Below are 144179 nucleotides of genomic sequence, written 5' to 3' on the forward strand. Positions count from 1 at the left end.
GACACTGACACTGACACTGCTCCTGACACTGCTACTGACACTGACACTGCTCCTGACACTGCTCGCGACATTGCTCCAGACACTGACACTGCTATTGACACAGCTCGTGACGGTGACACTGCTCCTGCCACTGTTCCTGTCACGGCTGCTCACACTGACACTGCTCCTGACACTGGCACTGGTCCTGACACTGCTCCTGACACTGACACTGCTCCTGACACTGCTCCTAACACTGCTCCTGACACTGACACTGCTCCTGGCACAACTCCTGTGACTGCTCCTGACACTGACACTGCTCCTGACACTGCACCTGACACTGCTCCTGACACTGCTACTGACACTGACACTGGTCCTGACACTGCTCCTGAAACCGACACTGGTGCTCACTCTGCTCCTGACACTGACACTGCTCCTCACGCTGGTCCTGACAATGATACTGCCCCTGAGACTGCACCTGACACTGAGCTGCTCCTGACACTGCTCCTGACACAGACACTGCTGCTGATACTGACAATGCTCCTGATACTTCTCCTGACACGGACACTGCGACGGACAATGCTCCTGACACTGACAATGCTCCTGTCACTGACACTGGTCCTGACACTGCTTCTGACACTGGCACTGGTCCTGACACTGCTCCTGACACTGACGCTGCTCCTGACACTGACACTGACACTGCTCCTGACACTGCTACTGACACTGACACTGCTCCTGACACTGCTCGCGACATTGCTCCAGACACTGACACTGCTATTGACACAGCTCGTGACGGTGACACTGCTCCTGCCACTGTTCCTGTCACGGCTGCTCACACTGACACTGCTCCTGACACTGGCACTGGTCCTGACACTGCTCCTGACACTGACACTGATCCTGACACTGCTCCTGACACTGCTCCTGACACTGACACTGACACGGATCCTGACACTGACACTGCTCCTCACACTGCTCCTGACACTGGCACTGCTCGTGGCACTGCTCCTGCCACTGACACTGCTCCTGATACTGACACTGACACTGCTCCTGACACTGCTCCTGACAAAGAGACTGCTGCTGATACTGACAATGCTCCTCACACTGCTCCTGACCGTGACACGGCTCCTCACACTGCACCTGACACTGAGCTGCTCCTGACACTGCTCCTGACACAGATACTGCTGCTGATACTGACAATGCTCCTGGCACTCCACCTGACACTGACACTGCTCCTGACACAGCTCGTGACAGTGAAACTGCACCTGCGACTGTTCCTGACACTGCTGCTCACACTGACACTGCTCCTGACACTGGCACTGGTCCTGACACTGCTCCTGACACTGCTCCTGACACTGCTCGCGACATTGCTCCAGACACTGACACTGCTCCTGACACAGCTCGTGACACTGCTGCTGACACTGACACTGCTTGTGACACTGCTCCTGAAACTGACACTGCTCCTCACACAGCTTCTGACACTGGCACTGCTCTTGGCACTGCTCCTGACATTGACACTGCTCCTGACACTGACACTGCTCCTGACACTGATACTGCCGCTGCTCCTGACGCTGCTCCAGACACAGCAACTGACACTGGCACGTCTCCTCACACTGCTCCTGACACTGACACTGCTCCTGACACTGCTACTGACACTGACACTGCTCCTGACACTGCTCCTGACACTGACACTGCTCCTGTCACTGACAACGGTCCTGACGCTGCTTCTGACACTGGCGCTGGTCCTGACACTGCTCCTGACACTTACACTGCTCCTGATACTGACACTGACACTGCACCTGACACTGCTACTGACACTGACACAGCTCCTGTCACTGCGCGTGACTTTGCTCCAGACACTGACACTGCTCCTGACACAGCTCGTGACAGTGAAACTTCACCTGCCACTGTTCCTGACACTGCTGCTCACACTGACACTGCTCCTAACACTGGCACTGGTCCTGACACTGCCCCTGACACTGCTCCGGGCACTGCTCCTGACGCTGACACTGCTCCTGACACTGCTCCTGGCACTGACACTGCTCCTGGCACAGCTCCTGCCACTGATACTGCTCCTGACACTGCTCCTGACACTGCTCCTGACACTGACACTGCTCCTGGCACAGCTGATGTGACTGCTCCTAACTCTGACACTGCTCCTGACACTGACACTGCTCCTGACACTGCACCTGACACTGCTCCTGACACTGTCACTGCTACTACCACTGCTCGTGACACTGACGCTGCTGCTGATCCTGACAATGCTCCTGACAGTGCTCCTGACACTGACGCTGACACTGCTCCTGTCACTGACACTGCTCCTCACACTGTCCTTCACACTGACACTGCTCCTGACACTGCTACTGACACAGACACTGCTGCTGATACTGATAATGCTCCTGAAACTGCTCCTGTCCCTGACACGGCTGCTCACACTGCTCCTGACACTGACACTGCTCCTGACACTGGTCCTGACACAGACACTGCTGCTGATGCTGACAATGCTCCTGATTCTTCTCCTGACACGGACACTGCTCCGGACAATGCTCCTGACACTGACACTGCTCCTGACACTGCACCTGACACTGCTCCTGACACTGTGACTGCAACTACCACTGCTCCTGACACTGTCACTGCTACTACCACTGCTCCTGACACTGGCGCTGCTGCTGATCCTGACAATGCTCCTGACATTGCTCCTGACACGGACACTGCTCCGGACAATGCTCCTGACACTGACACTGCCCCTGTCACTGACGCTGCTCCTGACACTGACACTGACACTGCTCCTGACACTGCTACTGACACTGACACTGCTCCTGACACTGCTCGCGACATTGCTCCAGACGCTGACACTGCTCCTGACACAGCTCGTGACACTTCTCCTGACACTGCTCCTGACACTGACACTGCTCCTGATACTGCTCCTGGCAATGCTCCTGACACTGACACTGCTCCTGATACTGACACTGACACTGCTCCTGACACCGACACTGCTCCCAACAATGCTCCTGACACTGACACTGCTCCTGACACTGACACTGGATCTGACACAACTCCTGATACTGGCACTGCTCCTGAACCTGACACTGCTCCTGACACTGCTCCAGACACTGACACTGACGCTGCTCCTGAAACTACTTCTGACACAGCTCCTGACGATGACACTGCTCCTGACACTGCTTCTGACACTGACACTGCTCCTGACACAGCTCCTGACACAGCTCCTGACACTGACACTGGCACTGCTCCTGACACTGACACTGCTCCTGACACTGATGCTGCTGCTGATCCTGACAAAGCTCCTGACACTGCTACTGACACTGCTCGAGACGTTGCTCCAGACACTGACACTGCTATTGACACAGCTCGTGACGGTGACACTGCTCCTGCCACTGTTCCTGACACGGCTGCTCACACTGACACTGCTCCTGACACTGGCACTGGTCCTGACACTGCTCCTGACACTGACACTGCTCCTAACACTGCTCCTGACACTGCTCCTGACACTGAGCTGCTCCTGACACTGCTCCTGACACAGACACTGCTGCTGATACTGACAATGCTCCTGATACTTCTCCTGACACGGACACTGCGCCGGACAATGCTCCTGACACTGACAATGCTCCTGTCACTGACACTGCTCCTGACACGGCTTCTGACACTGGCACTGGTCCTGACACTGCTCCTGACACTGACGCTGCTCCTGACACTGACACTGACACTGCTCCTGACACTGCTACTGACACTGACACTGCTCCTGACACTGCTCGCGACATTGCTCCAGACACTGACACTGCTCCTGACACAGCTCGTGACACTTCTCCTGACACTGCTCCTGACACTGACACTGCTCCATGACACTGCTCCTGACACAGCTCCTGACACTGACCCTGCTCCTCACACATCTCCTGACACTGCTGCTGACACTGACACTGCTCCTCACACAGCTCCTGACACTGGCACTGCTCCTGGCACTGCTCCTGACACTGACACTGCTCCTGACACTGATACTGCTGCTGATCCTGACAAAGCTCCTGTCACTGCTACTGACACTGCTCGTGACGTTGCTCCAGACACTGACACTGCTCCTGACACAGCTCGTGACGGTGACACTGCTCCTGCCACTGTTCCTGACACGGCTGCTCACACTGACACTGCTCCTGACACTGGCACTGGTCCTGACACTGCACCTGACACTGCTCCTGGCACTGCCACTGGTCCTGATACTGACACGGACACTGCTCCTGACACCGACACTGCTCCTGTCACTGCTCCTGACGCTGTCACTGTTCCTGACACTGCTCCTGACACTGACACTGCTCCTGGCGCAGCTCCTGCCACTGACACTGCTCCTGACACTGCTCCTGACACTGCTCCTGGCACTGCTCCTGACACTGACACTGCTCCTGATACTGACACGGACACTGCTCCTGACACCGACACTGCTCCTGTCACTGCTCCTGACGCTGTCACTGTTCCTGACACTGCTCCTGACACTGACACTGCTCCTGGCGCAGCTCCTGCCACTGACACTGCTCCTGACACTGCTCCTGACACTGCTCCTGACACTGACACTGCTCCTGGCACAACTCCTGTGACTGCTCCTGACACTGACACTGCTCCTGACACTGCACCTGACACTGCTCCTGACACTGCTACTGACACTGACACTGGTCCTGACACTGCTCCTGAAACCGACACTGGTCCTCACTCTGCTCCTGACACTGACACTGCTCCTCACGCTGGTCCTGACAATGATACTGCCCCTGAGACTGCACCTGACACTGAGCTGCTCCTGACACTGCTCCTGACACAGACACTGCTGCTGATACTGACAATGCTCCTGATACTTCTCCTGACACGGACACTGCGCCGGACAATGCTCCTGACACTGACAATGCTTCTGTCACTGACACTGGTCCTGACACTGCTTCTGACACTGGCACTGGTCCTGACACTGCTCCTGACACTGACGCTGCTCCTGACACTGACACTGACACTGCTCCTGACACTGCTACTGACACTGACACTGCTCCTGACACTGCTCGCGACATTGCTCCAGACACTGACACTGCTATTGACACAGCTCGTGACGGTGACACTGCTCCTGCCACTGTTCCTGTCACGGCTGCTCACACTGACACTGCTCCTGACACTGGCACTGGTCCTGACACTGCTCCTGACACTGACACTGCTCCTGACACTGCTCCTAACACTGCTCCTGACACTGACACTGCTCCTGGCACAACTCCTGTGACTGCTCCTGACACTGACACTGCTCCTGACACTGCACCTGACACTGCTCCTGACACTGCTACTGACACTGACACTGGTCCTGACACTGCTCCTGAAACCGACACTGGTGCTCACTCTGCTCCTGACACTGACACTGCTCCTCACGCTGGTCCTGACAATGATACTGCCCCTGAGACTGCACCTGACACTGAGCTGCTCCTGACACTGCTCCTGACACAGACACTGCTGCTGATACTGACAATGCTCCTGATACTTCTCCTGACACGGACACTGCGACGGACAATGCTCCTGACACTGACAATGCTCCTGTCACTGACACTGGTCCTGACACTGCTTCTGACACTGGCACTGGTCCTGACACTGCTCCTGACACTGACGCTGCTCCTGACACTGACACTGACACTGCTCCTGACACTGCTACTGACACTGACACTGCTCCTGACACTGCTCGCGACATTGCTCCAGACACTGACACTGCTATTGACACAGCTCGTGACGGTGACACTGCTCCTGCCACTGTTCCTGTCACGGCTGCTCACACTGACACTGCTCCTGACACTGGCACTGGTCCTGACACTGCTCCTGACACTGACACTGATCCTGACACTGCTCCTGACACTGCTCCTGACACTGACACTGACACGGATCCTGACACTGACACTGCTCCTCACACTGCTCCTGACACTGGCACTGCTCGTGGCACTGCTCCTGCCACTGACACTGCTCCTGATACTGACACTGACACTGCTCCTGACACTGCTCCTGACAAAGAGACTGCTGCTGATACTGACAATGCTCCTCACACTGCTCCTGACCGTGACACGGCTCCTCACACTGCACCTGACACTGAGCTGCTCCTGACACTGCTCCTGACACAGATACTGCTGCTGATACTGACAATGCTCCTGGCACTCCACCTGACACTGACACTGCTCCTGACACAGCTCGTGACAGTGAAACTGCACCTGCGACTGTTCCTGACACTGCTGCTCACACTGACACTGCTCCTGACACTGGCACTGGTCCTGACACTGCTCCTGACACTGCTCCTGACACTGCTCGCGACATTGCTCCAGACACTGACACTGCTCCTGACACAGCTCGTGACACTGCTGCTGACACTGACACTGCTTGTGACACTGCTCCTGAAACTGACACTGCTCCTCACACAGCTTCTGACACTGGCACTGCTCTTGGCACTGCTCCTGACATTGACACTGCTCCTGACACTGACACTGCTCCTGACACTGATACTGCCGCTGCTCCTGACGCTGCTCCAGACACAGCAACTGACACTGGCACGTCTCCTCACACTGCTCCTGACACTGACACTGCTCCTGACACTGCTACTGACACTGACACTGCTCCTGACACTGCTCCTGACACTGACACTGCTCCTGTCACTGACAACGGTCCTGACGCTGCTTCTGACACTGGCGCTGGTCCTGACACTGCTCCTGACACTTACACTGCTCCTGATACTGACACTGACACTGCACCTGACACTGCTACTGACACTGACACAGCTCCTGTCACTGCGCGTGACTTTGCTCCAGACACTGACACTGCTCCTGACACAGCTCGTGACAGTGAAACTTCACCTGCCACTGTTCCTGACACTGCTGCTCACACTGACACTGCTCCTAACACTGGCACTGGTCCTGACACTGCCCCTGACACTGCTCCGGGCACTGCTCCTGACGCTGACACTGCTCCTGACACTGCTCCTGGCACTGACACTGCTCCTGGCACAGCTCCTGCCACTGATACTGCTCCTGACACTGCTCCTGACACTGCTCCTGACACTGACACTGCTCCTGGCACAGCTGATGTGACTGCTCCTAACTCTGACACTGCTCCTGACACTGACACTGCTCCTGACACTGCACCTGACACTGCTCCTGACACTGTCACTGCTACTACCACTGCTCGTGACACTGACGCTGCTGCTGATCCTGACAATGCTCCTGACAGTGCTCCTGACACTGACGCTGACACTGCTCCTGTCACTGACACTGCTCCTCACACTGTCCTTCACACTGACACTGCTCCTGACACTGCTACTGACACAGACACTGCTGCTGATACTGATAATGCTCCTGAAACTGCTCCTGTCCCTGACACGGCTGCTCACACTGCTCCTGACACTGACACTGCTCCTGACACTGGTCCTGACACAGACACTGCTGCTGATGCTGACAATGCTCCTGATTCTTCTCCTGACACGGACACTGCTCCGGACAATGCTCCTGACACTGACACTGCTCCTGACACTGCACCTGACACTGCTCCTGACACTGTGACTGCAACTACCACTGCTCCTGACACTGTCACTGCTACTACCACTGCTCCTGACACTGGCGCTGCTGCTGATCCTGACAATGCTCCTGACATTGCTCCTGACACGGACACTGCTCCGGACAATGCTCCTGACACTGACACTGCCCCTGTCACTGACGCTGCTCCTGACACTGACACTGACACTGCTCCTGACACTGCTACTGACACTGACACTGCTCCTGACACTGCTCGCGACATTGCTCCAGACGCTGACACTGCTCCTGACACAGCTCGTGACACTTCTCCTGACACTGCTCCTGACACTGACACTGCTCCTGATACTGCTCCTGGCAATGCTCCTGACACTGACACTGCTCCTGATACTGACACTGACACTGCTCCTGACACCGACACTGCTCCCAACAATGCTCCTGACACTGACACTGCTCCTGACACTGACACTGGATCTGACACAACTCCTGATACTGGCACTGCTCCTGAACCTGACACTGCTCCTGACACTGCTCCAGACACTGACACTGACGCTGCTCCTGAAACTACTTCTGACACAGCTCCTGACGATGACACTGCTCCTGACACTGCTTCTGACACTGACACTGCTCCTGACACAGCTCCTGACACAGCTCCTGACACTGACACTGGCACTGCTCCTGACACTGACACTGCTCCTGACACTGATGCTGCTGCTGATCCTGACAAAGCTCCTGACACTGCTACTGACACTGCTCGAGACGTTGCTCCAGACACTGACACTGCTATTGACACAGCTCGTGACGGTGACACTGCTCCTGCCACTGTTCCTGACACGGCTGCTCACACTGACACTGCTCCTGACACTGGCACTGGTCCTGACACTGCTCCTGACACTGACACTGCTCCTAACACTGCTCCTGACACTGCTCCTGACACTGAGCTGCTCCTGACACTGCTCCTGACACAGACACTGCTGCTGATACTGACAATGCTCCTGATACTTCTCCTGACACGGACACTGCGCCGGACAATGCTCCTGACACTGACAATGCTCCTGTCACTGACACTGCTCCTGACACGGCTTCTGACACTGGCACTGGTCCTGACACTGCTCCTGACACTGACGCTGCTCCTGACACTGACACTGACACTGCTCCTGACACTGCTACTGACACTGACACTGCTCCTGACACTGCTCGCGACATTGCTCCAGACACTGACACTGCTCCTGACACAGCTCGTGACACTTCTCCTGACACTGCTCCTGACACTGACACTGCTCCATGACACTGCTCCTGACACAGCTCCTGACACTGACCCTGCTCCTCACACATCTCCTGACACTGCTGCTGACACTGACACTGCTGCTGATACTGAGCATGCGCCTGATGCTGCTCCTGACACTGACACTGATCCTGACACTGCTGCTGATACTGACACTGCTCCTGGCACTGCTCCTGACACTGACACTGCTCCTGACACTGCTCCTGACACTGCTCCTGACACCGACACTGCTCCTGCCACTGCTCCTGTCACTGCTGCTGACACTGCTCCTGACACTGACACTGCTCCTGACACTTCTCCTGACACTGCTCCTGACACTGACACTGCTCCTGACACTGCTCCTGACGCTGACACTGCTGCTGATACTGACAATGCTCCTGACACTGCAACTGACACTGGCACGGCTCCTCACACTGCTCCTGACACTGACACTGCTCCTGATACTGCTCCTGGCACTGCTCCTGACACTGACACTGCTCCTGATACTGACACTGACACAGCTCCTGACACTGTTACTGACACTGACACTGCTGCTGATCCTGAGCATGCGCCTGATGCTGCTCCTGACACTGACACTGCTCCTGACACTGCTCCTGACACTGCTGCTGACACTGACACTGCTTGTGACACTGCTCCCGAAACTGACACTGCTCCTCACACAGCTCGTGACACTGACACTGCTCCTGACACTGCTGCTGTCACTCACACTGCTGCTCATCCTGAGAATGCGCCTGACACTGCTCCTGACAGAGACACTGATCCTGACACTGCTCCTGATACTGACACTGCTGCTGATCCTGACAATGCTCCTGACGCTGCTCCTGACACTGACGCTGACTCTGCTCATGACAGTGACACTGACACTGACACTGCTCCCGACACTGCTCCTGACACTGACACTGCTCCCGACACTGCTCCTGACACTGCTCCTGACACTGCTCCTGACACTGACACTGCTCCTGACACTGCTCCTGACACTGACACTGCTGCTGATCCTGACACTGCTCCTGACACTGGCACTGCTCCTGGCACTGCTCCTGACACTGACGCTGCTCCTCATACTGACCCTGACACTGCTCCTGGCACTGCTCCTGACACTGCTCCTGAAACTGCTCCTGACACAGGCACTGCTCCTCGTACTGACACTGACACTGCTCCTGACACAGGCACCGCTCCTGGTACTGAGACTGACACTACTCATGACAGTGACACTGACACAGTCACTGCTCCCGGCGCAGACACTGACACTGATCCTGACACTGACACTGCTCCTGTAACTGACACATGGCCTGAGACTGCTTCTGACACTGGCACTGGTCCTGACACTGCTCCTGACACTGCTCCTGAGACTGACACTGCTCCTGCCACTGCTCCTGACACTGCTCCTGACACTGACACTGCTCCTGACACTGCTCCTGACACTGCTCCTGACACTGACACTGCTCCTGACACTGCACCTGACACTGCTCCTGACCCTGACACTGCTCCTGATACTGACACTGACACTGCTCCTGACACTGCTCCTGACAAAGAGACTGCTGCTGATACTGACAATGCTCCTCAAACTGCTCCTGACCGTGACACGACTCCTCACACTACACCTGACACTGAGCTGCTCCTGACACTGCTCCTGACACAGACACTGCTGCTGATACTGACAATGCTCCTGATTCTTCTCCTGACACGGACACTGCTCCTGACAATGCTGCTGACACTGACACTGCTCCTGACACTGCACCTGACACTGCTCCTGACACTGTGACTGCTACTACCACTGCTCCTGACACTGTCACTGCTACTACCACTGCTCCTGACACTGACGCTGCTGCTGATCCTGACAATGCTCCTGACAGTGCTCCTGACACGGACACTGCTCCGGACAATGCTCCTGACACTGACACTGCACCTGTCACTGACACTGGTCCTGACACTGCTTCTGACACTGGCACTGGTCCTGCAACTGCTCCTGACACTGACGCTGCTCGTGACACAGACACTCACACTGATCCTGACACTGCTACAGACACTGACACTGCTCCTGACACTGCTCGCAACATTGCTCCAGACACTGACACTGCTCCTGTCACAGCTCGTGACACTGACACTGCTCCTGGCTCTGTCCCTGACACTGCTGCTCACACTGACACTGCTCCTGACACTGGCACTGCTCCTGGCACTGCTCCTGACACTGACACTGCTCCTGATACTGACACTGACACTGCTCCTGACACAGCTCGTGACAGTGAAACTGCACCTGCCACTGTTCCTGACACTGCTGCTCACACTGACACTGCACCTGACACTGGCACTGGTCCTGACACTGCTCCTGACACTGCTCCTGACACTGCTCCTGAGACTGACACTGCTCCTGCCACTGCTCCTGACACTGCTCCTGACACTGTCACTGCTCCTGATACTGACACTGACACTGCTCCTGACACTGCTCCTGACAAAGAGACTGCTGCTGATACTGACAATGCTCCTCAAACTGCTCCTGACCGTGACACGACTCCTCACACTGCACCTGACACTGAGCTGCTCCTGACACTGCTCCTGACACAGACACTGCTGCTGATACTGACAATGCTCCTGATTCTTCTCCTGACACGGACACTGCTCCGGACAATGCTCCTGACACTGACACTGCTCCTGACACTGCACCTGACACTGCTCCTGACAATGTGACTGCTACTACCACTGCTCCTGGCACTGTCACCGCTACTACCACTGCTCCTGACACTGGCGCTGCTGCTGATCCTGACAATGCTCCTGACAGTGCTCCTGAGACGGACACTGCTCCGGACAATGCTCCTGACACTGACACTGCCCCTGTCACTGACACTGGTCCTGACACTGCTTCTGCCACTGGCACTGGTCCTGACACTGCTCCTGACACTGACGCTGCTCCTGACACTGACACTGACACTGATCCTGACACTGCTACAGACACTGACACAGCTCCTGACACTGCTCGCAACATTGCTCCTGACACTGGCACTGCTCCTGGCACTGCTCCTGACACTGACACTGTTCCTGATACTGACACTGACACTGCTCCTGACACCGACACTGCTCCTGTCACTGCTCCTGACGCTGTCACTGCTCCTGACACTGCTCCTGACACTGACAGTGCTCCTGGCGCAGCTCCTGCCACTGACACTGCTCCTGACACTGCTCCTGACACTGCTCCTGACACTGACACTGCTCCTGGCACAACTCCTGTGACTGCTCCTGACACTGACACTGCTCCTGACACTGCACCTGACACTGCTCCTGACACTGCTACTGACACTGACACTGGTCCTGACACTGCTCCTGAAACCGACACTGGTCCTCACTCTGCTCCTGACACTGACACTGCTCCTCACGCTGGTCCTGACAATGATACTGCCCCTGAGACTGCACCTGACACTGAGCTGCTCCTGACACTGCTCCTGACACAGACACTGCTGCTGATACTGACAATGCTCCTGATACTTCTCCTGACACGGACACTGCGCCGGACAATGCTCCTGACACTGACAATGCTCCTGTCACTGACACTGGTCGTGACACTGCTTCTGACACTGGCACTGGTCCTGACACTGCTCCAGACACTGACGCTGCTCGTGACACTGACACTGACACTGCTCCTGCCACTGCTACTGACACTGACACTGCTCCTGACACTGCTCGCGACATTGCTCCAGACACTGACACTGCTCCTGACACAGCTCGTGACACTTCTCCTGACACTGCTCCTGACACTGACACTGCTCCATGACACTGCTCCTGACACAGCTCCTGACACTGACCCTGTTCCTGACACTGCTCCTGACACTGCTCCAGACACTGACACTGCTCCTGACACAGCTACTGTCACTGACACTGCTCCTGACACTGCTCCTGACACAACTCCTGACACTGGCACTGCTCCTGAACCTGACACTGCTCCTGACACTGCTCCAGACACTGACACTGACGCTGCTCCTGAAACTACTTCTGACACAGCTCCTGACGATGACACTGCTCCTGACACTGCTTCTGACACTGACACTGCTCCTGACACAGCTCCTGACACAGCTCCTGACACTGACACTGGCACTGCTCCTGACACTGACACTGCTCCTGACACTGATGCTGCTGCTGATCCTGACAAAGCTCCTGACACTGCTACTGACACTGCTCGAGACGTTGCTCCAGACACTGACACTGCTATTGACACAGCTCGTGACGGTGACACTGCTCCTGCCACTGTCCCTGACACGGCTGCTCACACTGACACTGCTCCTGACACTGGCACTGGTCCTGACACTGCTACTGACACTGACACTGCTCCTAACACTGCTCCTGACACTGCTCGTGACACAGACACTGCTCCTGACAATGCTCCTGACACTGACACTGCTCCTCACACAGCTCCTGACACTGACACTGCTCCTGACACTGAGCTGCTCCTGACACTGCTCCTGACACAGACACTGCTGCTGATACTGACAATGCTCCTGATACTTCTCCTGACACGGACACTGCGCCGGACAATGCTCCTGACACTGACAATGCTCCTGTCACTGACACTGGTCCTGACACGGCTTCTGACACTGGCACTGGTCCTGACACTGCACCTGACACTGACGCTGCTCCTGACACTGACACTGACACTGATCCTGACACTCCTACTGACACTGACACTGCTCCTGACACTGCTCGCGACATTGCTCCAGACGCTGACACTGCTCCTGACACAGCTCGTGACACTTCTCCTGACACTGCTCCTGACACTGACACTGCTCCATGACACTGCTCCTGACACAGCTCCTGACACTGACCCTGCTCCTCACACATCTCCTGACACTGCTGCTGACACTGACACTGCTGCTGATTCTGAGCATGCGCCTGATGCTGCTCCTGACACTGACACTGATCCTGACACTGCTGCTGATACTGACACTGCTCCTGGCACTGCTCCTGACACTGACACTGCTCCTGACACTGCTCCTGACACTGCTCCTGACACCGACACTGCTCCTGCCACTGCTCCTGTCACTGCTGCTGACACTGCTCCTGACACTGACACTGCTCCTGACACTTCTCCTGACACTGCTCCTGACACTGACACTGCTCCTGACACTGCTCCTGACGCTGACACTGCTCCCGACACTGCTCCTGACACAGACACTGCTCCGAACAATGCTTCTGACACTGACACTGCTCCTATCACTGGCACTGGACCTGACACTGCTTCTGACACTGGCACTGGTCCTGACACTGCTCCTGACACTGACACTGCTCCTGATACTGACACTGACACTGCTCCTGACACTGCTCCTGACAAAGAGACTGCTGCTGATACTGACAATGCTCCTCAAACTGCTCCTGACCGTGACACGACTCCTCACACTGCACCTGACACTGAGCTGCTCCTGACACTGCTCCTGACACAGACACTGCTGCTGATACTGACAATGCTCCTGATTCTTCTCCTGACACGGACACTGCTCCGGACAATGCTCCTGACACTGACACTGCTCCTGACACTGCACCTGACACTGCTCCTGACAATGTGACTGCTACTACCACTGCTCCTGGCACTGTCACCGCTACTACCACTGCTCCTGACACTGGCGCTGCTGCTGATCCTGACAATGCTCCTGACAGTGCTCCTGAGACGGACACTGCTCCGGACAATGCTCCTGACACTGACACTGCCCCTGTCACTGACACTGGTCCTGACACTGCTTCTGACACTGGCACTGGTCCTGACACTGCTCCTGACACTGACGCTGCTCCTGACACTGACACTGACACTGATCCTGACACTGCTACAGACACTGACACAGCTCCTGACACTGCTCGCAACATTGCTCCTGACACTGGCACTGCTCCTGGCACTGCTCCTGACACTGACACTGTTCCTGATACTGACACTGACACTGCTCCTGACACCGACACTGCTCCTGTCACTGCTCCTGACGCTGTCACTGCTCCTGACACTGCTCCTGACACTGACAGTGCTCCTGGCGCAGCTCCTGCCACTGACACTGCTCCTGACACTGCTCCTGACACTGCTCCTGACACTGACACTGCTCCTGGCACAACTCCTGTGACTGCTCCTGACACTGACACTGCTCCTGACACTGCACCTGACACTGCTCCTGACACTGCTACTGACACTGACACTGGTCCTGACACTGCTCCTGAAACCGACACTGGTCCTCACTCTGCTCCTGACACTGACACTGCTCCTCACGCTGGTCCTGACAATGATACTGCCCCTGAGACTGCACCTGACACTGAGCTGCTCCTGACACTGCTCCTGACACAGACACTGCTGCTGATACTGACAATGCTCCTGATACTTCTCCTGACACGGACACTGCGCCGGACAATGCTCCTGACACTGACAATGCTCCTGTCACTGACACTGGTCGTGACACTGCTTCTGACACTGGCACTGGTCCTGACACTGCTCCAGACACTGACGCTGCTCGTGACACTGACACTGACACTGCTCCTGCCACTGCTACTGACACTGACACTGCTCCTGACACTGCTCGCGACATTGCTCCAGACACTGACACTGCTCCTGACACAGCTCGTGACACTTCTCCTGACACTGCTCCTGACACTGACACTGCTCCATGACACTGCTCCTGACACAGCTCCTGACACTGACCCTGTTCCTGACACTGCTCCTGACACTGCTCCAGACACTGACACTGCTCCTGACACAGCTACTGTCACTGACACTGCTCCTGACACTGCTCCTGACACAACTCCTGACACTGGCACTGCTCCTGAACCTGACACTGCTCCTGACACTGCTCCAGACACTGACACTGACGCTGCTCCTGAAACTACTTCTGACACAGCTCCTGACGATGACACTGCTCCTGACACTGCTTCTGACACTGACACTGCTCCTGACACAGCTCCTGACACAGCTCCTGACACTGACACTGGCACTGCTCCTGACACTGACACTGCTCCTGACACTGATGCTGCTGCTGATCCTGACAAAGCTCCTGACACTGCTACTGACACTGCTCGAGACGTTGCTCCAGACACTGACACTGCTATTGACACAGCTCGTGACGGTGACACTGCTCCTGCCACTGTCCCTGACACGGCTGCTCACACTGACACTGCTCCTGACACTGGCACTGGTCCTGACACTGCTACTGACACTGACACTGCTCCTAACACTGCTCCTGACACTGCTCGTGACACAGACACTGCTCCTGACAATGCTCCTGACACTGACACTGCTCCTCACACAGCTCCTGACACTGACACTGCTCCTGACACTGAGCTGCTCCTGACACTGCTCCTGACACAGACACTGCTGCTGATACTGACAATGCTCCTGATACTTCTCCTGACACGGACACTGCGCCGGACAATGCTCCTGACACTGACAATGCTCCTGTCACTGACACTGGTCCTGACACGGCTTCTGACACTGGCACTGGTCCTGACACTGCACCTGACACTGACGCTGCTCCTGACACTGACACTGACACTGATCCTGACACTCCTACTGACACTGACACTGCTCCTGACACTGCTCGCGACATTGCTCCAGACGCTGACACTGCTCCTGACACAGCTCGTGACACTTCTCCTGACACTGCTCCTGACACTGACACTGCTCCATGACACTGCTCCTGACACAGCTCCTGACACTGACCCTGCTCCTCACACATCTCCTGACACTGCTGCTGACACTGACACTGCTGCTGATTCTGAGCATGCGCCTGATGCTGCTCCTGACACTGACACTGATCCTGACACTGCTGCTGATACTGACACTGCTCCTGGCACTGCTCCTGACACTGACACTGCTCCTGACACTGCTCCTGACACTGCTCCTGACACCGACACTGCTCCTGCCACTGCTCCTGTCACTGCTGCTGACACTGCTCCTGACACTGACACTGCTCCTGACACTTCTCCTGACACTGCTCCTGACACTGACACTGCTCCTGACACTGCTCCTGACGCTGACACTGCTCCCGACACTGCTCCTGACACAGACACTGCTCCGAACAATGCTTCTGACACTGACACTGCTCCTATCACTGGCACTGGACCTGACACTGCTTCTGACACTGGCACTGGTCCTGACACTGCTCCTGACACTGACACTGCTCCTGATACTGACACTGACACTGCTCCTGACACTGCTCCTGACAAAGAGACTGCTGCTGATACTGACAATGCTCCTCAAACTGCTCCTGACCGTGACACGACTCCTCACACTGCACCTGACACTGAGCTGCTCCTGACACTGCTCCTGACACAGACACTGCTGCTGATACTGACAATGCTCCTGATTCTTCTCCTGACACGGACACTGCTCCGGACAATGCTCCTGACACTGACACTGCTCCTGACACTGCACCTGACACTGCTCCTGACAATGTGACTGCTACTACCACTGCTCCTGGCACTGTCACCGCTACTACCACTGCTCCTGACACTGGCGCTGCTGCTGATCCTGACAATGCTCCTGACAGTGCTCCTGAGACGGACACTGCTCCGGACAATGCTCCTGACACTGACACTGCCCCTGTCACTGACACTGGTCCTGACACTGCTTCTGACACTGGCACTGGTCCTGACACTGCTCCTGACACTGACGCTGCTCCTGACACTGACACTGACACTGATCCTGACACTGCTACAGACACTGACACAGCTCCTGACACTGCTCGCAACATTGCTCCTGACACTGGCACTGCTCCTGGCACTGCTCGTGAAACCGACACTGGTCCTCACTCTGCTCCTGACACTGACACTGCTCCTCACGCTGGTCCTGACAATGATACTGCCCCTGAGACTGCACCTGACACTGAGCTGCTCCTGACACTGCTCCTGACACAGACACTGCTGCTGATACTGACAATGCTCCTGATACTTCTCCTGACACGGACACTGCGCCGGACAATGCTCCTGACACTGACAATGCTCCTGTCACTGACACTGGTCGTGACACTGCTTCTGACACTGGCACTGGTCCTGACACTGCTCCAGACACTGACGCTGCTCGTGACACTGACACTGACACTGCTCCTGCCACTGCTACTGACACTGACACTGCTCCTGACACTGCTCGCGACATTGCTCCAGACACTGACACTGCTCCTGACACAGCTCGTGACACTTCTCCTGACACTGCTCCTGACACTGACACTGCTCCATGACACTGCTCCTGACACAGCTCCTGACACTGACCCTGTTCCTGACACTGCTCCTGACACTGCTCCAGACACTGACACTGCTCCTGACACAGCTACTGTCACTGACACTGCTCCTGACACTGCTCCTGACACAACTCCTGACACTGGCACTGCTCCTGAACCTGACACTGCTCCTGACACTGCTCCAGACACTGACACTGACGCTGCTCCTGAAACTACTTCTGACACAGCTCCTGACGATGACACTGCTCCTGACACTGCTTCTGACACTGACACTGCTCCTGACACAGCTCCTGACACAGCTCCTGACACTGACACTGGCACTGCTCCTGACACTGACACTGCTCCTGACACTGATGCTGCTGCTGATCCTGACAAAGCTCCTGACACTGCTACTGACACTGCTCGAGACGTTGCTCCAGACACTGACACTGCTATTGACACAGCTCGTGACGGTGACACTGCTCCTGCCACTGTCCCTGACACGGCTGCTCACACTGACACTGCTCCTGACACTGGCACTGGTCCTGACACTGCTACTGACACTGACACTGCTCCTAACACTGCTCCTGACACTGCTCGTGACACAGACACTGCTCCTGACAATGCTCCTGACACTGACACTGCTCCTCACACAGCTCCTGACACTGACACTGCTCCTGACACTGAGCTGCTCCTGACACTGCTCCTGACACAGACACTGCTGCTGATACTGACAATGCTCCTGATACTTCTCCTGACACGGACACTGCGCCGGACAATGCTCCTGTCACTGACACTGGTCCTGACACGGCTTCTGACACTGGCACTGGTCCTGACACTGCTCCTGACACTGACGCTGCTCCTGACACTGACACTGACACTGCTCCTGACACTCCTACTGACACTGACACTGCTCCTGACACTGCTCGCGACATTGCTCCAGACGCTGACACTGCTCCTGACACAGCTCGTGACACTTCTCCTGACACTGCTCCTGACACTGACACTGCTCCATGACACTGCTCCTGACACAGCTCCTGACACTGACCCTGCTCCTCACACATCTCCTGACACTGCTGCTGACACTGACACTGCTGCTGATTCTGAGCATGCGCCTGATGCTGCTCCTGACACTGACACTGATCCTGACACTGCTGCTGATACTGACACTGCTCCTGGCACTGCTCCTGACACTGACACTGCTCCTGACACTGCTCCTGACACTGCTCCTGACACCGACACTGCTCCTGCCACTGCTCCTGTCACTGCTGCTGACACTGCTCCTGACACTGACACTGCTCCTGACACTTCTCCTGACACTGCTCCTGACACTGACACTGCTCCTGACACTGCTCCTGACGCTGACACTGCTGCTGATACTGACAATGCTCCTGACACTGCAACTGACACTGGCACGGCTCCTCACACTGCTCCTGACACTGACACTGCTCCTGATACTGCTCCTGGCACTGCTCCTGACACTGACACTGCTCCTGATACTGACACTGACACTGCTCCTGACACCGACACTGCTCCCAACAATGCTCCTGACACTGACACTGCTCCTGATACTGACACTGGATCTGACACTGCTTCTGACACTAGCACTGGTCCTGATACTGCTCCTGTCACTGAAACTGCTCCTGACACTTCTCCTGACACTGCTCCTGACACTGACACTGCTCCTGACACTGCTCCTGACGCTGACACTGCTGCTGATACTGACAATGCTCCTGACACTGCAACTGACACTGGTACGGCTCCTCACACTGCTCCTGACACTGACACTGCTCCTGATACTGCTCCTGGCACTGCTCCTGACACTGACACTGCTCCTGATACTGACACTGACACTGCTCCTGACACCGACACTGCTCCCAACAATGCTCCTGACACTGACACTGCTCCTGACACTGACACTGGATCTGACACTGCTTCTGACACTAGCACTGGTCCTGATACTGCTCCTGTCACTGACGCTGCTCCTGATACTGACACTGACACAGCTCCTGACACTGCTACTGACACTGACACTGCTGCTGATCCTGAGCATGCGCCTGATGCTGCTCCTGACACTGACACTGCTCCTGACACTGCTCCTGACACTGCTGCTGACACTGACACTGCTTGTGACACTGCTCCCGAAACTGACACTGCTCCTCACACAGCTCGTGACACTGACACTGCTCCTGACACTGCTGCTGTCACTCACACTGCTGCTCATCCTGAGAATGCGCCTGACACTGCTCCTGACACAGACACTGATCCTGACACTGCTCCTGATACTGCCACTGCTGCTGATCCTGACAATGCTCCTGGCGCTGCTCCTGACACTGACGCTGACTCTGCTCATGACAGTGACACTGACACTGACACTGCTCCCGACACTGCTCCTGACACTGCTCCTGACACTGCTCCTGACACTGACACTGCTCCTGACACTGCTCCTGACACTGACACTGCTGCTGATCCTGACACTGCTCCTGACACTGGCACTGCTCCTGGCACTGCTCCTGACACTGACGCTGCTCCTCATACTGACCCTGACACTGCTCCTGGCACTGCTCCTGACACTGCTCCTGAAACTGCTCCTGACACAGGCACTGCTCCTCGTACTGACACTGACACTGCTCCTGACACAGGCACCGCTCCTGGTACTGATACTGCTGCTGATCCTGACAAAGCTCCTGACACTGCTACTGACACTGCTCGTGACGTTGCTCCAGACACTGACACTGCTATTGACACAGCTCGCGACGGTGACACTGCTCCTGCCACTGTTCCTGTCACGGCTGCTCACACTGACACTGCTCCTGACACTGACACTGACACCGCTCCTGACACCGACACTGCTCCTGTCACTGCTCCTGACGCTGTCACTGCTCCTGACACTGCACCTGACACTGACAGTGCTCCTGGCGCAGCTCCTGCCACTGACACTGCTCCTGGCACTGCTCCTGACACTGCTCCTGACACTGACACTGCTCCTGGCACAACTCCTGTGACTGCTCCTGACACTGACACTGCTCCTGACACTGCACCTGACACTGCTCCTGACACTGCTACTGACACTGACACTGGTCCTGACACTGCTCCTGAAACCGACACTGGTCCTCACTCTGCTCCTGACACTGACACTGCTCCTCACGCTGGTCCTGACAATGATACTGCCCCTGAGACTGCACCTGACACTGAGCTGCTCCTGACACTGCTCCTGACACAGACACTGCTGCTGATACTGACAATGCTCCTGATACTTCTCCTGACACGGACACTGCGCCGGACAATGCTCCTGACACTGACAATGCTCCTGTCACTGACACTGGTCCTGACACTGCTTCTGACACTGGCACTGGTCCTGACACTGCTCCTGACACTGACGCTGCTCGTGACACTGACACTGACACTGCTCCTGCCACTGCTACTGACACTGACACTGCTCCTGACACTGCTCGCGACATTGCTCCAGACACTGACACTGCTCCTGACACAGCTCGTGACACTTCTCCTGACACTGCTCCTGACACTGACACTGCTCCATGACACTGCTCCTGACACAGCTCCTGACACTGACCCTGTTCCTGACACTGCTCCTGACACTGCTCCTGACACAACTCCTGACACTGGCACTGCTCCTGAACCTGACACTGCTCCTGACACTGCTCCAGACACTGACACTGACGCTGCTCCTGAAACTACTTCTGACACAGCTCCTGACGATGACACTGCTCCTGACACTGCTTCTGACACTGACACTGCTCCTGACACAGCTCCTGACACTGACACTGGCACTGCTCCTGACACTGACACTGCTCCTGACACTGATGCTGCTGCTGAACCTGACAAAGCTCCTGACACTGCTACTGACACTGCTCGAGACGTTGCTCCAGACACTGACACTGCTATTGACACAGCTCGTGACGGTGACACTGCTCCTGCCACTGTCCCTGACACGGCTGCTCACACTGACACTGCTCCTGACACTGGCACTGGTCCTGACACTGCTCCTGACACTGACACTGCTCCTAACACTGCTCCTGACACTGCTCGTGACACAGACACTGCTCCTGACAATGCTCCTGACACTGACACTGCTCCTCACACAGCTCCTGACACTGACACTGCTCCTGACACTGAGCTGCTCCTGACACTGATCCTGACACAGACACTGCTGCTGATACTGACAATGCTCCTGATACTTCTCCTGACACTGCTCCTGACACTGACACTGCTCCATGACACTGCTCCTGACACAGCTCCTGACACTGACCCTGCTCCTCACACATCTCCTGACACTGCTGCTGTCACTGACACTGCTGCTGATTCTGAGCATGCGCCTGATGCTGCTCCTGACACTGACACTGATCCTGACACTGCTGCTGATACTGACACTGCTCCTGGCACTTCTCCTGACACTGACACTGCTCCTGACACTGCTCCTGACACTGCTCCTGACACCGACACTGCTCCTGCCACTGCTCCTGTCACTGCTGCTGACACTGCTCCTGACACTGACACTGCTCCTGACACTTCTCCTGGCACTGCTCCTGACGCTGACACTGCTCCTGACACTGCTCCTGACGCTGACACTGCTGCTGATACTGACAATGCTCCTGACACTGCAACTGACACTGGCACGGCTCCTCACACTGCTCCTGACACTGACACTGCTCCTGATACTGCTCCTGGCACTGCTCCTGACACTGACACTGCTCCTGATACTGACACTGACACTGCTCCTGACACCGACACTGCTCCCAACAATGCTCCTGACACTGACACTGCTCCTGATACTGACACTGGATCTGACACTGCTTCTGACACTAGCACTGGTCCTGATACTGCTCCTGTCACTGACACTGCTCCTGACACTTCTCCTGACACTGCTCCTGACACTGACACTGCTCCTGACACTGCTCCTGACGCTGACACTGCTGCTGATACTGACAATGCTCCTGACACTGCAACTGACACTGGCACGGCTCCTCACACTGCTCCTGACACTGACACTGCTCCTGATACTGCTCCTGGCACTGCTCCTGACACTGACACTGCTCCTGATACTGACACTGACACTGCTCCTGACACCGACACTGCTCCCAACAATGCTCCTGACACTGACACTGCTCCTGACACTGACACTGGATCTGACACTGCTTCTGACACTAGCACTGGTCCTGATACTGCTCCTGTCACTGACGCTGCTCCTGATACTGACACTGACACAGCTCCTGACACTGCTACTGACACTGACACTGCTGCTGATCCTGAGCATGCGCCTGATGCTGCTCCTGACACTGACACTGCTCCTGACACTGCTCCTGACACTGCTGCTGACACTGACACTGCTTGTGACACTGCTCCCGAAACTGACACTGCTCCTCACACAGCTCGTGACACTGACACTGCTCCTGACACTGCTGCTGTCACTCACACTGCTGCTCATCCTTGAGAATGCGCCTGACACTGCTCCTGACACAGACACTGATCCTGACACTGCTCCTGATACTGCCACTGCTGCTGATCCTGACAATGCTCCTGACGCTGCTCCTGACACTGACGCTGACTCTGCTCATGACAGTGACACTGACACTGACACTGCTCCCGACACTGCTCCTGACACTGCTCCTGACACTGCTCCTGACACTGACACTGGTCCTGACACTGCTCCTGACACTGACACTGCTGCTGATCCTGACACTGCTCCTGACACTGGCACTGCTCCTGGCACTGCTCCTGACACTGACGCTGCTCCTCATACTGACCCTGACACTGCTCCTGGCACTGCTCCTGACACTGCTCCTGACACTGCTCCTGACACTGACACTGCTCCTGACACTGCTCCTGACACTGACACTGTTCCTGAAAGGCTCCTGACACTGACACTGCTGCTGATCCTGACAATGCTCCTGACACTGCTCCTGACACTGACGCTGACACTGCTCATGACTGTGACACTGACACTGACACTGCTCCCGTCACAGACACTGACACTGATCCTGACGCTGATACTGCTCCTGTGTCTGACACTTGTCCTGACACTGCTCCTGACACTGCTTCTGACACTGACACTGCTCCTGACACAGCTCCTGACACAGCTCCTGACACTGACACTGGCACTGCTCCTGACACTGACACTGCTCCTGACAGTGATACTGCTGCTGATCCCGACAAAGCTCCTGACACTGCTACTGACACTGCTCGTGACGTTGCTCCAGACACTGACACTGCTATTGACACAGCTCGTGACGGTGACACTGCTCCTGCCACTGTTCCTGTCACGGTTGCTCACACTGACACTGCTCCTGACACTGGCACAGGTCCTGACACTGCTCCTGACACTGACACTGCTCCTGACACTGCTCCTGACACTGCTCCTGACACTGACACTGACACGGATCCTGACACTGACACTGCTCCTCACACTGCTCCTGACACTGGCACTGCTCGTGGCACTGCTCCTGCCACTGACACTGCTCCTGATACTGACACTGACACTGCTCCTGACACTCCTCCTGACACAGATACTGCTGCTGATACTGACAATGCTCCTGATACTTCTCCTGACACGGACACTGCTCCGGAAAATGCTCCTGACACTGACACTGCTCCTGGCACTCCACCTGACACTGACACTGCTCCTGACACAGCTCGTGACAGTGAAACTGCACCTGCCACTGTTCCTGACACTGCTGCTCACACTGACACTGCTCCTGACACTGGCACTGGTCCTGACACTGCTCCTGACACTGCTCCTGACACTGCTCGCGACATTGCTCCAGACACTGACACTGCTCCTGACACAGCTCGTGACACTGCTGCTGACACTGACACTGCTTGTGACACTGCTCCTGAAACTGACACTGCTCCTCACACAGCTTCTGACACTGGCACTGCTCTTGGCACTGCTCCTGACACTGACACTGCTCCTGACACTGACACTGCTCCTGACACTGATACTGCCGCTGCTCCTGACGCTGCTCCAGACACAGCAACTGACACTGGCACGTCTCCTCACACTGCTCCTGACACTGACACTGCTCCTGACACTGCTACTGACACTGACACTGCTCCTGACACTGCTCCTGACACGGACACTGCTCCTGTCACTGACAACGGTCCTGACGCTGCTTCTGACACTGGCGCTGGTCCTGACACTGCTCCTGACACTTACACTGCTCCTGATACTGACACTGACACTGCTCCTGACACTGCTACTGACACTGACACAGCTCCTGTCACTGCGCGTGACTTTGCTCCAGACACTGACACTGCTCCTGACACAGCTCGTGACAGTGAAACTTCACCTGCCACTGTTCCTGACACTGCTGCTCACACTGACACTGCACCTAACACTGGCACTGGTCCTGACACTGCCCCTGACACTGCTCCGGACACTGCTCCTGACGCTGACACTGCTCCTGACACTGCTCCTGGCACTGACACTGCTCCTGGCACAGCTCCTGCCACTGATACTGCTCCTGACACTGCTCCTGACACTGACACTGCTCCTGGCACAGCTCCTGTGACTGCTCCTAACACTGACACTGCTCCTGACACTGACACTGCTCCTGACACTGCACCTGACACTGCTCCTGACACTGTCACTGCTACTACCACTGCTCGTGACACTGACGCTGCTGCTGATCCTGACAATGCTCCTGACAGTGCTCCTGACACTGACGCTGACACTGCTCCTGTCACTGACACTGCTCCTCACACTGTCCTTCACACTGACACTGCTCCTGACACTGCTACTGACACAGACACTGCTGCTGATACTGATAATGCTCCTGAAACTGCTCCTGTCCCTGACACGGCTGCTCACACTGCTCCTGACACTGACACTGCTCCTGACACTGGTCCTGACACAGACACCGCTGCTGATGCTGACAATGCTCCCGACACTGCTCCTGACACAGACACTGCTCCGAACAATGCTTCTGACACCGACACTGCTCCTATCACTGGCACTGGACCTGACACTGCTTCTGACACTGGCACTGGTCCTGACACTGCTCCTGACACTGACACTGCTCCTGATACTGACACTGACACTGCTCCTGACACTGCTCCTGACAAAGAGACTGCTGCTGATACTGACAATGCTCCTCAAACTGCTCCTGACCGTGACACGACTCCTCACACTGCACCTGACACTGAGCTGCTCCTGACACTGCTCCTGACACAGACACTGCTGCTGATACTGACAATGCTCCTGATTCTTCTCCTGACACGGACACTGCTCCGGACAATGCTCCTGACACTGACACTGCTCCTGACACTGCACCTGACACTGCTCCTGACACTGTGACTGCTACTACCACTGCTCCTGACACTGTCACTGCTACTACCACTGCTCCTGACACTGGCGCTGCTGCTGATCCTGACAATGCTCCTGACAGTGCTCCTGACACGGACACTGCTCCGGACAATGCTCCTGACACTGACACTGCCCCTGTCACTGACACTGGTCCTGACACTGCTTCTGACACTGGCACTGGTCCTGACACTGCTCCTGACACTGACGCTGCTCCTGACACTGACACTGACACTGATCCTGACACTGCTACAGACACTGACACTGCTCCTGACACTGCTCGCAACATTGCTCCTGACACTGGCACTGCTCCTGGCACTGCTCCTGACACTGACACTGCTCCTGATACTGACACTGACACTGCTCCTGACACCGACACTGCTCCTGTCACTGCTCCTGACGCTGTCACTGCTCCTGACACTGCTCCTGACACTGACACTGCTCCTGGCGCAGCTCCTGCCACTGACACTGCTCCTGACACTGCTCCTGACACTGACACTGCTCCTGGCACAGCTCCTGTGACTGCTCCTAACACTGACACTGCTCCTGACACTGACACTGCTCCTGACACTGCACCTGACACTGCTCCTGACACTGTCACTGCTACTACCACTGCTCGTGACACTGACGCTGCTGCTGATCCTGACAATGCTCCTGACAGTGCTCCTGACACTGACGCTGACACTGCTCCTGTCACTGACACTGCTCCTCACACTGTCCTTCACACTGACACTGCTCCTGACACTGCTACTGACACAGACACTGCTGCTGATACTGATAATGCTCCTGAAACTGCTCCTGTCCCTGACACGGCTGCTCACACTGCTCCTGACACTGACACTGCTCCTGACACTGGTCCTGACACAGACACTGCTGCTGATGCTGACAATGCTCCCGACACTGCACCTGACACAGACACTGCTCCGAACAATGCTTCTGACACCGACACTGCTCCTATCACTGGCACTGGACCTGACACTGCTTCTGACACTGGCACTGGTCCTGACACTGCTCCTGACACTGACACTGCTCCTGATACTGACACTGACACTGCTCCTGACACTGCTCCTGACAAAGAGACTGCTGCTGATACTGACAATGCTCCTCAAACTGCTCCTGACCGTGACACGACTCCTCACACTGCACCTGACACTGAGCTGCTCCTGACACTGCTCCTGACACAGACACTGCTGCTGATACTGACAATGCTCCTGATTCTTCTCCTGACACGGACACTGCTCCGGACAATGCTCCTGACACTGACACTGCTCCTGACACTGCACCTGACACTGCTCCTGACACTGTGACTGCTACTACCACTGCTCCTGACACTGTCACTGCTACTACCACTGCTCCTGACACTGGCGCTGCTGCTGATCCTGACAATGCTCCTGACAGTGCTCCTGACACGGACACTGCTCCGGACAATGCTCCTGACACTGACACTGCCCCTGTCACTGACACTGGTCCTGACACTGCTTCTGACACTGGCACTGGTCCTGACACTGCTCCTGACACTGACGCTGCTCCTGACACTGACACTGACACTGATCCTGACACTGCTACAGACACTGACACTGCTCCTGACACTGCTCGCAACATTGCTCCTGACACTGGCACTGCTCCTGGCACTGCTCCTGACACTGACACTGCTCCTGATACTGACACTGACACTGCTCCTGACACCGACACTGCTCCTGTCACTGCTCCTGACGCTGTCACTGCTCCTGACACTGCTCCTGACACTGACACTGCTCCTGGCGCAGCTCCTGCCACTGACACTGCTCCTGACACTGCTCCTGACACTGCTCCTGACACTGACGCTGCTCCTCATACTGACCCTGACACTGCTCCTGGCACTGCTCCTGACACTGCTCCTGACACTGCTCCTGACACAGACACTGCTGCTGATACTGACAATGCTCCTGATTCTTCTCCTGACACGGACACTGCTCCTGACAATGCTGCTGACACTGACACTGCTCCTGACACTGCACCCGACACTGCTCCTGACACTGTGACTGCTACTACCACTGCTCCTGACACTGTCACTGCTATTACCACTGCTCCTGACACTGACGCTGCTGCTGATCCTGACAATGCTCCTGACAGTGCTCCTGACACGGACACTGCTCCGGACAATGCTCCTGACACTGACACTGCCCCTGTCACTGACACTGGTCCTGACACTGCTTCTGACACTGGCACTGTTCCTGCAACTGCTCCTGACACTGACGCTGCCCCTGACACAGACACTCACACTGATCCTGACACTGCTACAGACACTGACACTGCTCCTGACACTGCTCGCAACATTGCTCCAGACACTGACACTGCTCCTGTCACAGCTCGTGACACTGACACTGCTCCTGGCACTGTCCCTGACACTGCTGCTCACACTGACACTGCTCCTGACACTGATACTGCTGCTGATCCTGACAAAGCTCCTGACACTGCTACTGACACTGCTCGTGACGTTGCTCCAGACACTGACACTGCTATTGACACAGCTCGTGACGGTGACACTGCTCCTGCCACTGTTCCTGACACGGCTGCTCACACTGACACTGCTCCTGACACTGGCACTGGTCCTGACACTGCTCCTGACACTGACACTGCTCCTGACACTGCTCCTGACACTGCTCGTGACACAGACACTGCTCCTGACAATGCTCCTGACACTGACACTGCTCCTCACACAGCTCCTGACACTGACACTGCTCCTGACACTGCTCCTGACACAGACACTTCTGCTGATACTGACAATGCTCCTGTCACTGCTTCTGACACTGCTCCTGATACTGACACTCTCACTGCGACTGACACTGCTCCTGACACTGACACTACACCTCAAACTGCTCCTGACAATCCTCCTGACACTGACACTGCTCCTGGCACAGCTCCTGTCACGGACGCTGCTCCTGATGCCGACACTGACACTGCTCCTGGCACTGCTCCTGACGCTGCTCCTGACACTGCTCCTGACACAGGCACTGCACCTGGTACTGACACTGACACTGCTCCTGACACAGGCACTGTTTCTGGTACTGACACTGACACTGCTACTGACACTGCCGCTGATCCTGACGCTGCTCCAGACACTGCAACTGACACTGCCACGTCTCCTCACACTGCTCCTGACACTGACACTGCTCCTGACACTGCTACTGACACTGACACTGCTCCTGACACTGCTCCTGACACTGACACTGCTCCTGTCACTGACAATGGTCCTGACGCTGCTTCTGACACTGGCGCTGATCCTGACACTGCTCCTGACACTTACACTGCTCCTGATACTGACACTCACACTGCTCCTGACACTGCTACTGACACTGACACAGCTCCTGTCACTGCGCGTGACTTTGCTCCAGACACTGACACTGCTCCTGACAAAGCTCGTGACAGTGAAACTTCACCTGCCACTGTTCCTGACACCGCTGCTCACACTGACACAATTCCTAACACTGGCACTGGTCCTGACACTGCCCCTGACACTGCTCCGGACACTGCTCCTGACGCTGACACTGCTCCTGACACTGCTCCTGACACTGACACTGCTCCTGGCAGAGCTCCTGCCACTGATACTGCTCCTGACACTGCTCCTGACACTGCTCCTGACACTGACACTGCTCCTGGCACAGCTCCTGTGACTGCTCCTAACACTGACACTGCTCCTGACACTGACACTGCTCCTGACACTGCACCTGACACTGCTCCTGACACTGTCACTGCTACTACCACTGCTCGTGACACTGACGCTGCTGCTGATCCTGACAATCCTCCTGACAGTGCTCCTGACACTGACGCTGACACTGCTCCTGTCACTGACACTGCTCCTCACACTGTCCTTCACACTGACACTGCTCCTGACACTGCTACTGACACAGACACTGCTGCTGATACTGATAATGCTCCTGAAACTGCTCCTGTCCCTGACACGGCTGCTCACACTGCTCCTGACACTGACACTGGTCCTGACACTGGTCCTGACACAGACACTGCTGCTGATGCTGACAATGCTCCCGACACTGCTCCTGACACAGACACTGCACCGAACAATGCTTCTGACACTGACACTGCTCCTATCACTGGCTCTGGACCTGACACTGCTTCTGACACTGGCACTGGTCCTGACACTGCTCCTGACACTGACGCTGCTCCTGACACTGACACTGACACTGATCCTGACACTGCTACAGACACTGACACTGCTCCTGTCACTGCTCGCAACATTGGTCCAGACACTGACACTGCTCCTGACACAGCTCGTGACACTGACACTGCTCCTGCCACTGTCCCTGACACTGCTGCTCACACTGACACTGCTCCTGACACTGGCACTGGTCCTGACAATGCTCCAGACACTGACACTGCTCCTGACACTGCTCCTGACACTGCTGCTGACACTGACACTGTTTGGGACACTGCTCCTGAAACTGACACTGCTCCTCACACATCTCCTGACACTGCTGCTGACACTGACACTGCTGCTGACACTGCTCCTGACACTGACACTGCTGCTGATCCTGACACTGCTCCTGACACTGGCACTGCTCCTGGCACTGCTCCTGACACTGACGCTGCTCCTCATACTGACTCTGACACTGTTCCTGGCATTGCACCTGACACTGCTCCTGAAACTGCTCCTGACACAGGCACTGCTCCTCGTACTGACACTGACACTGCTCCTGACACAGGCACCGCTCCTGGTACTGACACTGACACTGCTCATGACAGTGACACTGACACAGTCACTGCTCCCGGCGCAGACACAGACACTGATCCTGACACTGACACTGCTCCTGTAACTGACACATGGCCTGAGACTGCTTCTGACACTGGCACTGGTCCTGACACTGCTCCTGACACTGCTCCAGACACATACACTGCTACTGAACCTAACACTGCTCCTGACACTGCTCCAGACACTGACACTGCTCATGACACTGCTCCAGACACAGACACTGCTGCTGATCCTGACAATGCTCCTGACACTGCACCTGAGACTGACACTGCTCCTGACGCTGCTCCAGACACTGCAACTGACACTGGCACTGCCCCAGTCACTGATCCTGACACTGACCCTGCCCCTGACACAGCTTCTGACACTGTCACTGCTCCTGACACTGCTCCTGACACTGACTCTGCTCCTGGCACTGTTCCTGACACTGACGCTGCTCCTGATACTGACACTGACACTGCTCCTGGCACTGCTCCTCACAATGCTCTTGACACTGCTCCAGACACTGACACTGATACTGCACCTGACACAACTCCTGAAATAGCTCCTGTAACTGACACAGCTCCTGACACTGCTCCTGTCACTGACACTGCTGCTGATCCTGAGAATTCTCCTGACACTGCTCCTGACACTGACACTGACACGGATCCTGACACTGACACTGCTCCTCACACTGCTCCTGACACTGGCACTGCTCGTGGCACTGCTCCTGCCACTGACACTGCTCCTGATACTGACACTGACACTGCTCCTGACACTGCTCCTGACAAAGAGACTGCTGCTGATACTGACAATGCTCCTCACACTGCTCCTGACCGTGACACGGCTCCTCACACTGCACCTGACACTGAGCTGCTCCTGACACTGCTCCTGACACAGACACTGCTGCTGACACAGCTCGTGACAGTGAAACTGCACCCGCCACAGTTCCTGACACTGCTGCTCACACTGACACTGCTCCTGACACTGGCACTGGTCCTGACACTGCTCCTGACACTGCTCCTGACACTGCTCGCGACATTGCTCCAGACACTGACACTGCTCCTGACACAGCTCGTGACACTGCTGCTGACACTGACACTACTTGTGACACTGCTCCTGAAACTGACACTGCTCCTCACACAGCTCCTGACACTGGCACTGCTCTTGGCACTGCTCCTGACACTGTCACTGCTCCTGACACTGATACTGCTGCTGATCCTGACAAAGCTCCTGTCACAGCTACTGACACTGCTCGTGACGTTGCTCCAGACACTGACACTGCTCCTGACACAGCTCGTGACGGTGACACTGCTCCTGCCACTGTTCCTGACACGGCTGCTCACACTGACACTGCTCCTGACACTGGCACTGGTCCTGACACTGCACCTGACACTGCTCCTGGCACTGCCACTGGTCCTGACACTGCTCCTGAAACTGACACTGGTCCTCACTCTGCTCCTGACACTGACACTGCTCCTCACGGTGGTCCTGACAATGATACTGCCCCTGAGACTGCACCTGACACTGAGCTGCTCCTGACACTGCTCCTGACACAGACACTGCTGCTGATACTGACAATGCTCCTGATACTTCTCCTGACACGGACACTGCGCCGGACAATGCTCCTGACACTGACAATGCTCCTGTCACTGACACTGGTCCTGACACTGCTTCTGACACTGGCACTGGTCCTGACACTGCTCCTGACACTGACGCTGCTCCTGACACTGACACTGACACTGCTCCTGACACTGACACTGCTCCTGACACTGCTCCTGACACTGACACTGCTGCTGATCCTGACACTGCTCCTGACACTGGCACTGCACCTGGCACTGCTCCTGACACTGACGCTGCTCCTCATACTGTCCCTGACACTGCTCCTGGCACTGCTCCTGACACTGCTCCTGAAACTGCTCCTGACACAGGCACTGCTCCTCGTACTGACACTGACACTGCTCCTGACACAGGCACCGCTCCTGGTACTGACACTGACACTGCTCATGACAGTGACACTGACACAGTCACTGCTCCCGGCGCAGAAACAGACACTGATCCTGACACTGACACTGCTCCTGTAACTGACACATGGCCTGAGACTGCTTCTGACACTGGCACTGGTCCTGACACTGCTCCTGACACTGCTCCAGACACATACACTGCTACTGAACCTAACACTGCTCCTGACACTGCTCCAGACACTGACACTGCTCATGACACTGCTCCAGACACAGACACTGCTGCTGATCCTGACAATGCTCCTGACACTGCACCTGAGACTGACACTGCTCCTGACGCTGCTCCAGACACTGCAACTGACACTCGCACTGCCCCAGTCACTGATCCTGACACTGACCCTGCTCCTGACACAGCTTCTGACACTGACACTGCTCCTGACACTGCTCCTGACACTGACACTGCTCCTGGCACTGTTCCTGACACTGACGCTGCTCCTGATACTGACACTGACACTGCTCCTGGCACTGCTCCTCACAATGCTCTTGACACTGCTCCAGACACTGACACTGATACTGCACCTGACACAACTCCTGAAGTAGTTCCTGTAACTGACACAGCTCCTGACACTGCTCCTGTCACTGACACTGTTGCTGATCCTGAGAATTCTCCTGACACTGCTCCTGACACTGACACTGACACGGATCCTGACACTGACACTGCTCCTCACACTGCTCCTGACACTGGCACTGCTCGTGGCACTGCTCCTGCCACTGACACTGCTCCTGATACTGACACTGACACTGCTCCTGACACTGCTCCTGACAAAGAGACTGCTGCTGATACTGACAATGCTCCTCACACTGCTCCTGACCGTGACACGGCTCCTGACACTGCTCCTGACACTGAGCTGCTCCTGACACTGCTCCTGACACAGACACTGCTGCTGACACAGCTCGTGACTGTGAAACTGCACCTGCCACTGTTCCTGACACTGCTGCTCACACTGACACTGCTCCTGACACTGGCACTGGTCCTGACACTGCTCCTGACACTGCTCCTGACACTGCTCGCGACATTGCTCCAGACACTGACACTGCTCCTGACACAGCTCGTGACACTGCTGCTGACACTGACACTACTTGTGACACTGCTCCTGAAACTGACACTGGTCCTCACTCTGCTCCTGACACTGACACTGATCCTCACACTGCTCCTGACACTGACACTGCTCCTCACGCTGCTCCTGACACTCACACTGCTCCTGACACAGACACTCTCACTGCTACTGACACTGCTCCTGACACTGACACTGCTCCTGACACTGCTCCTGACACTGACACTGCTGCTGACACTGCTCCTGACACTGGCACTGCTCCTGGCACTGCTCCTGACAGTGACACTGTTCCTGACACTGATACTGCTGCTGATCCTGACAAAGCTCCTGACACTGCTACTGACACTGCTCGTGACGTTGCTCCAGACACTGACACTGCTCCTGACACAGCTCGTGACGGTGAGACTGCTCCTGCCACTGTTCCTGACACGGCTGCTCAGACTGACACTGCTCCTGACACTGGCACTGGCCCTGACACTGCTCCTGCCACTGACACTGCTGCTGACACTGCTCCTGACACTGCTCGTGGCACAGACACTGCTCCCGACAATGCTCCTGACACTGACACTGCTCCTCACACAGCTCCTGACACTGACACTGCTCCTGACACAGACACTGCTGCTGATAATGACATGGCTCCTGACACTGCTCCTGACACAGACACTGCTCCGAACAATGCTTCTGACACTGACACTGCTCCTGTCACTGGCACTGGTCCTGACACTGCTTCTCACACTGGCGCTGGTCCTGACACTGCTCCTGACACTGACGCTGCTCCTGACACTGACACTGACACTGCTCCTGACACTGCTACTGACACTGACACTGCTCCTGACACTGCTCGCGACATTGCTCCAGACACTGACACTGCTCCTGAGACAGCTCGTGACACTGACACTGCTCCTGCCACTGTTCCAGAACACTGCTGCTCACACTGACACTGCTCCTGACACTGGCATTGGTCCTGACAATGCTCCTGACACTGACACTGCTCCTGACACTGCTCCTGAAACTGACACTGCTCCTGACACTGCTCCTGACACTGACACTGCTCCTGCCACTGCTACTGACACAGACACTGCTGCTGATACTGATAATGCTCCTGAAACTGCTCCTGTTCCTAACACGGCTGCTCACACTGCTCCTGACACTGACACTGCTCCTGATACTGACACTGACACTGCTCCTGCCACTGCTACTGACACAGACACTGCTGCTGATACTGATAATGCTCCTGAAACTGCTCCTGTTCCTAACACGGCTGCTCACACTGCTCCTGACACTGACACTGCTCCTGACACTGGTCCTGACACAGGCACTGCTGCTGATGCTGACAATGCTCCCGACACTGCTCCTGACACAGACACTGCTCCGAACAATGCTTCTGACACTGACACTGCTCCTATCACTGGCACTGGACCTGACACTGCTTCTGACACTGGCACTGGTCCTGACACTGCTCCTGACCCTGACACTGCTCCTGATACTGACACTGACACTGCTCCTGACACTGCTCCTGACACTGCTCCTGACAAAGAGACTGCTGCTGATACTGACAATGCTCCTCAAACTGCTCCTGACCGTGACACGACTCGTCACACTGTACCTGACACTGAGCTGCTCCTGACACTGCTCCTGACACAGACACTGCTGCTGATACTGACAATGCTCCTGATTCTTCTCCTGACACGGACACTGCTCCTGACAATGCTGCTGACACTGACAATGCTCCTGACACTGCACCTGACACTGCTCCTGACACTGTGACTGCTACTACCACTGCTCCTGACACTGTCACTGCTACTACCACTGCTCCTGACACTGACGCTGCTGCTGATCCTGACAATGCTCCTGACAGTGCTCCTGACACGGACACTGCTCCGGACAATGCTCCTGACACTGACACTGCCCCTGTCACTGACACTGGTCCTGACACTGCTTCTGACACTGGCACTGGTCCTGCAACTGCTCCTGACACTGACGCTGCTCCTGACACAGACACTCACACTGATCCTGACACTGCTACAGACACTGACACTGCTCCTGACACTGCTCGCAACATTGCTCCAGACACTGACACTGCTCCTGTCACAGCTCGTGACACTGACACTGCTCCTGGCACTGTCCCTGACACTGCTGCTCACACTGACACTGCTCCTGACACTGACACTGCTCCTCACGCTGGTCCTGACAATGATACTGCCCCTGAGACTGCACCTGACACCGAGCTGCTCCTGACACTGCTCCTGACACAGACACTGCTGCTGATACTGACAATGCTCCTGATACTTCTCCTGACACGGACACTGCGCCGGACAATGCTCCTGACACTGACAATGCTCCTGTCACTGACACTGGTCCTGACACTGCTTCTGACACTGGCACTGGTCCTGACACTGCTCCTGACGCTGACGCTGCTCCTGACACTGACGCTGACACTGCTCCTGACACTGCTACTGACACTGACACTGCTCCTGACACTGCTCGCGACATTGCTCCAGTCACTGACACTGCTCCTGACACAGCTCGTGACACTTCTCCTGACACTGCTCCTGACACTGACACTGCTCCATGACACTGCTCCTGACACAGCTCCTGACACTGACCCTGCTCCTGACACTGCTCCTGACACTGCACCAGACACTGACACTGCTCCTGACACAGCTACTGTCACTGACACTGCTCCTGACACTGCTCCTGACACTGACACTGCTCCTGTCACTGACAACGGTCCTGACGCTGCTTCTGACACTGGCGCTGGTCCTGACACTGCTCCTGACACTTACACTGCTCCTGATACTGACACTGACACTGCTCCTGACACTGCTCGCAACATTGCTCCAGACACTGACACTGCTCCTGTCACAGCTCGTGACACTGGCACTGCTCCTGGCACTGTCCCTGACACTGCTGCTCACACTGACACTGCTCCTGACACTGGCACTGCTCCTGGCACTGCTCCTGACACTGACACTGCTCCTGATACTGACACTGACACTGCTCCTGACACTGACACTGCTCCTGACACTGCACCTGACACTGCTCCTGACACTGCTACTGACACTGACACTGGTCCTGACACTGCTCCTGAAACCGACACTTGTCCTCACTCTGCTCCTGACACTGACACTGCTCCTCACGCTGGTCCTGACAATGATACTGCCCTTGAGACTGCACCTGACACTGAGCTGCTCCTGACACTGCTCCTGACACAGACACTGCTGCTGATACTGACAATGCTCCTGATACTTCTCCTGACACGGACACTGCGCCGGACAATGCTCCTGACACTGACAATGCTCCTGTCACTGACACTGGTCCTGACACTGCTTCTGACACTGGCACTGGTCCTGACACTGCTCCTGACACTGACGCTGCTCCTGACACTGACGCTGACACTGCTCCTGACACTGCTACTGACACTGACACTGCTCCTGACACTGCTCGCGACATTGCTCCAGTCACTGACACTGCTCCTGACACAGCTCGTGACACTTCTCCTGACACTGCTCCTGACACTGACACTGCTCCATGACACTGCTCCTGTCACAGCTCCTGACACTGACCCTGCTCCTGACACTGCTCCTGACACTGCTCCAGACACTGACACTGCTCCTGACACAGCTACTGTCACTGACACTGCTCCTGACACTGCTCCTGACACAACTCCTGACACTGACACTGGCACTGATCCTGACACTGACACTGCTCCTGACACTGATACTGCTGCTGATCCTGACAAAGCTCCTGACACTGCTACTGACACTGCTCGTGACGTTGCTCCAGACACTGACACTGCTATTGACACAGCTCGTGACGGTGACACTGCTCCTGCCACTGTTCCTGACACGGCTGCTCACACTGACACTGCTCCTGACACTGGCACTGGTCCTGACACTGCTCCTGACACTGACACTGCTCCTGACACTGCTCCTGACACTGCTCCTGACACTGACACTGCTCCTGACAATGCTCCTGACACTGACACTGCTCCTCACACAGCTCCTGACACTGACACTGCTCCTGACACTGCTCCTGACGCAGACACTTCTGCTGATACTGACAATGCTCCTGTCACTGCTTCTGACACTGCTCCTGATACTGACACTCTCACCGCGACTGACACTGCTCCTGACACTGACACTACACCTCAAACTGCTCCTGACAATCCTCCTGACACTGACACTGCTCCTGGCACAGCTCCTGTCACGGAAGCTGCTCCTGATGCCGACACTGACACTGCTCCTGGCACTGCTCCTGACGCAGCTCCTGACACTGCTCCTGACACAGGCACTGCACCTGGTACTGACACTGACACTGCTCCTGACACAGGCACTGTCTCTGGTACTGACACTGACACTGCTACTGACACTGCCGCTGATCCTGACGCTGCTCCAGACACTGCAACTGACACTGGCACGTCTCCTCACACTGCTCCTGACACGGACACTGCTCCTGACACTGCTACTGACACTGACACTGCTCCTGACACTGCTCCTGACACTGACACTGCTCCTGTCACTGACAATGGTCCTGACGCTGCTTCTGACACTGGCGCTGGTCCTGACACTGCTCCTGACACTTACACTGCTCCTGATACTGACACTCACACTGCTCCTGACACTGCTACTGACACTGACACAGCTCCTGTCACTGCGCGTGACTTTGCTCCAGACACTGACACTGCTCCTGACACAGCTCGTGACAGTGAAACTTCACCTGCCACTGTTCCTGACACCGCTGCTCACACTGACACAATTCCTGACACTGACACTGCTTCTGTCACTGACAATGGTCCTGACGCTGCTTCTGACACTGGCGCTGGTCCTGACACTGCTCCTGACACTTACACTGCTCCTGATACTGACACTCACACTGCTCCGGACACTGCTCCTGACGCTGACACTGCTCCTGACACTGCTCCTGACACTGACACTGCTCCTGGCACAGCTCCTGCCACTGATACTGCTCCTGACACTGCTCCTGACACGGCTCCTGACACTGACACTGCTCCTGGCACAGCTCCTGTGACTGCTCCTAACACTGACACTGCTCCTGACACTGACACTGCTCCTGACACTGCACCTGACACTGCTCCTGACACTGTCACTGCTACTACCACTGCTCGTGACACTGACGCTGCTGCTGATCCTGACAATGCTCCTGACAGTGCTCCTGACACTGACGCTGACACTGCTCCTGTCACTGACACTGCTCCTCACACTGTCCTTCACACTGACACTGCTCCTGACACTGCTACTGACACAGACACTGCTGCTGATACTGATAATGCTCCTGAAACTGCTCCTGTCCCTGACACGGCTGCTCACACTGCTCCTGACACTGACACTGCTCCTGACACTGGTCCTGACACAGACACTGCTGCTGATGCTGACAATGCTCCCGACACTGCTCCTGACACAGACTCTGCTCCGAACAATGCTTCTGACACTGACACTGCTCCTATCACTGGCTCTGGACCTGACACTGCTTCTGACACTGGCACTGGTCCTGACACTGCTCCTGACACAGACACTGCTCCTGATACTGACACTGACACTGCTCCTGACACTGCTCCTGACAAAGAGACTGCTGCTGATACTGACAATGCTCCTCAAACTGCTCCTGACCGTGACACGACTCCTCACACTGCACCTGACACTGAGCTGCCCCTGACACTGCTCCTGACACAGACACTGCTGCTGATACTGACAATGCTCCTGATTCTTCTCCTGACACGGACACTGCTCCGGACAATGCTCCTGACACTGACACTGCTCCTGACACTGCACCTGACACTGCTCCTGACACTGTGACTGCTACTACCACTGCTCCTGACACTGTCACTGCTACTACCACTGCTCCTGACACTGACGCTGCTGCTGATCCTGACAATGCTCCTGACAGTGCTCCTGACGCGGACACTGTTCCGGACAATGCTCCTGACACTGACACTGCCCCTGTCACTGACACTGGTCCTGACACTGATTCTGACACTGGTACTGGTCCTGACACTGCTCCTGACACTGACGGTGCTCCTGACACTGACACTGACACTGATCCTGACACTGCTACAGACACTGACACTGCTCCTGACACTGCTCGCAACATTGGTCCAGACACTGACACTGCTCCTGGCACAGCTCGTGACACTGACACTGCTCCTGCCACTGTCCCTGACACTGCTGCTCACACTGACACTGCTCCTGACACTGGCACTGGTCCTGACAATGCTCCAGACACTGACACTGCTCCTGACACTGCTCCTGACACTGCTGCTGACACTGACACTGTTTGGGACACTGCTCCTGAAACTGACACTGCTCCTCACACATCTCCTGACACTGCTGCTGACACTGACACTGCTGCTGACACTGACACTGCTGCTGATCCTGAGCATGCGCCTGATGCTGCTCCTGACACTGACACTGCTCCTGACACTGCTCCTGACACAGACACTTCTGCTGATACTGACAATGCTCCTGTCACTGCTTCTGACACTGCTCCTGATACTGACACTCTCACTGCGACTGACACTGCTCCTGACACTGACACTACACCTCAAACTGCTCCTGACAATCCTCCTGACACTGACACTGCTCCTGGCACAGCTCCTGTCACGGACGCTGCTCCTGATGCCGACACTGACACTGCTCCTGGCACTGCTCCTGACGCTGCTCCTGACACTGCTCCTGACACAGGCACTGCACCTGGTACTGACACTGACACTGCTCCTGACACAGGCACTGTTTCTGGTACTGACACTGACACTGCTACTGACACTGCCGCTGATCCTGACGCTGCTCCAGACACTGCAACTGACACTGGCACGTCTCCTCACACTGCTCCTGACACTGACACTGCTCCTGACACTGCTACTGACACTGACACTGCTCCTGACACTGCTCCTGACACTGACACTGCTCCTGCCACTGTTCCTGACACGGCTGCTCACACTGACACTGCTCCTGACACTGGCACTGGTCCTGACACTGCTCCTGACACTGACACTGCTCCTGACACTGCTCCTGACACTGCTCCTGACACTGACACTGCTCCTGACAATGCTCCTGACACTGACACTGCTCCTCACACAGCTCCTGACACTGACACTGCTCCTGACACTGCTCCTGACGCAGACACTTCTGCTGATACTGACAATGCTCCTGTCACTGCTTCTGACACTGCTCCTGATACTGACACTCTCACCGCGACTGACACTGCTCCTGACACTGACACTACACCTCAAACTGCTCCTGACAATCCTCCTGACACTGACACTGCTCCTGGCACAGCTCCTGTCACGGAAGCTGCTCCTGATGCCGACACTGACACTGCTCCTGGCACTGCTCCTGACGCAGCTCCTGACACTGCTCCTGACACAGGCACTGCACCTGGTACTGACACTGACACTGCTCCTGACACAGGCACTGTCTCTGGTACTGACACTGACACTGCTACTGACACTGCCGCTGATCCTGACGCTGCTCCAGACACTGCAACTGACACTGGCACGTCTCCTCACACTGCTCCTGACACGGACACTGCTCCTGACACTGCTACTGACACTGACACTGCTCCTGACACTGCTCCTGACACTGACACTGCTCCTGTCACTGACAATGGTCCTGACGCTGCTTCTGACACTGGCGCTGGTCCTGACACTGCTCCTGACACTTACACTGCTCCTGATACTGACACTCACACTGCTCCTGACACTGCTACTGACACTGACACAGCTCCTGTCACTGCGCGTGACTTTGCTCCAGACACTGACACTGCTCCTGACACAGCTCGTGACAGTGAAACTTCACCTGCCACTGTTCCTGACACCGCTGCTCACACTGACACAATTCCTGACACTGACACTGCTTCTGTCACTGACAATGGTCCTGACGCTGCTTCTGACACTGGCGCTGGTCCTGACACTGCTCCTGACACTTACACTGCTCCTGATACTGACACTCACACTGCTCCGGACACTGCTCCTGACGCTGACACTGCTCCTGACACTGCTCCTGACACTGACACTGCTCCTGGCACAGCTCCTGCCACTGATACTGCTCCTGACACTGCTCCTGACACGGCTCCTGACACTGACACTGCTCCTGGCACAGCTCCTGTGACTGCTCCTAACACTGACACTGCTCCTGACACTGACACTGCTCCTGACACTGCACCTGACACTGCTCCTGACACTGTCACTGCTACTACCACTGCTCGTGACACTGACGCTGCTGCTGATCCTGACAATGCTCCTGACAGTGCTCCTGACACTGACGCTGACACTGCTCCTGTCACTGACACTGCTCCTCACACTGTCCTTCACACTGACACTGCTCCTGACACTGCTACTGACACAGACACTGCTGCTGATACTGATAATGCTCCTGAAACTGCTCCTGTCCCTGACACGGCTGCTCACACTGCTCCTGACACTGACACTGCTCCTGACACTGGTCCTGACACAGACACTGCTGCTGATGCTGACAATGCTCCCGACACTGCTCCTGACACAGACTCTGCTCCGAACAATGCTTCTGACACTGACACTGCTCCTATCACTGGCTCTGGACCTGACACTGCTTCTGACACTGGCACTGGTCCTGACACTGCTCCTGACACAGACACTGCTCCTGATACTGACACTGACACTGCTCCTGACACTGCTCCTGACAAAGAGACTGCTGCTGATACTGACAATGCTCCTCAAACTGCTCCTGACCGTGACACGACTCCTCACACTGCACCTGACACTGAGCTGCCCCTGACACTGCTCCTGACACAGACACTGCTGCTGATACTGACAATGCTCCTGATTCTTCTCCTGACACGGACACTGCTCCGGACAATGCTCCTGACACTGACACTGCTCCTGACACTGCACCTGACACTGCTCCTGACACTGTGACTGCTACTACCACTGCTCCTGACACTGTCACTGCTACTACCACTGCTCCTGACACTGACGCTGCTGCTGATCCTGACAATGCTCCTGACAGTGCTCCTGACGCGGACACTGTTCCAGACAATGCTCCTGACACTGACACTGCCCCTGTCACTGACACTGGTCCTGACACTGATTCTGACACTGGTACTGGTCCTGACACTGCTCCTGACACTGACGGTGCTCCTGACACTGACACTGACACTGATCCTGACACTGCTACAGACACTGACACTGCTCCTGACACTGCTCGCAACATTGGTCCAGACACTGACACTGCTCCTGGCACAGCTCGTGACACTGACACTGCTCCTGCCACTGTCCCTGACACTGCTGCTCACACTGACACTGCTCCTGACACTGGCACTGGTCCTGACAATGCTCCAGACACTGACACTGCTCCTGACACTGCTCCTGACACTGCTGCTGACACTGACACTGTTTGGGACACTGCTCCTGAAACTGACACTGCTCCTCACACATCTCCTGACACTGCTGCTGACACTGACACTGCTGCTGATCCTGAGCATGCGCCTGATGCTGCTCCTGACACTGACACTGCTCCTGACACTGCTCCTGACACAGACACTTCTGCTGATACTGACAATGCTCCTGTCACTGCTTCTGACACTGCTCCTGATACTGACACTCTCACTGCGACTGACACTGCTCCTGACACTGACACTACACCTCAAACTGCTCCTGACAATCCTCCTGACACTGACACTGCTCCTGGCACAGCTCCTGTCACGGACGCTGCTCCTGATGCCGACACTGACACTGCTCCTGGCACTGCTCCTGACGCTGCTCCTGACACTGCTCCTGACACAGGCACTGCACCTGGTACTGACACTGACACTGCTCCTGACACAGGCACTGTTTCTGGTACTGACACTGACACTGCTACTGACACTGCCGCTGATCCTGACGCTGCTCCAGACACTGCAACTGACACTGGCACGTCTCCTCACACTGCTCCTGACACTGACACTGCTCCTGACACTGCTACTGACACTGACACTGCTCCTGACACTGCTCCTGACACTGACACTGCTCCTGTCACTGACAATGGTCCTGACGCTGCTTCTGACACTGGCGCTGGTCCTGACACTGCTCCTGACACTTACACTGCTCCTGATACTGACACTCACACTGCTCCTGACACTGCTACTGACACTGACACAGCTCCTGTCACTGCGCGTGACTTTGCTCCAGACTCTGACACTGCTCCTGACAAAGCTCGTGACAGTGAAACTTCACCTGCCACTGTTCCTGACACCGCTGCTCACACTGACACAATTCCTAACACTGGCACTGGTCCTGACACTGCCCCTGACACTGCTCCGGACACTGCTCCTGACGCTGACACTGCTCCTGACACTGCTCCTGACACTGACACTGCTCCTGGCACAGCTCCTGCCACTGATACTGCTCCTGACACTGCTCCTGACACTGCTCCTGACACTGACACTGCTCCTGGCACAGCTCCTGTGACTGCTCCTAACACTGACACTGCTCCTGACACTGACACTGCTCCTGACACTGCACCTGACACTGCTCCTGACACTGTCACTGCTACTACCACTGCTCGTGACACTGACGCTGCTGCTGATCCTGACAATCCTCCTGACAGTGCTCCTGACACTGACGCTGACACTGCTCCTGTCACTGACACTGCTCCTCACACTGTCCTTCACACTGACACTGCTCCTGACACTGCTACTGACACAGACACTGCTGCTGATACTGATAATGCTCCTGAAACTGCTCCTGTCCCTGACACGGCTGCTCACACTGCTCCTGACACTGACACTGGTCCTGACACTGGTCCTGACACAGACACTGCTGCTGATGCTGACAATGCTCCCGACACTGCTCCTGACACAGACACTGCTCCGAACAATGCTTCTGACACTGACACTGCTCCTATCACTGGCTCTGGACCTGACACTGCTTCTGACTCTGGCACTGGTCCTGACACTGCTCCTGACACTGACGCTGCTCCTGACACTGACACTGACACTGATCCTGACACTGCTACAGACACTGACACTGCTCCTGACACTGCTCGCAACATTGGTCCAGACACTGACACTGCTCCTGACACAGCTCGTGACACTGACACTGCTCCTGCCACTGTCCCTGACACTGCTGCTCACACTGACACTGCTCCTGACACGGATCCTGACACTGACACTGCTCCTCACACTGCTCCTGACACTGGCACTGCTCGTGGCACTGCTCCTGCCACTGACACTGCTCCTGATACTGACACTGACACTGCTCCTGACACTGCTCCTGACAAAGAGACTGCTGCTGATACTGACAATGCTCCTCACACTGCTCCTGACCGTGACACGGCTCCTCACACTGCACCTGACACTGAGCTGCTCCTGACACTGCTCCTGACACAGACACTGCTGCTGACACAGCTCGTGACAGTGAAACTGCACCCGCCACAGTTCCTGACACTGCTGCTCACACTGACACTGCTCCTGACACTGGCACTGGTCCTGACACTGCTCCTGACACTGCTCCTGACACTGCTCGCGACATTGCTCCAGACACTGACACTGCTCCTGACACAGCTCGTGACACTGCTGCTGACACTGACACTACTTGTGACACTGCTCCTGAAACTGACACTGCTCCTCACACAGCTCCTGACACTGGCACTGCTCTTGGCACTGCTCCTGACACTGTCACTGCTCCTGACACTGATACTGCTGCTGATCCTGACAAAGCTCCTGTCACTGCTACTGACACTGCTCGTGACGTTGCTCCAGACACTGACACTGCTCCTGACACAGCTCGTGACGGTGACACTGCTCCTGCCACTGTTCCTGACACGGCTGCTCACACTGACACTGCTCCTGACACTGGCACTGGTCCTGACACTGCACCTGACACTGCTCCTGGCACTGCCACTGGTCCTGACACTGCTCCTGAAACTGACACTGGTCCTCACTCTGCTCCTGACACTGACACTGCTCCTCACGGTGGTCCTGACAATGATACTGCCCCTGAGACTGCACCTGACACTGAGCTGCTCCTGACACTGCTCCTGACACAGACACTGCTGCTGATACTGACAATGCTCCTGATACTTCTCCTGACACGGACACTGCGCCGGACAATGCTCCTGACACTGACAATGCTCCTGTCACTGACACTGGTCCTGACACTGCTTCTGACACTGGCACTGGTCCTGACACTGCTCCTGACACTGACACTGATACTGCACCTGACACAACTCCTGAAGTAGTTCCTGTAACTGACACAGCTCCTGACACTGCTCCTGTCACTGACACTGCTGCTGATCCTGAGAATTCTCCTGACACTGCTCCTGACACTGACACTGACACGGATCCTGACACTGACACTGCTCCTCACACTGCTCCTGACACTGGCACTGCTCGTGGCACTGCTCATGCCACTGACACTGCTCCTGATACTGACACTGACACTGCTCCTGACACTGCTCCTGACAAAGAGACTGCTGCTGATACTGACAATGCTCCTCACACTGCTCCTGACCGTGACACGGCTCCTGACACTGCTCCTGACACTGAGCTGCTCCTGACACTGCTCCTGACACAGACACTGCTGCTGACACAGCTCGTGACTGTGAAACTGCACCTGCCACTGTTCCTGACACTGCTGCTCACACTGACACTGCTCCTGACACTGGCACTGGTCCTGACACTGCTCCTGACACTGCTCCTGACACTGCTCGCGACATTGCTCCAGACACTGACACTGCTCCTGACACAGCTCGTGACACTGCTGCTGACACTGACACTACTTGTGACACTGCTCCTGAAACTGACACTGCTCCTCACACAGCTCCTGACACTGGCACTGCTCTTGGCACTGCTCCTGACACTGACACTGCTCCTGACACTGATACTGCTGCTGATCCTGACAAAGCTCCTGACACTGCTACTGACACTGCTCGTGACGTTGCTCCAGACACTGACACTGCCCCTGACACAGCTCGTGACGGTGACACTGCTCCTGCCACTGTTCCTGACACGGCTGCTCACACTGACACTGCTCCTGACACTGGCACTGGTCCTGACACTGCACCTGACACTGCTCCTGGCACTGCCACTGGTCCTGACACTGCTCCTGAAACTGACACTGGTCCTCACTCTGCTCCTGACACTGACACTGATCCTCACACTGCTCCTGACACTGACACTGCTCCTCACGCTGCTCCTGACACTCACACTGCTCCTGACACAGACACTTCTGCTGATACTGGCAATGCTCCTGTCACTGCTTCTGTCACTGCTCCTGATACTGACACTCTCACTGCTACTGACACTGCTCCTGACACTGACACTGCTCCTGACACTGCTCCTGACACTGGCACTGCTCCTGGCACTGCTCCTGACAGTGACACTGTTCCTGACACTGATACTGCTGCTGATCCTGACAAAGCTCCTGACACTGCTACTGACACTGCTCGTGACGTTGCTCCAGACACTGACACTGCTCCTGACACAGCTCGTGACGGTGAGACTGCTCCTGCCACTGTTCCTGACACGGCTGCTCAGACTGACACTGCTCCTGACACTGGCACTGGCCCTGACACTGCTCCTGCCACTGACACTGCTGCTGACACTGCTCCTGACACTGCTCGTGGCACAGACACTGCTCCCGACAATGCTCCTGACACTGACACTGCTCCTCACACAGCTCCTGACACTGACACTGCTCCTGACACAGACACTGCTGCTGATAATGACATGGCTCCTGACACTGCTCCTGACACAGACACTGCTCCGAACAATGCTTCTGACACTGACACTGCTCCTGTCACTGGCACTGGTCCTGACACTGCTTCTCACACTGGCGCTGGTCCTGTCACTGCTCCTGACACTGACGCTGCTCCTGACACTGACACTGACACTGCTCCTGACACTGCTACTGACACTGACACTGCTCCTGACACTGCTCGCGACATTGCTCCAGACACTGACACTGCTCCTGAGACAGCTCGTGACACTGACACTGCTCCTGCCACTGTTCCAGAACACTGCTGCTCACACTGACACTGCTCCTGACACTGGCATTGGTCCTGACAATGCTCCTGACACTGACACTGCTCCTGACACTGCTCCTGAAACTGACACTGCTCCTGACACTGCTCCTGACACTGACACTGCTCCTGCCACTGCTACTGACACAGACACTGCTGCTGATACTGATAATGCTCCTGAAACTGCTCCTGTTCCTAACACGGCTGCTCACACTGCTCCTGACACTGACACTGCTCCTGATACTGACACTGACACTGCTCCTGCCACTGCTACTGACACAGACACTGCTGCTGATACTGATAATGCTCCTGAAACTGCTCCTGTTCCTAACACGGCTGCTCACACTGCTCCTGACACTGACACTGCTCCTGACACTGGTCCTGACACAGGCACTGCTGCTGATGCTGACAATGCTCCCGACACTGCTCCTGACACAGACACTGCTCCGAACAATGCTTCTGACACTGACACTGCTCCTATCACTGGCACTGGAGCTGACACTGCTTCTGACACTGGCACTGGTCCTGACACTGCTCCTGACCCTGACACTGCTCCTGATACTGACACTGACACTGCTCCTGACACTTCTCCTGACAAAGAGACTGCTGCTGATACTGACAATGCTCCTCAAACTGCTCCTGACCGTGACACGACTCCTCACACTGCACCTGACACTGAGCTGCTCCTGACACTGCTCCTGACACAGACACTGCTGCTGATACTGACAATGCTCCTGATTCTTCTCCTGACACGGACACTGCTCCTGACAATGCTGCTGACACTGACAATGCTCCTGACACTGCACCTGACACTGCTCCTGACACTGTGACTGCTACTACCACTGCTCCTGACACTGTCACTGCTACTACCACTGCTCCTGACACTGACGCTGCTGCTGATCCTGACAATGCTCCTGACAGTGCTCCTGACACGGACACTGCTCCGGACAATGCTCCTGACACTGACACTGCCCCTGTCACTGACACTGGTCCTGACACTGCTTCTGACACTGGCACTGGTCCTGCAACTGCTCCTGACACTGACGCTGCTCCTGACACAGACACTCACACTGATCCTGACACTGCTACAGACACTGACACTGCTCCTGACACTGCTCGCAACATTGCTCCAGACACTGACACTGCTCCTGTCACAGCTCGTGACACTGACACTGCTCCTGGCACTGTCCCTGACACTGCTGCTCACACTGACACTGCTCCTGACACTGACACTGCTCCTCACGCTGGTCCTGACAATGATACTGCCCCTGAGACTGCACCTGACACCGAGCTGCTCCTGACACTGCTCCTGACACAGACACTGCTGCTGATACTGACAATGCTCCTGATACTTCTCCTGACACGGACACTGCGCCGGACAATGCTCCTGACACTGACAATGCTCCTGTCACTGACACTGGTCCTGACACTGCTTCTGACACTGGCACTGGTCCTGACACTGCTCCTGACGCTGACGCTGCTCCTGACACTGACGCTGACACTGCACCTGACACTGCTACTGACACTGACACTGCTCCTGACACTGCTCGCGACATTGCTCCAGTCACTGACACTGCTCCTGACACAGCTCGTGACACTTCTCCTGACACTGCTCCTGACACTGACACTGCTCCATGACACTGCTCCTGACACAGCTCCTGACACTGACCCTGCTCCTGACACTGCTCCTGACACTGCACCAGACACTGACACTGCTCCTGACACAGCTACTGTCACTGACACTGCTCCTGACACTGCTCCTGACACTGACACTGCTCCTGTCACTGACAACGGTCCTGACGCTGCTTCTGACACTGGCGCTGGTCCTGACACTGCTCCTGACACTTACACTACTCCTGATACTGACACTGACACTGCTCCTGACACTGCTCGCAACATTGCTCCAGACACTGACACTGCTCCTGTCACAGCTCGTGACACTGACACTGCTCCTGGCACTGTCCCTGACACTGCTGCTCACACTGACACTGCTCCTGACACTGGCACTGCTCCTGGCACTGCTCCTGACACTGACACTGCTCCTGATACTGACACTGACACTGCTCCTGACACTGACACTGCTCCTGACACTGCACCTGACACTGCTCCTGACACTGCTACTGACACTGACACTGGTCCTGACACTGCTCCTGAAACCGACACTTGTCCTCACTCTGCTCCTGACACTGACACTGCTCCTCACGCTGGTCCTGACAATGATACTGCCCTTGAGACTGCACCTGACACTGAGCTGCTCCTGACACTGCTCCTGACACAGACACTGCTGCTGATACTGACAATGCTCCTGATACTTCTCCTGACACGGACACTGCGCCGGACAATGCTCCTGACACTGACAATGCTCCTGTCACTGACACTGGTCCTGACACTGCTTCTGACACTGGCACTGGTCCTGACACTGCTCCTGACACTGACGCTGCTCCTGACACTGACGCTGACACTGCTCCTGACACTGCTACTGACACTGACACTGCTCCTGACACTGCTCGCGACATTGCTCCAGTCACTGACACTGCTCCTGACACAGCTCGTGACACTTCTCCTGACACTGCTCCTGACACTGACACTGCTCCATGACACTGCTCCTGACACAGCTCCTGACACTGACCCTGCTCCTGACACTGCTCCTGACACTGCTCCAGACACTGACACTGCTCCTGACACAGCTACTGTCACTGACACTGCTCCTGACACTGCTCCTGACACAACTCCTGACACTGGCACTGCTCCTGAACCTGACACTGCTCCTGACACTGCTCCAGACACTGACACTGACGCTGCTCCTGAAACTACTTCTGACACAGCTCCTGACGATGATACTGCTCCTGACACGGCTTCTGACACTGACACTGCTCCTGACACAGCTCCTGACACAGCTCCTGACACTGACACTGGCACTGCTCCTGACACTGACACTGCTCCTGACACTGATACTGCTGCTGATCCTGACAAAGCTCCTGACACTGCTACTGACACTGCTCGTGACGTTGCTCCAGACACTGACACTGCTATTGACACAGCTCGTGACGGTGACACTGCTCCTGCCACTGTTCCTGACACGGCTGCTCACACTGACACTGCTCCTGACACTGGCACTGGTCCTGACACTGCTCCTGACACTGACACTGCTCCTGACACTGCTCCTGACACTGCTCCTGACACTGACACTGCTCCTGACAATGCTCCTGACACTGACACTGCTCCTCACACAGCTCCTGACACTGACACTGCTCCTGACACTGCTCCTGACGCAGACACTTCTGCTGATACTGACAATGCTCCTGTCACTGCTTCTGACACTGCTCCTGATACTGACACTCTCACCGCGACTGACACTGCTCCTGACACTGACACTACACCTCAAACTGCTCCTGACAATCCTCCTGACACTGACACTGCTCCTGGCACAGCTCCTGTCACGGACGCTGCTCCTGATGCCGACACTGACACTGCTCCTGGCACTGCTCCTGACGCTGCTCCTGACACTGCTCCTGACACAGGCACTGCACCTGGTACTGACACTGACACTGCTCCTGACACAGGCACTGTCTCTGGTACTGACACTGACACTGCTACTGACACTGCCGCTGATCCTGACGCTGCTCCAGACACTGCAACTGACACTGGCACGTCTCCTCACACTGCTCCTGACACGGACACTGCTCCTGACACTGCTACTGACACTGGCACTGCTCCTGACACTGCTCCTGACACTGACACTGCTCCTGTCACTGACAATGGTCCTGACGCTGCTTCTGACACTGGCGCTGGTCCTGACACTGCTCCTGACACTTACACTGCTCCTGATACTGACACTCACACTGCTCCTGACACTGCTACTGACACTGACACAGCTCCTGTCACTGCGCGTGACTTTGCTCCAGACACTGACACTGCTCCTGACACAGCTCGTGACAGTGAAACTTCACCTGCCACTGTTCCTGACACCGCTGCTCACACTGACACAATTCCTGACACTGTCACTGCTCCTGTCACTGACAATGGTCCTGACGCTGCTTCTGACACTGGCGCTGGTCCTGACACTGCTCCTGACACTTACACTGCTCCTGATACTGACACTCACACTGCTCCGGACACTGCTCCTGACGCTGACACTGCTCCTGACACTGCTCCTGACAAAGAGACTGCTGCTGATACTGACAATGCTCCTCAAACTGCTCCTGACCGTGACACGACTCCTCACACTGCACCTGACACTGAGCTGCCCCTGACACTGCTCCTGACACAGACACTGCTGCTGATACTGACAATGCTCCTGATTCTTCTCCTGACACGGACACTGCTCCGGACAATGCTCCTGACACTGACACTGCTCCTGACACTGCACCTGACACTGCTCCTGACACTGTGACTGCTACTACCACTGCTCCTGACACTGTCACTGCTACTACCACTGCTCCTGACACTGACGCTGCTGCTGATCCTGACAATGCTCCTGACAGTGCTCCTGACACGGACACTGTTCCGGACAATGCTCCTGACACTGACACTGCCCCTGTCACTGACACTGGTCCTGACACAGATTCTGACACTGGTACTGGTCCTGACACTGCTCCTGACACTGACGCTGCTCCTGACACTGACACTGACACTGATCCTGACACTGCTACAGACACTGACACTGCTCCTGACACTGGCACTGGTCCTGACAATGCTCCAGACACTGACACTGCTCCTGACACTGCTCCTGACACTGCTGCTGACACTGACACTGTTTGGGACACTGCTCCTGAAACTGACACTGCTCCTCACACATCTCCTGACACTGCTGCTGACACTGACACTGCTGCTGACACTGACACTGCTGCTGATCCTGAGCATGCGCCTGATGCTGCTCCTGACACTGACACTGATCCTGACACTGCTGCTGATACTGACACTGCTCCTGGCACTGCTCCTGACACTGACACTGCTCCTGACACTGCTCCTGACACTGCTCCTGACACCGACACTGCTCCTGCCACTGCTCCTTTCACTGCTGCTGACACTGCTCCTGACACTGACACTGCTCCTGACACTTCTCCTGACACTGCTCCTGACACTGACACTGCTCCTGACACTGCTCCTGACGCTGACACTGCTGCTGATACTGACAATGCTCCTGACACTGCAACTGACACTGGCACGGCTCCTCACACTGCTCCTGACTCTGACACTGCTCCTGATACTGCTCCTGGCACTGCTCCTGACACTGACACTGCTCCTGATACTGACACTGACACTGCTCCTGACACCGACACTGCTCCCAACAATGCTCCTGACACTGACACTGCTCCTGACACTGACACTGGATCTGACACTGCTTCTGACACTAGCACTGGTCCTGATACTGCTCCTGTCACTGACGCTGCACCTGATACTGACACTGACACAGCTCCTGACACTGCTACTGACACTGACACTGCTGCTGATCCTGAGCATGCGCCTGATGCTGCTCCTGACACTGACACTGCTCCTGACACTGCTCCTGACACTGCTGCTGACACTGACACTGCTTGTGACACTGCTCCCGAAACTGACACTGCTCCTCACACAGCTCGTGACACTGACACTGCGCCTGACACTGCTGCTGTCACTCACACTGCTGCTCATCCTGAGAATGCGCCTGACACTGCTCCTGACACTGCTCCTGATACTGACACTGCTGCTGATCCTGACAATGCTCCTGACGCTGCTCCTGACACTGACGCTGACTCTGCTCATGACAGTGACACTGACACTGACACTGCTCCCGACACTGCTCCTGACACTGCTCCTGACACTGCTCCTGACACTGACACTGCTCCTGACACTGCTCCTGACACTGACACTGCTGCTGATCCTGACACTGCTCCTGACACTGGCACTGCTCCTGGCACTGCTCCTGACACTGACGCTGCTCCTCATACTGACTCTGACACTGCTCCTGGCATTGCTCCTGACACTGCTCCTGAAACTGCTCCTGACACAGGCACTGCTCCTCGTACTGACACAGTCACTGCTCCCGGCGCAGACACAGACACTGATCCTGACACTGACACTGCTCCTGTAACTGACACATGGCCTGAGACTGCTTCTGACACTGGCACTGCTCCTGACACTGCTCCTGACACTGCTCCTGACACTGGCACTGCTCCTGGCACTGCTCCTGACACTGACACTGCTCCTGACACTGTTCCTGACACTGACACCGCTGCTGATCCTGACGCTGATACTGCTCCTGTGTCTGACACTTGTCCTGACACTGCTCCTGACACTGCTCGCGACATTGCTCCAGACACTGACACTGCTCCTGACACTGCTCGTCACACTGCTGATGACACTGACACTGCTTGTGGAAGTGCTCCTGAAACTGACACTGCTCCTCACACAGCTCCTGACACTGGCACTGCTCTTGGCACTGCTCCTGACACTGACACTGCTCCTGACACTGATACTGCTGCCGATCCTGACAAAGCTCCTGACACTGCTACTGACACTGCTCGTGACGTTGCTCCAGACACTGACACTGCTCCTGACACAGCTCGTGACGGTGACACTGCTCCTGCTACTGTTCCTGACACAGCTGCTCACACTCACACTGCTCCTGACACTGGCACTGGTCCTGACACTGCTCCTGACACTGACACTGCTCCTGACACTGCTCCTGACACTGCTCGTGACAGAGACACTGCTCCTGACAATGCTCCTGACACTGACACAGCTCCTCACACAGCTCCTGACACTGACACTGTTCCTGACTGTGCTCCTGACACAGACACTGCTGCTCACACTGACACTGCTCCTGACACTGCTACTGGTCCTGAAAAAGCTCCTGTCACTGACACTGCTCCTGACACTGCTCCTGAAACTGACACTGCTCCTCGAACAGCTCATGACACTGCTGCTGACACTGACACTGCTGCTGATCCTGACACTGCTCCTGACACTGCTCCTGACACTGACACTGCTCCTGGCACTGCTCCTGACACTGCTCCTGACACTGCTCCTGACACTGACACTGCTCCTGACACTGCTCCTGGCACTGCTCCTGACACTGGCACTGCTCCTGGCACTGCTCCTGACACTGACACTGCTCCTGCCACTGTTCCTGACACTGACACTGCTGCTGATCCTGACGCTGATACTGCTCCTGTGTCTGACACTTGTCCTGACACTGCTCCTGACACTGCTCGCGACATTGCTCCAGACACTGACACTGCTCCTGACACTGCTCGTCACACTGCTGATGACACTGACACGGCTTGTGGAACTGCTCCTGAAACTGGCACTGCTCCTCACACAGCTCCTGACACTGGCACTGCTCTTGGCACTGCTCCTGACACTGACACTGCTCCTGACACTGATACTGCTGCTGATCCTGACAAAGCTCCTGACACTGCTACTGACACTGCTCGTGACGTTGCTCCAGACACTGACACTGCTTCTGACACAGCTCGTGACGGTGACACTGCTCCTGCTACTGTTCCTGACACGGCTGCTCACACTGACACTGCTCCTGACACTGGCACTGGTCCTGACACTGCTCCTGACACTGCTCCTGATACTGACACTCTCACTGCTACTGACGCTGCTCCTGACACTGACACTGCTCCTGACACTGCTCCTGACACAGACACTGCTACTGATGCTGACAATGCTCCTGACGCTGATCCTGGCACAGACATGGCTCCGAACGATGCTCCTGACACTGACACTGCTCCTGTCACTGACACTGGTCCTGACACTGCTCCAGACACTCCTCCTGACACTGACACTGCTCCTGACACAGCTCCTGGCTCTGACACTGCTCCTGACACTGACACTACACCTGACTGTGCTCCTGACACTGCTCCTGACACTGCTCCTGACACTGCTCCGGAGACTGACACTGTCACTGCTCCTGAAACTACTTCTGACACAGCTCCTGACGATGACGCTGCTCCTGATACTGCTTCTGACACTGACACTGCTGCTGATACTGATAATGCTCCTGAAACAGCTCCTGACACTGACACTGCTCCTGACACAGCTCGTGACACTTCTCCTGACACTGCTCCCTACACTGACACTGCTCCATGACACTGCTCCTGACACAGCTCCTGAAACTGACCCTGCTCCTGACACTGCTCCTGACACTGCTCCAGACACTGACACTGCTCCTGACACAGCAACTGTCACTGACACTGCTCCTGACACTGCTCCTGACACAACTCCTGACACTGACACTGCTCCTGAACCTGACACTGCTCCTGACACTGCTCCAGACACTGACACTGACACTGCTCCTGAAACTACTTCTGACACAGCTCCTGACGATGACACTGCTCCTGACACTGCTTCTGACACTGACACTGCTCCTGACACAGCTCCTGACACAGCTCCTGACACTGACACTGACACTGCTCCTGACACTGCCACTGACACTGCTCATGACAGTGACTCTGACACTGACACTGCTCCCGGCACAGAGACTGAGACTGATCCTGACACTGACACTGCTCCTGTAACTGACACTTGTCCTGAGACTGCTTCTGACACTGGCACTGGTCCGGACACTGCTCCTTACATTGGCGCTGGTCCTGACTCTGCTCCTGACACTGACACTGCTCCTGACACTGCTCCTGACACAGACACTGCTGCTGATACTGACAATGCTCCTGACACTGCTTCTGACACTGCTCCTGAAACTGACACTGCTCCTCACACATCTCCTGACACTGCTGCTGACACTGACACTGCTGCTGACACTGCTCCTGACACTGACACTGCTGCTGATCCTGACACTGCTCCTGACACTGGCACTGCTCCTGGCACTGCTCCTGACACTGACGCTGCTCCTCATACTGACTCTGACACTGCTCCTGGCATTGCACCTGACACTGCTCCTGAAACTGCTCCTGACACAGGCACTGCTCCTCGTACTGACACTGACACTGCTCCTGACACAGGCACCGCTCCTGGTACTGACACTGACACTGCTCATGACAGTGACACTGACACAGTCACTGCTCCCGGCGCAGACACAGACACTGATCCTGACACTGACACTGCTCCTGTAACTGACACATGGCCTGAGACTGCTTCTGACACTGGCACTGGTCCTGACACTGCTCCTGACACTGCTCCAGACACATACACTGCTACTGAACCTAACACTGCTCCTGACACTGCTCCAGACACTGACACTGCTCATGACACTGCTCCAGACACAGACACTGCTGCTGATCCTGACAATGCTCCTGACACTGCACCTGAGACTGACACTGCTCCTGACGCTGCTCCAGACACTGCTACTGACACTGACACTGGTCCTGACACTGCTCCTGAAACCGACACTTGTCCTCACTCTGCTCCTGACACTGACACTGCTCCTCACGCTGGTCCTGACAATGATACTGCCCTTGAGACTGCACCTGACACTGAGCTGCTCCTGACACTGCTCCTGACACTGACACTGCTCCTGACACTGCTCGCGACATTGCTCCAGTCACTGACACTGCTCCTGACACAGCTCGTGACACTTCTCCTGACACTGCTCCTGACACTGACACTGCTCCATGACACTGCTCCTGACACAGCTCCTGACACTGACCCTGCTCCTGACACTGCTCCTGACACTGCACCAGACACTGACACTGCTCCTGACACAGCTACTGTCACTGACACTGCTCCTGACACTGCTCCTGACACTGACACTGCTCCTGTCACTGACAACGGTCCTGACGCTGCTTCTGACACTGGCGCTGGTCCTGACACTGCTCCTGACACTTACACTACTCCTGATACTGACACTGACACTGCTCCTGACACTGCTCGCAACATTGCTCCAGACACTGACACTGCTCCTGTCACAGCTCGTGACACTGACACTGCTCCTGGCACTGTCCCTGACACTGCTGCTCACACTGACACTGCTCCTGACACTGGCACTGCTCCTGGCACTGCTCCTGACACTGACACTGCTCCTGATACTGACACTGACACTGCTCCTGACACTGACACTGCTCCTGACACTGCACCTGACACTGCTCCTGACACTGCTACTGACACTGACACTGGTCCTGACACTGCTCCTGAAACCGACACTTGTCCTCACTCTGCTCCTGACACTGACACTGCTCCTCACGCTGGTCCTGACAATGATACTGCCCTTGAGACTGCACCTGACACTGAGCTGCTCCTGACACTGCTCCTGACACAGACACTGCTGCTGATACTGACAACGCTCCTGATACTTCTCCTGACACGGACACTGCGCCGGACAATGCTCCTGACACTGACAATGCTCCTGTCACTGACACTGGTCCTGACACTGCTTCTGACACTGGCACTGGTCCTGACACTGCTCCTGACACTGACGCTGCTCCTGACACTGACGCTGACACTGCTCCTGACACTGCTACTGACACTGACACTGCTCCTGACACTGCTCGCGACATTGCTCCAGTCACTGACACTGCTCCTGACACAGCTCGTGACACTTCTCCTGACACTGCTCCTGACACTGACACTGCTCCATGACACTGCTCCTGACACAGCTCCTGACACTGACCCTGCTCCTGACACTGCTCCTGACACTGCTCCAGACACTGACACTGCTCCTGACACAGCTACTGTCACTGACACTGCTCCTGACACTGCTCCTGACACAACTCCTGACACTGGCACTGCTCCTGAACCTGACACTGCTCCTGACACTGCTCCAGACACTGACACTGACGCTGCTCCTGAAACTACTTCTGACACAGCTCCTGACGATGATACTGCTCCTGACACGGCTTCTGACACTGACACTGCTCCTGACACAGCTCCTGACACAGCTCCTGACACTGACACTGGCACTGCTCCTGACACTGACACTGCTCCTGACACTGATACTGCTGCTGATCCTGACAAAGCTCCTGACACTGCTACTGACACTGCTCGTGACGTTGCTCCAGACACTGACACTGCTATTGACACAGCTCGTGACGGTGACACTGCTCCTGCCACTGTTCCTGACACGGCTGCTCACACTGACACTGCTCCTGACACTGGCACTGGTCCTGACACTGCTCCTGACACTGACACTGCTCCTGACACTGCTCCTGACACTGCTCCTGACACTGACACTGCTCCTGACAATGCTCCTGACACTGACACTGCTCCTCACACAGCTCCTGACACTGACACTGCTCCTGACACTGCTCCTGACGCAGACACTTCTGCTGATACTGACAATGCTCCTGTCACTGCTTCTGACACTGCTCCTGATACTGACACTCTCACCGCGACTGACACTGCTCCTGACACTGACACTACACCTCAAACTGCTCCTGACAATCCTCCTGACACTGACACTGCTCCTGGCACAGCTCCTGTCACGGACGCTGCTCCTGATGCCGACACTGACACTGCTCCTGGCACTGCTCCTGACGCTGCTCCTGACACTGCTCCTGACACAGGCACTGCACCTGGTACTGACACTGACACTGCTCCTGACACAGGCACTGTCTCTGGTACTGACACTGACACTGCTACTGACACTGCCGCTGATCCTGACGCTGCTCCAGACACTGCAACTGACACTGGCACGTCTCCTCACACTGCTCCTGACACGGACACTGCTCCTGACACTGCTACTGACACTGGCACTGCTCCTGACACTGCTCCTGACACTGACACTGCTCCTGTCACTGACAATGGTCCTGACGCTGCTTCTGACACTGGCGCTGGTCCTGACACTGCTCCTGACACTTACACTGCTCCTGATACTGACACTCACACTGCTCCTGACACTGCTACTGACACTGACACAGCTCCTGTCACTGCGCGTGACTTTGCTCCAGACACTGACACTGCTCCTGACACAGCTCGTGACAGTGAAACTTCACCTGCCACTGTTCCTGACACCGCTGCTCACACTGACACAATTCCTGACACTGTCACTGCTCCTGTCACTGACAATGGTCCTGACGCTGCTTCTGACACTGGCGCTGGTCCTGACACTGCTCCTGACACTTACACTGCTCCTGATACTGACACTCACACTGCTCCGGACACTGCTCCTGACGCTGACACTGCTCCTGACACTGCTCCTGACAAAGAGACTGCTGCTGATACTGACAATGCTCCTCAAACTGCTCCTGACCGTGACACGACTCCTCACACTGCACCTGACACTGAGCTGCCCCTGACACTGCTCCTGACACAGACACTGCTGCTGATACTGACAATGCTCCTGATTCTTCTCCTGACACGGACACTGCTCCGGACAATGCTCCTGACACTGACACTGCTCCTGACACTGCACCTGACACTGCTCCTGACACTGTGACTGCTACTACCACTGCTCCTGACACTGTCACTGCTACTACCACTGCTCCTGACACTGACGCTGCTGCTGATCCTGACAATGCTCCTGACAGTGCTCCTGACACGGACACTGTTCCGGACAATGCTCCTGACACTGACACTGCCCCTGTCACTGACACTGGTCCTGACACAGATTCTGACACTGGTACTGGTCCTGACACTGCTCCTGACACTGACGCTGCTCCTGACACTGACACTGACACTGATCCTGACACTGCTACAGACACTGACACTGCTCCTGACACTGGCACTGGTCCTGACAATGCTCCAGACACTGACACTGCTCCTGACACTGCTCCTGACACTGCTGCTGACACTGACACTGTTTGGGACACTGCTCCTGAAACTGACACTGCTCCTCACACATCTCCTGACACTGCTGCTGACACTGACACTGCTGCTGACACTGACACTGCTGCTGATCCTGAGCATGCGCCTGATGCTGCTCCTGACACTGACACTGATCCTGACACTGCTGCTGATACTGACACTGCTCCTGGCACTGCTCCTGACACTGACACTGCTCCTGACACTGCTCCTGACACTGCTCCTGACACCGACACTGCTCCTGCCACTGCTCCTTTCACTGCTGCTGACACTGCTCCTGACACTGACACTGCTCCTGACACTTCTCCTGACACTGCTCCTGACACTGACACTGCTCCTGACACTGCTCCTGACGCTGACACTGCTGCTGATACTGACAATGCTCCTGACACTGCAACTGACACTGGCACGGCTCCTCACACTGCTCCTGACTCTGACACTGCTCCTGATACTGCTCCTGGCACTGCTCCTGACACTGACACTGCTCCTGATACTGACACTGACACTGCTCCTGACACCGACACTGCTCCCAACAATGCTCCTGACACTGACACTGCTCCTGACACTGACACTGGATCTGACACTGCTTCTGACACTAGCACTGGTCCTGATACTGCTCCTGTCACTGACGCTGCACCTGATACTGACACTGACACAGCTCCTGACACTGCTACTGACACTGACACTGCTGCTGATCCTGAGCATGCGCCTGATGCTGCTCCTGACACTGACACTGCTCCTGACACTGCTCCTGACACTGCTGCTGACACTGACACTGCTTGTGACACTGCTCCCGAAACTGACACTGCTCCTCACACAGCTCGTGACACTGACACTGCGCCTGACACTGCTGCTGTCACTCACACTGCTGCTCATCCTGAGAATGCGCCTGACACTGCTCCTGACACTGCTCCTGATACTGACACTGCTGCTGATCCTGACAATGCTCCTGACGCTGCTCCTGACACTGACGCTGACTCTGCTCATGACAGTGACACTGACACTGACACTGCTCCCGACACTGCTCCTGACACTGCTCCTGACACTGCTCCTGACACTGACACTGCTCCTGACACTGCTCCTGACACTGACACTGCTGCTGATCCTGACACTGCTCCTGACACTGGCACTGCTCCTGGCACTGCTCCTGACACTGACGCTGCTCCTCATACTGACTCTGACACTGCTCCTGGCATTGCTCCTGACACTGCTCCTGAAACTGCTCCTGACACAGGCACTGCTCCTCGTACTGACACAGTCACTGCTCCCGGCGCAGACACAGACACTGATCCTGACACTGACACTGCTCCTGTAACTGACACATGGCCTGAGACTGCTTCTGACACTGGCACTGCTCCTGACACTGCTCCTGACACTGCTCCTGACACTGGCACTGCTCCTGGCACTGCTCCTGACACTGACACTGCTCCTGACACTGTTCCTGACACTGACACCGCTGCTGATCCTGACGCTGATACTGCTCCTGTGTCTGACACTTGTCCTGACACTGCTCCTGACACTGCTCGCGACATTGCTCCAGACACTGACACTGCTCCTGACACTGCTCGTCACACTGCTGATGACACTGACACTGCTTGTGGAAGTGCTCCTGAAACTGACACTGCTCCTCACACAGCTCCTGACACTGGCACTGCTCTTGGCACTGCTCCTGACACTGACACTGCTCCTGACACTGATACTGCTGCCGATCCTGACAAAGCTCCTGACACTGCTACTGACACTGCTCGTGACGTTGCTCCAGACACTGACACTGCTCCTGACACAGCTCGTGACGGTGACACTGCTCCTGCTACTGTTCCTGACACAGCTGCTCACACTCACACTGCTCCTGACACTGGCACTGGTCCTGACACTGCTCCTGACACTGACACTGCTCCTGACACTGCTCCTGACACTGCTCGTGACAGAGACACTGCTCCTGACAATGCTCCTGACACTGACACAGCTCCTCACACAGCTCCTGACACTGACACTGTTCCTGACTGTGCTCCTGACACAGACACTGCTGCTCACACTGACACTGCTCCTGACACTGCTACTGGTCCTGAAAAAGCTCCTGTCACTGACACTGCTCCTGACACTGCTCCTGAAACTGACACTGCTCCTCGAACAGCTCATGACACTGCTGCTGACACTGACACTGCTGCTGATCCTGACACTGCTCCTGACACTGCTCCTGACACTGACACTGCTCCTGGCACTGCTCCTGACACTGCTCCTGACACTGCTCCTGACACTGACACTGCTCCTGACACTGCTCCTGGCACTGCTCCTGACACTGGCACTGCTCCTGGCACTGCTCCTGACACTGACACTGCTCCTGCCACTGTTCCTGACACTGACACTGCTGCTGATCCTGACGCTGATACTGCTCCTGTGTCTGACACTTGTCCTGACACTGCTCCTGACACTGCTCGCGACATTGCTCCAGACACTGACACTGCTCCTGACACTGCTCGTCACACTGCTGATGACACTGACACGGCTTGTGGAACTGCTCCTGAAACTGGCACTGCTCCTCACACAGCTCCTGACACTGGCACTGCTCTTGGCACTGCTCCTGACACTGACACTGCTCCTGACACTGATACTGCTGCTGATCCTGACAAAGCTCCTGACACTGCTACTGACACTGCTCGTGACGTTGCTCCAGACACTGACACTGCTTCTGACACAGCTCGTGACGGTGACACTGCTCCTGCTACTGTTCCTGACACGGCTGCTCACACTGACACTGCTCCTGACACTGGCACTGGTCCTGACACTGCTCCTGACACTGCTCCTGATACTGACACTCTCACTGCTACTGACGCTGCTCCTGACACTGACACTGCTCCTGACACTGCTCCTGACACAGACACTGCTACTGATGCTGACAATGCTCCTGACGCTGATCCTGGCACAGACATGGCTCCGAACGATGCTCCTGACACTGACACTGCTCCTGTCACTGACACTGGTCCTGACACTGCTCCAGACACTCCTCCTGACACTGACACTGCTCCTGACACAGCTCCTGGCTCTGACACTGCTCCTGACACTGACACTACACCTGACTGTGCTCCTGACACTGCTCCTGACACTGCTCCTGACACTGCTCCGGAGACTGACACTGTCACTGCTCCTGAAACTACTTCTGACACAGCTCCTGACGATGACGCTGCTCCTGATACTGCTTCTGACACTGACACTGCTGCTGATACTGATAATGCTCCTGAAACAGCTCCTGACACTGACACTGCTCCTGACACAGCTCGTGACACTTCTCCTGACACTGCTCCCTACACTGACACTGCTCCATGACACTGCTCCTGACACAGCTCCTGAAACTGACCCTGCTCCTGACACTGCTCCTGACACTGCTCCAGACACTGACACTGCTCCTGACACAGCAACTGTCACTGACACTGCTCCTGACACTGCTCCTGACACAACTCCTGACACTGACACTGCTCCTGAACCTGACACTGCTCCTGACACTGCTCCAGACACTGACACTGACACTGCTCCTGAAACTACTTCTGACACAGCTCCTGACGATGACACTGCTCCTGACACTGCTTCTGACACTGACACTGCTCCTGACACAGCTCCTGACACAGCTCCTGACACTGACACTGACACTGCTCCTGACACTGACACTGACACTGCTCATGACAGTGACTCTGACACTGACACTGCTCCCGGCACAGAGACTGAGACTGATCCTGACACTGACACTGCTCCTGTAACTGACACTTGTCCTGAGACTGCTTCTGACACTGGCACTGGTCCGGACACTGCTCCTTACATTGGCGCTGGTCCTGACTCTGCTCCTGACACTGACACTGCTCCTGACACTGCTCCTGACACAGACACTGCTGCTGATACTGACAATGCTCCTGACACTGCTTCTGACACTGCTCCTGAAACTGACACTGCTCCTCACACATCTCCTGACACTGCTGCTGACACTGACACTGCTGCTGACACTGCTCCTGACACTGACACTGCTGCTGATCCTGACACTGCTCCTGACACTGGCACTGCTCCTGGCACTGCTCCTGACACTGACGCTGCTCCTCATACTGACTCTGACACTGCTCCTGGCATTGCACCTGACACTGCTCCTGAAACTGCTCCTGACACAGGCACTGCTCCTCGTACTGACACTGACACTGCTCCTGACACAGGCACCGCTCCTGGTACTGACACTGACACTGCTCATGACAGTGACACTGACACAGTCACTGCTCCCGGCGCAGACACAGACACTGATCCTGACACTGACACTGCTCCTGTAACTGACACATGGCCTGAGACTGCTTCTGACACTGGCACTGGTCCTGACACTGCTCCTGACACTGCTCCAGACACATACACTGCTACTGAACCTAACACTGCTCCTGACACTGCTCCAGACACTGACACTGCTCATGACACTGCTCCAGACACAGACACTGCTGCTGATCCTGACAATGCTCCTGACACTGCACCTGAGACTGACACTGCTCCTGACGCTGCTCCAGACACTGCAACTGACACTGGCACTGCCCCAGTCACTGATCCTGACACTGACCCTGCTCCTGACACAGCTTCTGACACGGACACTGCTCCGGACAATGCTCCTGACACTGACACTGCCCCTGTCACTGACACTGGTCCTGACACTGCTTCTGACACTGGCACTGGTCCTGCAACTGCTCCTGACACTGACGCTGCTCCTGACACAGACACTCACACTGATCCTGACACTGCTACAGACACTGACACTGCTCCTGACACTGCTCGCAACATTGCTCCAGACACTGACACTGCTCCTGTCACAGCTCGTGACACTGACACTGCTCCTGGCACTGTCCCTGACACTGCTGCTCACTCTGACACTGCTCCTGACACTGACACTGCTCCTCACGCTGGTCCTGACAATGATACTGCCCCTGAGACTGCACCTGACACCGAGCTGCTCCTGACACTGCTCCTGACACAGACACTGCTGCTGATACTGACAATGCTCCTGATACTTCTCCTGACACGGACACTGCGCCGGACAATGCTCCTGACACTGACAATGCTCCTGTCACTGACACTGGTCCTGACACTGCTTCTGACACTGGCACTGGTCCTGTCACTGCTCCTGACGCTGACGCTGCTCCTGACACTGACGCTGACACTGCTCCTGACACTGCTACTGACACTGACACTGCTCCTGACACTGCTCGCGACATTGCTCCAGTCACTGACACTGCTCCTGACACAGCTCGTGACACTTCTCCTGACACTGCTCCTGACACTGACACTGCTCCATGACACTGCTCCTGACACAGCTCCTGACACTGACCCTGCTCCTGACACTGCTCCTGACACTGCACCAGACACTGACACTGCTCCTGACACAGCTACTGTCACTGACACTGCTCCTGACACTGCTCCTGACACTGACACTGCTCCTGTCACTGACAACGGTCCTGACGCTGCTTCTGACACTGGCGCTGGTCCTGACACTGCTCCTGACACTTACACTGCTCCTGATACTGACACTGACACTGCTCCTGACACTGCTCGCAACATTGCTCCAGACACTGACACTGCTCCTGTCACAGCTCGTGACACTGACACTGCTCCTGGCACTGTCCCTGACACTGCTGCTCACACTGACACTGCTCCTGACACTGGCACTGCTCCTGGCACTGCTCCTGACACTGACACTGCTCCTGATACTGACACTGACACTGCTCCTGACACTGACACTGCTCCTGACACTGCACCTGACACTGCTCCTGACACTGCTACTGACACTGACACTGGCACTGCTCCTGACACTGACACTGCTCCTGACACTGATACTGCTGCTGATCCTGACAAAGCTCCTGACACTGCTACTGACACTGCTCGTGACGTTGCTCCAGACACTGACACTGCTATTGACACAGCTCGTGACGGTGACACTGCTCCTGCCACTGTTCCTGACACGGCTGCTCACACTGACACTGCTCCTGACACTGGCACTGGTCCTGACACTGCTCCTGACACTGACACTGCTCCTGACACTGCTCCTGACACTGCTCCTGACACTGACACTGCTCCTGACAATGCTCCTGACACTGACACTGCTCCTCACACAGCTCCTGACACTGACACTGCTCCTGACACTGCTCCTGACGCAGACACTTCTGCTGATACTGACAATGCTCCTGTCACTGCTTCTGACACTGCTCCTGATACTGACACTCTCACCGCGACTGACACTGCTCCTGACACTGACACTACACCTCAAACTGCTCCTGACAATCCTCCTGACACTGACACTGCTCCTGGCACAGCTCCTGTCACGGACGCTGCTCCTGATGCCGACACTGACACTGCTCCTGGCACTGCTCCTGACGCTGCTCCTGACACTGCTCCTGACACAGGCACTGCACCTGGTACTGACACTGACACTGCTCCTGACACAGGCACTGTCTCTGGTACCGACACTGACACTGCTACTGACACTGCCGCTGATCCTGACGCTGCTCCAGACACTGCAACTGACACTGGCACGTCTCCTCACACTGCTCCTGACACGGACACTGCTCCTGACACTGCTACTGACACTGGCACTGCTCCTGACACTGCTCCTGACACTGACACTGCTCCTGTCACTGACAATGGTCCTGACGCTGCTTCTGACACTGGCGCTGGTCCTGACACTGCTCCTGACACTTACACTGCTCCTGATACTGACACTCACACTGCTCCTGACACTGCTACTGACACTGACACAGCTCCTGTCACTGCGCGTGACTTTGCTCCAGACGCTGACACTGCTCCTGACACAGCTCGTGACAGTGAAACTTCACCTGCCACTGTTCCTGACACCGCTGCTCACACTGACACAATTCCTGACACTGTCACTGCTCCTGTCACTGACAATGGTCCTGACGCTGCTTCTGACACTGGCGCTGGTCCTGACACTGCTCCTGACACTTACACTGCTCCTGATACTGCTCCTGGCACTGCTCCTGACACTGACACTGCTCCTGATACTGACACTGACACTGCTCCTGACACCGACACTGCTCCCAACAATGCTCCTGACACTGACACTGCTCCTGACACTGACACTGGATCTGACACTGCTTCTGACACTAGCACTGCTTGTGACACTGCTCCCGAAACTGACACTGCTCCTCACACAGCTCGTGACACTGACACTGCGCCTGACACTGCTGCTGTCACTCACACTGCTGCTCATCCTGAGAATGCGCCTGACACTGCTCCTGACACTGCTCCTGATACTGACACTGCTGCTGATCCTGACAATGCTCCTGACGCTGCTCCTGACACTGACGCTGACTCTGCTCATGACAGTGACACTGACACTGACACTGCTCCCGACACTGCTCCCGACACTGCTCCTGACACTGCTCCTGACACTGACACTGCTCCTGACACTGCTCCTGACACTGACACTGCTGCTGATCCTGACACTGCTCCTGACACTGGCACTGCTCCTGGCACTGCTCCTGACACTGACGCTGCTCCTCATACTGACTCTGACACTGCTCCTGGCATTGCTCCTGACACTGCTCCTGAAACTGCTCCTGACACAGGCACTGCTCCTCGTACTGACACAGTCACTGCTCCCGGCGCAGACACAGACACTGATCCTGACACTGACACTGCTCCTGACACTGCTCCTGACACTGCTCGTGACAGAGACACTGCTCCTGACAATGCTCCTGACACTGACACAGCTCCTCACACAGCTCCTGACACTGACACTGTTCCTGACTGTGCTCCTGACACAGACACTTCTGCTGATACTGACAATGCTCCTGTCACTGCTCCTGACACTGCTCCTGAAACTGACACTGCTCCTGATACTGACACTCTCACTGCTACTGACGCTGCTCCTGACACTGACACTGCTCCTAACACTGCTCCTGACACAGACTCTGCTACTGATACTGACAATGCTCCTGACGCTGCTCCTGGCACAGACATGGCTCCGAACGATGCTCCTGACACTGACACTGCTCCTGTCACTGACACTGGTCCTGACACTGCTTCTGACACTGGCACTGCTCCTGATGCTGACACTGACACCGCTCCTGGCACTGCTCCTGACGCTGCTCCTGACACTGCTCCTGACACAGGCACTGCTCCTGGTACTGACACTGACACTGCTCCTGCCACTGTTCCTGACACTGCTGCTCACACTGACACTGCTCCTGACACTGGCACTGGTCCTGACAAAGCTCCTGTCACTGACACTGCTCCTGACACTGCTCCTGAAACTGACACTGCTCCTCGAACAGCTCATGACACTGCTGCTGACACTGACACTGCTGCTGATCCTGACACTGCTCCTGACACTGCTCCTGACACTGACACTGCTCCTGGCACTGCTCCTGACACTGCTCCTGACACTGCTCCTGACACTGACACTGCTCCTGACACTGCTCCTGGCACTGCTCCTGACACTGGCACTGCTCCTGGCACTGCTCCTGCCACTGACACTGCTCCTGCCACTGTTCCTGACACTGACACTGCTGCTGATCCTGACGCTGATACTGCTCCTGTGTCTGACACTTGTCCTGACACTGCTCCTGACACTGCTCGCGACATTGCTCCAGACACTGACACTGCTCCTGACACTGCTCGTCACACTGCTGATGACACTGACACGGCTTGTGGAACTGCTCCTGAAACTGGCACTGCTCCTCACACAGCTCCTGACACTGGCACTGCTCTTGGCACTGCTCCTGACACTGACACTGCTCCTGACACTGATACTGCTGCTGATCCTGACAAAGCTCCTGACACTGCTACTGACACTGCTCGTGACGTTGCTCCAGACACTGACACTGCTCCTGACACAGCTCGTGACGGTGACACTGCTCCTGCTACTGTTCCTGACACGGCTGCTCACACTGACACTGCTCCTGACACTGGCACTGGTCCTGACACTGCTCCTGACACTGCTCCTGATACTGACACTCTCACTGCTACTGACGCTGCTCCTGACACTGACACTGCTCCTGACACTGCTCCTGACACAGACACTGCTACTGATGCTGACAATGCTCCTGACGCTGATCCTGGCACAGACATGGCTCCGAACGATGCTCCTGACACTGACACTGCTCCTGTCACTGACACTGGTCCTGACACTGCTCCAGACACTCCTCCTGACACTGACACTGCTCCTGACACAGCTCCTGGCTCTGACACTGCTCCTGACACTGACACTACACCTGACTGTGCTCCTGACACTGCTCCTGACACTGCTCCTGACACACCTCCTGACACTGACACTGCTCCTGAACCTGACACTGCTCCTGACACTGCTCCAGACACTGACACTGACACTGCTCCTGAAACTACTTCTGACACAGCTCCTGACGATGACACTGCTCCTGACACTGCTTCTGACACTGACACTGCTCCTGACACAGCTCCTGACACAGCTCCTGACACTGACACTGACACTGCTCCTGACACTGACACTGACACTGCTCATGACAGTGACTCTGACACTGACACTGCTCCCGGCACAGAGACTGAGACTGATCCTGACACTGACACTGCTCCTGTAACTGACACTTGTCCTGAGACTGCTTCTGACACTGGCACTGGTCCGGACACTGCTCCTTACATTGGCGCTGGTCCTGACTCTGCTCCTGACACTGACACTGCTCCTGACACTGCTCCTGACACAGACACTGCTGCTGATACTGACAATGCTCCTGACACTGCTTCTGACACTGCTCCTGAAACTGACACTGCTCCTCACACATCTCCTGACACTGCTGCTGACACTGACACTGCTGCTGACACTGCTCCTGACACTGACACTGCTGCTGATCCTGACACTGCTCCTGACACTGGCACTGCTCCTGACACTGACGCTGCTCCTCATACTGACTCTGACACTGCTCCTGGCGTTGCACCTGACACTGCTCCTGAAACTGCTCCTGACACAGGCACTGCTCCTCGTACTGACACTGACACTGCTCCTGACACAGGCACCGCTCCTGGTACTGACACTGACACTGCTCATGACAGTGACACTGACACAGTCACTGCACCCGGCGCAGACACAGACACTGATCCTGACACTGACACTGCTCCTGTAACTGACACATGGCCTGACACTGCTTCTGACACTGGCACTGGTCCTGACACTGCTCCTGACACTGCTCCAGACACATACACTGCTACTGAACCTAACACTGCTCCTGACACTGCTCCAGACACTGACACTGCTCATTACACTGCTCCAGACACAGACACTGCTGCTGATCCTGACAATGCTCCTGACACTGCACCTGAGACTGACACTGCTCCTGACGCTGCTCCAGACACTGCAACTGACACTGGCACTGCCCCAGTCACTGATCCTGACACTGACCCTGCTCCTGACACAGCTTCTGACACTGTCACTGCTCCTGACACTGCTCCTGACACTGACTCTGCTCCTGGCACTGTTCCTGACACTGACGCTGCTCCTGATACTGACACTGACACTGCTCCTGGCACTGCTCCTCACAATGCTCTTGACACTGCTCCAGACACTGACACTGATACTGCACCTGACACAACTCCTGAAGTAGTTCCTGTAACTGACACAGCTCCTGACACTGCTCCTGTCACTGACACTGCTGCTGATCCTGAGAATTCTCCTGACACTGCTCCTGACACTGACACTGACACGGATCCTGACACTGACACTGCTCCTCACACTGCTCCTGACACTGGCACTGCTCGTGGCACTGCTCCTGCCACTGACACTGCTCCTGATACTGACACTGACACTGCTCCTGACACTGCTCCTGACAAAGAGACTGCTGCTGATACTGACAATGCTCCTCACACTGCTCCTGACCGTGACACGGCTCCTGACACTGCTCCTGACACTGAGCTGCTCCTGACACTGCTCCTGACACAGACACTGCTGCTGACACAGCTCGCGACTGTGAAACTGCACCTGCCACTGTTCCTGACACTGCTGCTCACACTGACACTGCTCCTGACACTGGCACTGGTCCTGACACTGCTCCTGACACTGCTCCTGACACTGCTCGCGACATTGCTCCAGACACTGACACTGCTCCTGACACAGCTCGTGACACTGCTGCTGACACTGACACTACTTGTGACACTGCTCCTGAAACTGACACTGCTCCTCACACAGCTCCTGACACTGGCACTGCTCTTGGCACTGCTCCTGACACTGACACTGCTCCTGACACTGATACTGCTGCTGATCCTGACAAAGCTCCTGACACTGCTACTGACACTGCTCGTGACGTTGCTCCAGACACTGACACTGCCCCTGACACAGCTCGTGACGGTGACACTGCTCCTGCCACTGTTCCTGACACGGCTGCTCACACTGACACTGCTCCTGACACTGGCCCTGGTCCTGACACTGCACCTGACGCTGCTCCTGGCACTGCCACTGGTCCTGACACTGCTCCTGAAACTGACACTGGTCCTCACTCTGCTCCTGACACTGACACTGATCCTCACACTGCTCCTGACACTGACACTGCTCCTCACGCTGCTCCTGACACTCACACTGCTCCTGACACAGACACTTCTGCTGATACTGGCAATGCTCCTGTCACTGCTTCTGACACTGCTCCTGATACTGACACTCTCACTGCTACTGACACTGCTCCTGACACTGACACTGCTCCTGACACTGCTCCTGACACTGACACTGCTCCTGACACTGCTCCTGACACTGGCACTGCTCCTGGCACTGCTCCTGACAGTGACACTGTTCCTGACACTGATACTGCTGCTGATCCTGACAAAGCTCCTGACACTGCTACTGACACTGCTCGTGACGTTGCTCCAGACACTGACACTGCTCCTGACACAGCTCGTGACGGTGAGACTGCTCCTGCCACTGTTCCTGACACGGCTGCTCAGACTGACACTGCTCCTGACACTGGCACTGGCCCTGACACTGCTCCTGCCACTGACACTGCTGCTGACACTGCTCCTGACACTGCTCGTGGCACAGACACTGCTCCCGACAATGCTCCTGACACTGACACTGCTCCTCACACAGCTCCTGACACTGACACTGCTCCTGACACAGACACTGCTGCTGATAATGACATGGCTCCTGACACTGCTCCTGACACAGACACTGCTCCGAACAATGCTTCTGACACTGACACTGCTCCTGTCACTGGCACTGGTCCTGACACTGCTTCTCACACTGGCGCTGGTCCTGACACTGCTCCTGACACTGACGCTGCTCCTGACACTGACACTGACACTGCTCCTGACACTGCTACTGACACTGCTCCTGAAACTGACACTGCTCCTGACACTGGCATTGGTCCTGACAATGCTCCTGACACTGACACTGCTCCTGACACTGCTCCTGAAACTGACACTGCTCCTGACACTGCTCCTGACACTGACACTGCTCCTGCCACTGCTACTGACACAGACACTGCTGCTGATATTGATAATGCTCCTGAAACTGCTCCTGTTCCTAACACGGCTGCTCACACTGCTCCTGACACTGACACTGCTCCTGATACTGACACTGACACTGCTCCTGCCACTGCTACTGACACAGACACTGCTGCTGATACTGATAATGCTCCTGAAACTGCTCCTGTTCCTAACACGGCTGCTCACACTGCTCCTGACACTGACACTGCTCCTGACACTGGTCCTGACACAGGCACTGCTGCTGATGCTGACAATGCTCCCGACACTGCTCCTGACACAGACGCTGCTCCGAACAATGCTTCTGACACTGACACTGCTCCTATCACTGGCACTGGACCTGACACTGCTTCTGACACTGGCACTGGTCCTGACACTGCTTCTGACACTGGCACTGGTCCTGACACTGCTCCTGACACTGACGCTGCTCCTGACACTGACGCTGACACTGCTACTGACACTGACACTGCTCCTGACACTGCTCGCGACATTGCTCCAGTCACTGACACTGCTCCTGACACAGCTCGTGACACTTCTCCTGACACTGCTCCTGACACTGACACTGCTCCATGACACTGCTCCTGTCACAGCTCCTGACACTGACCCTGCTCCTGACACTGCTCCTGACACTGCTCCAGACACTGACACTGCTCCTGACACAGCTACTGTCACTGACACTGCTCCTGACACTGCTCCAGACACTGACACTGACGCTGCTCCTGAAACTACTTCTGACACAGCTCCTGACGATGATACTGCTCCTGACACTGCTTCTGACACTGACACTGCTCCTGACACAGCTCCTGACACAGATCCTGACACTGACACTGGCACTGCTCCTGACACTGACACTGCTCCTGACACTGATACTGCTGCTGATCCTGACAAAGCTCCTGACACTGCTACTGACACTGCTCGTGACGTTGCTCCAGACACTGACACTGCTATTGACACAGCTCGTGACGGTGACACTGCTCCTGCCACTGTTCCTGACACGGCTGCTCACACTGACACTGCTCCTGACACTGGCACTGGTCCTGACACTGCTCCTGACACTGACACTGCTCCTGACACTGCTCCTGACACTGCTCCTGACACTGACACTGCTCCTGACAATGCTCCTGACACTGACACTGCTCCTCACACAGCTCCTGACACTGACACTGCTCCTGACACTGCTCCTGACGCAGACACTTCTGCTGATACTGACAATGCTCCTGTCACTGCTTCTGACACTGCTCCTGATACTGACACTCTCACCGCGACTGACACTGCTCCTGACACTGACACTACACCTCAAACTGCTCCTGACAATCCTCCTGACACTGACACTGCTCCTGGCACAGCTCCTGTCACGGACGCTGCTCCTGATGCCGACACTGACACTGCTCCTGGCACTGCTCCTGACGCAGCTCCTGACACTGCTCCTGACACAGGCACTGCACCTGGTACTGACACTGACACTGCTCCTGACACAGGTACTGTCTCTGGTACTGACACTGACACTGCTACTGACACTGCCGCTGATCCTGACGCTGCTCCAGACACTGCAACTGACACTGGCACGTCTCCTCACACTGCTCCTGACACGGACACTGCTCCTGACACTGCTACTGACACTGACACTGCTCCTGACACTGCTCCTGACACTGACACTGCTCCTGTCACTGACAATGGTCCTGACGCTGCTTCTGACACTGGCGCTGGTCCTGACACTGCTCCTGACACTTACACTGCTCCTGATACTGACACTCACACTGCTCCTGACACTGCTACTGACACTGACACAGCTCCTGTCACTGCGCGTGACTTTGCTCCAGACACTGACACTGCTCCTGACACAGCTCGTGACAGTGAAACTTCACCTGCCACTGTTCCTGACACCGCTGCTCACACTGACACAATTCCTGACACTGACACTGCTCCTGTCACTGACAATGGTCCTGACGCTGCTTCTGACACTGGCGCTGGTCCTGACACTGCTCCTGACAGTGCTCCTGACACTGACGCTGACACTGCTCCTGTCACTGACACTGCTCCTCACACTGTCCTTCACACTGACACTGCTCCTGACACTGCTACTGACACAGACACTGCTGCTGATACTGATAATGCTCCTGAAACTGCTCCTGTCCCTGACACGGCTGATCACACTGCTCCTGACACTGACACTGCTCCTGACACTGGTCCTGACACAGACACTGCTGCTGATGCTGACAATGCTCCCGACACTGCTCCTGACACAGACTCTGCTCCGAACAATGCTTCTGACACTGACACTGCTCCTATCACTGGCTCTGGACCTGACACTGCTTCTGACACTGGCACTGGTCCTGACACTGCTCCTGACACAGACACTGCTCCTGATACTGACACTGACACTGCTCCGGACACTGCTCCTGACGCTGACACTGCTCCTGACACTGCTCCTGACACTGACACTGCTCCTGGCACAGCTCCTGCCACTGATACTGCTCCTGACACTGCTCCTGACACGGCTCCTGACACTGACACTGCTCCTGGCACAGCTCCTGTGACTGCTCCTAACACTGACACTGCTCCTGACACTGACACTGCTCCTGACACTGCACCTGACACTGCTCCTGACACTGTCACTGCTACTACCACTGCTCGTGACACTGACGCTGCTGCTGATCCTGACAATGCTCCTGACAGTGCTCCTGACACTGACGCTGACACTGCTCCTGTCACTGACACTGCTCCTCACACTGTCCTTCACACTGACACTGCTCCTGACACTGCTACTGACACAGACACTGCTGCTGATACTGATAATGCTCCTGAAACTGCTCCTGTCCCTGACACGGCTGCTCACACTGCTCCTGACACTGACACTGCTCCTGACACTGGTCCTGACACAGACACTGCTGCTGATGCTGACAATGCTCCCGACACTGCTCCTGACACAGACTCTGCTCCGAACAATGCTTCTGACACTGACACTGCTCCTATCACTGGCTCTGGACCTGACACTGCTTCTGACACTGGCACTGGTCCTCACACTGCTCCTGACACAGACACTGCTCCTGATACTGACACTGACACTGCTCCTGACACTGCTCCTGACAAAGAGACTGCTGCTGATACTGACAATGCTCCTCAAACTGCTCCTGACCGTGACACGACTCCTCACACTGCACCTGACACTGAGCTGCCCCTGACACTGCTCCTGACACAGACACTGCTGCTGATACTGACAATGCTCCTGATTCTTCTCCTGACACGGACACTGCTCCGGACAATGCTCCTGACACTGACACTGCCCCTGTCACTGACACTGGTCCTGACACTGATTCTGACACTGGTACTGGTCCTGACACTGCTCCTGACACTGACGCTGCTCCTGACACTGACACTGACACTGATCCTGACACTGCTACAGACACTGACACTGCTCCTGACACTGCTCGCAACATTGGTCCAGACACTGACACTGCTCCTGGCACAGCTCGTGACACTGACACTGCTCCTGCCACTGTCCCTGACACTGCTGCTCACACTGACACTGCTCCTGACACTGGCACTGGTCCTGACAATGCTCCAGACACTGACACTGCTCCTGACACCGCTCCTGACACTGCTGCTGACACTGACACTGTTTGGGACACTGCTCCTGAAACTGACACTGCTCCTCACACATCTCCTGACACTGCTGCTGACACTGACACTGCTGCTGACACTGACACTGCTGCTGATCCTGAGCATGAGCCTGATGCTGCTCCTGACACTGACACTGATCCTGACACTGCTGCTGATACTGACACTGCTCCTGGCACTGCTCCTGACACTGACACTGCTCCTGACACTGCTCCTGACACTGCTCCTGACACCGACACTGCTCCTGCCACTGCTCCTTTCACTGCTGCTGACACTGCTCCTGACACTGACACTGCTCCTGACACTTCTCCTGACACTGCTCCTGACACTGACACTGCTCCTGACACTGCTCCTGACGCTGACACTGCTGCTGATACTGACAATGCTCCTGACACTGCAACTGACACTGGCACGGCTCCTCACACTGCTCCTGACTCTGACACTGCTCCTGATACTGCTCCTGGCACTGCTCCTGACACTGACACTGCTCCTGATACTGACACTGACACTGCTCCTGACACCGACACTGCTCCCAACAATGCTCCTGACACTGACACTGCTCCTGACACTGACACTGGATCTGACACTGCTTCTGACACTAGCACTGGTCCTGATACTGCTCCTGTCACTGACGCTGCACCTGATACTGACACTGACACAGCTCCTGACACTGCTACTGACACTGACACTGCTGCTGATCCTGAGCATGCGCCTGATGCTGCTCCTGACACTGACACTGCTCCTGACACTGCTCCTGACACTGCTGCTGACACTGACACTGCTTGTGACACTGCTCCCGAAACTGACACTGCTCCTCACACAGCTCGTGACACTGACACTGCGCCTGACACTGCTGCTGTCACTCACACTGCTGCTCATCCTGAGAATGCGCCTGACACTGCTCCTGACACTGCTCCTGATACTGACACTGCTGCTGATCCTGACAATGCTCCTGACGCTGCTCCTGACACTGACGCTGACTCTGCTCATGACAGTGACACTGACACTGACACTGCTCCCGACACTGCTCCTGACACTGCTCCTGACACTGCTCCTGACACTGACACTGCTCCTGACACTGCTCCTGACACTGACACTGCTGCTGATCCTGACACTGCTCCTGACACTGGCACTGCTCCTGGCACTGCTCCTGACACTGACGCTGCTCCTCATACTGACTCTGACACTGCTCCTGGCATTGCTCCTGACACTGCTCCTGAAACTGCTCCTGACACAGGCACTGCTCCTCGTACTGACACAGTCACTGCTCCCGGCGCAGACACAGACACTGATCCTGACACTGACACTGCTCCTGTAACTGACACATGGCCTGAGACTGCTTCTGACACTGGCACTGGTCCTGACACTGCTCCTGACACTGCTCCTGACACTGGAACTGCTCCTGGCACTGCTCCTGACACTGACACTGCTCCTGACACTGTTCCTGACACTGACACCGCTGCTGATCCTGACGCTGATACTGCTCCTGTGTCTGACACTTGTCCTGACACTGCTCCTGACACTGCTCGCGACATTGCTCCAGACACTGACACTGCTCCTGACACTGCTCGTCACACTGCTGATGACACTGACACTGCTTGTGGAAGTGCTCCTGAAACTGACACTGCTCCTCACACAGCTCCTGACACTGGCACTGCTCTCGGCACTGCTCCTGACACTGATACTGCTGCTGATCCTGACAAAGCTCCTGACACTGCTACTGACACTGCTCGTGACGTTGCTCCAGACACTGACACTGCTCCTGACACAGCTCGTGACGGTGACACTGCTCCTGCTACTGTTCCTGACACAGCTGCTCACACTCACACTGCTCCTGACACTGGCACTGGTCCTGACACTGCTCCTGACACTGCTCCTGACACTGCTCGCGACATTGCTCCAGACACTGACACTGCTCCTGACACAGCTCGTGACACTGCTGCTGACACTGACACTACTTGTGACACTGCTCCTGAAACTGACACTGCTCCACACACAGCTCCTGACACTGGCACTGCTCTTGGCACTGCTCCTGACACTGTCACTGCTCCTGACACTGATACTGCTGCTGATCCTGACAAAGCTCCTGTCACTGCTACTGACACTGCTCGTGACGTTGCTCCAGACACTGACACTGCTCCTGACACAGCTCGTGACGGTGACACTGCTCCTGCCACTGTTCCTGACACGGCTGCTCACACTGACACTGCTCCTGACACTGGCACTGGTCCTGACACTGCACCTGACACTGCTCCTGGCACTGCCACTGGTCCTGACACTGCTCCTGAAACTGACACTGGTCCTCACTCTGCTCCTGACACTGACACTGCTCCTCACGGTGGTCCTGACAATGATACTGCCCCTGAGACTGCACCTGACACTGAGCTGCTCCTGACACTGCTCCTGACACAGACACTGCTGCTGATACTGACAATGCTCCTGATACTTCTCCTGACACGGACACTGCGCCGGACAATGCTCCTGACACTGACAATGCTCCTGTCACTGACACTGGTCCTGACACTGCTTCTGACACTGGCACTGGTCCTGACACTGCTCCTGACACTGACGCTGCTCCTGACACTGACACTGACACTGCTCCTGACACTGACACTGCTCCTGACACTGCTCCTGACACTGACACTGCTGCTGATCCTGACACTGCTCCTGACACTGGCACTGCACCTGGCACTGCTCCTGACACTGACGCTGCTCCTCATACTGTCCCTGACACTGCTCCTGGCACTGCTCCTGACACAGCTCCTGAAACTGCTCCTGACACAGGCACTGCTCCTCGTACTGACACTGACACTGCTCCTGACACAGGCACCGCTCCTGGTACTGACACTGACACTGCTCATGACAGTGACACTGACACAGTCACTGCTCCCGGCGCAGAAACAGACACTGATCCTGACACTGACACTGCTCCTGTAACTGACACATGGCCTGAGACTGCTTCTGACACTGGCACTGGTCCTGACACTGCTCCTGACACTGCTCCAGACACATACACTGCTACTGAACCTAACACTGCTCCTGACACTGCTCCAGACACTGACACTGCTCATGACACTGCTCCAGACACAGACACTGCTGCTGATCCTGACAATGCTCCTGACACTGCACCTGAGACTGACACTGCTCCTGACGCTGCTCCAGACACTGCAACTGACACTGGCACTGCCCCAGTCACTGATCCTGACACTGACCCTGCTCCTGACACAGCTTCTGACACTGACACTGCTCCTGACACTGCTCCTGACACTGACACTGCTCCTGGCACTGTTCCTGACACTGACGCTGCTCCTGATACTGACACTGACACTGCTCCTGGCACTGCTCCTCACAATGCTCTTGACACTGCTCCAGACACTGACACTGATACTGCACCTGACACAACTCCTGAAGTAGTTCCTGTAACTGACACAGCTCCTGACACTGCTCCTGTCACTGACACTGCTGCTGATCCTGAGAATTCTCCTGACACTGCTCCTGACACTGACACTGACACGGATCCTGACACTGACACTGCTCCTCACACTGCTCCTGACACTGGCACTACTCGTGGCACTGCTCCTGCCACTGACACTGCTCCTGATACTGACACTGACACTGCTCCTGACACTGCTCCTGACAAAGAGACTGCTGCTGATACTGACAATGCTCCTCACACTGCTCCTGACCGTGACACGGCTCCTGACACTGCTCCTGACACTGAGCTGCTCCTGACACTGCTCCTGACACAGACACTGCTGCTGACACAGCTCGTGACTGTGAAACTGCACCTGCCACTGTTCCTGACACTGCTGCTCACACTGACACTGCTCCTGACACTGGCACTGGTCCTGACACTGCTCCTGACACTGCTCCTGACACTGCTCGCGACATTGCTCCAGACACTGACACTGCTCCTGACACAGCTCGTGACACTGCTGCTGACACTGACACTACTTGTGACACTGCTCCTGAAACTGACACTGCTCCTCACACAGCTCCTGACACTGGCACTGCTCTTGGCACTGCTCCTGACACTGACACTGCTCCTGACACTGATACTGCTGCTGATCCTGACAAAGCTCCTGACACTGCTACTGACACTGCTCGTGACGTTGCTCCAGACACTGACACTGCCCCTGACACAGCTCGTGACGGTGACACTGCTCCTGCCACTGTTCCTGACACGGCTGCTCACACTGACACTGCTCCTGACACTGGCCCTGGTCCTGACACTGCACCTGACGCTGCTCCTGGCACTGCCGCTGGTCCTGACACTGCTCCTGAAACTGACACTGGTCCTCACTCTGCTCCTGACACTGACACTGATCCTCACACTGCTCCTGACACTGACACTGCTCCTCACGCTGCTCCTGACACTCACACTGCTCCTGACACAGACACTTCTGCTGATACTGGCAATGCTCCTGTCACTGCTTCTGACACTGCTCCTGATACTGACACTCTCACTGCTACTGACACTGCTCCTGACACTGACACTGCTCCTGACACTGCTCCTGACACTGACACTGCTCCTGACACTGCTCCTGACACTGGCACTGCTCCTGGCACTGCTCCTGACAGTGACACTGTTCCTGACACTGATACTGCTGCTGATCCTGACAAAGCTCCTGACACTGCTACTGACACTGCTCGTGACGTTGCTCCAGACACTGACACTGCTCCTGACACAGCTCGTGACGGTGAGACTGCTCCTGCCACTGTTCCTGACACGGCTGCTCAGACTGACACTGCTCCTGACACTGGCACTGGCCCTGACACTGCTCCTGCCACTGACACTGCTGCTGACACTGCTCCTGACACTGCTCGTGGCACAGACACTGCTCCCGACAATGCTCCTGACACTGACACTGCTCCTCACACAGCTACTGACACTGACACTGCTCCTGACACAGACACTGCTGCTGATAATGACATGGCTCCTGACACTGCTCCTGACACAGACACTGCTCCGAACAATGCTTCTGACACTGACACTGCTCCTGTCACTGGCACTGGTCCTGACACTGCTTCTCACACTGGCGCTGGTCCTGACACTGCTCCTGACACTGACGCTGCTCCTGACACTGACACTGACACTGCTCCTGACACTGCTACTGACACTGACACTGCTCCTGACACTGCTCGCGACATTGCTCCAGACACTGACACTGCTCCTGAGACAGCTCGTGACACTGACACTGCTCCTGCCACTGTTCCAGAACACTGCTGCTCACACTGACACTGCTCCTGACACTGGCATTGGTCCTGACAATGCTCCTGACACTGACACTGCTCCTGACACTGCTCCTGAAACTGACACTGCTCCTGACACTGCTCCTGACACTGACACTGCTCCTGCCACTGCTACTGACACAGACACTGCTGCTGATACTGATAATGCTCCTGAAACTGCTCCTGTTCCTAACACGGCTGCTCACACTGCTCCTGACACTGACACTGCTCCTGATACTGACACTGACACTGCTCCTGCCACTGCTACTGACACAGACACTGCTGCTGATACTGATAATGCTCCTGAAACTGCTCCTGTTCCTAACACGGCTGCTCACACTGCTCCTGACACTGACACTGCTCCTGACACTGGTCCTGACACAGGCACTGCTGCTGATGCTGACAATGCTCCCGACACTGCTCCTGACACAGACACTGCTCCGAACAATGCTTCTGACACTGACACTGCTCCTGTCACTGGCACTGGTCCTGACACTGCTTCTGACACTGGCGCTGGTCCTGACACTGCTCCTGACACTCACGCTGCTCCTGACACTGACACTGACACTGCTCCTGACACTGCTACTGACACTGACACTGCTCCTGACACTGCTCGCGACATTGCTCCAGACACTGACACTGCTCCTGAGACAGCTCGTGACACTGACACTGCTCCTGCCACTGTTCCTGACACTGCTGCTCACACTGGCACTGCTCGTGACACTGACACTGCTCCCTACACTGACACTGCTCCATGACACTGCTCCTGACACAGCTCCTGACACTCACACTGCTGCTGATCCTGACAATGCTCTTGACACTGCTCCAGACACTGACACTGATACTGCACATGACACAACTCCTGAAACAGCTCCTGTAACTGACACTGGTCCTGACACTGCTCCTTACATTGGCGCTGGTCCTGACTCTGCTCCTGACACTGACACTGCTCCTGACACTGCTCCTGACACAGACACTGCTGCTGATACTGACAATGCTCCTGACACTGCTTCTGACACTGCCCCTGATACTGACAATCTCACTGCTACTGATACTGCTCCTGGCACTCACACTGCTGCTGATCCTGACAATGCTCTTGACACTGCTCCAGACACTGACACTGATACTGCACCTGACACAACTCCTGAAATAGCTCCTGTAACTGACACTGCTTCTGACACTGCTCCTGAGACTGACACTGCTCCTGACACTGATACTGCTGCTGATCCTGACAAAGCTCCTGACACTGCTACTGACACTGCTCGTGACGTTGCTCCAGACACTGACAGTGCTCCTGACACAGCTCGTGACCGTGAACCTGCTCCTGACACTGCTCCTGACACTGCTTCTGACACTGACACTGCTCATGGCACAGCTCCTGTCACTGCTCCTGACACTGACACTGCTCCTGACACTGACACTGCTCCTGACACTGCACCTGACACAGCTCCTGACACTGTCACTGCTGCTACCACTGCTCCTGACACTGACGCTGCTGCTGATCCTGACAATGCTCCTGACAGTGCTCCTGACACTGACGCTGACACTGCTGATGACAGTGACACTGACAGTGACACTGCTCCTGTCACTGACACTGCTCCTCAGACTGCTCTTCACACTGACACTGCTCCTGACACTGCTACTGACACAGACACTGCTGCTGATACTGATAATGCTCCTGTAACTGCTCCTGACACTGGCACTGCTCCTGACAAAGCTCGTGACACTTCTCCTGACACTGTTCCCTACACTGACACTGCTCCATGACACTGCTCCTGACACAGCTCCTGAAACTGACCCTGCTCCTGACACTGCTCCTGACACTGCTCCAGACACTGACACTGCTCCTGACACAGCTACTGTCACTGACACTGCTCCTGACACTGCTCCTGACACAACTCCTGACACTGACACTGCTCCTGAACCTGACACTGCTCCTGACACTGCTCCAGACACTGACACTGACACTGGTTCTGAAACTACTTCTGACACAGCTCCTGACGATGACACTGCTCCTGACACTGCTTCTGACACTGACACTGCTCCTGACACAGCTCCTGACACAGCTCCTGACACTGACACTGCTCCTGCCACTGCTCCTGTCACTGCTCCTGACACTGCTCCTGACACTGACACTGCTCCTGACACTGCTCCTGACACTGACACTGCTCCTGACACTGCTCCTGACACTGCTCCTGACACTGACACTGCTCCTGACACTGACACTGCTGCTGATCCTGACAATGCTCCTGACACTGCTCCTGACACTGACGCTCACACTGCTCATGACTGTGACACTGACACTGTGACTGCTCCCGTCACAGACACTGACGCTGCACCTGTGTCTGACACTTGTCCTGAGACTGCTCCTGGCACTGACACTGCTCCTGACACTGCTCCTGACACTGCTCCTGACACTGGCACTGCTCCTGACACTGCTCCTGACACTGACACTGCTCCTGACACTGTCACTGCTCCTGACGCTGCTCCAGGCACTGCAACTGACACTGGCACTGCCCCTGACACTGATCCTGACACTGACGCTGCTCCTGACACAGCTTCTGACACTGACACCGCTCCTGACACTGCTCCTGACACAGACACTTCTGCTGATACTGACAATGCTCCTGTCACTGCTTCTGACACTGCTCCTGATACTGACACTCTCACTGCTACTGACACTGCTCCTGACACTGACACTGCTCCTGACACTGCTCCAGACACTCCTCCTGACACTGACACTGCTCCTGACACAGCTCCTGGCACTGACACTGCTCTTGACACTGACACTACACGTGACTGTGCACCTGACACTGCTCCTGACACTGCTCCTGACACTGCTCCGGAGACTGACACTGACACTGCTCCTGAAACTACTTCTGACACAGCTCCTGACGATGACACTGCTCCTGACACTGCTTCTGACACTGACACTGCTCCTGACACAGCTCCTGACACAGCTCCTGACACTGACACAGCTCCTGACACTGACACTGGTCCTGACACTGCTCCTGACACTGACACTGCTCCTGACACTGCCCCTGACACTGCTCGCGACATTGCTCCAGACACTGACACTGCTCCTGAGACAGCTCGTGACACTGACACTGCTCCTGCCACTGTTCCTGACACTGCTGCTCACACTGACACTGCTCCTGACCCTGGCACTGGTCCTGACGATGCTCCTGACACTGACACTGCTCCTGACACTGCTCCTGACACAGCTGCTGACACTGACACTGTTTGTGACACTGCTCCTGAAACTGATACTGCTCCTCGAACAGCTCCTGACACTGCTGCTGACACTGACACTGCTGCTGATCCTGAGCATGCGCCTGATGCTGCTCCTGACACTGACACTGATCCTGACACTGCTCCTGACACTGACACTGCTCCTGGCACTGCTCCTGACACTGACACTGCTCCTGACACTGCTCCTGAGACAGCTCCTGACACCGACACTGCTCCTGCCACTGCTCCTGTCACTGCTCCTGACACTGCTCCTGACACTGACACTGCTCCTGACACTGCTCCTGACACTGACACTGCTCCTGACACTGCTCCTGACACTGCTCCTGACACTGACACTGCTCCTGACACTGACACTGCTGCTGATCCTGACAATGCTCCTGACACTGCTCCTGACACTGACACTGCTCCTGGCACTGCTCCTGACACTGACGCTGCTCCTGATGCTGACACTGACACTGCTCCTGGCACTTCTCCTGGCGCTGCTCCTGACACTGCTCCTGACACAGGCACTGCACCTGGTACTGACACTGACACTGCTCCTGACACAGGCACTGTTTCTGGTACTGACACTGACACTGCTACTGACACTGCCACTGCTCCTGACGCTGACACTGCTCCTGATGCTGACACTGACACTGCTCCTGACACCGACACTGCTCCTGTCACTGCTCCTGACACTGACACTGATCCTGGCACTGCTCCTGACACTGACACTGCTCCTGACACAACTCCTGAAATATCTCCTGTAACTGACACAGCTCCTGACACTGCTCCTGACACTGACACTGCTGCTGATCCTGAGAATTCTCCTGACACTGCTCCTGACACTGACACTGACACAGATCCTGACACTGGCACTGCTCCTCACACTGCTACTGACACTGGCACTGCTCCTGGCACCGCTCCTGACACAGACACTGCTCCTGACACTGATACTGCTGCTGATCCTGACAAAGCTTCTGACACTGCTACTGACACTGCTCGTGACGTTGCTCCAGACACTGACACTGCTCCTGACACAGCTCGTGACGGTGAGACTGCTCCTGCCACTGTTCCTGACACGGCTGCCCACACTGACACTGCTCCTGACACTAGCACTGGTCCTGACACTGCTCCTGACACTGACACTGCTGCTGACACTTCTCCTGACACTGCTCGTGGCACAGACACTGCTCCTGACAATGCTCCTGACACTGACACTGCTCCTCACACAGCTCCTGACACTGACACTGCTCCTGACACAGCTCCAGACACAGACACTTCTGCTGATACTGACAATGCTCCTGTCACTGCTTCTGTCACTGCTCCTGATACTGACACACTCACTGCTACTGACACTGCTCGTGACACTGACACTGCTCCTGTCACTGCTCCAGACACTCCTCCTGACACTGACACTGCTCCTGACGCTGCTTCAGACAATGCAACTGACACCGGCACGGCTCCTCACACTGCTTCTGACACTGACACTGCTCCTGACACTGCTCCTGACACTGACACTGCACCTGACACTGCTCCTGGCATTGACACTGGTCCTGACACTGCTCCTGAAACAGACACTGATCCTCATACAGCTCCTGACACTGACACTGCTCCTCACGCTGCTCCTGACAATCACACTGCTGCTGATCCTGACAATGCTCTTGACACTGCTCCAGACACTGACCCTGATACTGCACCTGACACAACTCCTGAAATAGCTCCTGTAACTGACACAGCTCCTGACACTGCTTCTGACACTGGCACTGGTCCTGACACTGCCCCTGACTCTAACACTGCTCCTGTCACTGACACTGGTCCTGATACTGCTTCTGACACTGTCACTGGTCCTGACACTGCCCCTGACACTGACACTGCTCCTGATACTGACACTGACACTGCTGCTGACACAGCTACTGACACTGACACTGCTCCTGACACTGCTCCTGACACAGACACTGCTCCTGACACTGATACTGCTGCTGATCCTGACAAAGCTCCTGACACTGCTACTGACACTGCTCGTGACGTTGCTCCAGACACTGACACTGCTCCTGACACAGCCCGTGACGGTGAGACTGCTCCTGCCACTGTTCCTGACACGGCTGCTCCCACTGACACTGCTCCTGACGCTAGCACTGGTCCTGTCACTGCTCCTGACGCTGACACTGCTCCTGACACTGCTCCTGGCACAGCTCCTGTCACTGCTCCTGACATTGACAGTGCTCCTGACACTGACACTGCTCCTGACACTGACACTGCACCTCAAACTGCTCCTGACACTCCTCCTGACACTGACACTGCTCCTGGCACTGCTCCTGACGCTGCTCCTGTCACTGACACTGCTCCTCACACTGCTCTTCACACAGACACTGCTCCTGACACTGCTACTGACACAGACACTGCTGCTGATACTGATAATGCTCCTGAAACTGCTCCTGACCCTGACACGGCTGCTCACACTGCTCCAGATACTGACATTGCTCCTGACACTGGTCCCGACACAGACACTGCTGCTGATGCTGACAATGCTCCTGACACTGCTCCTGACACAGACACTGCTCCGAACAATGCTTCTGACACTGACACTGCTCCTGTCACTGGCACTGGTCCTGACACTGCTTCTGACACTGGCGCTGGTCCTGACACTGCTCCTGACACTCACGCTGCTCCTGACACTGACACTGACACTGCTCCTGACACTGCTACTGACACTGACACTGCTCCTGACACTGCTCGCGACATTGCTCCAGACACTGACACTGCTCCTGAGACAGCTCGTGACACTGACACTGCTCCTGCCACTGTTCCTGACACTGCTGCTCACACTGGCACTGCTCCTGACACTGGCACTGGTCCTGACAATGCTCCTGACACTGACATTGCTCCCGACACTGCTCCTGACACTGCTGCTGACACTGACACTGTTTGTGACACTGCTCCTGAAACTGACACTGCTCCTCGAACAGCTCCTGACACTGCTCCTGACACTGACACTGCTCCTGCCACTGCTCCTGACACTGCTCCTGACACTGCTCCTGACACTGACACTGCTCCTGACACTGCTCCTGACACTGCTCCTGACACTGGCACTGCTCCTGACACTGCTCCTGACACTGACACTGCTCCTGACACGGCTCCTGACACTGACACTGCTGCTGATCCTGACGCTGATACTGCTCCTGTGTCTAACACTTGTCCTGACACTGCTCCTGACACTGCTCGCGACATTGCTCCAGACACTGACACTGCTCCTGACACAGCTCGTGACACTGCTGCTGACACTGACACTGCTTGTGGAACTGCTCCTGAAACTGACACTGCTCCTCACACAGCTCCTGACACTGGCACTGCTCTTGGCACTGCTCCTGACACTGACACTGCTCCTGACACTGATACTGCTGCTGATCCTGACAAAGCTCCTGACACTGCTACTGACACTGCTCGTGACGTTGCTCCAGACACTGACACTGCTCCTGACACAGCTCGTGACGGTGACACTGCTCCTGCCACTGTTCCTGACACGGCTGCTCACACTGACACTGCTCCTGACACTGGCACTGGTCCTGACATTGCTCCTGACAGTGACACTGCTCCTGACACTGCTCCTGACACTGCTCGTGACACAGACACTGCTCCTGACAATGCTCCTGACACTGACACTGCTCCTCACACAGCTCCTGACACTGACACTGCTCCTGACAGTGCTCCTGACACAGACACTTCTGCTGATACTGACAATGCTCCTGTCACTGCTTCTGACACTGCTCCTGAAACTGACACTGCTCCTGATACTGACACTCTCACTGCTACTGACACTGCTCATGACACTGACGCTGCTCCTGACACAGACACTGCTGCTGATACTGACAATGCTCCTGACACTGCTTCTGACACTGGCACTGGTCCTGACACTGCCCCTGACTCTGACACTGCTCCTGTCACTGACACTGGTCCTGATACTGCTTCTGACACTGTCACTGGTCCTGACACTGCCCCTGACACTGACACTGCTCCTCATACTGACACTGACACTGCTGCTGACACAGCTACTGACACTGACACTGCTCCTGACACTGCTCCTGACACAGACACTGCTACTGATACTGACAATGCTCCTGACGCTGCTCCTGTCACAGACATGGCTCCGAACGATGCTCCTGACACTGACACTGCTCCTGTCACTGACACTGGTCCTGACACAGCTTCTGACACTGGCACTGGTCCTGACACTGATCCTGACCCTGACACTCCTCCTGATGCTGACAATGCTCCTGATACTGCTCCTGACACGGACACTGCTCCGGACAATGCTCCTGACACTGACACTGCTCCTGTCACTGACACTGGTGCTGACACTGCTTCTGACACTGGCACTGGTCCCGACACTGCTCCTGACACTTACCCAGCTCCTGAAACAGCTCCTGACACTGCTCCTGACACTGACACTGCTCCTGGCACTGCTCGTGACACAGGCACTGCTCCTGGTACTGACACTGACACTGCTCCTGACACAGGCACTGTTTCTGGTACTGACACTGACACTGCTACTGACACTGCCACTGCTCCTGACGCTGCTTCAGACAATGCAACTGACACCGGCACGGCTCCTCACACTGCTTCTGACACTGACACTGCTCCTGACACTGCTCCTGACACTGACACTGCACCTGACACTGCTCCTGGCATTGACACTGGTCCTGACACTGCTCCTGAAACAGACACTGATCCTCACACAGCTCCTGACACTGACACTGCTCCTCACGCTGCTCCTGACAATCACACTGCTGCTGATCCTGACAATGCTCTTGACACTGCTCCAGACACTGACCCTGATACTGCACCTGACACAACTCCTGAAATAGCTCCTGTAACTGACACAGCTCCTGACACTGCTCCTGACACTGACACTGCTGCTGATCCTGAGAATTCTCCTGACACTGCTCCTGACACTGACACTGACACAGATCCTGACACTGACACTGCTCCTCACACTGCAACTGACACTGGCACTGCTCCTGGCACCGCTCCTGACACAGACACTGCTCCTGACACTGATACTGCTGCTGATCCTGACAAAGCTCCTGACACTGCTACTGACACTGCTCGTGACGTTGCTCCAGACACTGACACTGCTCCTGACACAGCTCGTGACGGTGACACTGCTCCTGCCACTGTTCCTGACACGGCTGCTCACACTGACACTGCTCCTGACGCTGGCACTGGTCCTGACACTGCTCCTGACTCTGACACTGCTCCTGACACTGCTCCTGACACTGCTCGTGACACAGACACTGCTCCTGACAATGCTCCTGACGCTGACACTGCTCCTCACACAGCTCCTGACACTGACACTGCTCCTGACAGTGCTCCTGACACAGACACTTCTGCTGATACTGACAATGCTCCTGTCGCTGCTTCTGACACTGCTCCTGACACTGACACTACACCTCAAACTGCTCATGACACTGACGCTGCTCCTGACACAGACACTGCTGCTGATACTGACAATGCTCCTGACACTGCTCCTGACACGGACACTGCTCCGAACAATGCTCCTGACACTGACACTGCTCTTGTCACAGACACTGGTCCTGACACTGCTTCTGACACTGACACTGCTCCTGTCACTGACAGTGGTGCTGACACTGCTTCCGACACTGGCACTGGTCCCGACACTGCTCCTGACACTTACCCTGCTCCTGAAACAGCTCCTGACACTGCTCCTGACACTGACACTGCCCCTGATGCTGACACTGACACTGCTCCTGACACCGACACTGCTCCTGTCACTGCTCCTGACGCTGACACTGCTCCTGACACTGCTCTTGACACTGACACTGCTCCTGGCACAGCTCCTGCCACTGACACTGCTCCTGACACTGCTCCCGACACTGCTCCTGACACTGACACTGCTCCTGACACTGCTACTGACACAGACACTGCTGCTGATACTGATAATGCTCCTGAAACTGCTCCTGACACTGACACTGCTCCTGACACAGCTCGTGACACTTCTCCTGACACTGCTCCCTACACTGACACTGCTCCATGACACTGCTCCTGACACTGCTCCTGACACTGACACTGCTCCTGACACTGACACTGCTCCTGACACTGCACCTGACACAGCTCCTGACACTGTCACTGCTGCTACCACTGCTCCTGACACTGACGCTGCTGCTGATCCTGACAATGCTCCTGACAGTGCTCCTGACACTGACGCTGACACTGCTGATGACAGTGACACTGACACTGACACTGCTCCTGTCACTGACACTGCTCCTCAGACTGCTCTTCACACTGACACTGCTCCTACACTGCTCCTGACACAGACACTTCTGCTGATACTGACAATGCTCCTGTCACTGCTTCTGACACTGCTCCTGATACTGACACTCTCACTTCTACTGACACTGCTCCTGACACTGACACTGCTCCTGACACTGACACTACACCTCAAACTGCTCCTGACACTCCTCCTGACACTGACACTGCTCCTGGCACTGCTCCTGACAGTGACGCTGCTCCTGATGCTGACACTGACACTGCTCCTGGCACTGCTCCTGACGCTGCTCCTGTCACTGACACTGCTCCTCACACTGCTCTTCACACAGACACTGCTCCTGACACTGCTACTGACACAGACACAGCTGCTGATACTGATAATGCTCCTGAAACTGCTCCTGACCCTGACACGGCTGCTCACACTGCTCCTGATACTGACATTGCTCCAGACACTGGACCCGACACAGACACTGCTGCTGATGCTGACAATGCTCCTGACACTGCTCCTGACACAGACACTGCTCCGAACAATGCTTCTGACACTGACACTGCTCCTGTCACTGGCACTGGTCCTGACACTGCTTCTGACACTGGCGCTGGGCCTGACACTGCTCCTGACACTCACGCTGCTCCTGACACTAACACTGACACTGCTCCTGACACTGCTACTGACACTGACACTGCTCCTGACACTGCTCGCGACATTGCTCCAGCACTGACACTGCTCCTGAGACAGCTCGTGACACTGACACTGCTCCTGACACTGCTCCTGACACTGCTGCTAACACTGACACTGCTCCTGACACTGGCACTGGTCCTGTCAATGCTCCTGACGCTGACACTGCTCCCGACACTGCTCCTGACACTGCTGCTGACACTGACACTGTTTGTGACACTGCTCCTGAAACTGACACTGCTCCTCGAACAGCTCCTGACACTGCTGCTGACACTGACACTGCTGCTGATCCTGACACTGCTCCTGACACTGCTCCTGACACAGACACTGCTCCTGCCACTGCTCCTGACACTGCTCCTGACACTGCTCCTGACACTGACACTGCTCCTGACACTGCTCCTGACACTGCTCCTGACACTGGCACTGCTCCTGACACTGCTCCTGACACTGACACTGCTCCTGACACTGCTCCTGACACTGACACTGCTGCTGATCCTGACGCTGATACTGCTCCTGTGTCTAACACTTGTCCTGACACTGCTCCTGACACTGCTCGCGACATTGCTCCAGACACTGACACTGCTCCTGACACAGCTCGTGACACTGCTGCTGACACTGACACTGCTTGTGCAACTGCTCCTGAAACTGACACTGCTCCTCACACAGCTCCTGACACTGGCACTGCTCTTGGCACTGCTCCTGACACTGACACTGCTCCTGACACTGATACTGCTGCTGATCCTGACAAAGCTCCTGACACTGCTACTGACACTGCTCGTGACGTTGCTCCAGACACTGACACTGCTCCAGACACAGCTCGTGACGGTGACACTGCTCCTGCCACTGTTCCTGACACGGCTGCTCACACTGACACTGCTCCTGACGCTGGCACTGGTCCTGACACTGCTCCTGACTCTGACACTGCTCCTGACACTGCTCCTGACACTGCTCGTGACACAGACACTGCTCCTGACAATGCTCCTGACGCTGACACTGCTCCTCACACAGCTCCTGACACTGACACTGCTCCTGACAGTGCTCCTGACACAGACACTTCTGCTGATACTGACAATGCTCCTGTCGCTGCTTCTGACACGGCTCCTGACACTGACACTACACCTCAAACTGCTCATGACACTGACGCTGCTCCTGACACAGACACTGCTGCTGATACTGACAATGCTCCTGACACTGCTCCTGACACGGACACTGCTCCGAACAATGCTCCTGACACTGACACTGCTCTTGTCACAGACACTGGTCCTGACACTGCTTCTGACACTGACACTGCTCCTGTCACTGACAGTGGTGCTGACACTGCTTCTGACACTGGCACTGGTCCCGACACTGCTCCTGACACTTACCCTGCTCCTGAAACAGCTCCTGACACTGCTCCTGACACTGACACTGCTCCTTATGCTGACACTGACACTGCTCCTGACACCGACACTGCTCCTGTCACTGCTCCTGACGCTGACACTGCTCCTGACACTGCTCTTGACACTGACACTGCTCCTGGCACAGCTCCTGCCACTGACACTGCCCCTGACACTGCTCCTGACACTGCTCCTGACACTGACACTGCTCATGGCACAGCTCCTGTCACTGCTCCTGACACTGACACTGCTCGTGACACTGACACTGCTCCTGACACTGACACTGCTCCTGACACTGCACCTGACACTGGTCCTGACACTGTCACTGCTGCTACCACTGCTCCTGACACTGACGCTGATGCTGATCCTGACAATGCTCCTGACAGTGCTCCTGACACTGACGCTGACACTGCTGATGACAGTGACACTGACACTGACACTGCGCCTGTCACTGACACTGCTCCTCAGACTGCTCTTCACACTGACACTGCTCCTGACACTGCTACTGACACAGACACTGCTGCTGATACTGATAATGCTCCTGAAACTGCTCCTGACACTGACACTGCTCCTGACACAGCTCGTGACACTTCTCCTGACACTGCTCCCTACACTGACACTGCTCCATGACACTGCTCCTGACACAGCTCCTGACACTCACACTGCTGCTGATCCTGACAATGCTCTTGACACTGCTCCAGACACTGACACTGATACTGCACATGACACAACTCCTGAAACAGCTCCTGTAACTGACACTGGTCCTGACACTGCTCCTTACATTGGCGCTGGTCCTGACTCTGCTCCTGACACTGACACTGCTCCTGACACTGCTCCTGACACAGACACTGCTGCTGATACTGACAATGCTCCTGACACTGCTTCTGACACTGCCCCTGATACTGACAATCTCACTGCTACTGATACTGCTCCTGGCACTCACACTGCTGCTGATCCTGACAATGCTCTTGACACTGCTCCAGACACTGACACTGATACTGCACCTGACACAACTCCTGAAATAGCTCCTGTAACTGACACTGCTTCTGACACTGCTCCTGAGACTGACACTGCTCCTGACACTGATACTGCTGCTGATCCTGACAAAGCTCCTGACACTGCTACTGACACTGCTCGTGACGTTGCTCCAGACACTGACAGTGCTCCTGACACAGCTCGTGACCGTGAACCTGCTCCTGACACTGCTCCTGACACTGCTTCTGACACTGACACTGCTCATGGCACAGCTCCTGTCACTGCTCCTGACACTGACACTGCTCCTGACACTGACACTGCTCCTGACACTGCACCTGACACAGCTCCTGACACTGTCACTGCTGCTACCACTGCTCCTGACACTGACGCTGCTGCTGATCCTGACAATGCTCCTGACAGTGCTCCTGACACTGACGCTGACACTGCTGATGACAGTGACACTGACAGTGACACTGCTCCTGTCACTGACACTGCTCCTCAGACTGCTCTTCACACTGACACTGCTCCTGACACTGCTACTGACACAGACACTGCTGCTGATACTGATAATGCTCCTGTAACTGCTCCTGACACTGGCACTGCTCCTGACAAAGCTCGTGACACTTCTCCTGACACTGTTCCCTACACTGACACTGCTCCATGACACTGCTCCTGACACAGCTCCTGAAACTGACCCTGCTCCTGACACTGCTCCTGACACTGCTCCAGACACTGACACTGCTCCTGACACAGCTACTGTCACTGACACTGCTCCTGACACTGCTCCTGACACAACTCCTGACACTGACACTGCTCCTGAACCTGACACTGCTCCTGACACTGCTCCAGACACTGACACTGACACTGGTTCTGAAACTACTTCTGACACAGCTCCTGACGATGACACTGCTCCTGACACTGCTTCTGACACTGACACTGCTCCTGACACAGCTCCTGACACAGCTCCTGACACTGACACTGCTCCTGCCACTGCTCCTGTCACTGCTCCTGACACTGCTCCTGACACTGACACTGCTCCTGACACTGCTCCTGACACTGACACTGCTCCTGACACTGCTCCTGACACTGCTCCTGACACTGACACTGCTCCTGACACTGACACTGCTGCTGATCCTGACAATGCTCCTGACACTGCTCCTGACACTGACGCTCACACTGCTCATGACTGTGACACTGACACTGTGACTGCTCCCGTCACAGACACTGACGCTGCACCTGTGTCTGACACTTGTCCTGAGACTGCTCCTGGCACTGACACTGCTCCTGACACTGCTCCTGACACTGCTCCTGACACTGGCACTGCTCCTGACACTGCTCCTGACACTGACACTGCTCCTGACACTGTCACTGCTCCTGACGCTGCTCCAGGCACTGCAACTGACACTGGCACTGCCCCTGACACTGATCCTGACACTGACGCTGCTCCTGACACAGCTTCTGACACTGACACCGCTCCTGACACTGCTCCTGACACAGACACTTCTGCTGATACTGACAATGCTCCTGTCACTGCTTCTGACACTGCTCCTGATACTGACACTCTCACTGCTACTGACACTGCTCCTGACACTGACACTGCTCCTGACACTGCTCCAGACACTCCTCCTGACACTGACACTGCTCCTGACACAGCTCCTGGCACTGACACTGCTCTTGACACTGACACTACACGTGACTGTGCACCTGACACTGCTCCTGACACTGCTCCTGACACTGCTCCGGAGACTGACACTGACACTGCTCCTGAAACTACTTCTGACACAGCTCCTGACGATGACACTGCTCCTGACACTGCTTCTGACACTGACACTGCTCCTGACACAGCTCCTGACACAGCTCCTGACACTGACACAGCTCCTGACACTGACACTGGTCCTGACACTGCTCCTGACACTGACACTGCTCCTGACACTGCCCCTGACACTGCTCGCGACATTGCTCCAGACACTGACACTGCTCCTGAGACAGCTCGTGACACTGACACTGCTCCTGCCACTGTTCCTGACACTGCTGCTCACACTGACACTGCTCCTGACCCTGGCACTGGTCCTGACGATGCTCCTGACACTGACACTGCTCCTGACACTGCTCCTGACACAGCTGCTGACACTGACACTGTTTGTGACACTGCTCCTGAAACTGATACTGCTCCTCGAACAGCTCCTGACACTGCTGCTGACACTGACACTGCTGCTGATCCTGAGCATGCGCCTGATGCTGCTCCTGACACTGACACTGATCCTGACACTGCTCCTGACACTGACACTGCTCCTGGCACTGCTCCTGACACTGACACTGCTCCTGACACTGCTCCTGAGACAGCTCCTGACACCGACACTGCTCCTGCCACTGCTCCTGTCACTGCTCCTGACACTGCTCCTGACACTGACACTGCTCCTGACACTGCTCCTGACACTGACACTGCTCCTGACACTGCTCCTGACACTGCTCCTGACACTGACACTGCTCCTGACACTGACACTGCTGCTGATCCTGACAATGCTCCTGACACTGCTCCTGACACTGACACTGCTCCTGGCACTGCTCCTGACACTGACGCTGCTCCTGATGCTGACACTGACACTGCTCCTGGCACTTCTCCTGGCGCTGCTCCTGACACTGCTCCTGACACAGGCACTGCACCTGGTACTGACACTGACACTGCTCCTGACACAGGCACTGTTTCTGGTACTGACACTGACACTGCTACTGACACTGCCACTGCTCCTGACGCTGACACTGCTCCTGATGCTGACACTGACACTGCTCCTGACACCGACACTGCTCCTGTCACTGCTCCTGACACTGACACTGATCCTGGCACTGCTCCTGACACTGACACTGCTCCTGACACAACTCCTGAAATATCTCCTGTAACTGACACAGCTCCTGACACTGCTCCTGACACTGACACTGCTGCTGATCCTGAGAATTCTCCTGACACTGCTCCTGACACTGACACTGACACAGATCCTGACACTGGCACTGCTCCTCACACTGCTACTGACACTGGCACTGCTCCTGGCACCGCTCCTGACACAGACACTGCTCCTGACACTGATACTGCTGCTGATCCTGACAAAGCTTCTGACACTGCTACTGACACTGCTCGTGACGTTGCTCCAGACACTGACACTGCTCCTGACACAGCTCGTGACGGTGAGACTGCTCCTGCCACTGTTCCTGACACGGCTGCCCACACTGACACTGCTCCTGACACTAGCACTGGTCCTGACACTGCTCCTGACACTGACACTGCTGCTGACACTTCTCCTGACACTGCTCGTGGCACAGACACTGCTCCTGACAATGCTCCTGACACTGACACTGCTCCTCACACAGCTCCTGACACTGACACTGCTCCTGACACAGCTCCAGACACAGACACTTCTGCTGATACTGACAATGCTCCTGTCACTGCTTCTGTCACTGCTCCTGATACTGACACACTCACTGCTACTGACACTGCTCGTGACACTGACACTGCTCCTGTCACTGCTCCAGACACTCCTCCTGACACTGACACTGCTCCTGACGCTGCTTCAGACAATGCAACTGACACCGGCACGGCTCCTCACACTGCTTCTGACACTGACACTGCTCCTGACACTGCTCCTGACACTGACACTGCACCTGACACTGCTCCTGGCATTGACACTGGTCCTGACACTGCTCCTGAAACAGACACTGATCCTCATACAGCTCCTGACACTGACACTGCTCCTCACGCTGCTCCTGACAATCACACTGCTGCTGATCCTGACAATGCTCTTGACACTGCTCCAGACACTGACCCTGATACTGCACCTGACACAACTCCTGAAATAGCTCCTGTAACTGACACAGCTCCTGACACTGCTTCTGACACTGGCACTGGTCCTGACACTGCCCCTGACTCTAACACTGCTCCTGTCACTGACACTGGTCCTGATACTGCTTCTGACACTGTCACTGGTCCTGACACTGCCCCTGACACTGACACTGCTCCTGATACTGACACTGACACTGCTGCTGACACAGCTACTGACACTGACACTGCTCCTGACACTGCTCCTGACACAGACACTGCTCCTGACACTGATACTGCTGCTGATCCTGACAAAGCTCCTGACACTGCTACTGACACTGCTCGTGACGTTGCTCCAGACACTGACACTGCTCCTGACACAGCCCGTGACGGTGAGACTGCTCCTGCCACTGTTCCTGACACGGCTGCTCCCACTGACACTGCTCCTGACGCTAGCACTGGTCCTGACACTGCTCCTGACACTGACACTGCTGCTGACACTTCTCCTGACACTGCTCGTGGCACAGACACTGCTCCTGACACTGCTCCAGACACTGACCCTGATACTGCACCTGACACAACTCCTGAAATAGCTCCTGTAACTGACACAGCTCCTGACACTGCTCCTGACACTGACACTGCTGCTGATCCTGAGAATTCTCCTGACACTGCTCCTGACACTGACACTGACACAGATCCTGACACTGACACTGCTCCTCACACTGCTACTGACACTGGCACTGCTCCTGGCACCGCTCCTGACACAGACACTGCTCCTGACACTGATACTGCTGCTGATCCTGACAAAGCTCCTGACACTGCTACTCACACTGCTCGTGACGTTGCTCCAGACACTGACACTGCTCCTGACACAGCTCGTGACGGTGAGACTGCTCCTGCCACTGTTCCTGACACGGCTGCTCCCACTGACACTGCTCCTGACACTAGCACTGGTCCTGACACTGCTCCTGACACTGACACTGCTGCTGACACTTCTCCTGACACTGCTCGTGGCACAGACACTGCTCCTGACAATGCTCCTGACACTGACACTGCTCCTCACACAGCTCCTGACACTGACACTGCTCCTGACACAGCTCCTGACACAGACACTTCTGCTGATACTGACAATGCTCCTGTCACTGCTCCTGACACTGCTCCTGATACTGGCACTCTCACTGCTACTGACACTGCTCCTGACCCTGACACTGCTCCTGACACTGACACTACACCTCAAACTGCTTCTGACACTGCTCCTGATACTGACACTCTCACTGCTACTGACACTGCTCCTGACACTGACACTGCTCCTGACACTGCTCCAGACACTCCTCCTGACACTGACACTGCTCCTGACACAGCTCCTGGCACTGACACTGCTCCTGACACTGACACTACACCTGACTGTGCTCCTAACACTGCTCCTGACACTGCTCCTGACACTGCTGCGGAGACTGACACTGACACTGCTCCTGAAACTACTTCTGACACAGCTCCTGACGATGACACTGCTCCTGACACTGCTTCTGACACTGACACTGCTCCTGACACAGCTCCTGACACAGCTCCTGACACTGAAACTGCTCCTGACACTGACACTGCTCCTGACACTTCTCCTGACACTGACACTGCTGCTGATCCTGACAATGCTCCTGACAATGCTCCTGACACTGACGCTCACACTGCTCATGACTGTGACACTGACACTGACAATGCTCCTGACACTGCTCGTGACACAGACACTGCTCCTGACAATGCTCCTGACACTGACACTGCTCCTCACACAGCTCCTGACACTGACACTGCTCCTGACAGTGCTCCTGACACAGACACTTCTGCTGATACTGACAATGCTCCTGTCACTGCTTCTGACACTGCTCCTGAAACTGACACTGCTCCTGATACTGACACTCTCACTGCTACTGACACTGCTCATGACACTGACGCTGCTCCTGACGCAGACACTGCTGCTGATACTGTCAATGCTCCTGACACTGCTTCTGACACTGGCACTGGTCCTGACACTGCCCCTGACTCTGACACTGCTCCTGTCACTGACACTGGTCCTGATACTGCTTCTGACACTGTCACTGGTCCTGACACTGCCCCTGACACTGACACTGCTCCTGATACTGACACTGCTCCTGACACTGCTCCTGACACAGACACTGCTACTGATACTGACAATGCTCCTGACGCTGCTCCTGGCACAGACATGGCTCCGAACGATGCTCCTGACACTGACACTGCTCCTGTCACTGACACTGGTCCTGACACAGCTTCTGACACTGGCACTGGTCCTGACACTGCTCCTGACCCTGACACTCCTCCTGATGCTGACAATGCTCCTGATACTGCTCCTGACACGGACACTGCTCCGGACAATGCTCCTGACACTGACACTGCTCCTGTCACTGACACTGGTGCTGACACTGCTTCTGACACTGGCACTGGTCCCGACACTGCTCCTGACACTTACCCTGATCCTGAAACAGCTCCTGACACAGCTCCTGACACTGACACTGCTCCTGGCACTGCTCCTGACACAGGCACTGCTCCTAGTACTGACACTGACACTGCTCCTGACACAGGCACTGTTTCTGGTACTGACACTGACACTGCTACTGACACTGCCACTGCTCCTGACGCTGCTTCAGACAATGCAACTGACACCGGCACGGCTCCTCACACTGCTTCTGACACTGACAGTGCTCCTGACACTGCTCCTGACACTGACACTGCACCTGACACTGCTCCTGGCATTGACACTGGTCCTGACACTGCTCCTGAAACAGACACTGATCCTCACACAGCTCCTGACACTGACACTGCTCCTCACGCTGCTCCTGACAATCACACTGCTGCTGATCCTGACAATGCTCTTGACACTGCTCCAGACACTGACCCTGATACTGCACCCGACACAACTCCTGAAATAGCTCCTGTAACTGACACAGCTCCTGACACTGCTCCTGACACTGACACTGCTGCTGATCCTGAGAATTCTCCTGACACAGCTCCTGACACTGACGCTGACACAGATCCTGACACTGGCACTGCTCCTCACACTGCTACTGACACTGGCGCTGCTCCTGGCACCGCTCCTGACACAGACACTGCTCCTGACACTGATACTGCTGCTGATCCTGACACTGACACTGCTCCTCACACTGCTCCTGTCACTGGCACTGTCCCTGGCACTGCTCCTGACACTGACACTGCTCCTGACACTGATACTGCTGCTGATCCTGACAAAGCTCCTGACACTGCTACTGACACTGACACTGCTGCTGACACTTCTCCTGACACTGCTCGTGGCACAGACACTGCTCCTGACAATGCTCCTGACACTGACACTGCTCCTCACACAGCTCCTGACACTGACACTGCTCCTGACACAGCTCCAGACACAGACACTTCTGCTGATACTGACAATGCTCCTGTCACTGCATCTGTCACTGCTCCTGATACTGACACACTCACTGCTACTGACACTGCTCGTGACACTGACACTGCTCCTGACACTGCTCCAGACACTCCTCCTGACACTGACACTGCTCCTGACACAGCTCCTGACACTGACACTGCTCCTGACACTGCTCCTGACACAGACACTGCTGCTGATACTGACAATGCTCCTGACACTGCTTCTGACACTGCTCCTGAAACTGACACTGCTCCTGACACTGACACTGACACGGATCCTGACACTGACACTGCTCCTCACACTGCTCCTGACACTGGCACTGCTCCTGGCACTGCTCCTGACACTGACACTGCTGCTGATCCTGACACTGACACTGCTCCTCACACTGCTCCTGTCACTGGCACTGCCCCTGGCACTGCTCCTGACACTGACACTGCTCCTGACACTGATACTGCTGCTGATCCTGCCAAAGCTCCTGACACTGCTACTGACACTGCTCGTGACGTAGCTCCAGACACTGACACTGCTCCTGACACAGCTCGTGGCGGTGACACTGCTCCTGCCACTGTTCCTGACACGGCTGCTCACACTGACACTGCTCCTGACAATGGCTCTGGTCCTGACACTGCTCCTGTCACTGACACTGCTCCTGACACTGCTCCTGACACTGCTTGTGACACAGACACTGCTCCTGACAATGCACCTGACACTGACACTTATCCTCACACAGCTCGTGACACTGACACTGCTCCTACACTGCTCCTGACACAGACACTTCTGCTGATACTGACAATGCTCCTGTCACTGCTTCTGACACTGCTCCTGATACTGGCACTCTCACTGCTACTGACACTGCTCCTGACACTGACACTGCTCCTGACACTGACACTACACCTCAAACTGCTCCTGACACTCCTCCTGACACTGACACTGCTCCTGACAATGCACCTGACACTGACACTGCTCCTCACACAGATCGTGACACTGACACTGCTCCTCACACAGCTCTTCACACAGACACTGCTCCTGACACTGCTACTGACACAGACACTGCTGCTGATACTGATAATGCTCCTGAAACTGCTCCTGACCCTGACATGGCTGCTCACACTGCTCCTGATACTGACATAGCTCCTGACACCGGTCCCGACACAGACACTGCTGCTGATGCTGACAATGCTCCTGACACTGCTCCTGACACAGACACTGCACCGAACAATGCTTCTGACACTGACACTGCTCCTGTCACTGGCACTGGTCCTGACACTGCTTCTGACACTGGCGCTGGTCCTGACACTGCTCCTGACACTCACGCTGCTCCTGATACTGACACTCTCACTGCTACTGACACTGCTCCTGACACTGACACTGCTCCTGACACTGCTACAGACACTCCTCCTGACACTGACACTGCTCCTGACACAGCTCCTGGCACTGACACTGCTCCTGACACTGACACTACACCTGACTGTGCTCCTGACACTGCTCCTGACACTGACACTGCTCCTCACACAGCTCCTGACACTGACACTGCTCCTGACAGTGCACCTGACACAGACACTTCTGCTGATACTGACAATGCTCCTGTCACTGCTTCTGACACTGCTCCTGAAACTGACACTGCTCCTGATACTGACACTCTCACTGCTACTGACACTGCTGATGACACTGACGCTGCTCCTGACACAGACACTGCTGCTGATACTGACAATGCTCCTGACACTGCTTCTGACACTGGCACTGGTCCTGACACTGCCCCTGACTCTAACACTGCTCCTGTCACTGACACTGGTCCTGATACTGCTTCTGACACTGTCACTGGTCCTGACACTGCCCCTGACACTGACACTGCTCCTGATACTGACACTGACACTGCTGCTGACACAGCTACTGACACTGACACTGCTCCTGACACTGCTCCTGACACAGACACTGCTACTGATACTGACAATGCTCCTGACGCTGCTCCTGGCACAGACATGGCTCCGAACGATGCTCCTGACACTGACACTGCTCCTGTCACTGACACTGGTCCTGACACAGCTTCTGACACTGGCTCTGGTCCTGACACTGCTCCTGACCCTGACACTCCTCCTGATGCTGACAATGCTCCTGATACTGCTCCTAACACGGACACTGCTCCGGACAATGCTCCTGACACTGACACTGCTCCTGTCACTGACACTGGTGCTGACACTGCTTCTGACACTGGCACTGGTCCCGACACTGCTCCTGACACTTACCCTGCTCCTGAAACAGCTCCTGACACTGCTCCTGACACTGACACTGCTCCTGGCACTGCTCCTGACACAGGCACTGCTCCTAGTACTGACAGTGACACTGCTCCTGACACAGGCACTGTTTCTGGTACTGACACTGACACTGCTACTGACACTGCCACTGCTCCTGACGCTGCTTCAGACAATGCAACTGACACCGGCACGGCTCCTCACACTGCTTCTGACACTGACACTGCTCCTGACACTGCTCCTGACACTGACACTGCACCTGACACTGCTCCTGGCATTGACACTGGTCCTGACACTGCTCCTGAAACAGACACTGATCCTCATACAGCTCCTGACACTGACACTGCTCCTCACGCTGCTGCTGACAATCACACTGCTGCTGATCCTGACAATGCTCTTGACACTGCTCCAGACACTGACCCTGATACTGCACCTGACACAACTCCTGAAATAGCTCCTGTAACTGACACAGCTCCTGACACTGCTTCTGACACTGGCACTGGTCCTGACACTGCCCCTGACTCTAACACTGCTCCTGCACTGACACTGGTCCTGATACTGCTTCTGACACTGTCAATGGTCCTGACACTGCCCCTGACACTGACACTGCTCCTGATACTGACACTGACACTGCTGCTGACACAGCTACTGACACTGACACTGCTCCTGACACTGCTCCTGACACAGACACTGCTCCTGACACTGATACTGCTGCTGATCCTGACAAAGCTCCTGACACTGCTACTGACACTGCTCGTGACGTTGCTCCAGACACTGACACTGCTCCTGACACAGCTCGTGACGGCGAGACTGCTCCTGCCACTGTTCCTGACACGGCTGCTCCCACTGACACTGCTCCTGACGCTAGCACTGGTCCTGACACTGCTCCTGACACTGACACTGCTGCTGACACTTCTCCTGACACTGCTCGTGGCACAGACACTGCTCCTGACAATGCTCCTGACACTGACACTGCTCCTGACACTGCTCCTGACACTGACACTGCACCTGACACTGCTCCTGGCATTGACACTGGTCCTGACACTGCTCCTGAAACAGACACTGATCCTCACACAGCTCCTGACACTGACACTGCTCCTCACGCTGCTCCTGACAATCACACTGCTGCTGATCCTGACAATGCTCTTGACACTGCTCCAGACACTGACCCTGATACTGCACCTGACACAACTCCTGAAATAGCTCCTGTAACTGACACAGCTCCTGACACTGCTCCTGACACTGACACTGCTGCTGATCCTGAGAATTCTCCTGACACTGCTCCTGACACTGACACTGACACAGATCCTGACACTGACACTGCTCCTAACAGTGCTACTGACACTGGCACTGCTCCTGGCACCGCTCCTGACACAGACACTGCTCCTGACACTGATACTGCTGCTGATCCTGACAAAGCTCCTGACACTGCTACTGACACTGCTCGTGACGTTGCTCCAGACACTGACACTGCTCCTGACACAGCTCGTGACGGTGAGACTGCTCCTGCCACTGTTCCTGACACGGCTGCTCCCACTGACACTGCTCCTGACACTAGCACTGGTCCTGACACTGCTCCTCACACTGACACTGCTGCTGACACTTCTCCTGACACTGCTCGTGGCACAGACACTGCTCCTGACAATGCTCCTGACACTGACACTGCTCCTCACACAGCTCCTGACACTGACACTGCTCCTGACACAGCTCCTGACACAGACACTTCTGCTGATACTGACAATGCTCCTGTCACTGCTCCTGACACTGCTCCTGATACTGGCACTCTCACTGCTACTGACACTGCTCCTGACGCTGACACTGCTCCTGACACTGACACTACACCTCAAACTGCTTCTGACACTGCTCCTGATACTGACACTCTCACTGCTACTGACACTGCTCCTGACACTGACACTGCTCCTGACACTGCTCCAGACACTCCTCCTGACACTGTCACTGCTCCTGACACAGCTCCTGGCACTGACACTGCTCCTGACACTGACACTACACCTGACTGTGCTCCTAACACTGCTCCTGACACTGCTCCTGACACTGCTGCGGAGACTGACACTGACACTGCTCCTGAAACTACTTCTGACACAGCTCCTGACGATGACACTGCTCCTGACACTGCTTCTGACACTGACACTGCTCCTGACACAGCTCCTGACACAGCTCCTGACACTGACACTGCTCCTGACACTGACACTGCTCCTGACACTTCTCCTGACACTGACACTGCTGCTGATCCTGACAATGCTCCTGACAATGCTCCTGACACTGACGCTCACACTGCTCATGACTGTGACACTGACACTGACAATGCTCCTGACACTGCTCCTGAAACTGACACTGCTCCTGATACTGACACTCTCACTGCTACTGACGCTGCTCCTGACACTGACACTGCTCCTGACACTGCTCCAGACACCCCTCCTGACACTGAAACTGCTCCAGACACAGCTCCTGACACTGACACTTCTCCTAAACCTAACACTGCTCCTGACACTGCTCCAGACACTGACACTGCTCCTCACACTGCTCCTGACACAGACACTGCTGCTGAACCTGTCAGTGCTGCTGACACGGCTCCTGAGACTGACACTGCTCCTGACAGTGCTCCTGACACTGCTCCTGGCACTTCTCCTGACACGGCTCGTGACACTGACACTGCTCCATGACACTGCTCCTGACACAGCTCCTGACACTGACCCTGCTCCTGACACTGCTCCTGACACTGCTCCAGACACTGACACTGCTCCAGACACAGCTACTGTCACTGACACTGCTCCTGACACTGCTCCTGACACAACTCCTGACACTGACACTGGTCCTCACACTGCTCCTGACACCGACACTGCTCCTGTCACTGCTCCTGACGCTGACACTGCTCCTGACACTGCTCCTGACACTGACACTGCTCCTGGCACAGCTCCTGCCACTGCCACTGCTCCTGGCACTGCTCCTGACACTGCTCCTGACACTGACACTGCTCATGGCACAGCTCCTGTCACTGCTCCTGACACTGACAGTGCTCCTGACACTCACACTGCTCCTGACACTGCACCTGACACTGCTCCTGACACTGTCACTGCTCCTGCTACAGACACTGACACTGCTCCTGACACAGGCACTGTTTCTGGTACTGACACTGACACTGCTACTGACACTGCCACTGCTCCTGACGCTGCTTCAGACAATGCAACTGACACTGGCACGGCTCCTCACACTGCTCCAGACACTGACACAGCTCCTGACACTGCTCCTGACACTGACACTGCACGTGACACTGCTCCTGGCATTGACATTGGTCCAGACACTTCTCCTGAAACAGACACTGATCCTCACACAGCTCCTGACACTGACACTTCTCCTCACGCTGCATCTGGCACTCACACTGCTGCTGATCCTGACAATGCTCTTGACACTGCTCCAGACACTGACACTGATACTGCACCTGACACAACTCCTGAAATAGCTCCTGTAACTGACACAGCTCCTGACACTGGTCCTGACACTGACACTGCTGCTGATCCTGAGAATTCTCCTGACGCTGCTCCTGACACTGAGACTGACACGGATCCTGACACTGATACTGCTCCTCACACTGCTCCTGACACTGGCACAGCTCCTGGCACTGCTCCTGACAGTGACACTGCTCCTGACACTGATACTGCTGCTGATCCTGACAAAGCTCCTGACACTGCTACTGACACTGCTCGTGACGTTGCTCCAGACACTGACACTGCTCCTGACACAGCTCGTGACACAGACACTTCTGCTGATACTGACAATGCTCCTGTCACTGCTTCTGACACTGCTCCTGATACTGGCACTCTCACTGCTACTGACAATGCTCCTGACACTGACACTGCTCCTGACACTGACACTGCACCTCAAACTGCTCCTGACACTCCTTCTGACACTGACACTGCTCCTGGCACTGCTCCTGACAGTGACGCTGGTCCTGATGCTGACACTGACACTGCTCCTGGCACTGCTCCTGACGCTGCTCCTGTCACTGGCGCTGGTCCTGACACTGCTTCTGACACTGGCGCTGGTCCTGACACTGCTCCTGACACTCACGCTGCTCCTGACACTGACACTGACACTGCTTCTGACACTGCTACTGACACTGACACTGCTCCTGACACTGCTCGCGACATTGCTCCAGACACTGACACTGCTCCTGAAACAGCTCGTGACACTGACACTGCTCCTGCCACTGTTCCTGACACTGCTGCTCACACTGACACTGCTCCTGACACTGGCACTGGTCCTGACAATGCTCCTGACACTGACACTGCTCCCGACACTGCTCCTGACACTGCTGCTGACACTGACACTGTTTGTGACACTGCTCCTGAAACTGACACTGCTCCTCGAACAGCTCCTGACACTGCTGCTGACACTGACACTGCTGCTGATCCTGACACTGCTCCTGACACTGCTCCTGACACTGACACTGCTCCTGCCACTGCTCCTGACACTTCTCCTGACACTGCTCCTGACACTGACACTGCTCCTGACACTGCTCCTGACACTGCTCCTGACACTGGCACTGCTCCTGACACTGCTGCTGACACTGACACTGCTCCTGACACTGCTCCTGACACTGATACTGCTGCTGATCCTGACGCTGATACTGCTCCTGTGTCTGACACTTGTCCTGACACTGCTCCTGAAACTGCTCGCGACATTGCTCCAGACACTGACACTGCTCCTGACACAGCTCGTGACACTGCTGCTGACACTGACACTGCTTGTGGAACTGCGCCTGAAACTGACACTGCTCCTCACACAGCTCCTGACACTGGCACTGCTCTAGGCACTGCTCCTGACACTGACACTGCTCCTGATACTGATACTGCTGCTGATCCTGACAAAGCTCCTGACACTGCTACTGACACTGCTCGTGACGTTGCTCCAGACACTGACACTGCTCCTGACACAGCTCGTGACGGTGACACTGCTCTGCCACTGTTCCTGACACGGCTGCTCACACTGACACTGCTCCTGACACTGGCACTGGTCCTGACATTGCTCCTGACAGTGACACTGCTCCTGACACTGCTCCTGACACTGCTCGTGGCACAGACACTGCTCCTGACAATGCTCCTGACCCTGACACTGCTCCTCACACAGCTCCTGACACTGACACTGCTCCTGACAGTGCTCCTGACACAGACACTTCTGCTGATACTGACAATGCTCCTGTCACTGCTTGTGACACTGCTCCTCAAACTGACACTGCTCCTGATACTGACACTCTCACTGCTACTGACACTGCTCATGACACTGACGCTGCTCCTGACACAGACACTGCTGCTGATACTGACAATGCTCCTGACACTGCTTCTGACACTGGCACTGGTCCTGACACTGCCCCTGACTCTGACACTGCTCCTGTCACTGACACTGGTCCTGATACTGCTTCTGACACTGTCACTGGTCCTGACACTGATCCTGACCCTGAAACTCCTCCTGATGCTGACAATGCTCCTGATACTGCTCCTGACACGGACACTGCTCCGGACAATGCTCCTGACACTGACACTGCTCCTGTCACTGACACTGGTGCTGACACTGCTTCTGACACTGGCACTGGTCCCGACACTGCTCCTGACACTTACCCTGCTCCTGACACAGCTCCTGACACTGCTCCTGACACTGACACTGCTCCTGGCACTGCTCCGGACACAGGCACTGCTCCTGGTACTGACACTGACACTGTCACTGGTCCTGACACTGCCCCTGACACTGACGCTGCTCCTCATACTGACACTGACACTGCTGCTGACACAGCTACTGACACTGACACTGCTCCTGACACTGCTCCTGACACAGACACTGCTACTTATACTGACAATGCTCCTGACGCTGCTCCTGGCACAGACATGGCTCCGAACGATGCTCCTGACACTGACACTGCTCCTGTCACTGACACTGGTCCTGACACAGCTTCTGACACTGGCACTGGTCCTGACACTGATCCTGACCCTGACACTCCTCCTGATGCTGACAATGCTCCTGATACTGCTCCTGACACGGACACTGCTCCGGACAATGCTCCTGACACTGACACTGCTCCTGTCACTGACACTGGTGCTGACACTGCTTCTGACACTGGCACTGGTCCCGACACTGCTCCTGACACTTACCCTGCTCCTGAAACAGCTCCTGACACTGCTCCTGACACTGACACTGCTCCTGGTACTGCTCCTGACACAGGCACTGCTCCTGGTACTGACACTGACACTGCTCCTGACACAGGCACTGTCTCTGGTACTGACACTGACACTGCTACTGTCACTGCCACTGCTCCTGACGCTGCTCCAGACAATGCAACTGACACCGGCACGGCTCCTCACACTGCTTCTGACACTGACACTGCTCCTGACACTGCTCCTGACACTGACCCTGATACTGCACCTGACACAACTCCTGAAATAGCTCCTGTAACTGACACAGCTCCTGACACTGCTCCTGACACTGACACTGCTGCTGATCCTGAGAATTCTCCTGACACTGCTCCTGACACTGACACTGACACAGATCCTGACACTGACACTGCTCCTCACACTGCTACTGACACTGGCACTGCTCCTGGCACCGCTCCTGACACAGACACTGCTCCTGACACTGATACTGCTGCTGATCCTGACAAAGCTCCTGACACTGCTAATGGCACTGCTCGTGACGTTGCTCCAGACACTGACACTGCTCCTGACACAGCTCGTGACGGTGAGACTGCTCCTGCCACTGTTCCTGACACGGCTGCTCACACTGACACTGCTCCTGACACTAGCACTGGTCCTGACACTGCTCCTGACACTGACACTGCTGCTGACACTTCTCCTGACACTGCTCGTGGCACAGACACTGCTCCTGACAATGCTCCTGACACTGACACTGCTCCTCACACAGCTCCTGACACTGACACTGCTCCTGACACAGCTCCTGACACAGACACTTCTGCTGATACCGACAATGCTCCTGTCACTGCTTCTGTCACTGCTCCTGATACTGACACACTCACTGCTACTGACACTGCTCGTGACACTGACACTGCTCCTGACACTGCTCCAGACACTCCTCCTGACACTGACCCTGCTCCTGACACTGCTCCTGACACTGCTCCAGACACTGACACTGCTCCAGACACAGCTACTGTCACTGACACTGCTCCTGACACTGCTCCTGACACAACTCCTGACACTAACACTGGTCCTCACACTGCTCCTGACACTGACACTGCTCCTCACGCTGGTCCTGACAATGATACTGCCCCTGAGACTGCTCCTGACACTGATGCTGCTCCTGGCACTGCTCCTGGCAATGCTCGTGACACTGACACTGCTCCTGATGCAGACACTGACACTGCTCCTGACAGCGACACTGCTCCTATCACTGCTCCTGACGCTGACACTGCTCCTGACACTGCTACTGACACTGACACTGCTCCTGGCACAGCTCCTGCCACTGACACTGCTCCTGACACTGCTCCTGACACTGCTCCTGACACTGCTCCTGGCACTGACACTGCTCATGGCACAGCTCCTGTCACTGCTCCTGACACTGACACTGCTCCTGACACTGACACTGCTCCTGACACTGACACTGACACTGCTCATGACAGTGACTCTGACACTGACACTGCTCACGGCACAGAGACTGAGACTGATCCTGACACTGACACTGCTCCTGTAACTGACACTTGTCCTGAGACTGCTTCTGACACTGGCACTGGTCCTGACACTGCTCCTTACATTGGTGCTGGTCCTGACTCTGCTCCTGACACTGACACTGCACCTCAAACTGCTCCTGACACTCCTCCTGACACTGACACTGCTCCTGAACCTAACACTGCTCCTGACACTGCTCCAGACACTGACACTGCTCCTCACACTGCTACTGACACAGACACTGCTGCTGATCCTGTCAGTGCTGCTGACACGGCTCCTGAGACTGACACTGCTCCTGACACTGCTCCTGACACTGCTCCTGACACTTCTCCTGACACTGCTCGTGACACTGACACTGCTCCATGACACTGCTCCTGACACAGCTCCTGACACTGACCCTGCTCCTGACACTGCTCCTGACACTGCTCCAGACACTGACACTGCTCCAGACACAGCTACTGTCACTGACACTGCTCCTGACACTGCTCCTGACACAACTCCTGACACTGACACTGGTCCTCACACTGCTCCTGACACTGACACTGCTCCTCACGCTGGTCCTGACAATGACACTGCCCCTGAGACTGCTCCTGACACTGACACTGCTCCTGGCACAGCTCCTGCCACTGACACTGCTCCTGACACTGCTCCTGACACTGCTCCTGACACTGCTCCTGGCTCTGACACTGCTCCTGGCACAGCTCCTGCCACTGCCACTGCTCCTGAAACTGCTCCTGACACTGCTCCTGACACTGACACTGCTCATGGCACAGCCCCTGTCACTGCTCCTGACACTGACGCTGCTCCTGGCACTGCTCCTGGCACTTCTCCTGACACTGACACTGCTCCTGAAGCTGACACTGACACTGCTCCTGACACCGACACTGCTCCTGTCACTGCTCCTGACGCTGACACAGCTCCTGACACTGCTCCTGACACTGACACTGCTCCTGGCACAGCTCCTGCCACTGCCACTGCTCCTGAAACTGCTCCTGACACTGCTCCTGACACTGACACTGCTCATGGCACAGCCCCTGTCACTGCTCCTGACACTGCACCTGACACTGTCACTGCTCCTGGTACTGACACTGACACTGCTCCTGACACAGGCACTGTTTCTGGTACTGACACTGACACTGCTACTGACACTGCCACTGCTCCTGACGCTGCTTCAGACAATGCAACTGACACTGGCACGGCTCCTCACACTGCTCCTGACACTGACACTGCTCCTGATGCTGACACTGACACTGCTCCTGACACCGACACTGCTCCTGGCACAGCTCCTGCCACTGACACTGCTCCTGACAATGCTCCTGACACTGCTCCTGACAATGCTCCTGACACTGCTCCTGACACTGACACTGCTCATGGCACAGCTCCTGTCACTGCTCCTGACACTGACACTGCTCCTGACACTGACACTGCTCCTGACACTGCACCTGACACTGCTCCTGACACTGTCACTGCTGCTACCACTACTCCTGACACAGACGCTGCTGCTGAACCTGACAATGCTCCTGACAGTGCTCCTGACACTGACGCTGACACTGCTGATGACAGTGACACTGACACTGACACTGCTCCTGTCACTGACACTGCTCCTCAGACTGCTCTTCACACTGACACTGCTCCTGACACTGCTCCTGACACTGACGCTCACAAAGCTCATGACTGTGACACTGACACTCTCACTGCTCCCGTCACAGACACTGATACTGCTCCTGTGTCTGACACTTGTCCTGAGACTGCTTCTGGCACTTGCTGGTCCTGAAACTGCTCCTGACATTGCGCCTGACATTGAAGCTGGTCCTGACACAGACACTGCACCTGGTACTGACACTGACATTGCTCCTGACACTGACCCTGCTCCTGACACAGCTTCTGACACTGACATTGCTCCTGACACTGCTCCTGACACAGACACTTCTGCTGATACTGACAATGCTCCTGTCACTGCATCTGACCCTGCTCCGGATACTGACACTCTCACTGCTACTGACACTGCTCCTGACACTGACACTGCTCCTGACACTGACACTACACCTCAAACTGCTCCTGACACTCCTCCTGACGCTGACACTGCTCCTGGAACTGCTCCTGACACTGACGCTGCTCCTGGTGCTGACACTGACACTGCTCCTGTCACTGCTCCTGACGCTGCTCCTGACACTGCTCCTGACACAGGCACTGCACCTGGTACTGACACTGACACTGCTCCTGACACAGGCACTGTTTCTGGTACTGACACTGACACTGCTACTGACACTGCCACTGCTCCAGACGCTGCTCCAGACACTGCAACTGACACTGGCACGGGTCCTCACACTGCTCCTAACACTGACACTGCTCCTGACACTGCTCCTGGCACTGCTCCTGACACTGACACTGCTGCTGATCCTGACAATGCTCCTGACACTGCTCCTGACACTGATGCTGACACTGCTCATGACTGTGACACTGACACTGACACCGCTCCCGTCACAGACACTGACACTGATCCTGACACTGACACTGCTCCTGTGTCTAACACTTGTCCTGAGACTGCTTCTGACAATGGCTGGTCCTGACACTGCTCCTGACATTGCTCCTGACATTGCCGCTGGTCCTGACACAGACGCTGCACCTGGTACTGACACCGACACTGCTCCTGACACTGTCAATGCTCCTGACGCTGCACCAGACACTGCAACTGACACTGGCACTGCCCCCGTCACTGATCCTGACACTGACCCTGCTCCTGACACAGCTTCTGACACTGACACTGCTCCTGACACTGCTCCTGACACTGACACTGCTCCTCACGCTGGTCCTGACAATGACACTGCCCCTGAGACTGCTCCTGACGCTGACGCTGCTCCTGGCACTGCTCCTGGCACTGACACTGCCCCTGCCACTGTTCCTAACACTGCTGCTGAAACGGACACTGCTCGTGACAAAGCTACTGTCACTGACACTGCTCCTGAAACTGCTCCAGACACAGCTCCTGACACTGACACTGCTCCTGAACCTAACACTGCTCCTGACACTGCTCCAGACACTGACGCTGCTCCTCACACTGCTACTGACACAGACACTGCTGCTGATCCTGTCAGTGCTGCTGACACGGCTCCTGATACTGACACTGCTCCTGACACTGCTCCTGACACTGCTCCTGGCACTTCTCCTGACACGGCTCGTGACACTGACACTGCTCCATGACACTGCTCCTGACACAGCTCCTGACACTGACCCTGCTCCTGACACTGCTCCTGACACTGCTCCAGACACTGACACTGCTCCAGACACAGCTACTGTCACTGACACTGCTCCTGACACTGCTCCTGACACAACTCCTGACACTGACAATGGTCCTCACACTGCTCCTGACACCGACACTGCTCCTGTCACTGCTCCTGACGCTGACACTGCTCCTGACACTGCTCCTGACACTGACACTGCTCCTGGCACAGCTCCTTCCACTGCCACTGCTCCTGGCACTGCTCCTGACACTGCTCCTGACACTGACACTGCTCATGGCACAGCTCCTGTCACTGCTCCTGACACTGACAGTGCTCCTGACACTCACACTGCTCCTGACACTGCACCTGACACTGCTCCTGACACTGTCACTGCTCCTGCTACAGACACTGACACTGCTCCTGACACAGGCACTGTTTCTGGTACTGACACTGACACTGCTACTGACACTGCCACTGCTCCTGACGCTGCTTCAGACAATGCAACTGACACTGGCACGGCTCCTCACACTGCTCCAGACACTGACACAGCTCCTGACACTGCTCCTGACACTGACACTGCACGTGACACTGCTCCTGGCATTGACATTGGTCCAGACACTTCTCCTGAAACAGACACTGATCCTCACACAGCTCCTGACACTGACACTTCTCCTCACGCTGCATCTGGCACTCACACTGCTGCTGATCCTGACAATGCTCTTGACACTGCTCCAGACACTGACACTGATACTGCACCTGACACAACTCCTGAAATAGCTCCTGTAACTGACACAGCTCCTGACACTGGTCCTGACACTGACACTGCTGCTGATCCTGAGAATTCTCCTGACACTGCTCCTGACACTGAGACTGACACGGATCCTGACACTGATACTGCTCCTCACACTGCTCCTGACACTGGCACAGCTCCTGGCACTGCTCCTGACAGTGACACTGCTCCTGACACTGATACTGCTGCTGATCCTGACAAAGCTCCTGACACTGCTACTGACACTGCTCGTGACGTTGCTCCAGACACTGACACTGCTCCTGACACAGCTCGTGACACAGACACTTCTGCTGATACTGACAATGCTCCTGTCACTGCTTCTGACACTGCTCCTGATACTGGCACTCTCACTGCTACTGACACTGCTCCTGACACTGACACTGCTCCTGACACTGACACTGCACCTCAAACTGCTCCTGACACTCCTTCTGACACTGACACTGCTCCTGGCACTGCTCCTGACAGTGACGCTGGTCCTGATGCTGACACTGACACTGCTCCTGGCACTGCTCCTGACGCTGCTCCTGTCACTGGCGCTGGTCCTGACACTGCTTCTGACACTGGCGCTGGTCCTGACACTGCTCCTGACACTCACGCTGCTCCTGACACTGACACTGACACTGCTTCTGACACTGCTACTGACACTGACACTGCTCCTGACACTGCTCGCGACATTGCTCCAGACACTGACACTGCTCCTGAAACAGCTCGTGACACTGACACTGCTCCTGCCACTGTTCCTGACACTGCTGCTCACACTGACACTGCTCCTGACACTGGCACTGGTCCTGACAATGCTCCTGACACTGACACTGCTCCCGACACTGCTCCTGACACTGCTGCTGACACTGACACTGTTTGTGACACTGCTCCTGAAACTGACACTGCTCCTCGAACAGCTCCTGACACTGCTGCTGACACTGACACTGCTGCTGATCCTGACACTGCTCCTGACACTGCTCCTGACACTGACACTGCTCCTGCCACTGCTCCTGACACTTCTCCTGACACTGCTCCTGACACTGACACTGCTCCTGACACTGCTCCTGACACTGCTCCTGACACTGGCACTGCTCCTGACACTGCTGCTGACACTGACACTGCTCCTGACACTGCTCCTGACACTGATACTGCTGCTGATCCTGACGCTGATACTGCTCCTGTGTCTGACACTTGTCCTGACACTGCTCCTGAAACTGCTCGCGACATTGCTCCAGACACTGACACTGCTCCTGAAACAGCTCGTGACACTGACACTGCTCCTGCCACTGTTCCTGACACTGCTGCTCACACTGACACTGCTCCTGACACTGGCACTGGTCCTGACAATGCTCCTGACACTGACACTGCTCCCGACACTGCTCCTGACACTGCTGCTGACACTGACACTGTTTGTGACACTGCTCCTGAAACTGACACTGCTCCTCGAACAGCTCCTGACACTGCTGCTGACACTGACACTGCTGCTGATCCTGACACTGCTCCTGACACTGCTCCTGACACTGACACTGCTCCTGCCACTGCTCCTGACACTTCTCCTGACACTGCTCCTGACACTGACACTGCTCCTGACACTGCTCCTGACACTGCTCCTGACACTGGCACTGCTCCTGACACTGCTGCTGACACTGACACTGCTCCTGACACTGCTCCTGACACTGATACTGCTGCTGATCCTGACGCTGATACTGCTCCTGTGTCTGACACTTGTCCTGACACTGCTCCTGAAACTGCTCGCGACATTGCTCCAGACACTGACACTGCTCCTGACACAGCTCGTGACACTGCTGCTGACACTGACACTGCTTGTGGAACTGCGCCTGAAACTGACACTGCTCCTCACACAGCTCCTGACACTGGCACTGCTCTAGGCACTGCTCCTGACACTGACACTGCTCCTGATACTGATACTGCTGCTGATCCTGACAAAGCTCCTGACACTGCTACTGACACTGCTCGTGACGTTGCTCCAGACACTGACACTGCTCCTGACACAGCTCGTGACGGTGACACTGCTCCTGCCACTGTTCCTGACACGGCTGCTCACACTGACACTGCTCCTGACACTGGCACTGGTCCTGACATTGCTCCTGACAGTGACACTGCTCCTGACACTGCTCCTGACACTGCTCGTGGCACAGACACTGCTCCTGACAATGCTCCTGACCCTGACACTGCTCCTCACACAGCTCCTGACACTGACACTGCTCCTGACAGTGCTCCTGACACAGACACTTCTGCTGATACTGACAATGCTCCTGTCACTGCTTCTGACACTGCTCCTGAAACTGACACTGCTCCTGATACTGACACTCTCACTGCTACTGACACTGCTCATGACACTGACGCTGCTCCTGACACAGACACTGCTGCTGATACTGACAATGCTCCTGACACTGCTTCTGACACTGGCACTGGTCCTGACACTGCCCCTGACTCTGACACTGCTCCTGTCACTGACACTGGTCCTGATACTGCTTCTGACACTGTCACTGGTCCTGACACTGATCCTGACCCTGACACTCCTCCTGATGCTGACAATGCTCCTGATACTGCTCCTGACACGGACACTGCTCCGGACAATGCTCCTGACACTGACACTGCTCCTGTCACTGACACTGGTGCTGACACTGCTTCTGACACTGGCACTGGTCCCGACACTGCTCCTGACACTTACCCTGCTCCTGACACAGCTCCTGACACTGCTCCTGACACTGACACTGCTCCTGGCACTGCTCCTGACACAGGCACTGCTCCTGGTACTGACACTGACACTGTCACTGGTCCTGACACTGCCCCTGACACTGACGCTGCTCCTCATACTGACACTGACACTGCTGCTGACACAGCTACTGACACTGACACTGCTCCTGACACTGCTCCTGACACAGACACTGCTACTTATACTGACAATGCTCCTGACGCTGCTCCTGGCACAGACATGGCTCCGAACGATGCTCCTGACACTGACACTGCTCCTGTCACTGACACTGGTCCTGACACAGCTTCTGACACTGGCACTGGTCCTGACACTGATCCTGACCCTGACACACCTCCTGATGCTGACAATGCTCCTGATACTGCTCCTGACACGGACACTGCTCCGGACAATGCTCCTGACACTGACACTGCTCCTGTCACTGACACTGGTGCTGACACTGCTTCTGACACTGGCACTGGTCCCGACACTGCTCCTGACACTTACCCTGCTCCTGAAACAGCTCCTGACACTGCTCCTGACACTGACACTGCTCCTGGTACTGCTCCTGACACAGGCACTGCTCCTGGTACTGACACTGACACTGCTCCTGACACAGGCACTGTCTCTGGTACTGACACTGACACTGCTACTGACACTGCCACTGCTCCTGACGCTGCTCCAGACAATGCAACTGACACCGGCACGGCTCCTCACACTGCTTCTGACACTGACACTGCTCCTGACACTGCTCCTGACACTGACACTGCACCTGATACTGCTCCTGGCATTGACACTGGTCCTGACACTGCTCCTGAAACAGACACTGATCCTCACACAGCTCCTGACACTGACACTGCTGCTCACGCTGCTCCTGACAATCACACTGCTGCTGATCCTGACAATGCTCTTGACACTGCTCCAGACACTGACCCTGATACTGCACCTGACACAACTCCTGAAATAGCTCCTGTAACTGACACAGCTCCTGACACTGCTCCTGACACTGACACTGCTGCTGACCCTGAGAATTCTCCTGACACTGCTCCTGACACTGACACTGACAAAGATCCTGACACTGACACTGCTCCTCACACTGCTACTGACACTGGCACTGCTCCTGGCACCGCTCCTGACACAGACACTGCTCCTGACACTGATACTGCTGCTGATCCTGACAAAGCTCCTGACACTGCTACTGGCACTGCTCGTGACGTTGCTCCAGACACTGACACTGCTCCTGACACAGCTCGTGACGGTGAGACTGCTCCTGCCACTGTTCCTGACACGGCTGCTCACACTGACACTGCTCCTGACACTAGCACTGGTCCTGACACTGCTCCTGACACTGACACTGCTGCTGACACTTCTCCTGACACTGCTCGTGGCACAGACACTGCTCCTGACAATGCTCCTGACACTGACACTGCTCCTCACACAGCTCCTGACACTGACACTGCTCCTGACACAGCTCCTGACACAGACACTTCTGCTGATACCGACAATGCTCCTGTCACTGCTTCTGTCACTGCTCCTGATACTGACACACTCACTGCTACTGACACTGCTCGTGACACTGACACTGCTCCTGACACTGCTCCAGACACTCCTCCTGACACTGACACTGCTCCTGACACAGCTCCTGACACTGACACTGCTCCTGACACTGACACTACACCTCAAACTGCTCCTGACACTCCTCCTGACACTGACACTGCTCCTGGCACTGCTCCTGACACTGACGCTGCTCCTGATGCTGACACTGACACTGCTCCTGGCACTTCTCCTGGCGCTGCTCCTGACACTGCTCCTGACACAGGCACTGCACCTGGCACTGACACTGACACTGCTCCTGACACAGGCACTGTTTCTGGTACTGACACTGACACTGCTACTGACACTGCCACTGCTCCTGACGCTGCTCCAGACACTGCAACTGACACTGGCTCGGCTCCTCACACTGCTCCTGACACTGTCACTGCTCCTGACACTGCTCCTGACGCTGACACTGCACCTGTCACTGCTCCTGGCACTGCTACTGGTCCTGACACTGCTCCTGACACTGACACTGCCCCTACCACTGTTCCTAACACTGCTGCTGAAACGGACACTGCCCGTGGCAAAGCTGCTTTCACTGACACTGCTCCTGAAACTGCTCCAGACACAGCTCCTGACACTGACACTGCTCCTGAACCTAACACTGCTCCTGAGACTGCTCCAGACACTGACACTGCTCCTCACACTGCTCCTGACACAGACACTGCTGCTGATCCTGTCAGTGCTGCTGACACTGCTCCTGAGACTGACACTGCTCCTGACACTGCTCCTGACACGGCTCCTGACACTTCTCATGACACTGCTCGTGACACTGACACTGCTCCATGACACTGCTCCTGACACAGCTCCTGACACTGACCCTGCTCCTGACACTGCTCCTGACACTGCTCCAGACACTGACACTGCTCCAGACACAGCTACTGTCACTGACACTGCTCCTGACACTGCTCCTGACACAACTCCTGACACTAACACTGGTCCTCACACTGCTCCTGACACTGACACTGCTCCTCACGCTGGTCCTGACAATGATACTGCCCCTGAGACTGCTCCTGACACTGATGCTGCTCCTGGCACTGCTCCTGGCACTGCTCGTGACACTGACACTGCTCCTGATGCAGACACTGACACTGCTCCTGACAGCGACACTGCTCCTATCACTGCTCCTGACGCTGACACTGCTCCTGACACTGCTACTGACACTGACACTGCTCCTGGCACAGCTCCTGCCACTGACACTGCTCCTGACACTGCTCCTGACACTGCTCCTGACACTGCTCCTGGCACTGACACTGCTCATGGCACAGCTCCTGTCACTGCTCCTGACACTGACACTGCTCCTGACACTGACACTGCTCCTGACACTGACACTGACACTGCTCATGACAGTGACTCTGACACTGACACTGCTCACGGCACAGAGACTGAGACTGATCCTGACACTGACACTGCTCCTGTAACTGACACTTGTCCTGAGACTGCTTCTGACACTGGCACTGGTCCTGACACTGCTCCTTACATTGGTGCTGGTCCTGACTCTGCTCCTGACACTGACACTGCACCTCAAACTGCTCCTGACACTCCTCCTGACACTGACACTGCTCCTGAACCTAACACTGCTCCTGACACTGCTCCAGACACTGACACTGCTCCTCACACTGCTACTGACACAGACACTGCTGCTGATCCTGTCAGTGCTGCTGACACGGCTCCTGAGACTGACACTGCTCCTGACACTGCTCCTGACACTGCTCCTGGCACTTCTCCTGACACGGCTCGTGACACTGACACTGCTCCATGACACTGCTCCTGACACAGCTCCTGACACTGACCCTGCTCCTGACACTGCTCCTGACACTGCTCCAGACACTGACACTGCTCCAGACACAGCTACTGTCACTGACACTGCTCCTGACACTGCTCCTGACACAACTCCTGACGCTGACACTGGTCCTCACACTGCTCCTGACACCGACACTGCTTCTGTCACTGCTCCTGACGCTGACACTGCTCCTGACACTGCTCCTGACACTGACACTGCTCCTGGCACAGCTCCTGCCACTGCCACTGCTCCTGGCACTGCTCCTGACACTGCTCCTGACACTGACACTGCTCATGGCACAGCTCCTGTCACTGCTCCTGACACTGACAGTGCTCCTGACACTGACACTGCTCCTGACACTGCACCTGACACTGCTCCTGACACTGTCACTGCTCCTGCTACAGACACTGACACTGCTCCTGACACAGGCACTGTTTCTGGTACTGACACTGACACTGCTACTGACACTGCCACTGCTCCTGACGCTGCTTCAGACAATGCAACTGACACTGGCACGGCTCCTCACACTGCTCCAGACACTGACACAGCTCCTGACACTGCTCCTGACACTGACACTGCACGTGACACTGCTCCTGGCATTGACATTGGTCCAGACACTTCTCCTGAAACAGACACTGATCCTCACACAGCTCCTGACACTGACACTGCTCCTCACGCTGCATCTGGCACTCACACTGCTGCTGATCCTCACAATGCTCTTGACACTGCTCCAGACACTGACACTGATACTGCACCTGACACAACTCCTGAATAAGCTCCTGTAGCTGACACAGCTCCTGACACTGGTCCTGACACTGACACTGCTGCTGATCCTGAGAATTCTCCTGACACTGCTCCTGACACTGAGACTGACACGGATCCTGACACTGATACTGCTCCTCACACTGCTCCTGACACTGGCACAGCTCCTGGCACTGCTCCTGACAGTGACACTGCTCCTGACACTGATACTGCTGCTGATCCTGACAAAGCTCCTGACACTGCTACTGACACTGCTCGTGACGTTGCTCCAGACACTGACACTGCTCCTGACACAGCTCGTGACTGTGAGACTGCTCCTGCCACTGTTCCTGACACGGCTGCTCACACTGACACTGCTCCTGACACTGGCACTGGTCCTGACACTGCTCCTGACACTGATACTGCTGCTGACACAGCTCCTGACACTGCTCGTGGCACAGAAACTGCTCCTACACTGCTCCTGACACAGACACTTCTGCTGATACTGACAATGCTCCTGTCACTGCTTCTGACACTGCTCCTGATACTGGCACTCTCACTGCTACTGACACTGCTCTTGACACTGACACTGCTCCTGACACTGACACTGCACCTCAAACTGCTCCTGACACTCCTCCTGTCACTGACACTGCTCCTGACAGTGACGCTGCTCCTGATGCTGACACTGACACTGCTCCTGGCACTGCTCCTGACGCTGCTCCTGTCACTGAAACTGCTCCTCACACTGCTCTTCACACAGACACTGCTCCTGACACTGCTACTGACACAGACACTGCTGCTGATACTGATAATGCTCCTGAAACTGCTCCTGACCCTGACACGGCTGCTCACACTGCTCCAGATACTGACATTGCTCCTGACACTGGTCCCGACACAGACACTGCTGCTGATGCTGACAATGCCCCTGACACTGCTCCTGACACAGACACTGCTCCGAACAATGCTTCTGACACTGACACTGCTCCTGTCACTGGCACTGGTCCTGACACTGCTTCTGACACTGGCGCTGGTCCTGACACTGCTCCTGACACTCACGCTGCTCCTGACACTGACACTGACACTGCTTCTGACACTGCTACTGACACTGACACTGCTCCTGACACTGCTCGCGACATTGCTCCAGACACTGACACTGCTCCTGAAACAGCTCGTGACACTGACACTGCTCCTGCCACTGTTCCTGACACTGCTGCTCACACTGACACTGCTCCTGACACTGGCCCTGGTCCTGACAATGCTCCTGACACTGACACTGCTCCCGACACTGCTCCTGACACTGCTGCTGACACTGACACTGTTTGTGACACTGCTCCTGAAACTGACACTGCTCCTCGAACAGCTCCTGACACTGCTGCTGACACTGACACTGCTGCTGATCCTGACACTGCTCCTGACACTGCTCCTGACACTGACACTGCTCCTGCCACTGCTCCTGACACTTCTCCTGACACTGCTCCTGACACTGACACTGCTCCTGACACTGCTCCTGACACTGGCACTGCTCCTGACACTGCTCCTGACACTGACACTGCTCCTGACACTGCTCCTGACACTGACACTGCTGCTGATCCTGACGCTGATACTGCTCCTGTGTCTGACACTTGTCCTGACACTGCTCCTGAAACTGCTCGCGACATTGCTCCAGACACTGACACTGCTCCTGCCACTGTTCCTGACACGGCTGCTCACACTGACACTGCTCCTGACACTGGCACTGGTCCTGACATTGCTCCTGACAGTGACACTGCTCCTGACACTGCTCCTGACACTGCTCGTGACACAGACACTGCTCCTGACAATGCTCCTGACCCTGACACTGCTCCTCACACAGCTCCTGACACTGACACTGCTCCTGACAGTGCTCCTGACACAGACACTTCTGCTGATACTGACAATGCTCCTGTCACTGCTTCTGACACTGCTCCTGAAACTGACACTGCTCCTGATACTGACACTCTCACTGCTACTGACACTGCTCATGACTCTGACGCTGCTCCTGACACTGCTCCTGACACAGACACTGCTACTGATACTGACAATGCTCCTGACGCTGCTCCTGGCACAGACATGGCTCCGAACGATGCTCCTGACACTGACACTGCTCCTGTCACTGACACTGGTCCTGACACAGCTTCTGACACTGGCACTGGTCCTGACACTGATCCTGACCCTGACACTCCTCCTGATGCTGACAATGCTCCTGATACTGCTCCTGACACGGACACTGCTCCGGACAATGCTCCTGACACTGACACTGCTCCTGTCACTGACACTGGTGCTGACACTGCTTCTGACACTGGCACTGGTCCCGACACTGCTCCTGACACTTACCCTGCTCCTGAAACAGCTCCTGACACTGCTCCTGACACTGACACTGCTCCCGGCACTGCTCCTGACACAGGCACTGCTCCTGGTACTGACACTGACACTGCTCCTGACACAGGCACTGTTTCTGGTACTGACACTGACACTGCTACTGACACTGCCACTGCTCCTGACGCTGCTTCAGACAATGCAACTGACACCGGTACGGCTCCTCACACTGCTTCTGACACTGACACTGCTCCTGACACTGCTCCTGACACTGACACTGCACCTGACACTGCTCCTGGCATTGACACTGGTCCTGACACTGCTCCTGAAACAGACACTGATCCTCACACAGCTCCTGACACTGACACTGCTCCTCACGCTGCTCCTGACAATCACACTGCTGCTGATCCTGACAATGCTCTTGACACTGCTCCAGACACTGACCCTGATACTGCACCTGACACAACTCCTGAAATAGCTCCTGTAACTGACACAGCTCCTGACACTGCTCCTGACACTGACACTGCTGCTGATCCTGAGAATTCTCCTGACACTGCTCCTGACACTGACACTGACACAGATCCTGACACTGACACTGCTCCTCACACTGCTACTGACACTGGCACTGCTCCTGGCACCGCTCCTGACACAGACACTGCTCCTGACACTGATACTGCTGCTGATCCTGACAAAGCTCCTGACACTGCTACTGACACTGCTCGTGACGTTGCTCCAGACACTGACACTGCTCCTGACACAGCTCGTGACGGTGAGACTGCTCCTGCCACTGTTCCTGACACGGCTGCTCACACTGACACTGCTCCTGACACTAGCACTGGTCCTGACACTGCTCCTGACACTGACACTGCTGCTGACACTTCTCCTGACACTGCTCGTGGCACAGACACTGCTCCTGACAATGCTCCTGACACTGACACTGCTCCTGATGCTGACACTGACACTGCTCCTGACACCGACACTGCTCCTGGCACAGCTCCTGCCACTGACACTGCTCCTGACAATGCTCCTGACACTGCTCCTGACACTGACACTGCTCATGGCACAGCTCCTGTCACTGCTCCTGACACTGACACTGCTCCTGACACTGACACTGCTCCTGACACTGCACCTGACACTGCTCCTGACACTGTCACTGCTGCTACCACTGCTCCTGACACAGACGCTGCTGCTGATCCTGACAATGCTCCTGACAGTGCTCCTGACACTGACGCTGACACTGCTGATGACAGTGACACTGATACTGACACTGCTCCTGTCACTGACACTGCTCCTCAGACTGCTCTTCACACTGACACTGCTCCTGACACTGCTCCTGACACTGACGCTCACAAAGCTCATGACTGTGACACTGACACTCTCACTGCTCCCGTCACAGACACTGATACTGCTCCTGTGTCTGACACTTGTCCTGAGACTGCTTCTGGCACTTGCTGGTCCTGAAACTGCTCCTGACATTGCGCCTGACATTGAAGCTGGTCCTGACACAGACACTGCACCTGGTACTGACACTGACACTGCTCCTGACACTGACCCTGCTCCTGACACAGCTTCTGACACTGACATTGCTCCTGACACTGCTCCTGACACAGACACTTCTGCTGATACTGACAATGCTCCTGTCACTGCATCTGACACTGCTCCGGATACTGACACTCTCACTGCTACTGACACTGCTCCTGACACTGACACTGCTCCTGACACTGCTCCAGACACTCCTCCTGACACTGACACTGCTCCTGACACAGCTCCTGGCACTGACACTGCTCCTGACACTGACACTACACCTCAAACTGCTCCTGACACTCCTCCTGACGCTGACACTGCTCCTGGAACTGCTCCTGACACTGACGCTGCTCCTGATGCTGACACTGACACTGCTCCTGTCACTGCTCCTGACGCTGCTCCTGACACTGCTCCTGACACAGGCACTGCACCTGGTACTGACACTGACACTGCTCCTGACACAGGCACTGTTTCTGGTACTGACACTGACACTGCTACTGACACTGCCACTGCTCCAGACGCTGCTCCAGACACTGCAACTGACACTGGCACGGGTCCTCACACTGCTCCTAACACTGACACTGCTCCTGACACTGCTCCTGGCACTGCTCCTGACACTGACACTGCTGCTGATCCTGACAATGCTCCTGACACTGCTCCTGACACTGATGCTGACACTGCTCATGACTGTGACACTGACACTGACACCGCTCCCGTCACAGACACTGACACTGATCCTGACACTGACACTGCTCCTGTGTCTAACACTTGTCCTGACACTGCTTCTGACAATGGCTGGTCCTGACAATGCTCCTGACATTGCTCCTGACATTGCCGCTGGTCCTGACACAGACGCTGCACCTGGTACTGACACCGACACTGCTCCTGACACTGTCGCTCCAGACACTGCAACTGACACTGGCACTGCCCCCGTCACTGATCCTGACACTGACCCTGCTCCTGACACAGCTTCTGACACTGACACTGCTCCTGACACTGCTCCTGACACAGACACTGCTCCTCACGCTGGTCCTGACAATGACACTGCTGCTGATCCTGTCAGTGCTGCTGACACGGCTCCTGAGACTGACACTGCTCCTGACACTGCTCCTGACACTGCTCCTGGCACTTCTCCTGACACGGCTCGTGACACTGACACTGCTCCATGACACTGCTCCTGGCACAGCTCCTGACACTGACCCTGCTCCTGACACTGCTCCTGACACTGCTCCAGACACTGACACTGCTCCAGACACAGCTACTGTCACTGACACTGCTCCTGACACTGCTCCTGACACAACTCCTGACACTGACACTGGTCCTCACACTGCTCCTGACACCGACACTGCTTCTGTCACTACTCCTGACGCTGACACTGCTCCTGACACTGCTCCTGACACTGACACTGCTCCTGGCACAGCTCCTGCCACTGCCACTGCTCCTGGCACTGCTCCTGACACTGCTCCTGACACTGACACTGCTCATGGCACAGCTCCTGTCACTGCTCCTGACACTGACAGTGCTCCTGACACTGACACTGCTCCTGACACTGCACCTGACACTGCTCCTGACACTGTCACTGCTCCTGCTACAGACACTGACACTGCTCCTGACACAGGCACTGTTTCTGGTACTGACACTGACACTGCTACTGACACTGCCACTGCTCCTGACGCTGCTTCAGACAATGCAACTGACACTGGCACGGCTCCTCACACTGCTCCAGACACTGATACAGCTCCTGACACTGCTCCTGACACTGACACTGCACGTGACACTGCTCCTGGCATTGACATTGGTCCAGACACTTCTCCTGAAACAGACACTGATCCTCACACAGCTCCTGACACTGACACTGCTCCTCACGCTGCATCTGGCACTCACACTGCTGCTGATCCTCACAATGCTCTTGACACTGCTCCAGACACTGACACTGATACTGCACCTGACACAACTCCTGAAATAGCTCCTGTAACTGACACAGCTCCTGACACTGGTCCTGACACTGACACTGCTGCTGATCCTGAGAATTCTCCTGACCCTGCTCCTGACACTGAGACTGACACGGATCCTGACACTGATACTGCTCCTCACACTGCTCCTGACACTGGCACAGCTCCTGGCACTGCTCCTGACAGTGACACTGCTCCTGACACTGCTCCTGACACTGCTCCTGACACTGCTCCTGACACTGGCACTGCTCCTGACACTGCTCCTGACACTGCTCCTGACACTGACACTGCTGCTGATCCTGACGCTGATACTGCTCCTGTGTCTGACACTTGTCCTGACACTGCTCCTGAAACTGCTCGCGACATTGCTCCAGACACTGACACTGCTCCTGCCACTGTTCCTGACACGGCTGCTCACACTGACACTGCTCCTGACACTGGCACTGGTCCTGACATTGCTCCTGACAGTGACACTGCTCCTGACACTGCTCCTGACACTGTTCGTGACACAGACACTGCTCCTGACAATGCTCCTGTCCCTGACACTGCTCCTCACACAGCTCCTGACACTGACACTGCTCCTGACAGTGCTCCTGACACAGACACTTCTGCTGATACTGACAATGCTCCTGTCACTGCTTCTGACACTGCTCCTGAAACTGACACTGCTCCTGATACTGACACTCTCACTGCTACTGACACTGCTCATGACTCTGACGCTGCTCCTGACACAGACACTGCTGCTGATACTGACAATGCTCCTGACACTGCTTCTGACACTGGCACTGGTCCTGACACTGCCCCTGACTCTGACACTGCTCCTGTCACTGACACTGGTCCTGATACTGCTTCTGACACTGTCACTGGTCCTGACACTGATCCTGACCCTGACACTCCTCCTGATGCTGACAATGCTCCTGATACTGCTCCTGACACGGACACTGCTCCGGACAATGCTCCTGACACTGACACTGCTCCTGTCACTGCTCCTGACGCTGACACTGCTCCTGACACTGCTCCTGAGACAGCTCCTGACACCGACACTGCTCCTGCCACTGCTCCTGTCACTGCTCCTGACACTGCTCCTGACACTGACACTGCTCCTGACACTGCTCCTGACACTGACACTGCTCCTGACACTGCTCCTGACACAACTCCTGACACTAACACTGGTCCTCACACTGCTCCTGACACTGACACTGCTCCTCACGCTGGTCCTGACAATGATACTGCCCCTGAGACTGCTCCTGACACTGACGCTGCTCCTGGCACTGCTCCTGGCACTGCTCCTGACACTGACACTGCTCCTGACACCGACACTGCTCCTATCACTGCTCCTGACGCTGACACTGCTCCTGACACTGCTACTGACACTGACACTGCTCCTGGCACAGCTCCTGCCACTGACACTGCTCCTGACACTGCTCCTGACACTGCTCCTGACACTGCTCCTGGCACTGACACTGCTCATGGCACAGCTCCTGTCACTGCTCCTGACACTGACACTGCTCCTGACACTGACACTGCTCCTGACACTGACACTGACACTGCTCATGACAGTGACTCTGACACTGACACTGCTCACGGCACAGAGACTGAGACTGATCCTGACACTGACACTGCTCCTGTAACTGACACTTGTCCTGAGACTGCTTCTGACACTGGCACTGGCCCTGACACTGCTCCTTACATTGGTGCTGGTCCTGACTCTGCTCCTGACACTGACACTGCCCCTGACACTGCTCCTGACATAGACACTGCTGCTGATACTGACAATGCTCCTGAAACTGACACTGCTCCTGATACTGACACTCTCACTGCTACTGACACTGCTCCTGACACTCACACTGCTGCTGATCCTGACAATGCTCTTGACACTGCTCCAGACACTTGCACTGATACTGCACCTGACACAACTCCTGAAATAGCTCCTGTAACTGACACTGCTCCTGACACTGCTCCTGACACTGACACTGCTGCTGATCCTGAGAATTCTCCTGACACTGCTCCTGACACTGACACTTCTGCTGATACTGACAATGCTCCTGTCACTGCTTCTGACACTGCTCCTGATACTGATACTCTCACTGCTACTGACACTGCTCCTGACACTGACACTGCTCCTGACACTGCTCCAGACACTCCTCCTGACGCTGACACTGCTCCTGACACAGCTCCTGGCACTCACACTGCTCCTGACACTGACACTACACCTCAAACTGCTCCTGACACAACTCCTGACACTGACACTGCTCCTGGAACTGCTCCTGACACTGACGCTGCTCCTGATGCTGACACTGACACTGCTCCTGTCACTGCTCCTGATGCTGCTCCTGACACTGCTCCTGACACAGGCACTGCAACTGGTACTGACACTGACACTGCTCCTGAAACTGCTCCAGACACAGCTCCTGACACTGACACTGCTCCTGAACCTAACACTGCTCCTGACACTGCTCCAGACACTGACACTGCTCCTCACACTGCTACTGACACAGACACTGCTGCTGATCCTGTCAGTGCTGCTGACACGGCTCCTGAGACTGACACTGCACCTGACACTGCTCCTGACACTGCTCCTGACACTTCTCCTGACACTGCTCGTGACACTGACACTGCTCCTGACACTGACACTGACACTGCTCATGACAGTGACTCTGACACTGACACTGCTCACGGCACAGAGACTGAGACTGATCCTGACACTGACACTGCTCCTGTAACTGACACTTGTCCTGAGACTGCTTCTGACACTGGCACTGGTCCTGACACTGCTCCTTACATTGGTGCTGGTCCTGACTCTGCTCCTGACACTGTCACTGCTCCTGACACTGCTCCTGACACAGACACTGCTGCTGATACTGACAGTGCTCCTGAAACTGACACTGCTCGTGATACTGACACTCTCACTGCTACTGACACTGCTCCTGACACTCACACTGCTGCTGATCCTGACAATGCTCTTGACACTGCTCCAGACACTGACACTGATATTGCACCTGACACAACTCCTGAAATAGCTCCTGTAACTGACACTGCTCCTGACACTGCTCCTGACACTCACACTGCTGCTGATCCTGAGAATTCTCCTGACACTGCTCCTGACACTGACACTGACACGGATCCTGACGCTGACACTGCTCCTCACACTGCTCCTGACACTGGCACTGCTCCTGGCACTGCTCCTGACACTGACACTGCTCCTGACACTGATACTGCTGCTGATCCTGACAAAGCTCCTAACACTGCTACTGACACTGCTCGTGACGTAGCTCCAGACACTGACACTGCTCTTGACACAGCTCGTGACTGTGACACTGCTCCTGCCACTGTTCCTGACACGGCTGCTCACACTGACACTGCTCCTGACAATGGCACTGGTCCTGACACTGCTCCTGACACTGACACTGCTCCTGACACTGCTCCTGACACTGCTCGTGACACAGACACTGCTCCTGACAATGCACCTGACACTGACACTGCTCCTCACACAGCTCGTGACACTGACACTGCTCCTACACTGCTCCTGACACAGACACTTCTGCTGATACTGACAATGCGCCTGTCACTGCTTCTGACACTGCTCCTGATACTGACACTCTCACTGCTACTGACACTGCTCCTGACACTGACACTGCTCCTGACACTGACACTACACCTCAAACTGCTCCTGACACTCCTCCTGACACTGACACTGCTCCTGGCACTGCTCCTGACAGTGACGCTGCTCCTGATGCTGACACTGACACTGCTCCTGGCACTGCTCCTGACGCTGCTCCTGTCACTGACACTGCTCCTCACACTGCTCTTCACACAGACACTGCTCCTGACACTGCTACTGACACAGACACTGCTGCTGATACTGATAATGCCCCTGAAACTCCTCCTGACCCTGACACGGCTGCTCACACTGCTCCTGATACTGACATTGCTCCTGACACTGGTCCCGTCACAGACACTGCTGCTGATGCTGACAATGCTCCTGACACTGCTCCTGACACAGACACTGCTCCGAACAATGCTTCTGACACTGACACTGCTCCTGTCACTGGCACTGGTCCTGACACTGCTTCTGACACTGGCGCTGGGCCTGACACTGCTCCTGACACTCACGCTGCTCCTGACACTAACACTGACACTTCTCCTGACACTGCTACTGACACTGACACTGCTCCTGACACTGCTCGCGGCATTGCTCCAGACACTGACACTGCTCCTGAGACAGCTCGTGACACTGACACTGCTCCTGACACTGCTCCTGACACTGCTGCTAACACTGACACTGCTCCTGACACTGGCACTGGTCCTGTCAATGCTCCTGACACTGACACTGCTCCCGACACTGCTCCTGACACTGCTGCTGACACTGACACTGTTTGTGACACAGCTCCTGAAACTGACACTGCTCCTCGAACAGCTCCTGACACTGCTGCTGACACTGACACTGCTGCTGATCCTGACACTGCTCCTGACACTCTTCCTGACACAGACACTGCTCCTGCCACTGCTCCTGACACTGCTCCTGACACTGCTCCTGACACTGACACTGCTGCTCATCCTGACGCTGATACTGCTCCTGTGTCTGACACTTGTCCTGACACTGCTCCTGACACTGCTCGCGACATTGCTCCAGACACTGACACTGCTCCTGACACAGCTCGTGACACTGCTGCTGACACTGACACTGCTTGTGGAACTGCTCCTGAAACTGACACTGCTCCTCACACAGCTCCTGACACTGGCACTGCCCTTGGCACTGCTCCTGACACTGACACTGCTCCTGACACTGATACTGCTGCTGATCCTGACAAAGCTCCTGACACTGCTACTGACACTGACGCTGCTCCTGTCACTGACAGTGGTGCTGACACTGCTTCTGACACTGGCACTGGTCCCGACACTGCTCCTGACACTTACCCTGCTCCTGAAACAGCTCCTGACACTGCTCCTGACACTGACACTGCTCCTGATGCTGACACTGACACTGCTCCTGACACCGACACTGCTCCTGTCACTGCTCCTGACGCTGACACTGCTCCTGACACTGCTCTTGACACTGACACTGCTCCTGGAACAGCTCCTGCCACTGACACTGCTCCTGACACGGCTCCTGACACTGCTCCTGACACTGACACTGCTCATGGCACAGCTCCTGTCACTGCTCCTGACACTGACACTGCTCCTGACACTGCACCTGACACTGGTCCTGACACTGTCACTGCTGCTACCACTGCTCCTGACACTGACGCTGATGCTGATCCTGACAATGCTCCTGACAGTGCTCCTGACACTGACGCTGACACTGCTGATGACAGTGACACTGACACTGACACTGCTCCTGTCACTGACACTGCTCCTCAGACTGCTCTTCACACTGACACTGCTCCTGACACAGCTCCTGACACTCACACTGCTGCTGATCCTGACAATGCTCTTGACACTGCTCCAGACACTGACACTGATACTGCACATGACACAACTCCTGAAATAGCTCCTGTAACTGACACTGGTCCTGACACTGCTCCTTACATTGGCGCTGGTCCTGACTCTGCTCCTGACACTGACACTGCTCCTGACACTGCTCCTGACACAGACACTGCTGCTGATACTGACAATGCTCCTGACACTGCTTCTGACACTGCTCCTGATACTGACAATCTCACTGCTACTGATACTGCTCCTGACACTCACACTGCTGCTGATCCTGACAATGCTCTTGACACTGCTCCGGACACTGACACTGATACTGCACCTGACACAACTCCTGAAATAGCTCCTGTAACTGACACTGCTTCTGACACTGCTCCTGACACTGACACTGCTCCTGACACTGATACTGCTGCTGATCCTGACAAAGCTCCTGACACTGCTACTGACACTGCTCGTGACGTTGCTCCAGACACTGACAGTGCTCCTGACACAGCTCGTGACCGTGAACCTGCTCCTGACACTGCTCCTGACACTGCTCCTGACACTGACACTGCTCATGGCACAGCTCCTGTCACTGCTCCTGACACTGACACTGCTCCTGACACTGACACTGCTCCTGACACTGCACCTGACACTGCTCCTGACACTGTCACTGCTGCTACCACTGCTCCTGACACTGACGCTGCTGCTGATCCTGACAATGCTCCTGACACTGACACTGCTCCTGACACTGCTCCTGACACTGCTCCTGACACTGGCACTGCTCCTGACACTGCTCCTGACACTGACACTGCTCCTGACACTGCTCCTGACACTGACACTGCTGCTGATCCTGACGCTGATACTGCTCCTGTGTCTGACACTTGTCCTGACACTGCTCCTGACACTGCTCGCGACATTGCTCCAGACACTGACACTGCTCCTGACACAGCTCGTGACACTGCTGCTGACACTGACACTGCTTGTGCAACTGCTCCTGAAACTGACACTGCTCCTCACACAGCTCCTGACACTGGCACTGCTCTTGGCACTGCTCCTGACACTGACACTGCTCCTGACACTGATACTGCTGCTGATCCTGACAAAGCTCCTGACACTGCTACTGACACTGCTCGTGACGTTGCTCCAGACACTGACACTGCTCCTGACACAGCTCGTGACGGTGACACTGTTCCTGCCACTGTTCCTGACACGGCTGCTCACACTGACACTGCTCCTGACGCTGGCACTGGTCCTGACACTGCTCCTGACTCTGACACTGCTCCTGACACTGCTCCTGACACTGCTCGTGACACAGACACTGCTCCTGACAATGCTCCTGACGCTGACACTGCTCCTCACACAGCTCCTGACACTGACACTGCTCCTGACAGTGCTCCTGACACAGACACTTCTGCTGATACTGACAATGCTCCTGTCGCTGCTTCTGACACTGCTCCTGACACTGACACTACACCTCAAACTGCTCATGACACTGACGCTGCTCCTGACACAGACACTGCTGCTGATACTGACAATGCTCCTGACACTGCTCCTGACACGGACACTGCTCCGAACAATGCTCCTGACACTGACACTGCTCTTGTCACAGACACTGGTCCTGACACTGCTTCTGACACTGACACTGCTCCTGTCACTGACAGTGGTGCTGACACTGCTTCTGACACTGGCACTGGTCCCGACACTGCTCCTGACACTTACCCTGCTCCTGAACCAGCTCCTGACACTGCTCCTGACACTGACACTGCTCCTGATGCTGACACTGACACTGCTCCTGACACCGACACTGCTCCTGTCACTGCTCCTGACGCTGACACTGCTCCTGACACTGCTCTTGACACTGACACTGCTCCTGGCACAGCTCCTGCCACTGACACTGCTCCTGACACTGCTCCTGACACTGCTCCTGACACTGACACTGCTCATGGCACAGCTCCTGTCACTGCTCCTGACACTGACACTGCTCCTGACACTGCTCCTGACACTGCTCCGGAGACTGACACTGACACTGCTCCTGAAACTACTTCTGACACAGCTCCTGCTGACACTGCTCCTGACACTGACACTGCTCTGACACTGCTCCTGACACTGCTCCTGCATGACACTCCTGCACACTGACACTGAGCTCCTGACACTGACACTGCTCCTGACCACCTGACTCCTGACACTGCTCCTGACCCTGACACTGCTCCTGACACTGCTCCTGACACTGCTCGCGACATTGCTCCAGACACTGACACTGCTCCTGAGACAGCTCGTGACACTGACACTGCTCCTGCCACTGTTCCTGACACTGCTGCTCACACTGACACTGCTCCTGACCCTGGCACTGGTCCTGACAATGCTCCTCACACTGACACTGCTCCTGACACTGCTCCTGACACAGCTGCTGACACTGACACTGTTTGTGACACTGCTCCTGAAACTGACACTGCTCCTCGAACAGCTCCTGACACCGACACTGCTCCTGCCACTGCTCCTGTCACTGCTCCTGACACTGCTCCTGACACTGACACTGCTCCTGACACTGCTCCTGACACTGACACTGCTCCTGACACTGCTCCTGACACAACTCCTGACACTAACACTGGTCCTCACACTGCTCCTGACACTGACACTGCTCCTCACGCTGGTCCTGACAATGATACTGCCCCTGAGACTGCTCCTGACACTGACGCTGCTCCTGGCACTGCTCCTGGCACTGCTCCTGACACTGAAACTGCTCCTGACACCGACACTGCTCCTATCACTGCTCCTGACGCTGACACTGCTCCTGACACTGCTACTGACACTGACACTGCTCCTGGCACAGCTCCTGCCACTGACACTGCTCCTGACACTGCTCCTGACACTGCTCCTGACACTGCTCCTGGCACTGACACTGCTCATGGCACAGCTCCTGTCACTGCTCCTGACACTGACACTGCTCCTGACACTGACACTGCTCCTGACACTGACACTGACACTGCTCATGACAGTGACTCTGACACTGACACTGCTCACGGCACAGAGACTGAGACTGATCCTGACACTGACACTGCTCCTGTAACTGACACTTGTCCTGAGACTGCTTCTGACACTGGCACTGGCCCTGACACTGCTCCTTACATTGGTGCTGGTCCTGACTCTGCTCCTGACACTGACACTGCCCCTGACACTGCTCCTGACATAGACACTGCTGCTGATACTGACAATGCTCCTGAAACTGACACTGCTCCTGATACTGACACTCTCACTGCTACTGACACTGCTCCTGACACTCACACTGCTGCTGATCCTGACAATGCTCTTGACACTGCTCCAGACACTTGCACTGATACTGCACCTGACACAACTCCTGAAATAGCTCCTGTAACTGACACTGCTCCTGACACTGCTCCTGACACTGACACTGCTGCTGATCCTGAGAATTCTCCTGACACTGCTCCTGACACTGACACTTCTGCTGATACTGACAATGCTCCTGTCACTGCTTCTGACACTGCTCCTGATACTGATACTCTCACTGCTACTGACACTGCTCCTGACACTGACACTGCTCCTGACACTGCTCCAGACACTCCTCCTGACGCTGACACTGCTCCTGACACAGCTCCTGGCACTCACACTGCTCCTGACACTGACACTACACCTCAAACTGCTCCTGACACAACTCCTGACACTGACACTGCTCCTGGAACTGCTCCTGACACTGACGCTGCTCCTGATGCTGACACTGACACTGCTCCTGTCACTGCTCCTGATGCTGCTCCTGACACTGCTCCTGACACAGGCACTGCAACTGGTACTGACACTGACACTGCTCCTGAAACTGCTCCAGACACAGCTCCTGACACTGACACTGCTCCTGAACCTAACACTGCTCCTGACACTGCTCCAGACACTGACACTGCTCCTCACACTGCTACTGACACAGACACTGCTGCTGATCCTGTCAGTGCTGCTGACACGGCTCCTGAGACTGACACTGCACCTGACACTGCTCCTGACACTGCTCCTGACACTTCTCCTGACACTGCTCGTGACACTGACACTGCTCCTGACACTGACACTGACACTGCTCATGACAGTGACTCTGACACTGACACTGCTCACGGCACAGAGACTGAGACTGATCCTGACACTGACACTGCTCCTGTAACTGACACTTGTCCTGAGACTGCTTCTGACACTGGCACTGGTCCTGACACTGCTCCTTACATTGGTGCTGGTCCTGACTCTGCTCCTGACACTGTCACTGCTCCTGACACTGCTCCTGACACAGACACTGCTGCTGATACTGACAATGCTCCTGAAACTGACACTGCTCCTGTTACTGACACTCTCACTGCTACTGACACTGCTCCTGACACTCACACTGCTGCTGATCCTGACAATGCTCTTGACACTGCTCCAGACACTGACACTGATACTGCACCTGACACAACTCCTGAAATAGCTCCTGTAACTGACACTGCTCCTGACACTGCTCCTGACACTCACACTGCTGCTGATCCTGAGAATTCTCCTGACACTGCTCCTGACACTGACACTGACACGGATCCTGACGCTGACACTGCTCCTCACACTGCTCCTGACACTGGCACTGCTCCTGGCACTGCTCCTGACACTGACACTGCTCCTGACACTGATACTGCTGCTGATCCTGACAAAGCTCCTGACACTGCTACTGACACTGCTCGTGACGTAGCTCCAGACACTGACACTGCTCCTGACACAGCTCGTGACGGTGACACTGCTCCTGCCACTGTTCCTGACGCGGCTGCTCACACTGACACTGCTCCTGACAATGGCACTGGCCCTGACACTGCTCCTGACACTGACACTGCTCCTGACACTGCTCCTGACACTGCTCGTGACACAGACACTCCTCCTGACAAAGCACCTGACACTGACACTTCTGCTGATACTGACAATGCTCCTGTCACTGCTTCTGACACTGCTCCTGATACTGATACTCTCACTGCTACTGACACTGCTCCTGACACTGACACTGCTCCTGACACTGCTCCAGACACTCCTCCTGACGCTGACACTGCTCCTGACACAGCTCCTGGCACTCACACTGCTCCTGACACTGACACTACACCTCAAACTGCTCCTGACACAACTCCTGACACTGACACTGCTCCTGGAACTGCTCCTGACACTGACGCTGCTCCTGATGCTGACACTGACACTGCTCCTGTCACTGCTCCTGATGCTGCTCCTGACACTGCTCCTGACACAGGCACTGCAACTGGTACTGACACTGACACTGCTCCTGAAACTGCTCCAGACACAGCTCCTGACACTGACACTGCTCCTGAACCTAACACTGCTCCTGACACTGCTCCAGACACTGACACTGCTCCTCACACTGCTACTGACACAGACACTGCTGCTGATCCTGTCAGTGCTGCTGACACGGCTCCTGAGACTGACACTGCACCTGACACTGCTCCTGACACTGCTCCTGACACTTCTCCTGACACTGCTCGTGACACTGACACTGCTCCTGACACTGACACTGACACTGCTCATGACAGTGACTCTGACACTGACACTGCTCACGCCACAGAGACTGAGACTGATCCTGACACTGACACTGCTCCTGTAACTGACACTTGTCCTGAGACTGCTTCTGACACTGGCACTGGTCCTGACACTGCTCCTTACATTGGTGCTGGTCCTGACTCTGCTCCTGACACTGTCACTGCTCCTGACACTGCTCCTGACACAGACACTGCTGCTGATACTGACAATGCTCCTGAAACTGACACTGCTCCTGTTACTGACACTCTCACTGCTACTGACACTGCTCCTGACACTCACACTGCTGCTGATCCTGACAATGCTCTTGACACTGCTCCAGACACTGCCACTGATACTGCACCTGACACAACTCCTGAAATAGCTCCTGTAACTGACACTGCTCCTGACACTGCTCCTGACACTCACACTGCTGCTGATCCTGAGAATTCTCCTGACACTGCTCCTGACACTGACACTGACACGGATCCTGACGCTGACACTGCTCCTCACACTGCTCCTGACACTGGCACTGCTCCTGGCACTGCTCCTGACACTGACACTGCTCCTGACACTGATACTGCTGCTGATCCTGACAAAGCTCCTGACACTGCTACTGACACTGCTCGTGACGTAGCTCCAGACACTGACACTGCTCCTGACACAGCTCGTGACGGTGACACTGCTCCTGCCACTGTTCCTGACGCGGCTGCTCACACTGACACTGCTCCTGACAATGGCACTGGCCCTGACACTGCTCCTGACACTGACACTGCTCCTGACACTGCTCCTGACACTGCTCGTGACACAGACACTCCTCCTGACAAAGCACCTGACACTGACACTTCTGCTGATACTGACAATGCTCCTGTCACTGCTTCTGACACTGCTCCTGATACTGATACTCTCACTGCTACTGACACTGCTCCTGACACTGACACTGCTCCTGACACTGCTCCAGACACTCCTCCTGACGCTGACACTGCTCCTGACACAGCTCCTGGCACTCACACTGCTCCTGACACTGACACTACACCTCAAACTGCTCCTGACACAACTCCTGACACTGACACTGCTCCTGGAACTGCTCCTGACACTGACGCTGCTCCTGATGCTGACACTGACACTGCTCCTGTCACTGCTCCTGATGCTGCTCCTGACACTGCTCCTGACACAGGCACTGCAACTGGTACTGACACTGACACTGCTCCTGAAACTGCTCCAGACACAGCTCCTGACACTGACACTGCTCCTGAACCTAACACTGCTCCTGACACTGCTCCAGACACTGACACTGCTCCTCACACTGCTACTGACACAGACACTGCTGCTGATCCTGTCAGTGCTGCTGACACGGCTCCTGAGACTGACACTGCACCTGACACTGCTCCTGACACTGCTCCTGACACTTCTCCTGACACTGCTCGTGACACTGACACTGCTCCTGACACTGACACTGACACTGCTCATGACAGTGACTCTGACACTGACACTGCTCACGCCACAGAGACTGAGACTGATCCTGACACTGACACTGCTCCTGTAACTGACACTTGTCCTGAGACTGCTTCTGACACTGGCACTGGTCCTGACACTGCTCCTTACATTGGTGCTGGTCCTGACTCTGCTCCTGACACTGTCACTGCTCCTGACACTGCTCCTGACACAGACACTGCTGCTGATACTGACAATGCTCCTGAAACTGACACTGCTCCTGTTACTGACACTCTCACTGCTACTGACACTGCTCCTGACACTCACACTGCTGCTGATCCTGACAATGCTCTTGACACTGCTCCAGACACTGCCACTGATACTGCACCTGACACAACTCCTGAAATAGCTCCTGTAACTGACACTGCTCCTGACACTGCTCCTGACACTCACACTGCTGCTGATCCTGAGAATTCTCCTGACACTGCTCCTGACACTGACACTGACACGGATCCTGACGCTGACACTGCTCCTCACACTGCTCCTGACACTGGCACTGCTCCTGGCACTGCTCCTGACACTGACACTGCTCCTGACACTGATACTGCTGCTGATCCTGACAAAGCTCCTGACACTGCTACTGACACTGCTCGTGACGTAGCTCCAGACACTGACACTGCTCCTGACACAGCTCGTGACGGTGACACTGCTCCTGCCACTGTTCCTGACGCGGCTGCTCACACTGACACTGCTCCTGACAATGGCACTGGCCCTGACACTGCTCCTGACACTGACACTGCTCCTGACACTGCTCCTGACACTGCTCGTGACACAGACACTCCTCCTGACAAAGCACCTGACACTGACACTGCTCCTCGCACAGCTCGTGACACTGACACTGCTCCTACACTGCTCCTGACACAGACACTTCTGCTGATACTGACAATGCTCCTGTCACTGCTTCTGACACTGATCCTGATACTGACATTGCTCCTGAGACTGGTCCCGACACAGACACTGCTGCTGATGCTGACAATGCTCCTGACACTGCTCCTGACACAGACACTGCTCCGAACAATGCTTCTGACACTGACACTGCTCCTGTCACTGGCACTGGTCCTGACACTGCTTCTGACACTGGAGCTGGGCCTGACACTGCTCCTGACACTCACGCTGCTCCTGACACTAACACTGACACTGCTCCTGACACTGCTACTGACACTGACACTGCTCCTGACACTGCTCGCGACATTGCTCCAGACACTGACACTGCTCCTGACACACCTCGTGACACTGACACTGCTCCTGACAATGCTCCTGACGCTGACACTACACCTCAAACTGCTCATGACACTGACGCTGCTCCTGACACAGACACTGCTGCTGATACTGACAATGCTCCTGACACTGCTCCTGACACGGACACTGCTCCGAACAATGCTTGTGACACTGACACTGCTCCTGTCACTGGCACTGGTCCTGACACTGCTTCTGACACTGGCGCTGGGCCTGACACTGCTCCTGACACTGGCACTGGTCCTGTCAATGCTCCTGACACTGACACTGCTCCCGACACTGCTCCTGACACTGCTGCTGACACTGACACTGTTTGTGACACTGCTCCTGAAACTGACACTGCTCCTCGAACAGCTCCTGACCCTGCTGCTGACACTGACACTGCTGCTGATCCTGACACTGCTCCTGACACTGCTCCTGACACAGACACTTCTCCTGCCACTGCTCCTGACACTGCTCCTGACACTGCTCCTGAAACTGACACTGCTCCTGACACTGCTCCTGACACTGCTCCTGACACTGGCACTGCTCCTGACACTGCTCCTGACACTGACACTGCTCCTGACACTGCTCCTGACACTGACACTGCTGCTGATCCTGACGCTGATACTGCTCCTGTGTCTGACACTTGTCCTGACACTGCTCCTGACACTGCTCGCGACATTGCTCCAGACACTGACACTGCTCCTGACACAGCTCGTGACACTGCTGCTGACACTGACACTGCTTGTGGAACTGCTCCTGAAACTGACACTGCTCCTCACACAGCTCCTGACACTGGCACTGCTCTTGGCACTGCTCCTGACACTGACACTGCTCCTGACACTGATACTGCTGCTGATCCTGACAAAGCTCCTGACACTGCTACTGACACTGCTCGTGACGTTGCTCCAGACACTGACACTGCTCCTGACACAGCTCGTGACGGTGACACTGCTCCTGCCACTGTTCCTGACACGGCTGCTCACACTGACACTGCTCCTGACGCTGGCACTGGACGTGACACTGCTCCTGACTCTGACACTGCTCCTGACACTGCTCCTGACACTGCTACTGACACAGACACTGCTGCTGATACTGATAATGCTCCTGTAACTGCTCCTGACACTGACACTGCTCCTGACAAAGCTCGTGACACTCCTCCTGACACTGCTCCCTACACTGACACTGCTCCATGACACTGCTCCTGACACAGCTCCTGAAACTGACCCTGCTCCTGACACTGCTCCTGACACTGCTCCAGACACTGACACTGCTCCTGACACAGCTACTGTCACTGACACTGCTCCTGACACTGCTCCTGACACTGACACTGCTCCTGAACCTGACACTGCTCCTGACACTGCTCCAGACACTGACACTGACACTGGTTCTGAAACTACTTCTGGCACAGCTCCTGACGATGACACTACTCCTGACACTGCTTCTGACACTGACACTGCTCCTGACACAGCTCCTGACACAGCTCCTGACACTGACACTGCTCCTGCCACTGCTCCTGTCACTGCTCCTGACACTGCTCCTGACACTGACACTGCTCCTGACACTGCTCCTGACACTGACACTGCTCCTGACACTGCTCCTGACACTGCTCCTGACACTGACACTGCTCCTGACACTGCTCCTGACACTGACACTGCTGCTGATCCTGACAATGCTCCTGACACTGCTCCTGACACTGACGCTCACACTGCTCATGACTGTGACACTGACACTGTGACTGCTCCCGTCACAGACACTGACGCTGCTCCTGTGTCTGACACTTGTCCTGAGACTGCTCCTGGCACTTGCTGGTCCTGAAACTGCTCCTGACATTGCTCCTGACATTGCCGCTGGTCCTGACACAGACACTGCACCTGGTACTGACACTGACACTGCTCCTGACACTGTCACTGCTCCTGACGCTGCTCCAGGCACTGCAACTGAAACTGGCACTGCCCCTGACACTGATCCTGACACTGACGCTGCTCCTGACACAGCTTCTGACACTGACACCGCTCCTGACACTGCTCCTGACACAGACACTTCTGCTGATACTGACAATGCTCCTGTCACTGCTTCTGACACTGCTCCTGATACTGACACACT

The sequence above is a fragment of the Calliopsis andreniformis genome, unplaced genomic scaffold (genome assembly GCF_051401765.1).
Source record: "Calliopsis andreniformis isolate RMS-2024a unplaced genomic scaffold, iyCalAndr_principal scaffold0120, whole genome shotgun sequence".
In the NCBI taxonomy this organism is placed as follows: Eukaryota; Metazoa; Arthropoda; class Insecta; order Hymenoptera; family Andrenidae; genus Calliopsis; species Calliopsis andreniformis.